At 42.6% G+C, this 122,055-nt stretch overlaps 3 protein-coding genes and 2 long non-coding RNA genes across 7 annotated transcripts; 1 reads left to right on the top strand and 4 right to left on the bottom strand.

Annotated features, from left to right (window-relative positions):
- Positions 1-4,291: 4,291 nt before the first annotated feature.
- Positions 4,292-54,232, bottom strand: USP10 (ubiquitin specific peptidase 10). Its single transcript, XM_035336507.1, has 14 exons — positions 54,065-54,232; positions 36,487-36,555; positions 33,426-33,471; positions 27,735-28,751; positions 23,115-23,206; positions 21,803-21,912; positions 21,313-21,368; positions 19,794-19,897; positions 18,953-19,052; positions 17,458-17,638; positions 13,281-13,446; positions 9,035-9,179; positions 8,041-8,106; positions 4,292-5,393 (listed from the first exon to the last, which is right to left on the bottom strand). Exons 1-14 carry the CDS (start codon positions 54,083-54,085, stop codon positions 5,206-5,208), a joined length of 2,361 nt encoding a protein of 786 aa, XP_035192398.1. The 5' UTR covers positions 54,086-54,232; the 3' UTR covers positions 4,292-5,205.
- On the bottom strand, positions 5,867-8,031 carry LOC118172542. The gene is made up of 2 exons (XR_004753750.1): positions 6,669-8,031; positions 5,867-6,475 (listed from the first exon to the last, which is right to left on the bottom strand). It is a non-coding gene; the product is annotated as an uncharacterized LOC118172542 (long non-coding RNA).
- LOC118172543 lies at positions 23,459-24,239 on the bottom strand. Its single transcript, XR_004753751.1, has 2 exons — positions 24,138-24,239; positions 23,459-24,042 (listed from the first exon to the last, which is right to left on the bottom strand). It is a non-coding gene; the product is annotated as an uncharacterized LOC118172543 (long non-coding RNA).
- A 5,212-nt stretch (positions 54,233-59,444) lies between the features above and the next one.
- KLHL36 (kelch like family member 36) lies at positions 59,445-76,076 on the bottom strand. 3 transcript variants are annotated; one of them, XM_035336508.1, is made up of 5 exons: positions 75,890-76,076; positions 75,034-75,112; positions 69,616-70,689; positions 68,597-68,754; positions 59,445-62,592 (listed from the first exon to the last, which is right to left on the bottom strand). In XM_035336508.1, exons 1-5 carry the CDS (start codon positions 75,988-75,990, stop codon positions 62,037-62,039), a joined length of 1,968 nt encoding a protein of 655 aa, XP_035192399.1. In that variant the 5' UTR covers positions 75,991-76,076; the 3' UTR covers positions 59,445-62,036. The 3 variants fall into 3 exon arrangements, with proteins under 3 accessions (XP_035192399.1, XP_035192400.1, XP_035192401.1); XM_035336509.1 differs by having other exon boundaries at positions 75,034-75,115; positions 75,890-76,019; XM_035336510.1 differs by lacking the exon at positions 75,890-76,076 and adding an exon at positions 75,565-75,586.
- A 3,214-nt stretch (positions 76,077-79,290) lies between these two features.
- Positions 79,291-100,677, top strand: COTL1 (coactosin like F-actin binding protein 1). The gene is made up of 5 exons (XM_035336837.1): positions 79,291-79,309; positions 79,627-79,724; positions 80,087-80,169; positions 89,509-89,666; positions 99,326-100,677. The coding sequence occupies exons 2-5, from the start codon at positions 79,648-79,650 to the stop codon at positions 99,434-99,436; spliced, it is 429 nt and encodes a 142-aa protein (XP_035192728.1). The 5' UTR covers positions 79,291-79,309; positions 79,627-79,647; the 3' UTR covers positions 99,437-100,677.
- The last annotated feature ends 21,378 nt before the right edge of the window (positions 100,678-122,055 follow it).

Raw genomic sequence — 122,055 nt, 5'->3', positions numbered from 1 at the left:
AGTGGTGCTGAGTGGAGCCAGGAGTTGGACCTGATGATCCTTGTGGGTCCCTTCCAACCCAGGATATTCTATGATTCTGTGATTCTAAAACCCCTCCAAACTTAGTAATTTTCCTTCCCTCTCTCCCCAGTTAACCAGGGTATTTTCCACCGTTTGCATCAGCATTAGTCGCATCATTAGAAGCAAGGCACATAAGGTCTCCGTGCTTCGATTTCCTCATGGAAAATTGGAGCAGAACAGCATTTCACTAAAAATCACACAAATGCCGGGTGCACAATCACACAAATGCAGATGCACAAATGCATCTCATCCCAGCCCACACCCAGGCATTCACCCAAGGCTGGGATAGCATCAGGTCCTGCGACAACTTTAGGGAAGGGGGCCAGCATGTGGGGTCTCCTCCGTGGTCCACACAAGCATTTTGGCACCACAGTCCATGTTCACTGCTCATCGCAATGGAGCAAAGGAAGAAGATGCCAACATGGCCATGCAGGAGTGGGGTTGCAGCTATGTCCCCCTTACCCCCCTACTCCACCTGGCAGCTTCCTTCAGCCTTTAAGTGATGCTCTGAGACCACAAATGCTTTCTAGTGTAGGCAATACACAAGAAAAGATACTCTAAAAAGAAGTATATTTTCTTATGTAATTGAAGAATAAAACCCACAACATTCCCCACCCACAAATACCTTCTGGTTTTGGAAGTCTTTCTCCCCCATCCCATCAAATCCTTCCCCATGAATGGCTTATGGCATAGGATTTTCCTAACATCACACATGGCCAAAGTTTCTGGTTTTGAAATCTAGGTTTAGTTTCTTAAAATCTGGTTTAAAAATCATTGAAGAACCACCAAATTCAGGGTGCATTCATGTGGGTTGGGGGGTGTTTTGGTGGTTTTTCTCTTCTACATAATTGCAGACAAAGCAATCAAAAGGCTGCAAAATCCTTGTTTTGGAACAATGAGAGGAGTTTAATATATATAAAAAAAATGTGTTTGCGTGTGTTCGTGTCAGACTTGCCACATGCTTTTTACTTTTTTCCTCTTTTGAGCAATACACTGCAGAAGACAGATTTTAGCAACAAGTGCATTTGTAATACCCCTACTGAAAATCGAAGAAATGAATACCATCTGAACAACTTCCATTTCATAATGAGAGAGGATTTCAACACTTGCTTTTTAAACTGGCAATTACTCATTGTCATTTCTTTAAAATAATTAACAACACTTGTAACCTGCTCATATCAACTGAATGTACTGACTCAAGAATGTATTGCAATTTTGCAACATTTCTGAAGACAGGAGTTCCTCTTTTACACCTTTATCTGACCTTTCAGTGTTTTCCAAATATATTTACTTAACACTTAAAGGGAGTTAGGAGACAACTTTTCTAAGACACCATACAGGTCTCTTATAAACATTTAAGATTTTAAGATATTAAAATCCAAGTTCCAATATAAATTCCTTCTCTATTCCTTTTGAGCAGGAAAAAAACACAGAGGACGTAGGAAAAGGCCCTGGAGCTGCCACAGGTACAAAGGAATGCAGAACCTTGTGTCTGAACACCAAAAACCACCTGACAGCAAAAACATTTAATGATTGTTCTTATGAACAAAAGTATTATTCCCCAGAATAAAAAAGCATTTTATTACCCCTGTATTTTTAATATACTTTTATTACAAACCCACTCGTAGCTGATGAGACCTTTATAAATATTACGAGTTTTTTGTTAAAAAGCCCCTTGCCACTACGAGTTCTCCTGTTAGTGCAGGAGTAGATCAGGCAAGGGATCCAGTTTGTTTCTACTGAACATATCTAACACCCTACCCACAAACTCGGACCTGTAATTTTTGACATCAGTCAAAACTCACCAGCCTATCACCTCTTCCAGTCAAAAGCAACGCTCGCTGCAAGGACTTGGTATCAAGTAATATTTCAGTTAGTGATCACCTGCAAGTTTAGCTGGAATACTTGGATGTGGGAAATGCTCATTTTCTTCTCTGCTGCCGTGACTGGCACTACAAGACAAAAATTGCCTCGTGAAGCTGCTGTTGTTCTTACTCCAAAAGGTCACCACAAAGGCAAAAAGCACACAGGAAGCCCATGTTACCTAAAACATTGGTTTTCACAATCCATTTGAGATGCAGTTAAATACCAGATGCACATCATTTATTTTCTGGCAGCAAGAAAAAAATGATTTCTGCAGAACAGACAACTAAGGTATGATACACTCCCGCGTGCAATTTTCCCAGCAGATTTTAGGCAGCACAACAGCAAATGCCTGCACATTTAAGCCTCTTTGAAAGAGATCATGATCTCCAAACTGATGGTATAACGTGCATACAGATGCTTAAACCCACAATCAGAAAGATTATTCTGTCTCATTTGGAGAAATATGTTTTCATTTAAAAGACGTAACAGAGGAAAGTACTGCACAGGTACTTTTAATTTGAGGTTTACGACGTTTGCAGAAAGCTCCCAATGAGGGTATCAGAAGCTGCAGAGATGAACGCCTCTATACAGCTGTACGGTTTTCCTTCCCAAAACCAACACTTTGGACACATACAGCTGTTAAGAGCAAAAGCTGCAGCCGTAACCATCTGTTGTAGGTGTACAGTGAGGCCAGGAGACAGAACAACCTATTTTTTTCCCCCAAGCCAACACTACAGCCGCACAGGCTGGGTATGAAGCTGCAAAGAAGCAGGACTTGAATAACTACGACAGCTGAGCAGAGAACAGTAAACTTGTTCCACAGATTTCAAAACGTGGTTTCTCTCCTATTTGGAACAACTAACACAGAACCAAGCTCCAGGGTAATTCCCCGGATGGGCAGCCCTGGAAGCAGCAGCCCCCTGGCATGCCCCCTTGCTAGCCCTGGCTGCAGGGACTCAGGAGGAATATCTCAAACACAACCTTCAGATCAGAAAATAGTAAAAATTTGCTGATCAAACAAGTAAGTATGCACTTGGCTATCCAGAACAATTGAGAAAATACCGTAATATTTTCTCAGCCTCAGGATTGTGGCACGGCATGCAGTTAACACTACCTAATAATTTTTTAAAAGCGAGTGAAGAACATCCATCTGAAGATCATCCAACTTGGAGCCACGGGGCTGAGTGCTCCTACTGACCGCTGGCTGCATCCCACGGGAGTCAAAACCTGGGAAGGGGCCCCAGGCAGCACACTCATTCCTTACACGGGAACAGCATCTCCAGGACTGACTCACTGCAGGAAAGCCCAAGTTCTCCACCATCCGATGAGAACACAGAAAAGTCCCAGGGCAAGTCAGCAGGGCTTGCTCCAGCAAGTCTGCGGCTTGCTCCTACCACTGGCAGGCTGTTGACTCAGCAGCCTCGGTGCCAGGACAGCCTCGCTGCTCCTCAAACACGTGGGCTTGTCGCGGGAGTTTTGTTTCCGCTACGGGAGCCACGTGTCCGCTGCCCTGCGTGGTGGCATTCTGTAAATTGCAGCCATGACTTAACATCTCTAGCGTACTCCTTTCACGGAGCAGCCATGAATAAACCCCCAGTCTTTTGTAAGGTGACTAACTGCTGTTTTACTTGGGCAGAGAACACAAGAGGGAATCCCAAGTCAACGGGCAAGTGTTGAAACCAAAGGCATTTACAGAGCTGCCTCCTTCTTTTGAAAAAGCTAACACAGCTGAGACCTGCACCTATCTACCTCCTGGACAATCTATCTCCTGGACACGCAGGCAATGCAAATTAAATGCAAGTGGCAGTTTAAAGAAATGCTAAAGAAATTTATTGGAACATCATTCCTGAAAAATTAATGCAGCTACACTTTCTTCACAGCTTTGAGGAAAATAAGACTTTTAAAAATCTAAATATCATCTGAAAAAAAAAAAAAAAAAGCAGTGTATTTGATAAAGTATATACACTTTAACCTCACATTGGCCATTTTAAAATCAGCCATGTTTTTTAATGAACACATTCTTTTAGTGAGAGAAAACCACATCTACCTCAAAGCATCTGTGCTGGGCACGAAGGGAAGTCACCCCCCATCTGCTCTTGGACTGGGACAGGCATCCCAGGCGTGGGCCCTGCGGAAGCCTCATAGCTCCTCCGGGCTGACTTCTCCCTTTTCCTCTCTTCCCAAAGCTCAGTTTGATCCCAGTGCCAAATGGGAGCATTTCTGAAGTTGTAGAAGACAAAAAGCATCTGCACTTCATTTGGGGGACATCATCTCCACCTTGTAAAAAGTGTTCTGTAGCCAGTTTCAGGAGCTTCCAAGGCTAGAATTTACACTAGAGGAAAAATAAAACACGCACGCACACACCTTAAACCAACTTTGTGACTTTTATTGATGGGCGACAACTTTATACTTCTAGATATCACTAAACTGTGTACAATTAGGAACTCAACATTATAGGAGAGCAGACAGCAAAATTAAACAAAGCAGACTTAAAGAAATATCAATCTTAATTATTTTGCCCATTTCTTTTAATTTCATGTACACAGAAGCATAAATGCAGTTTGAAATTTCTTAATAGCAATAAAGTTACAATCACCCATCTATATAGACTAACATCTTAACTCCAAATATTTGATCTGCAATGTGTACTTAAGCAGTTTCTCATCGCACAATTATTAAAATGTGTCTTCCTATTAGGAACCAGCAACTCTGCATTTTGTACGTTTGTACATTTTTTGAAGCACATAGGACCATTCCCATCTCATACACATCGGCTCATATTTTACCACTTATCAAAAACTATTGGGGAAGCAGAGAGCGCTTTTTATTTTTTTTATTTTTTTATTTTTTTTTTACTTAAGTAAAGATAAAACATTTTCACAGAAATCTACAAGTTCTGTTGCTGGTGCAGGGTTTTCTTCTACTACGCAATTAGAAAGTGGGAATCAAATGCAAATCCCCTTTTATTATCTTAGGATTCAGCATTAACTCAGATTTTTTTTTCTTTTTTTTTCTTTTTTTTTTTTTAATTTTTTAATATTTTTGTGATTCTTGAGACTGAGTCTTTCAACCAAGTGACTTCATTCTGCAACGTCAAAGTCAACACAAACTATGTTGTGCACAAACCCAAGGTAGTTTCCTTTTTCACTCTATCCCATAGTTGCAAGGGAAAAAAAAAAGATTCACTCAAAAGAGCATTTACAGGAGGAAAAAAAGTTAGTGATAGTTGGCGTTCTACAAAGCAGGTATCTTGCACACACAGCATAAAAGGGAGAAGTTTCACAGCAGGTCAACTCGGCGGTAGTACAGGAGGTAGGCTGTGCGTTCTGCAGACGGCTTCACCACCTGGTACTGATTGATCACTTTGACTGCCTGGTCATCGATGCGTAACCAGCCATTTAGACCAATTTGGAAGACGTCCGTAGTGTAGTGGCCACCAGTTGCGCTGTTTCCGTGATGATAGACAACTGCAAAGAGAAATTCATGATGCACATACAGGGTATACATAGATAAATATCCCCTGAAAGGTGAAATCAAAAAAAAGTCAAGTACTGCTTTCTTCACAGCATACTCATGGTTTAGTCAGGTAGTTTGACCTGGCTTAAGCAAGAATCTTTAAGTGCTTCCTTACACTTGGTGGTAAACTTTAGCCAAAACCTCCACTTACAAACCTGAACACTTCATGACAGTGTTCATTCAGAGGAAGATCTTACTCTAAAGCGTTAACACTGTTTTTGCAAAATCTAACTTGAGCCTGAAAAAATGCAAAATACTATGTAATATTAATAAATGTTTCTCCACTATACCAAATCGCCTGAATCTAAAGGACACTGAAGTAAATTAAGAATGAAAAACAAAGTGTATTTTAAAAATTCCTGGAGGATTTTCTGGGAAGGATTTGCCTCACAAAGGCCATCTGCAACAGAAGGCAACCCTTTGCAAATCCCCACAGGTACTGCCATGCGTAAGAGATACTACAAGCTACACATTCACTCTGCTGATGGCAGTATTTTATTGAAGCTACTTATTAAAAGAAAGCTCATGTAGAACTACATAGTATGTAAAAAAATCAGGCAAGACTATAGAGCATTCGATATGGCAAGCAACTGTAAAGCTTTCCTTCATGCAAAAAAAATATAATTGAAAATATGAGAGGACAATAAACTCCCAGTAGAACAAAACACCGTTCAGATCACACTGATTACTATAAAGCCAATTATTCCATCCAGGATGATTCTTTTGTCTTAACTAGAACTTTATTCTGAAAACAGGTTCTGTTGAAGTACCAATCTACACATTTCCCATATATTAGTTCTCAGTAATCTCCTCAAAATTGTGAATGGAACATATCCGATTGACTATGAATACTATTACTTCCAGGAGAGGATCAAACTGTCTTCTCTCCTCAATTATCTTCACGTCCGAAATGTTTTCAGAAGGTACATCTCAGCTCTCCTTAGAGAAACCAAACCCAAAACTCAACACTGAGCTCTCGGTGTTAGGTGCAGACAGTGCCTCTAAGTGGAAGAAATCTTTCATATGTGTAAACCTAAGAACACAAAGTTGAAAGCAGTTTCTTTCAGGAACACATAAGCCCTAACCATACACTTAACAAGCACAAACAAAAAGGCAGAAATATTGCCTTATTTGACAACAGCAAGAGTACATATTTATAAAACATTTTTGAAACTGTCTTTTCAGCCTAGAAACACACTTCAGACTTGCTCAAATTTTCTTCTAACTGGTACACAGCCAAACATTTTATAGTAATGTGAATTAAGCAAAGCAAAAAGGCAGAATATACCACATTAAAATTCTGGGGAATTTTATGGCAACTTCAACTTAAATTATCCATGTTCTAAAATTTAGTTTATCACTACATAATTAGGACTATCCTGCGTGGTATCTGTGGATTCTTCAAAGCCTTATTTAATAATCGAAAAATCATCCAACTAGCTGAGCTTCTGTGGATGAGAAGTCCTAGACTGACAGAAGACTGAAGTACTGTAACTTTTCCATAGAAGAAATCAGAAAAAAAACGTGCATAAATGCTGAACCACCCCAGCTCCCTCAGTCTGTCTCCATAGGAGAGGTGCTCCAGGCCTTGATCATCGTTGTGGCCTTCCTCTGATCTCCTTCTAATACTTCTACGTCCTTCTTGTGCTAGGGGCCCCTGACAAGATGACTTTTCTTCAAGCTATTTGAACACTGTCTCCAAACTTGTCCCATGAAATCTACTACCAAGAAAAAAAACGTACACTGCCAGAAACAGTTCTGAATTTCCAAAAGAGACAGGTTCTTTTTTTTTCCCTTCTATGACCTCAGTGATCACAAAACTGGATCCAAACCACCAAGTCACATAAGGCCACCAGTACTGGCACAGATTTGGTGACATGAAAGTTAAAACCTCTGGTTTTCCCATTTATTATGTTCTCTTGATGCCAACGCAAATAAGCAGGTGCAGATCGTAAACTGTGTAGGAGTGTTAAACTGCAGGAAAGCCATTACTGCCCAGAGACTGTTTTGTTCAATATTAAAATGCCGCTTCTGAGTTCTTACATGAGCTTCCAATCTTAACTACCAATTTAGGTATTCCGTATACATGGCAGACTCTCCTAAAAACATCATTTCTTCACACAAAAATCATCATTGCCTCCAAGATAAATTTTTCTACCTACAGCATGCTATTCATACGCTGCCAGCAATACTCATCTTGAGGGCTGAATGGGACGCAAGGCCAGCATTCAAACTGCTAGTTCAATAGACATTTAAAGCATTATTCTGAAAACCTGCGGTATATTTTAGGCACAACCGTATTACAGCTGTATTTCAACTTCTGGTGATATTTTTCAGGATGGATCTGCTACAGAACTCTTTTTGTAAGAGTTTCAAGCTGGAAAAGTCAGATATATAAATACATAGCATTATATGTGTATATGCACAGAAAAAAAAAAAAATCACTAGGAGAACTTGATATTCCCAAGTTATTTCAGTGTAACTTAAAAGAAACTATTACGTTATCCAGAAAACTCCAGCGTTTCTAGAATTCTATATGCAGAATTTGTATTTGCAATATAGGAACGAGAGGTGGACAGATAATTACAGATAACATACCTGCAAAGAGCCGGTAGGTTCTTTGGCCTTTAAAAATTTTACTTTTCACACCGGGAGACAGTAGCTCTGGAGGAGGGAAAAAAGTTGAAGACGGTAGTTAGCAAGTGGGGAAATTGAGTTTCAACAGACATCACTTATTTCTAGAAACAGATAAACCAACACCAGCATAACGGAGAAAGTTTTTAACTGTCTCCTGTCATTTTTAAAGATGTTCAAGATTCCGATACCTGGCAATGAAAGCAATGATTAGTAATCATGAATCTTATTTCTTTTTTTCCCTATCTAAGCTGGATGGCTAACAGTCATCTTGTCAGATCAAAACAAAATGCATTTAATGTTGCAAGCTTCAGATGCTAGATTACTTGCCAGTTCTCGCAGTTCATAAAAATCAACATCTCTTAAAGTATTTATTAAAAGGCAGATCTTTAACTTCTAAATTACTGCTTACTAGTCTGCCTTCAGGCTGTATTTTCTATAAAGTGCTGATTTCCTTTCATCAGCCACTATTTATTACAACAATTTGCCAATTCTGACTGAAATCTGACATAAAATTATCTAGGATTAGTTGACAATGGCCTTCGGTAGGGACATAGCCCTTGTTGAACAGGGTCATTCCCACTGTTTGTCCTCAGCCTACAACCTTACTCCTTACACCTGCAGGAAACTCTTATTCAGCCAATTCAATGCCTAAGATGTGGCAAAGGTTGTAAAATCTTTCACCACTGCACAGTGGTTGCCCGAACTGCGTTGCAGGCAATGTCAGAATCAGCAAGACTGAATCCAGAAGCTTAGACATGTTCTCTTTAGAGAGGGAAAAAAGAAAGCATACAAGACATTCATCCAAATTAATAAAGTTTCTAGGTGGCAATACCCTTCCTGGAAAAGAAATCTTGCGCACAAATCTGTGAGCAAAACAGAACAACACCGATAACAAAAAGAGAATTTAACACTATTCTTTCCAAAAAAGAAGAAATTTATGTTCAAAAATTTTTACCTTTACTAATTTCCAGATCAACAGGATACTCAATATTCTTGATAAGCTTCTGACACCCACCAGTCTTCTCATATACAAACCGCTTGAGGTGTAAAACAAGAACAGGGGGGAGTTCTTCTAGTGTCACCCTTCGACTGATTTCCACCTAAAAATACAAAACAAAGATGAAGAAAAACTGATTCCTGTTGACTGCTCGACTCCTTTAAAATTTGCATTTAATTTGAAATACATTAGCACAAAAAAGTCTACATAATATAATACAGCTTATTTATTAACTTATAATAAAAACTGCAGTTTAAAATCTTGAAGCATACCAGACCTTTAGCCAAGTTACCCACAAAGTTACTGTCTGGAAATGTAAAACTGGACTCAGAAGAAATTTTTTTTTGCCTTCCTAGAAATTCTGAAGTAAAAAACAAATCTCCAGGTAATGGCTTTAGTATTTTTTTTTTCCTGAATTTTCTGATTGAGAAACTCCACTTTCATGGTCTTTATGATAAATCAGCATGTTGTATTCCAACAAATTCTGCTACTGAATGTGGAATAGAAATTAATGCGGAAAAGCTATCACTTTTCCAAGCCTGACCATTAAAACTTAGGCCTCTTACGATGCTGAAGCAAGCAGATTTTGTAGGGCACTTGACTTCCTCGTGGATTTGAGCTAATCCGATTTACAAGAAATAATTTGACATTTGAAACAGAAATAGTCTCTACAAACTGTAAAATTTTACCTACATCCTAAGGGTTCAAAATACATCTTCCTGCATCCAAAAATCATTCTAACCACTGGCAACAGTGGCAGCTTCTGAGCTTTAAGAGAGGTTTTATTTTGTGCTTTTCGTCTTTTTTTTTCCTCTTTTTTTTTTTTTAACCAGCAAGCCAAACAGAGCCCAGTTCTTTTCCACTCAAGTAAGTGCCTGCTGGTGCCCACTTGTCCATCTTCCAGGAATAACAAGCAGAAAAAGAAGCTGTACGGCAGACTGTGAAAGGGAAGGTGACAAGAAGAGGTTCACACAATTCTCCCATGAACTTAAGGGAGCATGCATGTATCATGCATCTTAGCATGGAGTGGCTCCTGCTTTTAAGGAGCAAATCTGGATAGGTTTTATATTTAGAAAAAAATATGCACTCGATTCACACAGTTAACATTACTTCAAGAGTTTCCTGGAACTTAGTCTTCTCAATCTTAAATCTTCAATTCAGTTTTGTGCAAAAAATAAAATAAAATAAAATAAAATAAAAATACAGGAGGATGCTGAAGAACATCACTGCAGTGGTTTCAGCAGTTGCCATTCTCCACTCCCAGTAACCCAGCTGGTGTATGGGACCAGATGCCTGCCCTTCAGTTGTGCCACCTCCTCCAGCACATCGGCTTAGATCACAGATCAAAGCAGCTGTGTGTGCCTGTGCCAGGCTAGAGAGCAGCAGCTGGGGAGCAGGCACGCGCTCTGCTGTCCTGACACTGCTAGGTGCCCCGATTCCTGGCAGCAACACCACCAGCAAATACTGCCACAAATGTGTGTTTAATGAACATGAGTCAGAGTCCTAAGAAAATATTTGTATGAGCCTCAAGGAGCAGTTTGAGAGCTCTGGGGGGTGCGAAGACTCCTCCTAAGGAGTTTGAGGAAGGTAACCTGGAAAAGTAAATGAAGCAAGGCTACTTTGCTACTCAACAAGATTCACTTCTGATAGAAAAACATGAACAGGTCTGTGAATAAGAAAAAAATTGCTCCAATGAGGTTAAAAATTAAGCTTTTCAAATATATATATTCACTGTTGAAATGTTCAAGATTTCAGAAACTGATCTGCTTGACCACAAAGAACCAGAGAGGCATAAACAGCAAGAGAATGGCATTCCATTTTAAACATCTGTGTAAACTACCTATTTCCAACTCAACTGCAACTCACTGAGTGATTTCCTGTTTATATTAATACACACATAAAATACAAAATTAACTCCAATGACTCAAAAAATTAAACTGTAAGAGAAATCATTCACATATGTGGAAGATTATTCTTTTCATATACATTGCTTATTCCCAGAACTCGTAAAGAATACAATTCAGATTAAAAACAAACAGTAAACAATTAAGAAATTGAAGTAATACAAGAGGATTTTTAGCTTTAGCAAAAGTTCCTGAGTTCCCCATCTGGAAAATGAGGATGAAACGCTTCTTTGCAACACATTTAGAAAATTACTATCTGCAAAGTCCTAAAAGTGTGTTCAGTGTTTTCTCTACAATTTGTAATGCAAGAGCAGCTATTTTGACTTGAATTTCTTTTGAAAAAAAAAAAAAATATATCTAAAAGACATTGTGAATGCTTGTATTTCCATTCAGACTCTAAAATATAAAGCAAATCAAACCTCCAGCACCTAAACTGAACACCCATTTATTGCAAGCCTTGTAACTGAGCACTGGGTTGTCAGTAAAGAAGTTAATACCATCTGCAGCAAAAACAAAAAAAAAAAGAGAGAATGACTGGCAAAACAAAATCGATGTGGTAAATTTTGATGAGCATGCATTGCAAATGTTTCTTCTACTTGGAAGACAACCAGAGAAGTAAATGTTCACTAACGCTCACTCACTCCTACTGAGCATACAAAGCAGACAAATTTCAGCTATCCACCTTCAGGTTTTCAAATGAAGTAGTCCATCCTCACTTAATCTGACCCTATTTTAATTTGGCATATTTAGAAAACTAACAGGTACAGAAATAAAATGCCAGACAGAACTACTACAACTGATGAGTCTCCTTCCATCCTGGCCTACTGAAAGCAATTACCAAAAGTGTATGAAAAATCGTCATCTGAGCAATCCATGCACAACAGAGATGATGTTCTTTAGTAATGCATCCTGTAACAAGTAAGACACTACGGAAATTATTTTATTTTATTACTCTGTATCACGAGTTCTCAAGCAATTATTCCTTTTACGTACAGTATTATTTGAGAACTACGATAAGTAGTCAGCAGAGCTGCATGAGTCTGGTGGCTTCAACCTGCAGGGCAGGTAAACTGCACCACAATCACTCTCCTTCTCCTCAAACAAAACAAAACAAAAACAACAAAAGCTATAGAGAAGCAAAATGAAAAAAAGGAAGGAAAGTTAGCTCCAGCCCATCCAGACCCAGCACAACGAGGGCGGAGGACCAAGATGTTCTGTTCTGCAAGTGACAAAAAAATCACAGGGCTTGGAGATCTCCTGAGGTCCCCCTCTAATTCAATGGTAACACAGTTCATATAAATCCTGACTGGCTTTTCTCTAACCTTCTCTTAAGTAGCAATGACAACTCCACAAGCACCTCAGGCAAGCTCAGCCAGGTTCCTATTTCCTGATCAAGTATCACAGAATAATTAGTCTCTCTCCCTTTTTAGAGCAGCCTTTGCCATGTCTTAAATCCAGTTTCATCCCTCTACTTCCATATCGTTTCTTCTTGAACAGCTCCTGCCCCTTATTCTTTCCTTTTGTACCGGAGCTTTTAGCCTGCCATTCACTGTCTGCTCTCTTCTGGATATTCCCCGATTGTAAAAAATATTCTTGTTCAACTGATTACCTAAAAATGAATACAGCATTCCTGCAAAATTCCTACAGCAAACCAAGCAACTACACAGTTGTCATGGACACTTGAGCAGTTCTATTGGCTATTGAAAGATTTTAGAACATGATTCCAGACAATGATAATGACCATTACGTGTTTTAGGGCCTCTACCAAGCCACCCATCGACAACTAGTTTCATTTTTGATCTCTAAGTTAAATGTGTAAATAAAAGCCCATCAGGGATAGCAACACAGACAACGATGCAAGTTCCTCCTAACATTACGGTGCGCTTTCTAGCAATGCTCTGAAGAGTTGCTCCTTTAACAAGAACACCTGGCAATCCCTAGGAATCACCGTGTTAAGATTAGCTAAAGCCATTTTGCTTAGAATAGTACGTATTATTATCACAGTTTACCCTGTTAATTTAATGCATACTCAAGTAAAATCTTCAACCAATTACCACGCCAACTCAGAAAACATACCAATTTACAGGCACGGTTTTGCTCAAGAGTTAGTTCTCTTCCTTGAATGACTTTCACTGTATGTATTCAAATGTATTACGTTTTACCACTGGAGGACACCGAAAAGGTTAGTACCTCTTTTATTAACATAAGGTTTCAAGTAACTATTTGTAAACCAAGAGCTGAATAAAAACCCTTGAAAAAAGTTTAATATTTGACTGTAAAAAGGGGTCAACAAAACACACCTCTTGCTTGGTTTTCGTGGTATAACCCTGGACAGACTCTCTTGCCACCAAACTTTCCAACGCATCCTGAACTGTCCGTATCTTGTCAGACTGGATATCCAGTTGTAGGGTGAAGAAAGGTTGCAGTGTAGCAGACTCCTTGGAACTCTGCTGGTAAACAACAGATCTGCGGAAAAAAATAAAAATAAAATGTAAAAAAGTGAAGTAATTTTCAAAAATGTAGAATTTTTAAGTTAAAACGGATCAAAGTCTGCCTTGGTAACTCAATTAATAGTTTAACCAAAACAAAACAAGCAAATATGAAGCTTAAGCAGAAGTTTCAACAACTTAAATCCACTTCAATGCAAGTAAAATGACTTTCACACCCCCTTTGAGCATACTAGCTGGAATTACGTATGAATTGTTTTCTTTATGCAAGGATTAAAACAGTTATTGGGTCAGCACCAGGTATTTAAAGAGAAATGTAGAAATTCTTGATCACGCATTTAAAAAGATTCAACTCAGGACAATATTTTTTCTCCTCCATGTAAACATGAAATATGGAAACAGGAAAGGAAAACAATCTATCACAAATTAGGACCAAAAGACAAAGTATCAGACATTAAAACATTTCTGATCAAGTCTACTGAATTGCATCTTGAGCCTTCAGACGGTTCTACCATTTTATTCTGAGCTGGAAACAAAAACACTTATGTGTTTCATAGCAAAGCACAGCCAAGTATGATTTAGGTTAAAAAAAAAAAGTCTCAGGAGTGGGAATAGTTTACATTAAAAAAAGCAGGTAAGATACCGCAGGGCTATAGTTAGATTTTTGTAAAGATTGTAAAACACAGAGCTTTAAAATAAAGTCCAAACTATACCTAATTGTATTCCTACCTTGGCCACTAAAGTATGTTTCTACACTGCCAACCACAAAAATATTTCTGCTCTGTGAAACATACCTACTTTTGGCAAGTATGTTTGGAACCCAGCTCTTTATGCAGGGAGGCACAGAACGCTTGTATGTAAATTCAAAACCATGATTCCTACCATTTTAAAATCATTCACATCTGATTTATGAAGTTATGCTTTTGAAATATTCAGAAATGTAAAATACTAACCCTTATCTAATCTACATTTTGCTGTAAAAAATTACAACCAAGTCCAAATTCTGTAATAAAAACACATTTTTTTCAGCCACTTCACTAAGTCCAATTTCATACTGAATGTAAATTTGTTTGTTTAGATCTTGCCATAGGAAATATAAACCCTGCTTTGTCAAGGACCAGTGCTTCCTTCTCCTCCCATTATTTTCTGTGTCCAGACTTTGTCTAGATACTCTTTTGTACAAAAACTGGAGACTTCTGCAAAACTGGTACTGGTAGTGACCTAGGGCATGGGAACACATTTCCTGGTTTTTTTTTGTAGTACATTTAGTTGGAGCCTGTAAGTAATCTGGCTTGGTGCTAATTGTTTCGTGCAATGAGATAGTACGTTCTTCAACCTCGTCATCACTGCACTGAGTGGACTCTTCCTGATTTCCTGAAGCCCATCAAACATGGCTCAAGAATTTATTTTATTTTGAAAGCAGTACTTACATTAAAAAGTCCCAGCTGTTTGTTTTATACTAAAGAAATAATTTATGATATTGTTCAGTTTATTATAGTGCCACACTAAGCCTGAAAGTAGTGAGATAATTATCATCATCATAATTCAGGTAGCCATGCTAAAATTTCTTTGCAATATAAACACTAACATATAGGTTTTTTTGCCTCTACTGAAAATTCCTGTCAAAAGACCCCTTTTGATTCAGGCAAAGCCCTAACGCAGCAACAGAAAGCCAATGCATCTTTATATTGGCAAACATATATTCTTCAGAGGGAAGAGAGCCTATGAAAAACAGTGGCATCTTTATTTCAGTTTAACACTCCTCCTTGGCTATATTTAAGGACAAAACCTTCAACACATGGCAAGCACAGTGTTCCAACAAACAAACTCTCCACTGTGTAAGTCTTGCTGCTTTTGGATACATTTCCCAGCCCCTTTTTAAGCTAACCATTATTTAGTGCAATAATCAACAGAAAATTGCGAGCAATTCCAACTGTTTTCAAGTCCATAGATTCAAGACTTCATTAATAACATGGATGATAGTCTGAAAAGATAATATCGTGTTTGTCTTTTTAAGTTATATGAAATGAGATTGCAACATTTCTTCAAAATGCAGAAATGGATCTGACAGCAAAACCTTTGATGGAATTTAGTTTCCATAGATAAAATTAGTAATCGGAATCATTAGAAATTTCAGTTGATCAAGGGAAAAATCCATCATTTTCAGCAAATAATCTCACGCATTCTAAGAACTCTACAGTTAGCAGTGCTGTTCCAAGATACATTTTTTTCATGAAAACAGTCACTGCTCGTTGCTACCCTGCTTAAATCACAACAATACTTTATATGCATTTTTCTTTTAAAATAACTGCATTTGAAGGGAAGAATTGTTGCTATTTAGAAATTGTTGCTACTAGAAATATTTAGTAGGCTTCTAACTGGATGTGAGCTAGCCTGAATAACTAATATTTGAAATTCACACGAGGTGAAAAAAAATCAAAAGGGTCTGTGCACATGAACAAACCAGACCCTGACAGAACTCTTCTTCTACGTGCTTACATTTAAGCCTCACACTGCCTTAAGAAAGTGATTACACCTAAACAGGCAATTAATAATCTGACCCAAGCGAGAAAATGCCAATTCACACAATGTTTTCCTAACTGCTTTTTACATTTGATTTTTTCCAAGTTTTGATGCTTCTTTGGTAGACTTCTACTGGCAATTCTGTATTCAATTCTTCCTATCTCCACCCTCAGCCTCAGAGAAGGAAGCCTTCTAACATCACAACATGGAATACTGTTTCTGTGGTAAATTGTGTGACCTAATTTGGAGACTAAATAAAATGGGTGTGGTGACTGTAGACAACAGATGTCAGATTGGACCTTGTGGTTCTGTCGCTCTGTGCAACTTTTTGCCTTTTTCAGAACCATCTCTATTTTATGTCATTTCCTGTGGATTTCTACAGAAGACAGCATTCCCTAAATATTCATCATTTAACATACTGGTGGAATCCTACAGAGATCTAGACTCCAACCGTGATAAAAACACTAAAGGGTATTAACAATACTTTGGATACGTGAAGATTCCATCAGCATGGAATTCCGATACATACAAACATCTGACTGCCAATTTTTATGGAAAATATTTTATTTGCCAGCTGTCTGACTCAAATCCCTCAAGAATAATTTCACTGTATTTCCCAGGCAGAAGGAACTAGCCGCATTATTCACACCTCTGGACTGAATACCTGGCAACGTAAGGAGTCAAACACTAGCAATTAAGTGTCTGTCTCCAATATAAAAATAATTTGTCAAGTCTAACATTTTTGTTTCGGAATATGTTTTTAGCAAGTGTTTACCTTGTTTTCATTTTAAATTATACATTTCTCCAAACAAGCCATGAGGCGTCCTTTCCAAAAAATATTCTTTCAGTATCCTCTTTCTGGCTTCCTCTGGTATCAGACCTGAATACAAGTAATGTCCCACATGCTTTTCATTCCTGTAACATCTTGTAGCGATTTACATCTTCTGTCTTTAACGTTTTACTTATTAACTATTACACACAACTTTCCTGCCGCTGTGAATCGCGTGTCTAAACAATAAAAAGTTAATAACTGTATTATATTTCAATTCTCTTACTGATTGCATTTAGCTCTTGATAAATCTTGCTATCCCTTTATATTCTGAGGAAAGACTCCTCGGAGTTCATGAAAATTAGGCAGTTGTAAAGTTCTTTGGAAATTTTAGATATTATTATGACTACGCAAAGCACACATTTCAAACTCCTCCTCTATATGCAATTGATGAGTTTTGTTCCCTGAACGACCAGTTCATTTAAGTTGCTTAAAAAAGATTCATACTCTACAACAAATCACAAAACCATTTAGAGCAATCTTTTGATCATTCTGGTTCATCTCTGAACCCTCACTTGCGTAACAAATGCTTCACAGCACAGCAGTTTGTTCCTGCTGGGAGAGATGAATGTTTAAATTTCTTCTACCCAACTGCTGTGAAAAATACAACAAGGAAGAAGTTATTGAGAATGCAGAGCACCCTACAGTCTCAACATCTTTTGCTAACAAGTACTATACCTTATGTGACCGCCAAAAATATCAGTAATTGGAGTCTGAACGAAGTCAGCCTGTCGAGTGACTGATGACTTGTTGCGAGGTCCCACTTGCTCCCATTCATCCTCACTGCCTTCTCCTTGTTCGTCTTGCTCCTCTTCTTCATGAACAGTCTGAGCCTCAGGGCCATTGGAAACTGTGAGTTCTTAAAGGGAAGAAGAAAAAATATAAATATGTATATATATATATATATTTTTTTTTTTGCAAATAAACTCACATCTAGGTGAAGAACTTAAAAGGAAGATAGGAACTTTTTCAGAAGATAAGATGTTTTCATAGATTATCAAGATTTCACAGGCCACGGATTTGAAAAGGAAAATGAGAATTAGTATATTCCTGGTTCCCTCACAGCTGGACCTATCTATACATGAACAGAAAGCAGCTCACTGAATGGTGTATGTAAACAGATGTAATTTTCTAACAAAGCTTGATATATTTTAGTTATAAATTTATTGGTTAGAAAATTAGAAAGTCAAGTGTTATTCTGGAAGCATAATTATGCTATTACTAAATACAACTCCCTTTCGCACAGGTATTTTACAGGGAACCCAAGACTTAGCAAATATTTTCTCCGTGAATGCCAAAGTCAGGAGGCTATAAACTGCACACAGTTAAACTACAAAATATGGAATGATCATTTTATATCATAAAAAAAATTACACTGCTAAAGAGAAATTGGTAGCTGGTGATCGAAACTCTATACTTGGCTAACAGTGTTTTGTTTCATTTTTAATAGGGGACCCAGACATAAAGCCACTGTAAAACGAAATGGCATTTTAGGCTGTGTACAAATCCTAACACTTCTTTCAAAGAAAACTTGTCTCTTGTCTCTGCCTGTGTCAATAAGACTTTTTAAGTCATAGAATATGTTCTGTTTTAAATTAGATATAAATTAGCCGTCAGTCTAGAAAACTGCACTTCCAAAAAGAGATCTTAATCAACAGTGGTTTGAAGATCAGTGACAAAATACACTTGTATTTTTGAACTTCAATGGAGAGAGCCAAAACCCCAGTGAACAACTGACACTGCAGGTATTATGAATGGCAGAGAAACATTGGCCTAAGACAAGGCCAACCAACTTGAGTTAGCCTCAAATAATGTTCAGTTGAGCTCAGTCAAAAATTTGTAATACAGAAATTTTGTGTTCAGGAGGGCTGGGTACACGTTGTGTTATCAGATGTCACTCAGTGTCTATAGAAGCATAATGCTTTTACAAATGCACTGCAGCATTTCAGGTTGTTTGTAAACAGGGTAGACTTACTTTATCCCTTGGGCAGACTTTAGCAAAATATTATTTTTGAAACACATATGACGAGTCTTGAAGATGTAGCATTCTAAACCTATTTCAACTGCTACTCCAAACATTTCTCGGTATTACAAAATCAGTACAAAAAGATGGGAAACATCTTTACTGACAAATATTTGAATGAAATGAAGTTTGCTACAGAAAAAAACTAACTTTCATTATGTGGAGAGAGAAGTTTCTTTAGGGTCAGCATTTCTTCGTGTAGTCCATTGAGAATAAATCCCAAGTATTCTTCAGCATCCTCTTGTCTGCCCTGAAAAAAAATAAAATCCAATATTTGTATAGCATTTTCATATTTTCAACTTAACAGTAGACAGGAGGCATTGAACATCTGGCTTTCCCATTAAAATGTATCAACTACTGAGTCTAAAGTGCAAAGTCAAAGTTCTCATTTTATTGTAACAGCCCCTCATTTTTAATTCAAAAAGAACCAACATGTTAATTGATTTACTTACCATGACAGCAAGTACATAGATAAGCTTCACATAGATACAAGCATTTTTTCATTCTTTTTGATACATATTTAATTTAACGTGCTAGTGTTTAATATTTTTCCAATTTCCTTTAGAAATAATACCAAAAGTTGCAGACAAACCAAGCCCAAATCAAAAGATGGCTTGAACCATTATTTTTTCTTCAAATTGAAACTAAACCTGAAATGGTATTTTTAAGCCTCACTGGAACTTCCATTATTCCATGCTGAATCCCAAGCAGAAATGAACAACTGATTATTTCTTAAATACGAATCAACACAGTATAGAACGAGAAGTTTTTCTGTTCCAATTTTTTCATTGTTCTGAAACACCAAACTGTTACACTTCTTATGAACATCTTCCTACAATTTAAGTCTAGCTTAATTATAACTAACTACCAAGTAGTTGATTTTGATGATATCTAGGCACAGAAACTGATGTATGTACGGTGTTTACATTGTTTTAAGTATAGTAACTCTCTTGTGATGCAATTACAGAAATAAGAGACTTGTAAGCCACACCTTTTCTGACAGACTTGACTTGATAACTGTCAAAAGTCTATAAATATACGTAGGTTCAAAGGCAGCTCCTGGTCGGATGTCTCTCACAATTTTTTCGCCTAAAGCTGCAAGACAAAGAGAAGTATATATAAATAACATCATACAGAAGTTTTTCTACATTATACCTTCATATTCATTTCGCATATCAGTACATTTTGGAATCCAAAATTCAGTTTCATTAACAGTTTCATTCCAGTTTCAGCCAAGTTTCAGCCAAGTAACTGAAGCTCAGAATCCTTAAGATACAACTCTCACATTCATAACCTTTTTTCAAGAAACATCAAACATGATTCTACATTTACTTACAGATGGTCTGGACAATTTTATTACTCTCTTTTTGCACCTAACAGTATGAAGATTAACAAGAATATCCATAATCACCACAAAAAATAACCCTGGTTCTATTTAAATTTTTGTACTATTTTTGTTTTAGAGAAGTATTTGTAAAGGATCACTTTTCTTTCCGGCAGGGAGGAAGGAAAAAAAAAAAAAAAAAAACACCCCTGAAACATTTTGACACAGCATTCAACTTAGTGGTAATACAAGGAAGGCCTCAGAAAATATACTTGAAAACTACAACACAATGAAAATGACCTAGAAGTAAAATAAGTTGCATAAGGCAGTAAGATTTGTTTTACAGAAACAAATCTTAAAAGCAGCAAACCACAGAAATGTCTGAACTGCTTGGAAATCACTGGAACAATCAAGGCCTCGTGGTATTTTCTTGTAATGTTACATAAACACATTCCTGAAACTGATTTTTATTTCTGTAAGTTTGTAATATAACAGATTTGGTTTAGAGATAGAACAATGAAACCTGTTAAGACAGTTTGCTTACACTGAAAAATGCTCCATTCCCCACTACGTGTCACTGATCCTAAACACTTATTATCAAGAATCATACGAAGTTTTAACTCTGCAATAGCACACAGGATGGAGAGGAATTAAAAGCCACGATCACAATCCTGGAGGGAATTTCTAACTGCTAAAGAGACTTGTTATGGCCCTTGTTATGAAGTAATATATATGCAATGTATTTAAAGAAAAAAAAAAAAGAAACAACACAGAATTACAGAATTGAGCAAGCTGATAAACCAAAAAGCTGGAAGTATGTAAGAAAGGAAACAGTGAATATCAAATGATTTATTAGGACAAGATGTCTTCTGGAAACATCCCTAACAATTAAGCTAATCTTTATAAAATATACATATTCTTATTGCATTTGTACATTTGATCTACCAAAACGGAATAAAGTATGACATTTTGATACAAAACACCAATAAGGAAAAACATGACACCGACAGAAAAGTAACTGCAAACTTTTAAAGACACCTAGAAACCCTCAAAGTCTGAAGACCAAAGTCTGAAAGGATCAAACACCACTATTTACAGGTCTTAGGTACATTCACAATGTAGATCCTTACCCCAAAGGTTTCTTATTATGCTTTTAAAAGACTTTTCTCCTTCTACTCCCACTCACCTTGTTTGGCTTTAGGAGGTACAGGCATATTAGTGAACTCATTCATTAAACGAACACTGAAACAGAATGGAAGGAACAACTACACATGAGCAGCAAGTTAAGACTTCAAAGGACAAATAATAAAATTAGATCATTGTCATTACAGACAACCAAAACCCCTAAATTATCACTACAGAAGTCTCAATGTTCAGACATAAAAATTAACCAGACCGTTGCTAATCATGATGAGGTGCTAGATTAGCTCTTGCAGTTCTCACAGTTCATTTTTGCACACAGAACACTAATTAAAAGCTTTATTTCGGCAATAGGAAGCATCTTCCTTGACAATTCAAGTAATTACAAAGTTTGTTATGAAAGTCAAGTGTCATTAAAAAAGCACAAGAAATGTTTGGATACATACTAGCTTTTATCATTCGCAGTAACAATCATTTCTTAGAGCTTTCTTAATAAGCTTAATCCGATCGCAGATTTTTTTAAACAAGCTACTTACAAACTGTCTATCATTGGTGTTGAGGTACACGGCCGCTGTGATTTTGAATACATTGGAATGGACTTCATTAAATGATACATTGGAGGGCAAGCAACCAAGGCTTGCAGGGTCTATGCAGTGGCATTAAGGAAATATTCAGAATGATCTGCATATTAATTAAATATTCAAACATATTAAAACTATATGTAAAAAAAAAAAAAGTTCTTTATTACGTAGACCAAACTGGTAACTATAGTCGTGTTCATGGAAGGACTTTTCTTAAAACGTTAGCTGCTAATGTACAGAAGCCCTACTTAAAAAAAACAGCATCTTGAAACATGCAGCGATTTCACTGACATTTTAATCATTCCAAATACTTTAACTCAAAATGAAAATAGCATTTGCTCTAGGAACAGAACAGGAAAGCTATTTTCATAGGAATGACTTCACAAAATTAACTACTTGAAAGTCAGCACATGATAACCTGGAAAAATTAGTGTGTTTTCTAAAAAGAATGGAAGAAGCCAGAAGACAAAGTCATCTTTAAAAAAGGTGGTGATTCACCCCCGTAACCAAAACAGTGATGTGAAACATTCTTCAGTTTAAGGACAAGTCTAGAGCAACGAGTAAAACTACAGTATGCCTTGGGAGAAAAATATTCTAAAAACAATCTGCTACTACATGATGAAAACAGTAAAAAGAGGAAATGTATTACAACACTGAAGGGGCAAATAAATAAAAAAGGCAGCTATCTTAACAGCTAGTGAGACATAAACCCGATCCCTAGAGCGTGCAAAAATTCAGTAACAAATTCTCATGGAACATGTTAAGAGCGAACACTGGGAGCTAATACAGAAAATGAGATGAGTACAGAACTGGTTATAAGATAAAAGTGGATATTTAAAGCAGAAATGCTCACCTGGAAATATGTGGTTAGGTTCTGCAATGATCAGTCTTGAAGTTAGTCTTAATATTTTCACTAGCAGGACTAGCACTTAACAAAAGAACCACTTAAATTGCAGCACAAAGAGCCATGAGTAAACACAACTAGAATTTACAAGGTTTCCATCCAGTCATGAGACAACTACAGTTGTGAAATATTTTGAAAGAGGTAAGAGAAAGTAAACAGAACTGTGCAACCAGCTGCAGAGAACCTCAGACACTGAGTTCAATGATACCCAAATACCCAGATGCTAGCATTAAACATCAATAGTATTATGTTATGTGAAGATACTTTTCTGCGGTACTTACCAGAGTAAACCAGGAAAGCTTTGAGACAGACAGAATACATGTTTTAACTTAAGCATATTAAGTTTTTCCAAGGTAAGGATACAGCATTGATGTAGCACCAGTTTCCTTTGTTGATCAGCCCTCGCGGTTGCAAAGACACTGGTTTATGTATTAGTTTTACATTTTCCAGTATTTCTGCAGAATGAGAAACAGTAAATTGAGCCATCAATAAAATGCACATGCTAGTCATCAAAACAAGAATTTAACGCTTTACAGAATAATGCAAATGAGTTAACAAGATTCCCAGGAACTTTAGCAAGTAATTGTCACTTCATTTAAACAGGGTTTGTATTTTAATCAGACTTCTTCAGCAGAAGACGTTCTGGAATTTGTGTCGGGTATATAAAAAAATAATCACTGTCATTTCAAAATTAAGAACTATTTGTCTTAATCATTATTTTACTACCGTAAGACTATTTTATTTAGATAGATAAATAGGTATAGATGCATATGTAGATATAAATTCCCATTAGCTGCAATCCCTTGCTATCAATTGTATGGAACATTTGTGAAATTCCTCTCCTGCTCTGAAGAGAACTGATGCTGATGTAGCAGCCTTAGTTTACAAGTTTCAACATACACTGTCATACAGCAAAATTATCCAAGTGCAAACAGGATGGGCAGATATTAACATAGTCTTCTGAACAGAACATTTTATTTACTGCTTTAAGACTTAAAATCCACAAGATTACTTACTGGCTTACACAATTTAAAGCTTTACTGCTTTCACACTTCCAAATCTATCAGCAATGGCACAAGTATAAAAACTGTGGCTCATAAACTGAAGTCTGTCATCGTTATGAAATGGAGAGCAAGCGCGGGAGTTTTTCCTAGAAGTCTGACCTATTATTTAGGTAGCTAAATAAAACCTATTTAAGGAAAATATTGGGTCTGGCACATTTTACATTTGTGAAACAAGGACTAGAAGCATACAAGACAGAACAGAAAATGCAAATAAACATAGCAATTGCCTACCAAGGGGGTTATTTGGTTTTATAATAAATGTGAGGGCCTCTAAAGCCATGGTGCTACACACCACATAACCTTAAGAGCTGGAGCTGTTCACTAGAAGAAGTGTCTAAACAGACGCAGTAAGGTGACAGAAGAACAAGGCTCAGAGCATTAAGTAGAGGAGGTGATAATAGCAAAAATTCACGGCTTTCTTTTTCCAGCCTCTCTGCAACTATGAGCTCTGAACATGCCAATTCTAACAATATCAGTCCTCTATTACATTAAGAGCCTGGCACCCGAAAGGGCAGAGAGCAAACAGATCTAACAGGGAAGACCTCAGCATCTAGTGCGGGTACAGATGAAAATCCTTCTGGGACTGCTGAAACATATTTGTCATTGAATTATTAAAGCTCAGGTATTTCAGAATATACTCACAAATATATTAAGAATACATTAATATATTAATATAAAAATATTAAAGTTTTAAATGTGTTGTCCACACATTCGATCTTTCTGTTAAGATAAATAATCACTGTTGAAAACTAGGATAAAAGTAACTAAAAAGCTCTTGTTTTTAAAGCCTACCAATACCTTTTTATGGTAACTTTATTTTTCCTCACACCTTATCATATGGAATAAAAATATTATTGGGGACTTTAGCATCCTCTTGCGGTCATAGAACTGCTTTGTAAGCAATGTCTAAAGTAACTGCAGCACGTTTTGTTTCTTTTAACAAAGAATTATTTTTGTTTACAGCAATTACATTCAATACCACGTTTTCATACCACATCTAACATTTACACAGTAAAGTAACTTTTACAACAGTATTGGAAGAAAGAAAAATACATTTACAACCATGAGAAACATTCCTTAAGACTTCAAAAGTTATTCTAAAGCACACATCACTAACTGGAATTCACATTTGGTTTATATATTTGAAGTATCTCTCAGAGTAGCTCCTAAAAACCCTTCTGAGACAAAGTCAGTCCTAATTTTCCATGTTTGTTGAAAGATTACAGTTTTCAAATCTTACTTCTCTTTCTTCTGCTACACTACCTTCCCAGAGAAGTGAAGCTCAAAGAGGATCAAAACATTTTCATCATCCGAAAATCTTTTTGGATTCCCCCATAGAATTTGGATTCCCCCATAGAAATTCTTCCTCATTACCAAAAACATGGTTAAAAGACTACCCAGAGAAGAGCTTACTCTGAGCCTAGATAAGACCATCAGCTATCATCCCGTTATGCATCACAGTGTAGTTATTAGCTGTGAAATGTGGCAAGTTAAACCTGACCAAGTTTGGTATTTTTTGACAGATATAGAATATTTATAACCGTACTATCTCTTAGAAATTAATTATTAAAATGTTTGCCCTAGCATTTAAATTAGGCTAACGTGAAGAACTCATCCTGTGGTCCATTTCTGAACATGCAAGCCCTGCACCTGTTCTTCTCTACCGCTTTGTTATTCCCAGATTTCCTTGTTTTGACCAATAAACATCAATTGTTCATAACTTGCCTCAAAAGTTCCCTTTACCTCTTTACTAGCAATGCCAGTAAACCACTCACAACACACCTTAGCCACTTGCTAAAGTTAACTGTTCAGAACTTTTGTCCCCATGAAGATTAACATGAGAACTGTTTTATTTTCTGGTCCTAATTCTCACCTCCTCATCTTTTGTACCTTTCATCTGAATTTTAGGACTAAGAAACCACAGACCTTTGTGGATGAATGAAGTAGCATCAATTTAATTTCAAGGTGCCTGTGAACCATTAATCACCGCGTAGCAACTGGTGAAATTAAGGTAAGAAGCATTGATTTATCTATGGAAAAGGCATTTGTGCTCATGTCCTGAGCACGTGTTCTAAACAGAAGCTATACAGAAGGGCCTCAGAGCTTCAACATTAAGTCAGAAGATTTGCTAACTTTGCTTGCTGAACTCGAGATACTTATGTAACACCTTTTTGTATGTGGGTGTAGAAACAAAGAACTTAATAGTGTTCTCAGGCCTGTTTGGGAAATAGGTATATCATCTCTTTCATTTATTTTTTTTAAAGAAAGTCACCTCCTTCCACAGAGCAAAGCACTGATCACATGGCATTCAGATGCTCATGTAAACATTTTATAGTGAAAGCAGCAGCATCTGAACAACAGGAACTGCAGCAATATAATCCCTACCTAAATTAACTGAAATGAGAAGATGTATTCCTTTTCACTGGTAAAGAAAGGATCTATAATCAATTTCTTCCTCTGCAAAGCAAGCTAATAGCGAAGGTGCAAAAGAAAACAGCATAAAAATAATACTGCTATTTTCATGTATCAGGACAAAATAAAAGCTTTGCTCCCACCTGGTGGCAAAAAACTGTAGATGTTCATTGTTTCTGTACAAAGTTAACCTAAAGCTGTAGCAACTGGGACAAGATGAAGTACTTTATTTGTGGTAAGCGGTTCTATTTTTACTGATACCACAAAACATTTTAAGTTCAAATTCATCATCACCAAGTGATAGCGTTAAGTATAGAGTGTAACATACATTGCATGGATGGGTTCCAAGAAATCAGCACCGGTACATACACACACCTTAGCACAGCCAACTACGTTTGTGACAGAAGTGAAAAATACACAGAATAAGCTTTTCTCTCAGCAGACAGGTTTAAGCAATGATAAAATTACTGAGCAAACATGTGGATGCGAGGCAGGCATGTACTTCGGGGTATCCTGAACAGAAATCTCCAGGTCAGCTTCCAGTTAGAGGAGAAAATGATCTTTGACTTGAAGTTGTCACACACAAACTGCTGCGGTACTTGTCAATTAGCTTCTGGACTGTATCAGCAGGATTTTGCACAAACCTTTTCACATATAGACTACTTAAATTCAAAATCCTTATTTTTGTTCAGGGACACCAAATACAACTAACTGGCTATTTTTCTTCATATTTTTGCAGATTCAGTTGGAAAACAAATGTCATTCACATCCTAGCATTTCTCATTAGAACCACGGATACAATACCAACAGTCCAAGCCTTCATATCACACGTTCTTTCTGAACGTACCCTTTGGACCGTTTCTTATGATTACTCTAACAGGCAGTAAATAGCATTATTTCTGAATAAAATAATATAGTTTAAAATGGGTAAGGATGATTCTTCAAAATTCAGAAGACAAACCATTAAAACAACAGATCCATAAATATAAATGCTATTTCCTGAACTAGAATTCCTGAAGCAGATCCTATTTAGGTGTTACACTTAAGCTCCTGCAAGCATCCAGGAATTTCAGGTACTTCAGCACAAAAATATTAACACTTTTCTTTTCTGGAATGCATTACAAGATCGTAAATAATAGATATGACACACTGTTTTCACAACATACTTTTCTAATGTGTTCTCCCTATTACAATAGTACACAGTCAAATCTAACTAATCCATTTAAAAAGAAAATGGATCACAGACCATTTGAGCATATTGGTTGAAAAGCAGCAGTATTTTTACTGCACTTGGTACAATATGATAATGTCTTGTTGCAATGTTTACTCAACTCAGGGGGACGCAAACCTAGCTTCTTTAAATAGCACCTTTCCCAGCTGTGTATTAACAGTCATCTTATTAAGAACATCAGCAGAGGAACCTTCTCTCAACACTGTACACTCCTGTTTAGAAGCAAGGAAACAATACCCTTCTACTGAACCATCCACTCGTGTGTGTTAACTATACCTGCAATCTTTATGGCTACAGGATCCTCTGAAACTGGAACAGGCCCCTCTTTGACTTCAACCTGTTTTTCAGGGACCAGAGTAGATGTGGCAGGAGGGGTATACTTAGTCTCAACATAGACCACAGATGTGGAAGCAGAGGGCTTGGAATTGTGAAAAAGACTAGCCCACGATTTTGCAGGCTGATTAACAGGGACTGATCCTGCAACCGGGACAGTTGCCTCAGTAGTAGGTGAAGCTTCCTCAGGCTTAGCTTGGTCTGAGTCAGTGCTTTCCACAGTGTGCAATTCTACCCCATTGGCAGCTGTGTCCTCACCCGAGGATTCAAGTGTTTGTCCATTAGTAACGCCAAGAGTTTCAGTAGTATCAGTACCAGCATAAGACTGTACAACAGCTGTCCTTAAAGGGCTATCTCTGCCAGTCTCTGAGGGGATGCAAAACTGTTCAGAATTAGTAACACTGCATACCTCAGGCTGCCCTGCAGTCCTGGTATTGTCTAGTGCGCTAGAAACAGAATCATCAGAAACAGCTTCGTTAACGAAGTCCACAGAATTGTCCGGGCTGTTGCAAGTCCTTGGGGTGGCCAGGGAGGGGATGTCTCCCGTCAGTTCCGTATCCTCCGTGCTTATACTGTTCAGTCCCGATGAATTTGCGTGGCCATTTACAAGAGCTTCTGTGGGAGCGATACCGTCTTCCAAGTAACTGTAGTATCCAGGGGGTCTTTTTTTCTTCTTTTTGCGCTCCCTTTGCCCCAGGCCTCCAGCCAAGCCATCATTTTCAGCGTTAGAACCACTATCCAAAGCGAGGGTTGGATCGCTGAACTGGCAGTCAATGGAGTTGTAGTTTGTTTCGCTGAGGCTATCATCAGGGGTTTTCTGAGCAGGTGCACAACTGAGAATGAATTCTGGAGCCTGAGGATTCAGAGTGCTTGAAATACTGTAGTCAGTGTTATTTAGTACAGAGGACTCTGTCTCAATAACTTCATTAACACCAAATTCAATTCTCTGATACTCTTCCCCTGGACAAAAGAAAGCAAACCTGAGTTATTGAATGACATCTAATCATAAAGCTACAAAAAAAATATTTTCCTGCAACACAGAAAACAAGCAACATTCCCTCAAACGCAAACTGTTCTTATTCTTTATCTCAAGCCTAATGGCCTTTTTAAAAGCATCATTTTCCTGAAGACTACAGAGTACATCTCAGCTTTTCTTAAGCATGGTTTCCTAAAATATGTAATTTTCAAAACCCCTGCACTGTTCCTGCGAGGAACACCTGTTAAATAGACCTATTAAGAATAACTATTAAAACCCAATGACTTTAGCAGTATAATGCATTAAGTTAATTACTGAGTAAGTGCATCTAGAATATGGTGCAATATTTAACTCCACACTTCTTCCAAAGTCAGCCTTTTCCAGAGCCAACTAGAAAATGCAATACTTTAACAGTTTAGCCCTTAAAAATTGAGAGTTTTTTTTTTTTTTCCTGGCATGTAAAGATTTATGATAATCATTAACAACTGAAAAAATATTTTCATTATAAATAGTACAGAAACGGTGCAACTAGTTTTTGGAACTCTAGGCTCATCAATAACTTAGTGAATTTTATGACAGCTGAACGTATGACTGACAGTGTGATATAGATGACTGATTCCAAGATAAGAAATAGAACAGACGTACCTCAATGCAAGTCAATGTTCAACTCGTATGTACAATCAATGCTGAGAAATTTGTGGATTACGTTTTTTAAATTTATCCGGGAACTTTGACATGAAATGCTAAGAAATATTCTCATGGCAGGCATGAGAACATCAATATCACTAAAAATTATCAGCCAGCCACAAGGTATTGCAATTTCATGGAACTTAATTAGTTTTATAACGCATGTGCTCCAACTACTAACACTGACTACCTCAGTTACAACCATTTTCACAAATAGAGATAAAATTAATGAAATTTCTGAGTCTCAGAAACGTTAAAGGTAAGCTCACATTTTAGTGCTTGCAGGTCTTCCTATGACGTGGATGTCACTGTGTCAAATACATTAATTTAATATTTTCTGTTTGCTCTAAGATGAGGAGCTAGAAAGCAATTTTCAAACTTTTAAAACTTTTACAAGAGAACCAAACAACACTGAGCACTATTTCCAATAGAATAATTTGGTTGGTACACCAAAAATCTTCAATGTTTTTGACCAGCTTATGTACGACTTGTCAACAGGTGTGTGTTTTCAAGCATATCAATGAAATCACTCAGCAGAAGTTTCCAAAGAAAAATAAAGGAAATAATCCTATGGAAGAACAGAGTCTAGCGGATAAAGTTTTGCTACGTAACTGTTTCAAAACTCCCAAAATCCTTTCTAGAAAAGTCACTTGGCAAAAATATTAACTTTGAAAAAAAAAAATGAGATGTACATATTTTTAAAAGCAAGTGAAGGGTAACACACATTCAACGTGTGCTGAGTTCTGACGCATGCAATAGCAAAATACTCCAAATTAATTAATAAAGATCAGTCAAGTAATCACATATGATGTCTTGCATGATCAGTAGCTCACACAATTTCAGAATAGAACTTCATGCTAAATTACAATATAAAAATATAAATACAGTTGTTAATTGCTTTTCTCTCAATACGTTAATTAATGAGCTGTAAACAGATGTGACCTCTAACAATTTTGATCTGGCTGCCAGTTAGGCTAAAAGAAACTTAAAAAGGGAGAGAGAACTCTCCATACAAACCTGCTTTCTTTAAATCATGTTAACAAGAGCCTGAATTTCAAATTCACTCAGCCTTCCCCCCACACCCAGGATTTCCTAACACCATGCCTGTCAAGCTGCCTTTCACCAGCTACTTCTGCAATCAGCACTAGCTATCACCCCGCAGAAGAGAGAGCTTAAGTTGCTTTCTAAATCCACAGCCTGGCGGCAGGGAGGTGAAGTGATGTTGCCTGATACCACTTAAGAGGGAAGGGCTGGGAGATCTCAGGCATCACCTAACTCTGTTCAGCACCAACAGTAACTGGCTACTGAATCAGTGCTACGTGCTGGCTGACTTGCCAGGATGCACAGCTCAAAACCAGCCCTAGCTTCATCTGCTTGCAAAGGCTGGCCATGGGTTTTAGAGGACATGGGACACAAATCCACAACGTAACTAGTCCTCAATAGTTCACCTGAGGATGTAGCAACTTGTTAGTTCACACATGAACAGAAAGCTAGTTCTTTACCTGCTGTTAAAACAATAAAAAGCACAAGCAGCAACTGGTAACATGTAATATTCCTCCAGCCACAGTAAGAGTGAATTGTTTCAAATCCCTACCAATTCAAAATAAGCTGGAACTTCTGTTTCTTTTCCAAAATCTCAGTTTGGAAAAGAACCAACAAATAGTAATTGCTTTGAAATAAAGATTGGGGTTTCTTTTCGTGGGTGAGTTAAGTCTACCACAGCTAAAGGCAGAGGTGCTCATGTTTGCCCTCCCAGCCTGCTCCTCCATTCACCAGCAAGCTTCCAGCACTTGTGCTACCAAAGGCTAACCTGGCAAAAAAATAATCCACAAGAGTATTTTCTTCTGTTCTGGTGAGCTAATCAGCTTACTAGACAATCACAGAGCCAACTCAGGGCAAGTGGGGAGCAGAAAACAAAACATATCCTTTATAACTGTTGTAGAAAACTGATTTAGCTGAAGTTGCAACGTGAACTTTGTAGGCTAATATCTAGCCAAGAGCATAACTGACATTCTAGCATTTAACACAAATTAGGATGACAACTGAAGCACTGAACCTTACACCTTACAGCAGGAATAAGATACTAAACACCAGTATCTACGCTATAGTTAGTTTATGGGTGGCTGGCAGAAGCTCATTTGCTGTAAGATTGTGTTAAGTTCCTTTGGAAAAAAATGAGAGGTAATTTTTTCCTATTTGTTTTGACCTTCCACTTCGCTTCTGGGCGACTTTGTTTCAATCTAGTTCAGAGCACACTCCCTGAATGGACTGAAACAGATGCATCTGTCACGAACAACATGGTAGCATATTGAAACAAGCATCAACAGATGCTCCCAGGACAGAGTCTACGTACAATAACCAAAGCTGTGAATACTTGGCACTAATTAGTCTGAACACAGTTCTGAATATTAGAGCTTCAGCCATGATTTGATTATTTAAGTATTACCAAATCTAATTATGTAATAAAGTTAAATACTGAAAATGAGCAGAAAAAATTAGGCTAGGGGGTGACAACATGGTCAGTAGGTGTCGTCTCATTGTAATCACAAATACTCTACATAAGCACAGCATTCCGTTTTAGTTTCCACAGCTTCCTATGCAGCCATCACAGTGTAATATGCATGCACAGTACAGTGCAAGCTTGTTAAAGACATTTTTCAGGCAAAGCCTAATTTGCTGTCATTACCTAATCTCAGGGCTGGGAGGGATTCTCTCAGGGTCTAGGAATGATCTGAAAAACATTTGTACAAACCAACTTTTTGCATGGCTTGTTAATATTGAAATCTAAGTCTTAACAGAACTTAAACCCATAGTTAGACAAAACAATGTGTGACTGGATGTCCCTGCCATCAGCGACAGCTTGCGCTGCTCCATGGGCCTTTTAATGAACTTGTCAAACGCCTTCTTCAAACTACTCAGGGTCCTAAAAAGGGTCTTGAGCTAAAATAGAGCTCCCCAATTTTCAGAATGCTGCACATCTGCTTTCAAGTAAGATCTGCTGTCCCCTTTATGACTGGTTATCTTATTTACCTTTAAATTCAAGGCCAAAGTTGCTAAGCATAATGATCATATGTTCTTAAACTTTAATATGTGCATTTTGGTCCTCTTAAATACTTCTGAGCAATGTCCTGTCAGACACCTGGGTTATTTTGAAGAATATCTGGATGTCATTTTTATCCATCTCATATACATCTGAGTAAATCTCAGCTTCCCCGCTCATCCCTGGGATTCACCATTAAAAAAAAAATAAAACCACTCCAATTTACCTGCTGCATAAAATATTGAGGAAGTTTTATACCATACAGAGCTATAATCACAAGGTGACTCCTACTTAGCTTTCAGCTTCATGCAACTATGAAGTAAGGCCATGTTTCTTTTTCAAACTGTAAGGTTTAGGGCTAAGATGGAGAAGAAACGTGACCATTACAGCTTTAAAACAGGAACTCTAACACATTTTTACATTGAGTCATACTTTCACACAAAAAAATAATAATCCAGAAAAACAGCTGAGCCAGACAGAAACAGTGTCAAAGGGAACACTGGAGAGAGCAACGTTTGCAGAGCTGTCTTCAGGTTAAAACTGCCAGAAAACATTCAGTCTGTGGCCTTAGAAGAGGGCCAGCTGAATGCCACGCAAGTTAGTTGCTTCTTCAGTCCAAGTTCTCTAGCAAGCTCCAGGCCTCCAGATTTTTACAGCTACTGCACTATTTCAGCAGGACACTAAGACTGTGTGGTAACACAATCAAGAAGCACGTCGACAGCAATAAGCTGAAGTTCAATGCAATATTTTTAAATAGTCTCACCCATCTCATGCAATAAATGGGTTTAAAAAAGCAACCTGCCAAATATACACACATACGCCTGCTGACTGAGCTCTAAAGAATAAATTTAAAGAGAGCATGTAGCAAGTCGAGGTTTCACCAACTACGTTTTCAAAAAGGATGTTGATTTCTAACCGTGATGAAACTTACCTGTGGACTTAATACCACACGTAACTGTTTCATTGTAAGGGGGAAGCTGTAAGAAAAAAGAAATGAAAAAAATCATTAAGAACAATTTCGTTTGAAACATCTGATTTCTTTAAGAATAACCCCATTGTTAAGATCTAATTTTCCGAGTGTCTTGAACTCTTGTTTCTATATTTATCAAATCCCACACGGCAGCTTCAAGTGTCCTTGCAGATTAGAACAATCACTGAAAGATAAAGATTATCTTGGTTACACATCGTAGGCTCATCAACTTCTCAACCAATTCACCTCCCACTATCAGGATCTTCCTTTATGAACAATAACTCTCCACAATCTTAAAAAATGAGGAATCTATCCTCTTTATATAAAAACTGAAGCAAGGATAGACCCAATTATCTGTGGAAGGACAAAAACAGAGCTTTGCACAGACAATATTCACCCCTAAACCGTTTTAACTCTCAACTTAAGTTCAGCTACAGCGCTGCCCTTCAAGTGTTTCACCTAAAATCTACCGTTAATCACATTTAACAAAAGCAAAGATTTCTGAACATCAGCCTAAGCATAATATAATCAACCTACACAGAAGTCATCTGGATTGTAAATCACTCAAGTATAAAACACTGGCATCATTTTATGGACTCAGTGGCTGACAGAACTCTTTGTACTGTGTAACCAGAGGTGGGCAATTTCTAATCCCCCCATCAACTCAGCCCAAACTTCCCCGGCAGCTGAATGCCTTCTCTTGTGCCTGCCATAAACGGGTAGCCACCACCACAGAGCTTTCCAGCAGCTGCCTGAAGAACAGCTGAACCGTTTCTGCAGTGGGAGATAAAGCTGTAAAAGTACAGTGCAGTTTATGAGGCTATTCCAAATATTAATTTAATAATCAATAATTTTAAAGACATCCACTTAAGTCTTCACTTATGTAAAAGTACAGTCACTTAAATGTTGCCTTCTATAAGTACTGTAGACAACAACGCATCAGAAGTAGCAAGAAAAACATTTCTAAAATTGCATTATTAAAAAGTACGTAAGAATGCGTATCGTAAAATCCATAAAACATCTTAATGCATCAACTTTCCAGGTTGAAAATCAGAATCCATTGGAAAAAAAAAATCCATTGGTGGAAAAAAGACTCAAAAATGTTAACAATCTATTATCTAAATTAACTTTGAACACAGGCAATATATATATTTTTTTACAGTTAAAATGAGAAAAAAAAATTACCCTAAAAATCCACAGTCAACAGCTTGTGGTAAAAGTAGTCATTTAGTATTTTTACAGTTCAAGGGGCTTAATAAAATACAAAGTGAAAAAGAAAATTAGGAAAGAGTAGTCCACCTAGTGGTCACCTACATATATATGGTTAATCAACAGCACGTGTAAAGTTGAGATTTCTGAGTTGACTTTTTTAATGCAGCTGGGTTATCTGAATCACCTCAGTCAACAGATGTCTGATAGAGTATGTTCAAAATGCCAAGTAAAAAAAGAGACATCCTAGACAAGGTTTAGTTTTAATTAGTCCCTTGCCTCTCAGTCTGTGTGTAAGTAAGGGGCTTCAGAAGGACACCAGCAGCAACAGATGCTGGGACTCACAGAACAGGCACTGCCCCGGCAGAATGTATGTCAAACACTGCTGTAGTTTTATAATCTAACTCTCCTCTTTCATTATCCAGATAATTAAAACATTGAACTGAACCAGATCAAGGACAAATGTAAGGAAAAGCATTCACCCTTTTTTGATTTTGACAGCTAACCAGCAAGTGGTACTCTTGAGACAGTTACTTGAACCAGCCTTGCATCATTTTACGTTACAGGTCTACGTTTCTTCAACGTGCTTTGTGAGAATAGCTTTAAAGAAGTCAAAATACGACATTTTCTTCTTCCACAATGCGAGTGTTAGAATAGCTGCTGTAGGACATTACAGTGACGTGAAGTAGGACACAAGCTTCATGCTACTGTTACTGTATTTAATAGTGGAATAACAGTCATAAAACCAGAAGAAGCGTATTTTACATGAAGATCCATTCTGCACTGCTTCCCATTTCCCAGAGAAAGCACAAAGCAGAAGCTAACTTTTTACTTCTGACCCACCCCCGAATCCCCTTCATACACTTTTATTGTTGCTAGAGGTGCACTACTCTAGTTATACCAGAAAAATTATGTTACAGGAAACTAAGTGACATTCACAACACTCATCGGATTTGTAAAACGTGACAAAAGATTACGCCTAGCTACAGCTGAAGTGTTCGCTTCCTTTATGCTGAGGGAGGAGGATTGAACCAGGACGGAAATGTTTGGAGGAAAAACATGGAACTTGACCTAAAGGAAAAAATATTTTCAAGTCTAGAGATTAGGACAATGGACATAATTCAATACTTTTCCCTGTATAGCGAATGGTTTCTTGCTCTCTACCAAAAAACAGAGTAAGAATCTGCAACAGTATCTGTAGTACATTATACACTCAAATACACATTAGACAACTGTTTCCACTATGTCGTCCTCACTGTAATTGTAATTAGTTCATTATTGATCCACAGTTCAAATTAATTTCTCATTTCTCAGACCTCATGCACAGCCTTCCTTTTAAGTCTAGCTTTGATGGTTAGCAGCGTTCCACCTGTCAAAACATATTACAAAAACCTGTGCTTCAAAAGGCTCAAAAGATTTAAAAGCTCACCTTACAACCAAGAACACTGCTGAAAAAGTTCTCTATATCTACCTCTAACAAAAAAAAAGGCAAATCAAAGCTGAGGTAATAGGGCTGGATAACTCATTTTTCCACATCCTGTCACTACAATGTCAGCTATTCCAGCTCTGAAAGATGGCATGAAGAAGACAGAATAATTCATTTCTTATTTCTAAAAATGGATTTAATATCCAGCTACATGAGAAAAGACTCCTGTTGAGTATCTTCCATTTGTAAATTAGCAAGCTAAGAGCATAAGAAAAAAATACATTGCTATACTTCAAATAGAACATTTTACACATTTATTGTAACATACTACAATACATGTAGCTTTAAAATGTTATTTCTAAACAAAATCTTTAAAGTAGATCTTACCTCAACTGAGCATCGTGGAGTCACAAAGAACTGATTAAATTCATCAGGGCTGAACTCCCCAAAAATATACTACAAATAAAAGAGAAGGATCTTTGTTAAAGAAGGATTTGTATTCTATGCAATTAATAAATTCCTAGTAAAGTTTATAAAGATATTGGCAATCATAATGACCTGTTGTTGTGGTTTAACCCGACTGGCAGCTAAACACCACACAGCCGTTCGCTCACCCTCCCCCCTCCCTCTCTGGGATGGGGGAGAGAAACGGGAAAGTGAAGCCTGTGAGTTGAGATAAAGACAGTTTATTAAGATAGAAAATAATAATGATAATAATAATAATATGTACAAACAAGTGATGCACAATGCAATTGCTCACCACCCGCTGACCGATGCCCAGTCCAACCCCGAGCAGCCGGCCCCCCCAGCCCGGCTAGCCACCCCTATATATTGTTCAGCATGACGTCAGATGGTATGGAATACCCCTTTGGCCAGTTTGGGTCAGCTGTCCTGGGTTTGTCCCCTCCCAGCTTTTACTGCACCCCCAGCCTGCCCGCTGGCAGGACAGAGCGAGGAGCTGAAAAGTCCTTGGCTTAGTATAAGCAGTGCTCTGCAGCAATTAAAACATCAGCATGTTATCAGCACTCTTCTCATCCTAATCCAAAACATAGCACCCTACCAGCTACTAGGAGGAAAAATAACTGTCCTAACTGAAACCAGGACACCTGTGCGTTGGAAGCCAGAATCTCACCTCTTTGCATCCCAGTCCCCACTCTTCCTGTGTCATTAGCAAACTACATCAGTCTCTAAAACCCCATACCAAGGATTTCCTTAAAATTCCCAGGAGAGGTATCCACAGCATGAGCTCCAGCTCATCCCGTGACCAGTTCTAACCCAACAAATGTAGGGTGAGGCTTTGCATCAGTTCATACAAGCCCTACACATGATCTGTTACCTTCTAAAACGACACAAATATTTACACCTCACAACAGAAGAACCAGGGAACTGAAACTGCCTAGGTGCAGAAAAATACACGGTCTAAAAAAATCAATTTCATTACAGTTGCTCTGATGAATTTTGTTACCCTAATGCCTGAAGTTCTGCATAACCAACCTAAGATGAAATGCCTTTTCCCAACATCAATCCCTCCACTCTTAGATACTGTCCATATCATAATAACAAAGCACCTACCCAGACAGAAAAAAAAAAAAAAAATCACACTAAGATGATAGTTTGCATTTAGTTTACAGCAAATGAAACACTGGCAAGCAAAAGGCCTGTAATGCTGGCACTTCACAGCACTTGGAGTTTCTCTAAACCATCCTCATCAGTCGTATCTAGCTGAAGAGCATCTGAGCACTCAGGACAGCAATTTACCCATTAATCAACATGAACTTCCCTACAGTCGATGCATAACGTTTAGAAGACAAGAGGCATACACTAACACTTGATAAAACTTCTACAAGCTGTTTCAGACTCTCAGTTCCAAGGTTAATACCTTCTGATGTGTACCTGCCCAGAAATCAGACACACTGACTTATGATTCCTTCAAACGTGCCCTACACCACATCAATCTCTGCAACTCCACGCTGTTCACAATACCTCAATGTCCTGCTCACAGGTAATAAATTGGTTGGGACTTCACCACACAAGCTCCGAGGAAAAGGGGTTTCAGACCCAGACTGCTTACACCCAGCTTTGATGCAGCGAGCCTGACTTGCTCAGAGGTAACATTGCGCTGTGGCAATGCTTAGAACGGGGAGCAGGTGCAGCCTCACACGGAAATCATTTGTCTTAGGTCACCATTTAGTCCTCAGGCCTCTTCACAAAGTCTACAAGTCAAATATTAAGGTATGAAAAATTAAAATACTAAAAATTTGGATGAAAAGGTCATGTTGAGATGAGAAAGGATCTTATTTCCTTGCACATTAATTAAATCCATCTCCCACGTAAATTTCATACTAACTCCCTCCATGTTTTCACAGAATAACAAAGTGATATTACATAAATTAGTTTACCAAAAGGGATGCTAGTACTTTAGAAGCACTGGGTATTTGAATAGTAAAAGGCTACAATTCTAAGACTATAGAAAGGGGAGCAGTTAACAAAATACATGTACTTTACTACATCAACTGAAGCACGTATGGCAAAGCACAAACCCAAAATATTACAAGATACTATCAGTGAAAAGATAAAGCTTAATTACTCCAAGAACTTCACAAATTTCCTTTCAAAATAATTAAGCAAAAATACCGTTTAGCACTCAACTGCCTATTTCAAAAATTTATCTTGATCTGTATCTTCAGCTGCTGAACAAGAGCATCTGCTTGAAAAGCATGGTGAACAGTTAGTAGTCGATGATGTCAATGGCAACTCACAAAGCAGAGCACAAATAATGGTTGGAGGAGAGTCTAGTTTTCTGCCAACACCAGAGTTGGGAGAAAAATTGAGAGGACAGTTTTGAAAGTTTCCTAATGTAATGTTGCCCCTAGTCTTTTACAGATGCGTAATCCCTAAGAGGCTTAATTCAGAGTCAAATCTGATCTCCCCCTCCTTTGCATACTACCTCTGCAACCTACGTACAAGCTTTCTCTTCCAGCTCCCGGCAAGCAATCCTCCCTTCCGTTTTAGTGATCAGGTATTTTGCACTGCGTTTCTCCTGCTCGTCCAGTGAGCTTGATTTCTGCCATGGATAAAGAACAATGTGAAAACAGCCTTGTATTATAAATTTCAACTGTCTTCCACTTGTAGCTGTTTTAGAAAAACAAATGGAAAATAATAGTCTCTTCTGCAGGGGGCTGGAGAGGAGGAGACTTTGTGGAACTCTTGGGAGAAATAAATCCCTCTCTGCCACCTTCCCAGTTTCTCGTCAGTGTTTCCAAACCTCTCCTCAGGAATGGAAAAACAAAATAGCAATTCCTGAACACAGGGATGGATCCCTTCCAGTCTGGAATTCACAACCATAAACCAATTTGACTATCTGCCAGACACATACAATACGTTATTAAACGCTTCAAAACAAACAGTATTTTAGCTAACGTAAGTAATCGCATACCAGCACAGCGAAACGCCTTCCCTACAGTGCATGAGCAGAAATTGACGTTTTTGCCATTAATTCTAAGGTTATTAACCATATAAACAAGATAGCAGAAGGCATGATGGGAAATCTTTCAGACACTGACACAACTGGCACACAAGTGACAAAAATCAAAGCAGCATGAAATATACTTTCTGCAAATCTGAAATGGCACCTCTTCCACATGAAGCTGCTAACAGCATGGGTGCTCCAGATTTTAATGAAAACTTCTATTATCAGTACTTCAGATTTATTTGCTTTATTTCCACCTATCCACCTATTTGCAATTACAGTTCTGGGATTGGTTTGAAACATTCTCATACAGCTTTGGATAGTGTCAAAAAATACTACTAAATTCCTGAAAAGGTTTCAAAGAACCAGGTACAACTGCACTCTGAACTCCTTCCTATCTGAGAAGGGGACATCAAAACCCCAGACCTCTGCTTCCTGCTTCAAGGACTTAAAATTGTGACAGACTACAATATCATACAAGTACTAGACAGATGTATTTTTTTCTTTTTAAAGATCCCATTTACATTATTTTTTTCCTATAAGTTAAGTGTATTGAATGAATGAGCCCACTGAAGCTGGTACAGCAGGACGGATTTCCAAAACGCACAGCAAGCCTGGCTTCACTGGTTTTTGCTTTCAGCCTGCCATGCTGTGAGGGATCACATTTCCTTTTGTCAAGTACCTGCCTCACAAAGTTCTCATGTTAAACACTTTTTTTAGAGCAACATCCCTAAAGCCCCTAATTGTCACTTGAAACACCACCAACTGACAAGAAAAACTCACTTTTTCAATTAATCTCTACAATTAGATTACAGTTGAACTAAATACATCTGTATTCTGGCAGATTTTATGCCATTTTGAACAAAAAAAGAAAGGCAAAGAATTACACAGCCTGACCTGCAAGCTCTCTCCACACCAACTTTTCTTGCTGTGCTCTCCTTAACCACTTACAAAACGAATGCAAATATTACCCCAGCACCTGGAATTAAACCTCCACTGTATTCCAGTCTTGCCACATGAACGCTCTCCGGAGGAGCACAAGGAGGAAGAGCACGTTACACGGCTGCTTGTCCTACAAAACTGGGTAGAAATAGCCCTGCTCATGCATCATCATCTCGGCATCACCTGTGCAACGAGAAAGCTAGGAAAATGAAGTGTCAGCTTTTGCTTTCAAGAAGCATTAATGTGGCTTTCATCTGATAACCAACAGCTTCAGATCTTCCAGTCAAATTAGTTTAAGTTGCAAATACTCCCACTTCAACGGCTTTTTCACAAAGGAGTTAAAAATACAGCTTTTTTTTTAATGGCAACAAGGAACGATTCAAGTGTATCTAAGCAGAAGGCCTGACAAGTAAAAACTAGTTCATGTATAAACTGACAAACTAGTTTATGTATACCATAAGCTGTACAATCTCGCTCATCGAGATGCTTCTAGAAAGCGTGGTTATTCCTGGAGCTACCAGAATGACCCAGAGCGGAGGAAGGAAGTGAACCATGTGGACAGGCGCAGCAGTGGAAAGCCACGTGTCCGAGGGCACGTGGGTTTTAGTAGTAGAGAAAATATTCTTACATTAGGCATCCCTGCAGGACATGAAGGGTCTCTCTCATCCTTTACTTCGCTTGCACTTTGTCAGGATTTGTCAATTCTTTTTTTCTTGAAGATGAAGGTAAAAACAACCTTCCTTCAGGTCCTCCCTCCTTTTGAAACGGAAATCCATTAAGTCCCAGTACATGGATTGTTACTTTATTTGATACAAGGCTTTCTGAACTTTCAAATCCCGTGAAACATAATGCTAAGATGCTCATAAAAGCAGACAAACTCCCACATCCAGAAGCTACAAAAACCACTGTCCGTCTTTATGGTGGTATTACAGCAGAAACAGAAATATTTTAGACAAACCAGCTTCTGAAAAGTGATATATCCTCTAAAAAGACTGCACAAAAATAGAAGACTTAATTTGAAATTATTTCTCTGTATTAACAAAAGAGGAAAGTCCATTTTTATCAACAAACACTACAGGAATAAAGTTCTACTTGAGGGTGGAGGGGCTGCACATTAAAGCTTGTAACAGTCGAAAACCCAACAAATTGTGAGCAAACTCTTTGCACCGCTTACAGGCCTCTCTCGCTCGCCTGCAGCCCGTAACCAGAACGCTAACAAATCTACACAGTGCCCAGAGGAAGATCAGAGCTAGGTAAATGTAGGTCAGCTAAACCCATGAGTCAGTGCAACTCTGCCTGCCTGCCATTTGAGCAATCGCAGGCTCAAAAAAAAAAAAAATCCAAGAGTATATGGCTGTACTTTCCCTTTTTTTCCAATTTGGGTTTCTGGGATATTATTATAGAATTTTTCCAGATGAATATTGTTAGGCATTTTGCACACATTTTACTTGAATTAATCTAGGGAGTATTTATTCCATTATTTATTAAAAAAAAAAAAAAAAAAAAAAAAAAAAAAAAGGGATGATAGTTTTTCAAAAGCTCATTTTTTGATCACAGGAAAAAACAGATCATTGACTGGTACAAAAGCACAATTGGTGAAATTTCACTTTCCTCCAGAGTTCATAAAGGGCTGGTTTAATGAACAAATGGCACCTACAACCTTATGCAATCACAGGGGCACAATTCTGAGTTTCTTGTGAAGATTTTAATTCACAAAAGCAGAGCCGGTTGTGCTCTTCCACAACAATTAGTTCTCATCAATTACCTAACATTTTAAATAAGACCAATGCACTGATCAATAATCAGACAAATGTGCCAAAACCCTAGCTCATTTCTTACACCAAAACAACTTCTGTTCATGTGCTCTCTTCTTTTTCTTACTAAAAATTAGGTACTTACTGGAGTTCTTCCATTTCAACCAAACAGAAGCTCCCACAAAGAGCAACTGGTCCAAGGAAGCTGCCCATGAAGTGGAGATTTTTCTTCTGTCCCACAAAAACGAGGCCCAAAACCAATGGCCACCATATTTTTTTAGGCAATGCTAGTGTAAAGAGGGGACGTTTCTGTTTTTGAAGAGGGTGACACACCTTTATCACTTTCACATGGTCGCAGAGCAATGGCCCAGTGGCAGGAGGATATAGCCATCATTTATATACTTTTTAATTCTGGGATGCATTCTGTGGGAGAACATCAGCTACTCTCACTTCACTCCCTTTCAAAGAGAAGAAAAGATCTTCCTAGGGCCCTCCCCGGGAGCCCAAGGTAAGCATGCTACACGAAGAGCAGTGGCAGGGAAGCACAGCACCTTTGGGACTCCAGCAGCAGGACCCAGTAAGAGCTCTCCAGCCTGCAGGAAGGTAGATAACTATTGAACTGCCAGAGCTGATCACATCCAAACTCTGGAGAGCAAAAGATAGTATTTCTGACACCCCTACACTAGCAGCTTTGTCAGTACAAGCCCACAGAACATCTGCCTGTGACCCACAGAAGTAGCTTTTTCCAATCTATTTTCTTGTGATCTCTTCAATCCTAACATGAGCCAAACACAAAAATTCTTTCCTATTGAATTCCCCAAGCAGGCAGTCATTGCAATTAGCAGGAGAAAAATAAATGCTTCCAAAGCGGGCAGGTAGGTCCTTACTCAGTTTTGAATTCAAGAGCAGTTGTTGGTAAAACATGAACGCTAAGCCTCCACTTTCACACATTTCAAAGAGTTTCAAAACAGCAGCTTTGAGCTGGTTGCTCACAATCAGCAGACATTTACTTCAGAGCTCTGCTTGCAGCAAACAAGTTACTGTATCCAGTCTGCAAATTCTGAGCTTTTCCTATAACGAGAAACAAAAAAATTAAGACCTGACTATTCTGATTTACTATAACACGATAAGCACTGAGGAGAGAGAAGTTGGAACATGAAGTTTTTCAACAACACAGCCACTCGAACGCTATTTTCTTATAGGTGGGGCAGACAAAACAATCTCTTACTAATTTTATCTAATACTTCCCAGCAGAAAAACCTCAGTGATAACCATTTCTCTCTGCCAGACTAAATCATTAGGGCTGCAACCTTTTGTGCCACATACCTACAGCAGAACAAGCTTCTAAGAACACAGCAGTAAAATTGGTTTTGCATCTGGAGAATGCTGTCTTGGCCACGTTAAATAGCAAATTGTCTTTGAACAACTCACAGAAGTCCACCCAAATTCCAGACATACGATATAAACTGGCACGTTCCTGAAGTTTACAGAACTTTATTTAGCAGCTGAGATTTGGAAGGATTGTTTTCAACAAGCTTCCTTCCATTCCTCCAGGTGGAAGGACAGCACATATGCCACCCTGCCTAGCATCCAGGAGTTCCTGGTATCGAGGAGCCTGCACAGGATGCTCTGGGTTAGCAGAACCCAGCCAGCCTTTCCCCAGAGTGGCTGCCGGCCAGGGAGCTTCAGAGGTGCTTGGCAGAAGAAATCCATCCTTCTTCTGTGCTAACTTTACCTCCATTTACCTCATGGGCAACTTTTATCCTTCAAATCGATGATTTAAAAAAAAAAAAATCAAAACCAATGCATCTAGATGTTATCGAAGTTATTAAAGAACAAAAAAGAGAGGTAGAGTTATAGGAAGAAAATCTCCAGCACGGCCCTGAGCTTTAAGAAATCAAACAAGTTTGAATATAAGCACATTTTAAAGTGGTTTAAGGAGATTACAACTGGCTTGATGAGGCCAAAGATGAGGAAGCAAGCGTTAAATGAACAGAAGACATGGGACCAGATGTTATTGGTGGGGACAGCACGGTTAAAAAAAAAAAAAAGGAAAAAAAGAAATTGAAAGAAATTCATCTGTGCCTGCCAGACCCTTCTCCATTCCAAACACTGAATTCTCACCCAAAATTCTGGAATCACGTCATTCTTCTACTGTTGTCAGAAGCCTCTCTAATCCAGCTACAGCAGTGTTTATCTTGAATCCTTTTAATAACGTTCCTTCTATTATGAACTGCTCCATGAGCTTAAATAGCAGCTGTAGGTAAAGGTGCTCACCTCGCAGATGCTACAGGTAAGGCTCCAAACAGCACCCTGGTATTTAAGACACGGAAAACACACCAAAAAGTTATACTTCTAAGGTCAAGTACTCAATGCAAAGCTGTGCAAAAATTAAAACGGCTTGTATCTTCACTTGACTCTGCTCACCCAGTTGCATATATTCCATATTTTTTGCTTATTTCCACTGCTGACACCTTCCCAGAGGACTAATGCCTCACAGAATCAACGCAGTCCAGGAGATGTCCCAGGAGATGCCATGCTGGGCAGTAAGGGGACTGCTGCTCTTTCAGTTTGTCAAGAGAGCTAAAAGAGGAATTTGGAAATAAAGAAAAAGTGGGAAAAGAATAGATAGCTTGTGCTTAACTGTAGTTGTAGAAAACTAAAATCCATCTGTAACAGCACCACAGCTGAACGAGTCACCCACACAGCGCTTTTCACAAGCAATTACTCAAGGCAGGATTTAAGATGGCTAAGATTAGGCGAGGTAAAAATTAGCTGTCTGGACTCCAACCTGACAGGAGGGCAGATTAGCTCCCTCGGAAGGCAGTCGAGCCCAGCCACCAGCTGCACACCTCTCCTGAAGGCCCAGCTCAGCATCCCGGCCCCACATTTCAGAAGTGCTCAGCACTCACAGCTTCAGCTGGGTGAGCCTTAACCTAAGCAGTTTAATATTAATCTACATGCAGAGCAAAGTCCTATCAAAACCACAACTGCATTGTCTTTTTTTTTATTATTATTATTCTTGGTGGCCAAAGCTAATGATACCAACTAACGTGGCACAGTACCGTGCATTTAACAGTGACAGTAAGACAAAAGGCTGCCTGACCGTTAAACCAGGAGCCGTCTGCTTCATAAAGCATGGCCACAGCTTCTCCTCTCCTCCAGCTGGACGCACAGTCCCACCTTTTCTCCTGTGCCAGTGCTGGCACACACTGAACAGATCAGCAAGATGATTACACTCAAACAGAGAAAACTATCCATGGTTTTTCTTTGCACTGGGGTTGGGGAACCCAGGGGAGGATCCAGTATCAAGCAAAAGGCGCAAGTGGTAAGGAGCAAGGAGCAGGGAGACTCTTCTTTCTGCAGAGCTGCGACCTGCCCAAAGTGGGTTAAAATCTCAGCCAAAAATGAAACAATCTGGGGAAAAAAAAAAATCATGATTTGACTCAAGGGGGGTCACAAAAATGAAACAATTACAACCACATTAATAACGCCAACCCTCCAATCCTGCTGAAGTTTGACAGCAATTCTACAGAGGTTCTTTCCATTTTCTCTCGGCAGGACCTCCAGCCCCTTGTGCTACTTCAGCAGGTGACAAATGCACATGCCATCCACCCCCCTGGCAGACAGAGGCTGAGGACACCATTTATCATGTTGACTCCCAGTCCAGACGCAGCCATCCACCTCCTCTGCCATCCTGACACATGGTAGGGAAGTGGCAGCAGAAACGTGGCACTGCCCGTGGCAGCAGTTTTCTATTTTGCACTGCTAAAGTGCAAAATAGTTAAAATGAAAACTGGGACACCACACATACGCCACTTCTGCCACCTCCTCCGAGGATGGTTTTAGAGCCTAAGTAGCTGCAACACAACTTTATATAGCTACAGGATAGCTGTTAGAATGCATTCACAGATTTGTACACCGCCGCAACTAAATCCCAGACAGTCAGCGCATTAAACACCCGTATTTTTAAACGGCAGCCTTAAAAAACGGGTATGAATACGGCAGTAGGTTCACTGTATGATAATGCTGTTGATTTTCAAGCCATTTTTAGGTACCTCATTTCAAAAGAGCAACACTGCCTGTGATGCTACTTCACATCTTCCCTCATACGAGATCCCCTGCCAGCTTTTTTCTGCACAAACGAGTGCAGAGAATGCAAAACAGAGCGCCCAAGGTACTTCCAATGCTTTTGCAAAATTGGTGAGACAATTTTGGTATCTTGCTTCCCGGGGAAGAGAACCTAGACTAGAACGACTACTGCGTAAGCGAAGACCCTGGGAGATCAGAGCACACCTCCTGTACTGGCAGAGTCCCCGCGTCGCTGTGCAGGACTGGGAGCAGTGGGGGCACCTCATGTGTGTGCCACCAAAATGCCATCTGATCTGCAAGGCTGGCACCGCTGGGCTGGGAGCAAACCCTCGCGTCTCAGCCCGCACACTGTGAATTCATAGCACTTTCTGCTCTCAAACACCACCGATTTAGGAAGTTTTTGAAATAATATGCTTCTAACCTAAGCGTACAATGACTCCTTTGGTCCCAAATCCAGGAAAACAGATTCTTGAAAAATCAGTAAAACAGCTGGTGAATACAATCAGTCACTCACGCTATTGTCTGAAATGGCTGTTTTGCAAATAACAGTCAGAAAACACAAACTAAGTTTCCAAGTACTGACACTGCTATTATCAAGTATTGCAACTTTTGGCTTCTCAGTAAGCAGACCAGATGTGGCAGCCTTCTACTCGGGGCCAGCCATCAAAGATAATCGAATCAGCCGTTGTTCACTAATTGCAGGCATTTTTTAAATGCTGTCGTAAAATAAATTTGAAGCACAAACACCAATAAAAAAAAAGGTACACGAAGCAAACTGCTATAAAACACCACAGCTCTTAGCTAAACCTGAAGATTTAAAGCTGTAGAAAGTGTAAGAGTTCAGACTAACTGTGAAGTCGTGCTACCGCGGAAATGTCGCACCGTCACACTGCACATAGCTCAGCACACGGCCAGGAGCCATCGTGGCAGCAAGAGATCCCCCGCCAGGGCAATTTCTCATCCCGGGACCAACCATCGCTGGCAGCACCACAATGAAAGAAAAAAATGGTGCACAACTGGCCTCATCCTTCCAGGAGTAAATGCTGAGGAAAACGCTGGAAGAGCTCTATTTTAAGGATGCAGTGACAGCAAAGTAGAATCGGTAATGGCCTTCCCATGACTATGGTTAGCACTGAGCGTATACAAGCATGTTGCTTTTATCCTCTCCATTAAGGCAAGGGACTGTGGCAACACCTGAAACGCCCCTTTTGCCATGCACCACCACAAGTGACCACCACAACCCAGCGCTGCGCCAGGACAGAGGTAAAGTGACAGAGCCCAAGAACAAAAACTTGTTGGTGTGAGCACTCTCAGCAGCTTTACTTGGCCTGCTCTGAAAGCTGACTGCTCTTCTTTCACACTTTTATGATTCTGCTGTGCTTACAGTTTTTGTCGCTTGCAATTCCAGGATGGTAATTTTATGTATTTCATCCTTGCTTGCCATGAGAGCACATTAACTGCACAAACACTTCTATAAATGCTTTGTTGTTGTCCCAAGTTTCGTTAAGGAGCTTTCACTATCTGTAATTCACAGAAGTTTAACTTGTGAAGGGGCAACAGCCCAGGATCACAGCTTTTAGCTGAGAAGTAAATGAGTATTGAGACTTGCCTAAGTAAGTTGTCTTTGACTTTCTTCCAGTTTTACAACAATTAACTACAGTGCTCCCCAGAACTTTCCAAACAGTGGCAGCTTTAGTTTTCTATCCTGAAGGCAGTGAAGGAACAGCGAGGTTTTCCATGTTTTATGGACATTTATAGCATCACTTCTTTCTTTCTTTGGTAACAACCAGCTATTATTAGAGGCCGTATGATTTAATGGATAGACCAAGGTTGACTGGAACTCAATAGATCGGGATTCTTCTTGCAGTTCAGCTGGAACTTCTGCTGACTGCGACTCTCTCTCTCTCTGCTTTATTTCCCTCTCCTTTTATCACACCTATTCATAAAACTGAGACCACCACCGCACATCATGCACAGGTAGAGCATCAATTTTAAGCAAATCCCCTCCCAAGTAGCATGATCCAAAATATTCTGGGTGTGATTAATCTAATTGCCAGACTCTCTTGTCATCCAGTACGTGGCGATCTGGTCTGCAGTTCAGGACTCCTTGCTTGTAAATCAGGTGATCTTAAACCAACCTCAACCACATGCGTTTTTGTGACACAGTCTGAAGAGCGAGCTGTGTACCAGTTCCCACTGAGATATGTATGTGCATATGGCCACGCTGTTAGGCACCCGTGAAAGCAGCAGCATTACCTTGCCGCTGTAAGGATCGCTCTGGGGAACACGTTGCTACACTACCTCCAAAGGAATCCCACCCCAACGAGACAAAACATTTTCATGACAAAAGCCCTGACTTCTTTGCATGAAGGATATACGATTCCTGTATTTTAAATTACACTTGTAAATCCGTCGCCAGCCTGCAAAATTCATGGGGAAAAATGAGGCAGGAAGCCTGTGAGTCACTCCAGCAGGCTCTGAACGTATGAAAAAACATGCCTACTGCACTGAGGGAATACAACACGGCTATTTCTGCTCGTATGCTCAGCTTCATTCAAACAAAGAAAGAAATGTCTTCCATATACACAATTCTTGCAAGAAAATCTACTTTATGTTTTTTCATAAATGCATCTTTTCACGCAACCTGAAACAAGATGTTTCTTCTTCCAGATAGGGCATTTTTCTCTTCCAGCTCAAAGCTGAACCCCAATTCCTTTATCAAAGTGAAACAGTTAAAGAAGGGGTTTTCCAGTTCGTTCAGGGGAAGCTGATCCACATCCCTTTCTTTCCAAACTTAATTCCAAGACAAACAACACCTAATACTTCTTTTAAAACTTTCATAGACCATGCAAATCCACATACAATGCTATAAACAGCAAAATTCCCCGAAGCACCTTTGTACATTTTTCATTTGTACTGCGCTTTTGTGACCATCGTAGGACTGCAAAGAACGCCTTTCTTAAGATTGTGTTAAACTTTTTTTAATACTTTTCCATAGGATATATGCTTTAAATTAGCCTTACACAATTACTTTGTCAGGGCTACTGTGATTTAAACTGCCTCCTGCCTCGCTATAGGTGAAAAAACAGCCCTTGCAATGTGCACTGCAGATTAATAGATCTTACACAAACAAAGAGGAAAAGTTCTTAAATGTATTTAAAATATCAAGAACATCTGCAATTAAATTAGGTATTAGCGAGTCAAATACAAAATGAAAAAGACTAATGTACTTCAAAGTTTTACTCTATTAGCGTGTTAATGAATATATTACCATGAGCTCTGATCTAGCAAAATCCTTGAAGTGTTTTCAAACTAATCCACACGGCACCATTATTGGGAATAACGCTTAAAATACGTAGTAATAAACCCATACATTACAATTTCATGAAATAAAAATAGGGTTTAGAAACCCAATTTTAAAATATTAGCTTCTTCATGATGGTGTTTGTGCATATGTACATGTGTACACACACACAAGCTATTTTTCACCATGAAGCATAACCCTTTGTCCCATAATCCTGAGTTGTATGTTTAATGACCACACATAAAACATTTCCATCAAAAAGAAAAACCGCAGTTCTAGCATGTTTAATTCTTTGGAAATGAACATCTACATTGCTGAAACGGCATTAGAGTGACAAATGACTGTAATCCAGTGGCCCAAGACCAGCAAGTTCTATTCCAGGGGCTTTGCCTGTTTTGTACGACACAGCATGTTGCACATATATCACCCAACAAGAAACCAGACAGCTTAGTTTACCTATAAGCAAAACCCCACTTAACTTTACAGCTATTTTAACAGCTACACAAATGGAAAAAGCAGTGTGTCTATGCGACTGCCTACAAAAATTGGATTTATTAATAGGTAAATGGCAGGATCCATTCTAAAATGCCTCTGAATCAGTGCTGTACTCTGAAATTCACAGAATAAACAGGAGTGATTCACAAGAAGTGTGGTTTTCATTCTATTATTTGCATGCTGCCACACAGCTCCAAATTTAAGTTGTATGTCAGTTTTCCCAGACTTCCTTTTTTAAGCTAACCAGCCCACACTCACGCACTGCACTGCAGGGATTCACCATTCACGTTTTGCAGAGACAAATGATACCTTCTGGCTACCTAAGCTCGCAGCTTCAGTTGCAGCCTGAATTCCCCAGACCTGGACGCCGAGGAAAGCTGCTGGCTGCAGCAGCAATGGCTCCAGTGCAAGGAGAGAAGCAACCAGTTCTCAGCAAGGAAAGAGGAGCTCTAAAAACAGGCAGACATGAATCCAGACTCTTTACCCCCTTAAAACATGGAAAAGCAGCTGAGTGCAAGAGCAGCAGCAGCAGGATGATGATTGCACCTCTCTCTCAATCCATCCACTTGCAGCACTGGCCCAAGGCCACTTTTTGTGCTCGGAGTGCTCCCCAAACCCAGAGCTTTCCATTCGTTTCAAGATCCCGACAGAAGGAACCTATGCTGCCCTCTCTTCACACCCTTCTGTCTGTAAGGGCACCACAGCGTTAGACACATCTGCGCGGATACAAGCAAGCTAGCACAAGAAACCCCTCCAGCTGTGTAACAACCCTTTTTTTTTTAAAGGATTATTTTTGAGACAGATCAATTTCCTAATCAAAGTCACTACTCACAAACTCCAGGCAGCACACTGCCAAGACAGCACAAGGCACGTGCCTATAGATTTTCTTTTACCCCTCCAGAGTCGGCGCTGGCTTTAGGGAGCGGCAAAGCCTCCGGCCACGAGGGAGCACCGCTGCAAGGAGCCGTAAAAGCTGTGGTCTGCAGCACAGTACTTCAGGCAGCCGGGCTGCATGCCATGCTCCGACTTCCAGTTCTTCTGGTTGTCAGGCCAGACTCAGGCTTGGGTGAGGATGAGCAGCTCAGCAGCTTGTTCAGCTCCTTCTGAACACAAACTCTACTGGTTTTCACTTCAGCTGGCGTTGGGGTAATACGGTACTTTTAAAATGGCACCAAGTTAATTTGACACTGCACTAATGGTGAAAGAACAAAACAAGCATAAATGATTCATTCCGCTACGGTATCCTTTCTTCTACTCACCTTGTTTTCACAAGATTTGTACTAGAAATGTTTGTATTAATTCACCCTATCAAAACGATAGGAAAGCAGTTAAAACAACTCCGCATGCAGTTCCTACAGAGCACTATTTTTCTCAATCAGGGAAACAGTTGTTAATTATTTTTCTTTAAAAAGAAAAATTTAGATGTCCCTGTTGGGAAATGGTTCCCACTACATCCAGCATTAACTCAGCTCTCCCTCTGTGGTGTCACACAGAACCAGGAGTGACACAACAGGTTTACTTCTAGCTTGCCTTCAGAATTTTGAATACACTCAGAACACACCCAGAAAACTGACAGCAACACTTTAATATCTCATTAAATGATTATGAAATAAACGACAGGGACTACGGAGGTATGAATGAATGACCAGCATTATCCGAACTGCGTTACCATCTACTCGTACGCTTGCTGACCAGCCGGCCAACCAAAATTAATCCCCCCTTTGAAAATACACGGTATGGTCATGTTCCACGACTCATTCATTGCAACACACAAACCGACCGATGAAGTAGTTCTGCACGCTGCTTCATGAATCCATTAGCCAGCAGAAATCTGACGATGCATTTCAACTCTTCAGAAGAGCACAGTTTCCTAGAAGACTTTCTCCCATGGGACAAAAAATGGCTGTTATCAAATCACAGCCATACAGCAAACCTCTGTGTTCTGCCTAGAAGCCAGCACTGTGACAAACATAATGACGTTAGTTACTCTTGAGCTCCGAATCTACAACTTTATCAGAACACTTTAAGTTTTTCTACTGATCTTCAATACTACCATCCTAAAATAAAAAGGAAAATTACATCCCTGAACTTATCTTCAGGTTCTCCATCTAGAAGAGTCCAAAATATTGTTACCTTAATTCAGCAGTACAGCGCTTCATTACTCTAGGATATGATTTCATATGAGTCCCAGAAAGTACTTAAATAAATCATTTGAATTAGGAAAAAGATAATGAAACAAACAAAAAAATATGCTGTGCTCAGTGACATGAACAAAACATTAACTGTACGATATCTTACAGATTCATTTCCTGAATTATATATAAATTGAAGCAGCAATCCTCACAAGACATAACCATCTATCTTTAGCTATGGTTTGATTTAGAAGAGTACATAGAGCAAGTTACAACTAAAGATGAATGTACAGCCTACTTTTAATTACAGCTTTGCAGTGCTTCACCATAAACTAGATCATCAGCTGAACTTTTTCATTCCAAGGTACAGCAACTTAATTAAGTACGGACACAAAAATTGGCTTTATTCTTCTAAATCAAGGAAAAAGCTGCAATGAAAAACTCAGCCTTATCAAACTGACTACATGTGCTGCTGCCCAGTACTAAAGCGAGGGGAAAGAAGAGAGTCAAAGAGCTTCTGTTTTGGACACTACATCTTTTTGATATATACCACGTTTCTATACATCATTAATTAGAGCAGTTGATGTGCAAAACTGAGCTTCCTCCACTTTGAAAGAAAAATTAAAGGATACAAAACATTGTAATCCCAGGCTACCTAACTAAATTTGAAACAAACTCCAGCAATACAACTGCACCGTGAACATCCACATGAACAAAACCAGGTCCCTCTCTCCCTCAAGCACAAATAAATCCCACTGGACAAGAAATTTCAGGTCAGTTTTCATCAATCACTAACTTTTCTTTAAGGAAAAATCATAGCACCACTAACACGCACCTTTATTACGTGCGTGCCTTAATCACCCTTCAGAAGAATTACAGAGTACAGGACAGCACATCACCTTGTTTGAAACAAATTTCTTTTTTTTCCCCACCAGAAAGTACATGATTTGTTAGCAGAACTATTTTTAACGGCAACTTTCCTAAACTTTATTATTTACTAAAACCAAAGTTGCATCAAGTCTTGCAAACGCACGCCACAGATCGTGCCTAACCTTTTCGCTACAAAGCGTTTTGGGAGGGGAAAAAAAAAAAAAAAAAAAAAAAAAAAAAAGAAGAACAAAACCCTTACAAAGGCCACTCTGAACTTAACCCATTGAGGCACCGCCGTGCCTCGAGCACACGGGGCTGGGGCTGGGAATGGGGCCGGGGCCGGGAATGGGGCCGAGGCCGGGGCCGGCCGCTCCCCGCCCAGCTGGGGCTGGGGTTGGGGCCTCTGTGCCCGCGTCCCCATGCCTCGATCTTGCGACACCCGGCCCTTTGCACCCCGATGGGCGCAGCCTGACCGAGTGCCGTGCTGGGGGGGGCGGGGGAGGGGAATTCCTTCACGGCCCCCTTCACCGCCCCCTTCCCTTCCCATCCCACCCCAGCTCCCGGCGCCCCCCTCCCCAAACCCCCCACCCCAAATCCCGCCCCAAACCCCTTCCAGCCCTCCGCTGGCTCCTGGAGGGGCCCGGCAACCTCTCCAACCCCCCCGGGGGCTCCCTCCGGCCTCCCCCTCCTCCCCTTCCCCCTCAGGGCCCCCCGGAGCCCCCCCCCTCAGCGGGGCCGGGCGGCGGCGGGACCCCCCCGCAGCGCCCCCGCCAAGCTGCACAATCACCGCGGGCCTACTCCCGGCCGCCACGCTCCCCGCTCACGGGGCCCGACCGCTCCCTTTACGGAGAGCCAGAAGAAGGGGGAGACCTCCTCGGCCTGCCCCCGGGGGCCGCGCTCGCCTCACCTGGGCGCTGTTGAGCGCCATGGCGCCCCCGGGGAGCTCGGCGTCCGCCGTGCGCCTCACGCCGCTGCCCCCGCCGCCGCCATCTTCTCGCTCCGCACGCAGCGGGCGGGCGGGCGGCGCGCACTGCGCACGCGCGGCGGCTCCTGTGGCGGGGCGGGAGTGGGGAGGGGGGGGCGGCGGCGCCTCTGCGCCTGCGGAGGGAGGGGGCGGCGCTGAGGGGAGGGAGGGAGGGAATGGCGGTGGGGGGCTCACGTAGGAGTTTGGGGGATATAGGGGGGAAGGAAGGCGCCTGATGGTCTTTTTGTGGGTAGGGGGATGGGGGGAGGCAGGCTGAGGCGGTGGGGGGATACTGGAAAGGTTTGCGTCCTGCCCTCGGGTGTTGTGGGGGCAGCCATGAGGCGAGTGGCCATGAGGAGAGCAGCCACGAGGGGTGAGCCCTCGTGGGCACCCCTCAGCTCGTCCCTGTGTGGGAAGGAGCCAACATCCATCCCCGCTGAGTGACCCAAGGGAGGCAGCAGGGCCCTCTGTCACCCTGGTGCTGAAAGATCTGGGGGATGTGAGCTGCCAGGCTGCCCCGCACGGGACCTGGTTTAGTGGGTGACGTTGGTAGCAGGGGGATGGTTGGAGCAGGTGATCTTGGAGGTCTTTTCCAACCCTAATGATTCTATGATTCTACAGTTCTACGATCTGTAACATGCTGGGGTTTGTGTCAAAGGCCACCTGCCCGACATCACCCCGGCAGGTAGGTTGGAGGCAGCCACCACCCGAAGATTCAAGGGCCAAGGGATTTGACAGCGAAAAATCCCAAGTAGCGAGAAGGGAAATGAGGGCAGCACGTGTTTGGAGAAAGAAAGTAAAAATAAGTGACTAAGCCAATCTCATGATTTTGGGAGGGCTGAGTCATGAGTGGATGCTGAACCCCCCGGGCGAGAGTCCATCCAATTAATCACTGATATACTCCGTAATTTTTTCCTTAAATTTTAGAATCCTGCAGAAGTCCACTTCAGTTGGGGAGGAAGTGTTAGGAAGAAATTTAGCATGCCTAAAAGTTGAAGAGAAGAAAAGGGCGTAACTTGGTGAGGTTGGCCGCTCAAAGAGGAGGTTCGCTGGAAACACAGAGACTTCACCCACCTCGTTATTGAATAAGGACATTTGCCTTTCATTTTAGGAACTGCAACACTTCATCTGTGCTCATGACAGCAACGTGAGGAGCAGTAAATGATTTTCTGTATCGGCTTCTGGCCTTTTAGTTGACACACCCTGCTGCCACTCCCTGTCTTTTGTTTCTAGCAAGTGTTGCTCTTCTGTCCTAAGGCAGAGAACCAGCAGTGAAAATGGCTGTTTAATATTAAAATAGAAAAACAAAAAAGGGAGAGAAATGTATAAGGTTTTTGCATATAGCATTTCAAATATCTGAAACCCTCTCTCCCTTCTGGAGTCTAATTTACAAGGTAAATAATGGAGTGAAAACCCTTAAGCAGCTCATCCAGCTGAAGGCAAAATTTCCCTCTGCCCACAACGCTGCTTAAGTAAACCGACTTTTTGCTGGAAAGGTTGCCCCTTCAAATAGCTGAAAATACAAACGTGCACAGAGCTTCCCATCTGGAAACCAGTCACTTCACATAAGTATTGCTGAAAGCCATAGCTGATGATGGAAACCGACCCGTTGGCAGAAAGGATGTTGCCGTCTCACACTTCAGCAACATCTAAAACACCTTCAGTTTTATCCTGTCTTAGGAGAGTTTCATCGTGAAGACTGTTACAATTTTACCACGATGTTTTGTAATAACCTAAGTTTTGTAAGTTTTATTGTAATAGCATTCTTTGAAAAAAAACTTCTACCTGCAGAAAGTTTCGTCCTCAGTTCTGCATTATCATTTCTGCCATTTTTAGTGATCTGTTACTGCATTACTAGTTACTGCGTTGCACTAAACATTTTTTTTTCTATCCTTTATGATGGTGGCCATGAACAAACTTGTCATCTTTCCGACAAAAAAAAAATGGTCCTGTATCTTGCTTTTGTGTATCCATGTTCTGAAGATTCGCGGAGTAGTGTACCTAACAACATGGTACAGACAATTATTTTGTAAATTGATCAAGAACAAATGAAGGCTATGGCTGCGTAAATCAGAAAGAATTGTCTAACATTACCTAGAGAGCTGAATAAAGTACTCCAGGTCAGCTTCCTCCCACTAACTACTGGAATTGTTCTTACCCTACTGTAAATGCTTGGGAATGGCTTATTCTCCCATTCCTTACTCCCCATGACTTCATAGGATCAAAAGACCTGTGCACATGACAGTGCCCAGGAGGTGAAGGATTTGCACATCTGACTTCTCCACAGTGAAGCACCTGATGGGACCCGCACATCCATTCTTTCAGGGGCAGAATATCTTCCTGGAGTGCTGCACGAGCTCATTGATCGCTGTGGAAGGTTTACTGATGTCTACCTAAAGCTTAAAAAAAACCCTCAACACTATACAGGGTGTTGATGGGACTAAGACACAAAGTCTAAGGGACCATACGGGTACCAGCCTCGTGCCTATAGTGGCACAAAAATGGCATTGGGAAGGAAGCTCTTTCAGTTCCATCCATCCAGACGCACACCATAAAGCACTTAAAAGAAGCAGTTACGCATCTAAGACTTGCTTAGGTCCCTGTTGTGAAATCTCTCTGACAGCTGCTTGCACACCGGACAGTGTTCTGGATAGTTGCTCCTGGGGCTTTTCCCAAAGCCTCAGACTTCAGCACACCGTGAGTGCTGAAACCTGTGCTGAACGATCGTAAGCTCTGAACTTTCCATGACCTAAACTGCACAGGCCAGCACCAGGCAGCCTGGATTTACCAAAGGAAGTCAAAGTAGCAGCAGGAATGGTTGTACAGGTGGAGCAGCACAGGACACCGATAAGAGGTATTTTATTCCATTAACAAAATCCTGACTCCCTATTCCTAAACTTTCTGAAAAACTGGAAAAATACGTTTAATTTGTTGACGGAAGGAACTTCAGCATGAACTAGTTCAAGTTAGCCTGCAACAAATATCAAGCCTGGACAGGTCTCTAATAGATCATGTGGATGCTTGACTCCACATACTTTGCGTTTCAATTATCTACACAGACCCTTTGGCTGAATTACCTGTGCCTCTTCCAACCTTATCTCAAACACGAGCCTTCTCTCATGCAACTGTATGTTTCAGGGCTGCAATCTCAAAGAACCTGCAAGTCTCTCCCACCTTCCGTTCACATTCTGTTACTGTCACTGAACTAACTTGTCATGATAAAAACAAAGGTATACTGTGATATTTTTCCCCCAAAGCTATACAGAGCTCCAGAGCCCATGTGATGCTAAAAAAAATAAAAAAAAAAAAAAAAAGCATTTGGTATCAGCAAACCTGCTCCTGGCCTGTTTCTCTCTCACCAGTCAGGGAGTTGCCAGAAGGGAGAAGGAACCATAAGGAGCTGGAACTTGTGTACGCTCGAACTGGGATCACCACCCAGGCTGGAGACGCACCTGCACTGACCACCGGGTCCAAGGACAACCCAAAGCTGTAAGTTCATGAAGCCATAATCAGCTCTGAAACAAAATAATACACGAGATTTGTTGTGCCACCTCTTTTTCCATAGAAACTTACTGCTCGGATCTTTAGGACTTATCAGCAAGCTAAGAATCACAATTGGAAGCCAGATTTTTTTTCTGCAAGTTAAAGTGCTTCTCTGAAAGAATACTAAAAGCTAATTTCTTCCTCTAAATTCTCTAGAGGTGAGACCCTCCTTTGCTATCACTGAAGAATATTGAATCCTAAGGAGCACACAGAAACCACCAGTGCCTGGAAGAAAGCAGTCTGATCTCTTACAGAGAAAAGGCAGACACTCAGGCCCATTATTCTTAATTTAAGATTTCAACCTGAAAACAAAAATATTTCCTGCTTCTTTCTCAAGCCTTCAAAACAACCGCATCTCACGCTGTGGTGTAATTTTTCCTCGGGGCGTCTCAGGGGATCTGGGTTATCTAACTCTCGCGGTAGAGGCGCAGCTCCCCGACGTGCTGATGCCGAGGTGCACGCACGGTGCAAGTGTGGGACGAGAGGAGCTGAAGTTACCGGTAGCTGTGTCAGGTAAAACGAGCTTTCTGCAGAATTTGGCAGCAGGAGCCTTTTTGGAAATGAGGTAGAGCAGCAGTTATTTCTCCCCAGGGCAGGAAGAGAGCTGCGCTTCCTGACAAGAAGCAAAGCGTTGTACGGAGCGTGGGGATGAAGGCTGGGGAATGTACAGGTGCTGGGCTGACCCTGTAAGTGCAGAGAGCGGAGGGAGGCGCTTGCTCCCTGTTCCCTTCACCCCCATTGCACCCAGACTGGGCTGCGAGAATTGAAGCAGAAATCCCCTCACACATATCCTCCCTTTCCTTCTTGCTAAATTGCAGAGCCCCGATTTCATGAAGCCATTTTTCGGAGGTGGTTTTAAAGCACAATGTGCCACTGCCTAACACGCTGCTCCCCTGCGAGTGATGCTGAGCCACGGCCAGAGGCACCCAGATGGGGCTTTTGGCAGTGCTCGCTGCCCTGGGTCTCAGAGGTGCAAATGGCAATCATCTGTAGCTTAAATAATGGAAAGATGCTCACAGCAACAACAGGTACGATACCCTGGTGACCTCTGGTAATGTCAGAGATGTCACACACTCACATAGCCTTTGGTTTTGGAAGGACGATAAATGGACCGGGAAAAATGCAGCTTACTTTGATGAGAACTGAGGTTATATTTTGCCTATGCAATTAAGTTTCACGTTGTGAAGTCCTAACTGCGTTTACCTACTCCCCATTAAACGCTATCCTTGAAAGCACGGTTAACTGGGTTGGGTCTTTGGTCACAGCTGCAAAAAAAAATGTGAAATGTAATTTCTGAGTGTCTGGTTTGGAACATGATGCAGAAAAGGTGGATTAGCCAAACAATTTACGTCTGTACCTCCAATTGCTGTGTTTAGCTTCTGCCTGTTGTAATGTTTGTCATTATCAATGCTACCTAAAATAATTCTAAAATTACTTCTTTCCAATTTTTCAATAAGGAAGACATCAGTTAAATCAATACACAGATCAGGCAGGGATGAATACAATATTCTAAACTGGATTTATTTTTTCCAGGCATTAATGTAATACATAAACACATTTTAATTAAAAGGGGGTAAGGAGGGAAGGAGGAAATACAGTAACAAGTAACCCATTAATAAAAACAAAGCGAGTCTTTGAAATTCGTTTTATACTTACACATGAAAATGTCCCAAAAAGTTAAGTAGCTGTCAGTCAACATAGCAAGGATTTCAGATATAAAAAAAACACAAAACAAAAAACAACTCGTTAACGAGTTTGTCATAACCAAAATGTTTTTTTTTTTTAATTTTTAGGATTAAAAAAATGAATACCAATTACCTCATGCAGCGTACAAAGGCTTTAAAACAAATCCATTAATGCAAATGAGACTAATTTCTTCAGCTTTTTTAAAAAAAATAAAAAATAAAAAACCTTACGGAGTTTCCCAAAACTCATTTCAACTCATTTTCTTAAATCATTTCTTAGCACTGAAGAAGACACCTGTGACTTCCTTGCACTCGAAGTTTGTTCAGAGGTACCTCTTCCAACCCAAACAGGTTCTTGTAACGTGAGACTTCTCTGCATTGCGAGAGGTTCAAATGATGGTAAGTGCAAAAATGTTCTCTTAGTGTTTTCTAATTAATGAGGTAAATAGTTGCCATAATAATAAAAAAAACAGCCTTAAAAAAAAAAAAAAAAAACAGAACTGGGAGGGTAGCAGGATATCAGCAAGGTGTCAGCCGTATGTACACCAGATGGAAAAAAGGGCAAATGTGAAATACGGGGTTATGGCGCGCAGGAGAGAGGTGCAAGGAGGACTGAGAAAATAAAGAATAACTACAATCAATATTTCCCCGGCAGAACTTTAAATCAAACCACTCAGCAGATCCCCAATAGCTGAAAATAAACCGTGTTTATTAGCGTGTCTGGCGAGCTGGGCTGTCAGTGCAGAGGCCGTACGCTAGTTACAATTATAGCTGACTGCCTGACAATGCTGGGAATGCAAATGCTGCTCTAACAGCTGCACCACATCCCAACCAACTACACAAAGGCTAAAAGATCCATCAAATTAGGAGTTCCTGACAGCAACAACGGGGCCACAAGAACGGAGAGGTAGCCTCCGTAGCAAATAACGTAATATATGGCAAACAAGAGACTGGAGTTAGCAAAATGTGTTATAAAAAAGTATAAAAGTTTTTAAAAACCTTCTAAAAACTTATTTTGGGGAAGGGGAGAATATTAAACTGTGGCCTGGCATTACTACAGTAACTGAAGGGGTTGTATCAGATTGCTGGTGATCGACTCCTTGCGAACAAGAGGTGCGTTTGTAAAACACCCCAGGGTGAATGCCTGCAAGCTGGCCAGACAGTCGGGGAATTTTAATATCTGCAGCAGAATCAGCTGTGTTTGTAGAGGGTGAACCAACACTTGGGCCAGAAATGCCTTTACTTGGTATGCAGAGGATAGTGTGACACAGGATCTAGCAGACAATTTCAGTTCCGTCCTACTGTCTGGATCCCAAGCACGGTCCTGAGCATATTTTAGGTTTCTTCCCGTGGAACGCACCTCACTGGGAAAGGCTCTGTCACACATCTGATGGCTTGGAGTGCCCACAAAACCCATTAGAAAAGCCTACTCTCACAAGAAGCCAATCTGAATCTGAAAAAGGAGGAAAGCAGGAGCTACTAGCTCAGGTAAAAAGTGAGTTGTTCTTCCTTGGGATTACTGAGCCCCAATTAATCATCCTGGTTAATCTGCTGCTTGACAGCAGACAAGTCCAGTACTGGCCCCTGCTCCCACTGGCTAGCAGCTGTGACCTCTGCGAGGTCCAAGTTAAATGAAGCAAATCCCAGCTTGTACAGCCGGGCAGGGCTGGGGAAGGACATACTCTTGCTTCACACTCAGCTAAAGGATCCTCCTGCCATTTCTCTACCCCCTGTACCCCAGTAAAAGCAAACCCCAAACTCATAGCGAGCTCTATCAGTTCTGTCTGCTTTGAAGCTTTTGAAGCTCAAAGCAAACCATACCATTTCCATCCAAATCCTCAAAGCTTCTTTCAACTTCTTTAAAGGGGTTCTTCTCCCTCTTTCCAGGGCATGTTTTAAAGCCTAAAAAATTCTTGCTATTGTGCCTAGATACGGAAAGTGTTGCAACAAGGGATGCAGAAGTCACGTCGCTCACCAGATTTCAAAGCTCACCATGCTATCAATCCAAGCCCAAATCAGCCCCAGCTATTCTCTGGCCGCACAATAAATAAGACCCTCTTAACCTTAAGAGCACAGTGGAGTTACTTGCTCACTGAGCTGATCTGACCTGCATTCACTTAAAGAACTCTCCTTTGAACACTCACATGTTCCAGAAATCTGATACTAACAACTCAAGAACGTATTAGAAATGGACTTTAATGTTACAAAAATTCAAGACTTACAACATCGAAGATGTTCCATTTTTTCAGAGCAGTTCCTTCCAAGTTCCTTTGAACTGCTCTGTAACTTCCAACCGATCGCTTACTACTCTGCCTCCTCACCCTTGACATTATCATCTCAGCCAAAGATTCAACTGTATTTTTAAAATGTCGATATAATACGACGTGTGGAAATGCCATGAACCACAGATGGTAGAGACTAATCCTTAACATTCAGGAGATCAGCATAACCTCTCTTGCCACATTACCCCTTATACAGTAGGAGGGACTTTTTGGTTTTTCTCGTTTTTGCCTTAAAGATGAGCTTAATCCAAAAAGCACATTCAACTGTACATTTCTGAGGCTTCAGAAGATGTCTTCCCCTCCCGCCCCCCCATTTAAAAAGAAAAATAAAGAATCAAGGTTAGAAAGAAATGATAAATACAAGGTTCTTTTGGAGTCCACCAAAGGGTGGCTATCCAGAAGTAGTCATCTTCCTCGATCTTGATGCTTTTTTGTTTTTGTCTTTTTCTTTTTGTCCTCTGTTTTGGGTTTCAACGCACAGACACACGCAGACACGCCAGCAATCGCTTTGGGTAGATCAGTTCCTTTGTACCACTTATTTTTCTCCTTATCATAAACCTGGACTGTCTTGGAGAAGACCGTTTCTTCCCAGCTGTAGCCTCCAAGTATATAAATTTTGCCTTCCCAAACAGCCACCCCCGACTCACTGTTAGCTTGCAGCAGAGGAGCAACTCTGGTCCACTGGTTACACTGCGGGCTGTAGGACTCCACGCTCAAAATGTCAAAACGGGCCATGGTTTCTATGTTGTCGTCGCTGCCACCGATGGAGTAGATGCTGTCCTGCAAGGTGCACATGCTGTGCCAGCCCCGGGCAGTGATCATCGGCCTCTTCTCCTCCCAAACATCCGTGCGGTAATCATAACACAGCAGATTTTTTCTGTAGGGGCCAATCTGGTAGTCGTGGCCTCCTGAAATGTACACAAATTCCTTGTAGACTGTTCCGGCGTGGCCGTAGGTAAACCTGGGACAGGCAACAGAAACAACCCGACTTAGTACTCAGGGATTTTATCCAAGTACACAAGCATTCAACAAGGACTGGTACTAAAGAAGGAAATAAACAGTAACTAAAGACAGAAGAATTCCTAAGCTGCTTAGTTACCCAGTAACTACTCTTATTCACACTGCTTCACTTTGCTCTGCAGAGTGTGAAGGTTTGACAACCACTTTTTAAGGCATCCTCTTCATAGCTGGTCCCTACAGAGCGCTAAAGGTATGACAACCACTTTTTAAAGCACATCCTCTGCAGTGTGTCACCGAACAGAGGTAACCCATCCTGCTCTACGTGCCATGGCCTCCACTCCCATTTTCCTGCTCCAGTGCTTGGGTTGGATCAGTCTGAGAGTGCCAGAGGGGCAAAAATCCGTATCTCAACAAGGGATCATATGACAGAAAGAGGAAATAATCATGACACCTCTCAGACTTACCGGTAGTGATTAACCAAGAAAAAACAACAACAAAGCCACCGTTGCCGTCCCCTTTCACATCTTCAAGGGTCATGAAGCGTGTTTCTTGCCCACCAGTGTTCACAGCACCACGTATTTACAGTCATGAGACACGTAGTGTCCTTTTTGTGTGCCATCCACCTGTTAGACCACTTCTGCTACACAGGTGATAACTTCTCTGGTCACCCCACGACAAGGCAACAAACTTCAAGCAGAGATCAAATTTCAAATAAGACAAAATGAGATGGCAGAAGCCAACTTCATGCATGCAGTTTGCACAGGGCAGAGAGAAAACCTCTTTGATACGCTATATTAAAGGCATTACAAACCAAATTGTTGAGGCTGTTAACTTCACACTGGGATATTTCTGACCGAGGCCTTTTGAGCTCTTGCAATGCTAAGGCGAGGGACAGCCTCAGCCTCCTTGAAGATACCCCTCCTTTTTTTTTTTCTCCTCTTTCTTTTTGAAAGAAATAGCTGCAGCACCAGCCACAGCAAACTGGCTCACAGGTTGACACAAAGAGCCCAAACAATTTAATACCCACAGGGCTGCAGAGCAATGTACGCTTCATGCTGCACTCCTGAGCCTCTGCTACCATCCTTTGTAGTCAAGGACTCAACAACTCAAGCTCTATGGCAGACAGACCTACGTTAGCATTACTTGAGCCTGGAATGCTTTTGAACTGTGCCTGAACACGCTCAAAACTCAATGTGGATAGAACCTTAAAGCTGTTTTCATTTCGTACTGGAATAGTTCATCTCAGCTACACAAACTGTATCCATAACTGCTTCAGCAAATAAGTGCCAAGCGCTGTTGTGCCAGGAGAAAAGGTGGAATAGAAAGAAAACCCACATTTACCCTGAAAGCATGATACTTCTGAGAAAAGCTTAAAGATGGTTATTATTCTGTATACCTACCAAGGCTTCTGATCCTTGACCAGCGTCTGAATCAGATATTTTAACAAGCTCCTGCTACAATAAACAGAAAAAAACCTTGACACACTTGGCCTGAGAACACTGAGCAGCCAGGACAGGCATTGCAGCTACAGGGGCTGAGCACCATCCCTGGAGACCTTGAAGAGACAACTTATGCTGCTTCTTAGCCACTCAGAAAAAGGAAAAACTAAAAGGACTAAGGCATAGTTATGAGACCTTAACCAAAAAGGCAACTCAGAAATTCCACAGCTCACAATCTGCCTACCCGTGGAAGAATGTAACTCGTGCTTGGTGTGCCTGTTTGATGTGAAATTCCCTGAGCACGTGCCTGCCTGCTTTTGCACCTGCCAGAAACGCTGTGGCAGGTGTAGCATAGAGAGATGCTGCTCTACCTTGTTTGTGGTCCCTTAGGGAGAAGAACTGGGAGCGTAAGCCTCCAGAGGCACACAGTCAGGTTGTCTTAGCTTCTCTATATACACAGGAAGGGGTCTTAAAAGGTAGAGCACCTATCTGGGAAGTGAGGATGGACAACATTTGAAAACAACCAAAAATAACAACAAAAACCACCCCCACCACCAACATAAAACATAAGTTATGAAAAACTCCAGTGACACTTAGAGAAGTAGACTAAATATTTTCCTACACTACCAGGAAAGAGAATTCTCTCCAGATAAGCAAACAGTAGGCACTCCCTCTCAAGCACAAGCAGCCTAGCATAAACAGCCTCAGAAAAAGCCCCGATGCTTTTCTTTTTCCCCCTCAATCAACGGGTATGTCCAGCAAAGAGCAATAGCTACGACAGTAATTGGAAAGAGGCAATCATATCTGAAGCATTAAATTGCCCATCAAGTTGTTGTTTTCCAATACAGGGAGACTTCCTGGTGAAACAGGCTAGAGGTGTCTCACTTAGCCTGACTTCTGAAAAGCTCATCCACAGCTGCACATCCCTGGCTTCACATTAACAGAAAACCGCACGAAATACACTGCACAAATTGAAAAACAATCAGTAAGAATCCTCTACATAAGCCCTGTGGTTTGAACAGTGCCATTTGCAAATGTGCAACAGAACAGGATGCCTCAATACCACGGGTCCAGAAACCCACTGACAGAAAGCAAGGAGTATTTTGGCAGCATCAGCTACAGGAGTGGCCAAAAAAAAAAAAGATAAAGGCATTAAGGAGAACGAAGGTTCAGTTCAGAATATATATTAGAGCCAGCTGCCAATTTTGAATTGCTTTCCTAGACATAATGCTGCAAAAATGACAGCTTCTGTCACAGTGACACCATTCAGCAAGCCCCAGAGTATCCGGGATTTATTTTCTTAAGCAGAAGAAGCGACACACACTTGGCCCAACCCGATAAAGCTTTGGGAATCCCCAGTTGCAAGCGAAGTCCTGGCAAGCTGGGGTTGCTCAGAATCTCGATGTCCACCTGCTGCAACCCTGCGAGACGATTCGTGACATGACTAGCAGAGCAGATACCATCGTTCGTTAACCTGCTGCAACACATTTCCTTACGCAGCTGCCGTCAGTTGTTCTGCCAAACTTTCACCTAGGGCCACTCCATTAATTTCACTGATGTCTGCAGCAGGCTTTTGCAAGGTCTGTTCAAGAATACGTTGCACAAACTTCTACTCAGCCAAACCTGGAGTCACTGCTGTTCCCTTCCGGGCTAGAAACTACAGCAGCAACTGCTCCCAATGAGCCTGGGAAAGTGGCTAAAAAAGAGAGGACGTCTCCTAAGAATGGGAAAAGTATTCAACAGCCAAAGCCCTAACGAGCAAAATGCTTTTAGCAGACTTAGACCAGGTCTCACTTGTAGCAGACTTGGACCATGTGCGTTGTTGAGATGGCTTAGCTAAAGTTTTCCACGTTAAGATGCTGTGCTTTCATCTCCGGTAAGACAGCACCGCTTCAGTCCCCACAGCACAGCTCCTTCCAAGAATGTGGTCAGGAAACAACACGGTATTTTGGCCATGTTGGGGTGGGGAGGAAGAAAAGAGGGAAAAAAAAGAGCCTGAAAAGCTCTTCCTCAGACAAGCATTCCTGTTCCTGCGTACAGCTCTGTGGATGCAGAATCAGGCAGTGGACAGGAGGGCTCTGTATTAAGGGTGCAAACATCACTGTTCCCCTGAGAATCTTCCCACCCAAGGCAAGCTATAACCCTTGGAAAAAAAAAATTAAACCTCTTCTGCATGCTCAGAGTAGAATCTTTAACAAATATAACATCTGAAGTCCAACACTGTGCAGCTCAAACCAAACTCTGTAAGACAACTATGTAAGACAACTCCCTAGAATGACTTCACATGAGCCTTTCGCTCCAGCAACTGCCTGGAAAACTATTCCTTGGCTTAGCACAGCCAGAAAGAAAAATCCAGAGCCGTAGGCAGGGTACCTGCTTCTGGTGGCCATGCACCTAGGAGGACAAAAAGCCGGACACGTACTCTTCAGAGGGAAGATGACAGAAGACTGCAGGAAACCAAAGGCTGTGTAGAGACAAGTTGCCTGATCAGACAATTGGGATGCAGAGGACTGGACACTCTCATTTCCTCTATGTGAGAAGAAAAGACTCACTTAGATCTGGACTGGGGAACATCACAGAATGGTTTGGGTTGGAAGGCACCTTAAAGATCCCTAATTCCACTCCCCTGATATGGGCAGGGATCTCTGCCCCAGCCCAGGCTGCCCAAACCCCATGCAGCCTGGCCTCGGGCACTGCCAGGGACACCAGCCACACCTCTCTGAGCTCCAGCAGCATTTGCTTGTCTTTCTGCTTTGAAATGCTTCTTTTTTGTTGTTTATCTCTGTGCTGATTTTTGCCTTTTGCAACCTGCATGAAGTTCTTGCCACTTTATTCCTGCTGTGTAGGAGAGTGGTTGTTGCTAACGTTATATTGCCTGACATAAAGGATCTCTAACAGGAGAGTACATTTAGATTTTCAGCCCTAAGTGCCCATTAAAATCTAACTTAAGCCATATTAACATGCAAGAGAGCAGCTACATGAGAAACTGGGAAACCTACCAGTTCCCTGTGCAGCTGCACAAACACCTGAGCTGGCACAGGGGACTGAGCACAGGACCCAGACAGAAAGAGAGGACACATAACCGTTTCTTTGGGATGCAGCAATAATAAATACACTTGCTGTACTACAGCCTAACTCTGCAGTTTCAACCAGGTGATCCAACATAAGTGGGGTCTACGTAGGGGAACTTTTGCCAAGTCCAGGTGGATCAGCTAGGCAATTTAATGAAAAATTAACACCCCGGGAAAACAAAGTTCATTTTTAACTGCTGCAGCTGCCAAATCCCCAAAGCCAACACAGAGATTTTGGTAGGAACGTATAGGTGAGACCGCCCCTTTTCAGACAGCCAACAGCCTGGTCAGCTTAGGCCAGCCATACAAGCTTTCTCAGGACCATTTATACGCTGGGAAAAAGATATCCTTACCTGTTCTAAAGTGAGTGTTTTTCTAGCAACCTAAAAGGCAGTCAAGTCACAACCACATTTCTTTGAAAATGCTACCAAAGAAAAGCTGTGCTACAATTTCTGTGAGTTGTTACCGGGCTCTCACAGCCCATCCCAATTAACAGAAGGGCTTAGGAACAAAAGATTCTGCCATACACAGCTTCCCAGGAAAGATCGTGGTGCTTAGCCTCAACTGTTAGATCTGCCTGTGTGAGCAGAAAGAAACAGCATCCTGCTTCTTAAGAGCGCTCGAGCCCAGCTGTTAGCCTGGCTCAGCCTCGCATTGCAGCACCTGCCCAAAATAGAACTGGGCAGCAGGCTTCTGTGCCCTCACTGGCTGCCTGTGGCTCTGCAGCTAAGGAAACGGGAAAAAGCCCTGAACTCCAAAATCACATTGCAAGGATCTCGTCAGTGATCCTGACAAGAAAGCAAGCAGTGCTGCTGATGTTACAGGCATCATGCAAATACCCCTGTAATTTTCAAGATTAAAATGTTACAAGATGCTGAATAGCTGCACATGAACACTATGACGCCATTTTTACCACTCAGACGCTGATTCAAGATACAAGCAGTATCTGCTCAGAAGCAGAGCAGCCAAGTTTTTAACCCTGACTTCGCGTTTGGGCTGGGACAGATTTACTGGGGTTATCTGGTATTTGCAAGACAGGTGAACAGGATTCACTTGCAAAAGCCAATCGAAGCAGCCAAACAGGCAGAAACACCTAACAGAATGACAATCACACCAAGGTGATAACGCAAGGCCAAATAAATTATAAAAGCCTCTGATCAACATCTCAACAGTGCCTCTGAAAAGACACAACTCCAAGTGACCTCAGGGAAAATATTCTGAGAACAGCACGCAGAAATTTCAAGGTCTCTTCCCTTCCATCCTTCAGACGTACCTCGGGACAGAAATTAAAACCAGTCAAGCTGACACGAAGTGCACTGCCTGGAAGAGATGGCTGCTCAAATAACCCCTGCTGATACGGTTTGTTACTTGCTGATAACACGATGCTGACAACGTTTCTCCTTGCTTCCCTCCGAGAGGCACCCATTCATCAGCTGAAGTCAGTGAGCTCCCGCCACTACCAGTTTTCAAACACATTTCCAAACGCCCCCGTTACCTCGGCAAGCCTGCTATATAGGACCACGAATCCTTCTGGGGACTGTAGGTCTCCACGGAAGAAAGCGCCCCGTTTTCGTTCCTGCCACCAACGGCTACCAGCATGTCACCAATGGCTCCCAGGTAGAAATCTACACGACGCTGTCTCATGGAGGCAACCTGTCAAAAAACAACACGTTGACATCTTCAAGCATCTGGAAAGCAAGCTGGCTTGATGTATATTCATGTCTGAGGATAGGATAATTGCTTCTTCCTGTTTATTATTTGAGCTACTCATTTTTATCCATCATATTCATAAAATAGTGTTGGTTTTCCTGCAGAAGCATGTTTCACAGCACCCCTTATCAAAAAAGGGGACAAGAGAAAGCACCTGAGAGCCAGGTCACTCTATAAACGTTTCAGTGTTACACGGACCACCTTCCGAAACTCTGCAAGTAATGTACATTGGAAGCACTCAAAACCACAACTGAACTGCACAGGGTGATTGGCTGGAAGCATAGGAACAATATAATATTTTACAGGTCCTGCACGGGCTGCAGGGTTTTACGGCAGGACTGTAAGTGGTAAGTGAATAACCTGTTCTAAGACAGAGCACAGGGACACTTGACAAATGTCAGAGACATTTTCTTTTGGTATCAAGCCCATTTTTGATTTAATTATATGAGCTACTGCTTGGGAAAGATGAACTAAATCACCTCTCGGTTCATGTTAGCGCTACTCCCAGAAGTAACTTAAAGGGTTGCAGGTGAATGCTGGCCAGGAGTTTTACAGTTTAGATACCCACTCCCCATGTGATGCTGAAAATCTCTCCCAAACTCTTTTGTTGCGTGCATAACTTAAGCATCCCCACAAAAGATTCAAGTAGCTGCTTCGCCACTTCAGTAACTCAATTTTCTGTTTGCAAGTGTCGCTACACGTTAGCTATACCTACATGCCAGCCCTTCCCTTCCATCAAAACGGAAGAAAACACCCTAAACATCAACAACTTTAGGCAGAGAAATAATACAGCTTAAGTCTCACCTTTATCCACTGGTTACAGCGGGGATCATACCTATAAAGGAGATTTGAAGCTGCATCCCCTCCGTTGTCCCTTGAAAAGCTGCCCCCGGCTATGAAGATGAAGCCTCCCAGGACTGCAACGCAGTGGTGACTTCTCCTGGCTGGGAGAGGGGTCTCTGCTACCCACTGCCCCTTTCGGACGTCCAGGAAGCAGGTATCGTCACTCAGTTCCAGGCACCGCTCAGAAACCTCCCCGCCCACAAAGAGGAGCCTCTCCTCGCAGGTCCGCAGAGCCGTGCGCTTGTTTTGCAGCACCGGCTGAGCGGTGACGTTGTTGTGGTAGTTTACTGCCTCCTCTATAAAGCCCTCACAGTTTGCTTCTTTGGGAAGAAGAGAGCACACGGCAGGCTTGACGCGGTGGAGGAGATCGCTTTTAGGTATCAAGGGGAAGTGGATGTTATCCAGGACCTGGTAAGCCTCGTTCTCCCTTTCTGGGTACTGGGTAAGCCACTGCAAGGCAGCCTGCAGCAAGTCATGCTCACACTCCTGCTGCACGTTGCTGCTGTCCAGGTACTGGCACAATTTCTGCAAGGAAATGTTCTGCAGGAAGTCCGGGGTGAAGGACAGCGTGCCGAAGTTCTGCAGGATGAAGGAATCGATGTAGGAGTCGAGGCGCTTCAGGTTGTAAATAGAGGCGAGCTCCTGCAGGTACAGGTAGTTCTCCTCGCTGACTTCATTCTCAAGGTACTCGCAACAGAAGTCGACCACCTTCCAGATCTGCAGCAGGTGAGCTGTTTCCAGCACGTAATCGATGTTGCCTCCATCTAAAGAGAGCTCGCTGCCGTAAAGGAAGTCCACCACAGCCTTGAGACCAATATAAGAGGCTCCAAAGAGCTCAACTTCTTTTTGGTGGGCTTCTCGCATGCCAATGGTGAACATGGAGTTGAAGTAGTCACTGCAGACAGCAAGGAGGTTCCGATGGGCAGGGACTCTCTGCTCATCCACCACAAGGATGATATCGCAGAAGAGGCCTCGGTGCCTCTGTTCGTTCAGACTCTGAAGGACCAGACTAGAGTGGTCGTCCCATCTGTACACCTGGAATAAACAAACAGGAGTATCAGACATTGTCTTCACCAAGATAAAAATCAGCGTTCACAGAGCATTTTCCCCTTAGATATATTCAAACATGAGAAAAAGTTATTTGTGCTGCACATGAATAACAAATTCTGCTTTGAAGCAATTGGCACACAACATATTACCAGCCCAAGTTCCTCACCTTTACGTTGAATAGCCTAAGCAGACTCTTACCCCTTCCTACTACCCATTTTTGCTATAATTCACTCCTACTTCCTCCACCACGCTGAATCCAAACCTCCTCCCTGATGATTTATACAGGCCGAGTTTTCTGAAACTCTTCCACTCATTGTCTTCAAGACATCTTGCTGACGTTTCCTTTCTTTCTTGTCCCCCAAATGACTTCTTCACAACTAAGCTGCTTGCTAAGTATCTGGAGTGGGAGACACACACAGCAACACGCCAAGTTTTCATTCAGCCCACGTTAGTGCTTACTTGACAGCTACCCCCTCCTATATCTTTTCTGTGCATTGGTGAGCTTCTTAGGGTAGAAGTCCTCTCTTTCTTTCCATATTATTCCAGACACACACACTGCATTCAGAACTAATAGCTGTTTATTTATGTGCAGAGCCACACATGTGGATGACTTATTTCCATAAGACTACTACACGCTTCCAGAAGCCAAGGTAGTTTTTGTTTTAACAAACACGACTAAATATTTTTCTTTTAAAGAAAGGGGAAAATGCCTTCAGAATGTCTTTTAAGTGCCCTTCTGGGACCGTTCTGGTCCAGGCATTCTTCCCACTAGCTCTGTACGTGCCGTGGAGCTTCTGAGGCAGCCAGTGGTCCCTCCTTTCTCACAGACTCATGTCACCAGCCTTAAGAACCACCAAAAGGGAGATGTTTTGTTACCCCTTGAATGTCCTGCACAGCATTTATTGAAGGGGCTGTTTGCTCCGGCATGTCAAGCAACATGGCTTTTAGGACCATCCTCCAGGGAAAGGAATGCTCTATGGTACAGTCAGTTACCTTGTGATCTCTCTTAATAAAAGCCAGGTTAAGTTAAATGCAAATACGTAACTTTAATTACCAAATCCAAAACAGACAGAGTTGCAGAGCCTGTAAGAACATGCAGAAGAAACTCAAGGGGGTGGAAAGGAAGCACAGCTTTATATTGTACCAACAGTGGCTCGCAACAGCTCTGGTTGTAAGACTCCAGATCTCGCCCAGCTCTCTATCTTCAGACTACACTCCTAGAAGTGACACCCTGAAAAGGTGCCTCAGTCCATATCCGTACTGGAAATGGACACACAGATGGCCTGAGGTCTCTTCAAGCCTCCCAGACATTCAGCCTTTCCTTTCCCAGACTGCTGCTCCTCCCTTACTGCTTTAGAAGTCCTAAATATCCTTGGCGTTCCCAGCTTCCTGAGCAGAAAGCACATGATTATTTCTGTCTGGCTAAGCCATTAATGGCTTGGTTAAATCACGGTGAGACAACTTCTCTACCCACCTGGATGAGAAAAGTTCAAGTCCTAGAGCCATTTTTTTTCCCCCTGCATGCAACCTCACTCTAGATACACACTCTGGGTTTAATAATTTGGTAATTGCACATCTATACAACGAGATAACCGGGATAACACGCACAGCTCACCACTGTCCAGACATGATGGCAGCCAATCACCCTGAGCTAATGCCAAGTTTGAGAGCCTGACCTCCCACATCTGCCTTTCAGCAGCTGGTAGCACGCTGGCAGGCAGTCTGCCAACGATTAGACCCAAATTAAAATTCTCTGTGCTGCAACAGAGAAGGTTCAGCCAGTGCAGTAACATTTCCATTCAGCAAGACAAGCTTCCACAACACGATGCATTACAGAAGCAGGCTTCCGTAGCAAAACTGTGCCCGCTCATTTACTTTGAGGATCAGGTTATGAATTTGTGGAAAAAAACCAGCCTTTTATGTACACCTGGCAGGCTCAGAAAGGACCTGGAGGGGACATGATTGTTCCCTGAGAGCTTATGTTTTCTCACTTTAAAACTAGTCTGCTTCCCACCCCCCCCCCAAAAAAAAATACACAAAAAAAACCTACTTAACATTTATACAGGAATTTGCATTTTCCACCAAACTGGAAAACTGCAGGGCCACTTAATAATCACACTGTCTTTGTTGCCACTTAGGGTCAGGAGGAAGTGCAGCACGCATCTGGGCCTCTGCCTGCTTCTCTATTTAGACGTCGACTAGAAAGGAAGTTTTATCAGATGTAGCTTCCCAAATGGATGCTCTTACTGTGATATCCAAGTGGCTTCTCTTTAGTTTTGCTTCTGCTCTTTTCTAAACAATGGAGACTAAGCTGCCAAAAAGCCTTCTGCTGGACTAACTTAGTACACGCAAAGATACAGAGTTAAACCGATACAACTGAAGAGGCTTCAATAATTCTAAGTTTCCTGGGCCAAAACTCTTTAGTCTGCCTCATCACATGCTCTGAAATTAAAATGGCATCTAGGGTACAGACAAAGTAACCTCCACTGAATTAATAAACTTGCCAGGGTGATGTAACAGAGAAAAATATGGGTTTTAAGGGCTGTAACATTTTTATCTTCATTTTTCTTAGCTTGAGAAATGAAGATGCCATACAGTAGCCCAAGCAGTGCCAAAGGGGTGGAGGAGGTGGGAAGATGGATAAACATGGCAGCGGACAAACCAGCCATTTGTGGCAACTACGATGAAGGAGAGGACAACAGACAATAACTGACACCTCACAGCACCCTATTCCGAGCCTGACTCATGGGGCAAAGTCATTATATTAAACCAAAAACATCTTCCCTCTTGCCTTTGCAAGTGGCTGCTCTCTCTCTAATATTCTCTGATACCACCATCGTGCATAACAAGATTACACCAGCCCGTAAGAGCTGCCAGAGATCCCTATTTACTTCACTGGCTGTGGAGTCGGCAGCATAATCCTGACCACAAATACATATAACAACTTGTACTCCTCAAATCCTTGTTGCCATGCAGAACTGCTGCTACTTCACAAATCAAGCTCAAGACTACGCATGGCACTGGAGGGACTCAGAATACGTTAGCATATTTCAGCCACTTAGCACGTTCCTTCGTTCAGTGAGCAAATAGCATAAGCTGATAGCTGCACATTTCAAAACCAAGACAAATTTTATATTAAACACAAACAGCTTTCTCAAGCTATTTATATTCCGTAGAACAGCTTTAGTATTATTTATTAACTCTAAGTTTAACAGATAGTGACAGCTGCTGTCTTAGCAAGAAAATAAAACAATGCTGTCAAGTTAATTAATTTTTAATGTGATGAATTACTCTTAACATTCAGAATGAACCACTTAATTGGCAGAAGGGACCAGCACTCAGGGATAGACTATATTGCTAGGGATGCTTTTAAAAATTAGTTCTGTTTACCTTTTATCATTTATCGTTATCGCTCTTAAAATTTTAACTTCTTTTGGATTCAACGATTCAATTTCTTTCAGATTGCTAATGCAGTACCACTGCTCCCAGGGAAGCAGAAAAAAAGGAGATCTGTCTCATTGAACTTTGATAAGACAGATACAAGCACTGAGAAGTCAGCTATTCTAGCAACTCTTGGTAGTACCAGGTTCGTTCTTTGCAGTACCTGTAACCTAGTGCTCACACTAGAGCTGAGACGCATGTGGCACTGGTATGAAATAAAATAAACATCATAATTACTGCTGATACTAACATCTTATAAAGCTCAGGCCATCACCCTAATTCTGGATGAAGGGTCACTTATGAATGGCCTTCTGTGGATTCCCAAGTAGGACCACAGTATTTTTCAGATAGAGACCCCATACAAAGAAAATTAGCCTCACAAACCCAAGAAAATGTCCTGAGTTGACCAGAATAGCTGCTGCTTACAGGATCAAGGCTTCTGTTTTCTACAAAACAAAGACTAAATCTGAAAAGCAATCCTAGCTTTGCTCCTGTAACTACCTTTGATTTTATGAGATGGATCAATATGTAAAATTCCTAAAATGAACACATCTCTTTTAATGACTGAAGTTTTGGTGTAGAGAAAATACTGTGCTGTGATGATGTGGGTTTCTTTTTTAAGTTATGAGTCATGATGAGCAGATGCCCATTTACTGCTGCTGCCTTTTTTCTTTTTTTTTTTTTTTTTAAATCACTAGGTAGCAACTTCTTATTTAAAAAATACGGGTGTAGGTAGACCAGGGCTTTTATACCTGCTTTTAAAAGCTCAGGATGTTCACCTTCCTCCAAAATTGGCCATCTAACAGAGAACCTTTCACCCACCACCACTCTTGTTTATTTTTGCAGCTTGTTTATTGGTAGGCAACAACAAAAAAACAACGCACAGACCTTTGAGGATTCACTTATCTTGTGTGGGCGACAAATCCTGGTCTGCCTGGTTCCCTCCATGACGGGCTGATCCGCAGTACTTCTAGAACAAAAGCCAGAAAGTTGTTAGCAGCGTACCGATCATTTCAAGGTGCTAAAAAAACACATTGAATAAATAACAGAAAGGATTATGACGGACTGCAGCTTGAAAATGTTATGGCATAAAAAGCAAGATGTTTTCCCGTCCCTGAGGGATGCTCGCCCCTCTCTTTACTAACGTTTGTTGGTGTCAACAAGTTGGGTGTGCGCTAGGCTATAACCGAAGACGAGCGTGTGAAATATCGATGCCACAGCTCGGCAGACCTGGGTTGGCTGCTTACCGCTCTTACAGCTGCCAGAGGCAAAAATCGCTGCTTTGTGAACAGTGCCACGCTCCGGACCCAGAAGGGCAGCTTCTCCTGGGGCACCCAGGGGCACCCACAACTTTCCGTGCCCTCAGGAGCCGGGCACCGGCTGGCCCCCAGCCCTCGGTCCCCCCGCCCAGGAGCTAACCCGGCCTCAGGCAGAGCCACCAGAGCTGCATCCGCTGCGGTTTTGGTTTTTTTCCACGCCGTTTCAGTCACCGACAAAAAGAAGGCGAGCACAAATAACGGGGCTACGAGGCAGGCCCGAGGGGACCCTCCGCAGCCGGGGGCAGCCGCAGCTCCTGAGGGGGCCGCTCCTGAGGGGCCGCTCCCCGGAGCCCTCCCCGGCCGCCTCCTCCCCGCCCAACCGCGGCCCTGCGGCCGTTCCTGCCGCTGGCCCCGCAACGTTCCTCGCAGCCGCGGCCCGGAGAGAAAGGGAAGGAAGGAGAGAAGGAAGGAGGAAGGGGAGTTACCACAGCGCCGCGTCCCCACAGGCTGCGGGCGGCCCCGCCGCAGAGCCCCCCGCGGCGGCGGTAGCGGCTGCCGCCTTCCCCCGGCCGCCCTGCGCGGCCATGGCTCGCCCGAGGAAATGCCGGCCGGAGGCGGCAGGCGGCGGGGAGGGAGGGAACGGGCGGCGGGGAAGGCTCGGGGCAGGGCGCTGGGAGGTGCCACGGGGGCCGGGCCAAGGCTCCGCCAGCCCCGCGGCGGGGAAGGGCGGGCGGGGGCTGCCGGGGAGGCGCCCCCCGAGCGGCGAGGAAATGGCGGCGGGGCCCCGTGGTGCCGGGTCCTGTGGTGCCGAGTCTGTGTCACGGTTGTTCGTTACAGTACAGGATGCTTAGCAGCGTTATTTTGGAAGCTGGTGCTAGGGTACGCAGCGTGTGCGTGTTACGGTATGACAAGAAGGGCAGGTGAACATCTGGTCTGACCAGGGCTAAAATTATTTGATGTCAAAAGTCCTCGGCCTGCGGCTGGCACCGTGCTGCTGTAAGGCTGCTTCTCGCAGAAGGGGGGCTCAGGGGGATGAAAAGTTAACAAATTGCACTGGTGAAGTGCAGGGCAGGCACGGCACTCCTTCCTTAGAGAAGGGGTAAGAAGTGGATCCTTCTTAGACCCCCCCCCAGACTCCCATTTCAGTTCAGTTCTTCATTACAATGTCAAACCCTTCACTACAAGTCAAACCCTTTGTTAATCCAGAATATCAGGGTGTCTTCCAGAGGTTATCATCCGGACAGCAGAAACTGGCAAGCTTGTGCACGTATCGAAGCTCCACATGCTCCTTGGACAGCCCAGCATGGACACACGTCCCACATCCCACATGTGGAAGATGTGTACGGCACGGAGCAGCAGCATTTTAAACAAGCAGTGTGCTAGGGTTGCCTTGGATGTTAGTGTCTTTTCCTACCGAGCTGTCATCCAGCCTTCTGGGGCAGGTGGCTGCTCCAAGAGCTGGGGCAGCGGCGTCCAGCCAGATCTGTTGGTTCTTCACCCACCCCAGAGAAACCAGAGATGACTATGGATTTCTACTAATCGGATGGATTATCAGATCTGAAGAAGAGATGTGTTTTTGGTAGCTATGGTCTCTCCTGTGTCCCTTGTGGACATGGAGACCCAGGATAAAGATCCTGAGCTCCTGGGTCAAGTAGAAAAGCTACCTTGGTGTCAACTGTAATGCGGACTGTGATGTGTAAATTCATAGCTCCCGCTTCCTGAATGACAGTGTTATTCCCCCCATTGTTCTTTCTGTTCCTGCACAGAGAAACCAGAGATGGACAAACAGGACTGGAGAGCCATATACACCAGAAAAGAAGCAAAAACATATGATGATAAAGAACCACAGGAGCAAGGCACTAGCAACATTATTTCAGCAGAACATCCAACCTCCCAGGGGACCACAGTTGAGCAAGGCCATCCTGTTTGCTCAGCTGAACATCAGTCCACCTATCCAACAGTTCATGTTAGCTGGAGACATTTTCTTGAGGGAGTCCATGTGCTTCTTTTAAGTCCATGAAAACGTGTCAAAGACAAAAAAGCAGAGAAGTTTGGTCCCACGAGGAAGGCATGCATTTCGGGGGGTTGAGTATGTCACTTAAAAGCATGAACCACAAAGTTCCTAATGAATGCAATTTGAACATTGCAGCTACTGGGTCACAGAGGCCTGAAAGAGGTTGAGCTTTTCTCCTTCTAAAGGAGATGACATTTCAGTCACCCACCTCTCCCCTAGGAAACATCAGGAGCTGAGGAATGAGTTAGAAGAGACAAGGACAACCAGCAGTTGTTACAGGTATAAATAGCAGTGAGGTAGTGCCAAAGGATGATAAATGCAGAGTATGAAAAAAAAAAAAAAAAAAAAAAAAAAAAGGCAGATAATGGTCAGCATTAAGGCTTTTAAAAAAGAAAGAATGTTCCTAAAGACAGTTCCAAAAGAAAATCAATAGAAAATCAGACCTATTAATGTGTGATTATAGTATCATCTAGAGTCTACAGTCTGCAAAGATCCTGTGTGATGCACCCAGACGCTGTGTCCTACACTTGTACTGACCAGGAATATTTCTCTGTTCCCTGTGACCTCATCTCTATCACAGGGAGGCACTGCAGCAATAAGCTCCGGTTCTGGGCCCTGACGCTACAGCAAGCCTTACGTCACTGGGGACTCTGGAAAAGGCTGCTGCTTCTTACACAATACATAGGATTAGGGCTTCGTGCTGTGCGGCAGTAAATGATGGATCTTGCAGTTAACACACGCACCGGTGATCTTGTTCCCCGAGGTCTCTGGAAGCACGGAGTAACTGTGGTAATGAGGTTTCCTATCTCTACAGACTACGTTTACAAACCATACATTCAACATCTTCATATGAAGTAACATCACATTGCAAACTTTGAAATAAAAGCAATATTTTTTACCACGGGATGCATATTTTTATTAAAATTGCAAAAATCCAGCCTCCCAGGTTTCGGTAGAAGCCTGCTAACATGTACCCTTGTTTTGTAAGGCCAACCCGTGGGCACGATAACAGACAACATGTGGTGGCATCTCTGTGAAACTGCATTCTGCTAAGCCGAGGACCCACCTCTGCTTCTGTGGGCGCAGTCTTACAGACAAAGCTCATCATTTTGCCTCAAGATCAGCATTTCCCACCAGCGGGCTGACGCCGCCTGGGTGCATTTCTTCTTTTTTAAGTCCCCAGCGCTGGGAGCGGAGCCCGGCAGGGGGAGATCGCTCCATCTGAAAGGGGCCCGGCCGCACACACACTCACAGAGACACAAGCACACACACGGAGCTGCCCCCGGCTCCCGGCCGATGCCCCCCGCCGGCAGTCTCCGGCCCGGCTCCTGCGGGCCCCGACCCCCGGGCAGCCCCCGGGCAGTCCCCGGCCGCCTGCGGCACCGCAGCGCGCTGCGCCCGGGGCTGCTGCTCGCCCACAGCCGGCTCCATCCCGCGCCGAGCTTCTCCTTCCTCCCTCCTCTTCCTCCTTCTCCTTCTCCTCCTCCTCCTCCTCCCGCCGCCGGGGGCTTGCCGAGCACGGCGGGCTCCCAGAATAGCGGCGGCCGGACCGCGCATCACCGCGGCGAACCCAAAGCAGGCGCTCAGCCCCCCAAAACGCACCCCCATACCCCCTATATCCCCCATAGTCCCCCTCACAGCCCCCATCACCCCCACACACCCCTACACCCCCACACCCCCTCACATCCCCACACACACCTCCCACCCCCCATACCCCTCCACATCCCCCCCACGCCCCCCTCACACCCCAATACCCCCCACGACCTCCCACATCCCCTCATACCCCCCATACCCCCCCACATCCCCTCCACGCCCCCCTCCCACCCTACCCCATACCCCCAAACCCCCCCCCCCCCCCCCCCCCCCCCCCCCTCAGACCCCCCCTTCCCCCTGTCCCCCCCCCCAGTCTCCGGGCAGCCCGGGCGGGGCTGGCGGGGGCAGGCCGGGCTGAGGCCGCCGAGCCATTGGCAGACGGCGGCGGGGCGGGGGCGGGCCGGGGGCGGCAGCAGCAGCAGCAGCAGCGGGGCCGGGACCGGGACCGGGACCGGAGCTGGGACCGGGGCTGGGCGCTGCGCGGTGCGGAGCGGATCGGATCGGTGCGGTGCGGTGCGGGGCTGCGCGGTGCTGTAGCAGCAAGAGGCGGCGGCGGAGGCCCCCAAGCTCCGCGCCTCCCCGCCCGGCCCCCCGCCATCCCCCCCCACCCCCCCTCCCCTTTCCCACGACGTCCCCATGGCCACCAAAATCGACAGGGAGGGGTGCCGGGTGGCGTACAACCTCGTCCGGGACGTTGCCACCGAGGTGAACTGGTAGGTGCCAACCCCCCCCCCCCCCCAGCCGCGGGCACCCCCTCGGTCTCCCGCACGGGCAGCGGTGCTCCACTGCTGCTCCGCTCCTCGTCCCCTGCCCCTGTGCCACCCCCTCCTCCCTTTCCCCTTTCCAAATGTTTTTTTTCTTGGAATATAATATATAGGCAACCTTTACATTTCTCTCCTTTTCCATCTCCAAAGGCTGACTTCTAAATATCTCCTTACCCCCTTCTCCTAAATATCAGCTTTCCCTGTCCCCAAAGGCTGACTTAAATATTTCCTTCCCCCCTTCTCCTTTCCCCATCCCCAAAGGCTGACTTTTAAATATCTCCTTCCCCCCTTCTCTTTCCCCTCTCCCAAAGGGTGACATTTAAATACAACGGCTCCACGATCGTCCCCGGAGACCAAGGGGTAGACTATGAAACCTTCAAAAGGAAGTGCACAGGTAAGCTCCCTCTCGCTGGCTTTGGCACGAGTGGCATTTCTCCCTGCCCAGGGCAAAGGGGAAAAAATGGGAGAAAACTTGGGGGAACTGCAATTTGCACCACCGCTGCTGCCCCATGCCCTGTCCCGCACAGCCGGGTCTCCTGCCGTCACAGAGAGCAACTCGCTCAAGTCCATAGTCCAAGAAGTCCTTTGTCTCACCCCTAGCCCTGAGCTCCTCTGGGCTTTTTTTCCCCCCTTTCCACAATTTGCCATTCCTTCCCAGCTATAAACAAGACCCGACGCTGGCTTAGCAAGGCTCCCATTGTTCGGCACTGCGGTTCGAAGCCCAGCCTCTCACTGAAGAGCAGAAAAACGCTCCATTTCTGGGGCTATAAAAACACAGCCGCACAATATTCTGCAATAAAACCCTTCTGTAAACCCTGCTCCTCATGCTCAAGTAACCGCGGACAGAAGGTTGCTCAGATTTTTTTAAGACCATGAAATGTGAGAGCGGGTAGTCAGAGGCTGGCTCGAACAATACAGCCCGGGAACAATCGCCGCTGCCGTGCGTTGCACAACCGCACCAGTTGCGGCCCTCGCCTTAAACGTGGCAGCTGATTGTTTAACTGTCGGATGTGGGTGATTAACAGCAGAAACAAAGCCTGGGGAGAACGAAAATAAGCAGACAAATATTTAACTTCAACCGATCTTGACTTTTGATGTGTTTTATACAAAAGCGCGCTTTGATTTCTCTTAGAATAAGTTCTTGGGGGTTCTGTGTGGTTCTCCCCGTCTTGGCAGCTGCTTAACGATATCGCAAAGTGATACGAGGTATAAAGCATTTGTAACTCATGCTGCTCTGTAGCTGACAAAGCCTGCCTTCCTCATCCAGCTACTCTACAGCCAAGTGTTATGGTTAATCTGTAATTCTTGAGTTACGTTTCTGTACTGTAAAGGAACTGTGCATTGAGCAATTCTCCCTTCTCGAGGTGTGGCAAGCCCCGGAGGCGCTGCAGTCAGAGCCCCACATCCGTGGAGATGCTGGTGCCTGTCCCAGTCGGTCTTTCCAGTCCTAGGGTTCAGCTGTGTTTTACTGAGTGGAGAGGGCTTCGAGTAACTTAATGAGGGCAGGGCTGGGCTGAGCAGTCAATAAATATCGCAGGAGAAAAATACGTTGTAGTCTTTGGCAAGGAGTCACTAAATCAAAAGGGCTGAGACTGCTCTGCTCTGACATTTGCAGTGGGGTCTTGCCAGGATTAATACAGCTACTCGATTCTAGCTGTTCTTGGGACCTCAAAACCAAAAGTAATCCTCCTGTAGCTGATGTCAGAAGTGCTGATACCTGTACTGCAAAAACTCCTTCCCACCCTTCTCTTCTCCATCTGCAACATGAGGCAAACAGCAATTACCCAGCATACAGGGAAACTTGGGGCTCTGCACTTCGCAAGTTCCTGCCCACGTTATCTGAAGGGTTAGCAGTTTTCCTGGGAGGTCAGCAGCTTCAGCATGTTCTCTGTCTCTTCCTGTGGCTGGCATAACCGAGCATCTCCACTTTCTCCAGACATCTGAGGCTTGCAGAGGAACCTTCCCTGTTCATTTTTCCCCCTTTTTTTAAGGAGCTCATCTCTTATTCTGTCTGAACTGTTATTTAATGGTTGGTCTGGAGCAATACCCTCTTCAGGAACAGTTCCTCTTGTTCCTTCTGCAGCAGAGGGAATACTTCTGTCGAGTGGATAAGGAGCAGAGGACTTTGGCAGAGAGCAGTCGCCGGTAGGGTTGGGTAGCATGCGTCTAACAGCTATTGAAGGCACATATTGCACTTTGGAATATGGCCAGTTTTGTTTTCTTGCCAATGCTTGCATGTGTCAAACCCTTATAAAATAGGGTATTAAAACAGACAGAGTTTAAGGAAACTTTTTTATATCAACAGAGGGGCAAGCTGGCCTGAGTACTGAAGCAATTTTACAGAAAAAAAAGGAAATTCCGCATGTTTGAGACATAAACATGGTAAGGGAAGAGTTAAATAAAGGGCATCAGTGGGGTAGAAGTAGCCTATTAGCCTTTGATGTGGAGCCAAGTCCCTCATAGCTGCTCGGTTCTCTTCCTTTCCCTCTTTCCTCATGCACCTGGCACGGGCTGCCCCTTGGCAGACCAGAGGCAAGAGGTTGTTCTCAAACCTTCCTCTGGAGCCCGGCTGCTCGAGGCTTGGAGAAGCAGGGAAGTTCAGGCACCGGGCTCCCGGCTGAGTGCCAGAAAGGATCTTCCCCCACCCACGAATTAAGGGCAGCACTTGGGGAAGGAGGAGATCCGAGTTTTGGTGCCTCCATCCGTGCAGCTGTCCTTCACCTGGATCAGTAGCCATGGTCCAAACCCAGGGCTCATGCCAGCAGTTGCAGCTTTGCTTCCCATCTGGAAGAAAGGTGCCAAATGTTACTAGGAAGTAGAGCTGCTTGGAATATTTCTGCTGAAACAGAGTCAGTAAAAAGAGTAGGAAGCGATGGGAAGAGCTACTAAATATTATTCCTCCTTATTGCTACATCTCTTTCCTCCTGGTCCTACTTTATCTCCTCCTGCATTTTGCTGGAGGGAACAAGGGCTGCTATCAATGCGAACAGCTTCAGAAAATGTGCTTAAAGGATTAAAAAAAAAAAAAAAGCCGTCAGAATAAACTTCCTTCCTTGTTTCGAATTCCTGTTTTGTGAAAAACACTGCCCTGAAAGCCACAGCGTGCTGCAGCTGCCTCTGGTAGAAGCTGAGCATAATTTGGTGGTTGAAGGTGAGAGCACAAGCTGGAATGGAAAACCTCAGTGTGCAGAGCGGCACCAAGGCCCTCAGTCAGGGCTTGCTCTGCTCCACTCACTGCACCATCCATTTCGGTGCTGTTCTGAGTGGCAAACAGCTGTGTCCCCTGCTTTCTCTAATAAGCATTCTTATTAAAAGCACCTTTGGCGTGCTGTACATATTGCTTCCCTCCGGGGCATTAAATCACAGAGTAGGCGGTGTCAGCGTGTGCTAATTCATGTGGCTCGGAGACCAAGAAGGGCTTTTGTACCAGCTGGGAAGGCGTTTGCCTGTGGTGGATATCCGTCTCGTGCAATGGCAGAGGCTGGGAAGGGCTGCAGGGGGTTGTTGGTAGCAGAGGTGTGTTTTCAGTTTTATTTCCCACGTACATATAACCCTTTTCATGCAGACTGTGGCCCAGCCCATTACCGATTCCGTAAACCTCCTCAGGGAGCAGGAGTGGTTGCGGACAAAGGGCGAAGTAAGAAATTGCTTGAAATTGCTTCTTTTAATAGAAGCAGCAGTTCAAAAAGAGCACGTTAGAAGCCAACTCCGTGAACCTGCAGCAAGGCTCTGTGGGCTGCAGCACAACGAGCACAGGACAGGTCGAGATGTGCAGCCACCAAGGCTGTGAGGTGCGTGCCCTGAGCTGGGAACTGCTGCCATACCTGCTCTGTCCCGTGCAGGTTTCTTTGCCCATCCTGCTCCGTTCCCAGGTGTGCACTGTGCATCAGAACCACCTCACGTATCCTGGGCCGGGGGCTTTTTCTTCCTAACCTTTTTGCCCAGCTTTGTGTACAGGCAGAGAAGTTTAAGGAACTGTGTAATTAAACTATCATCCCTTCCTTATTCCATTGTTTGGGGACTGCGATTGCACATGGTAAGGGAAGCATTTTCAGTGCCCTTCTGTTCAGGGTCCCGGGACTACACCTGTGCTGCAAGCACAGCCTGAACCTGGGACTTTGGCACATCAGTCACTGTCGTGCCAAGGGCTGTGCCCGGCCTCAGCACGGCTGAGATACTTGGGGTGCAGCACTGCTTTCCCCTCAGTCAGTAATCTTCTCTGCCCTCCAAAGGCCATCCCAGATGTGTGAACACCTCTCCTCCAGCCTTTTCCGAAACAAAGCCATCAGGTTGGTGTAAACCGCTGACATAATGAGGTCCTCGTTAGGAGATGAGGAGGAGGCCGCTGATGGCACTTCCCCTTGCAGCCCCGTGCAATGACCACCCTGCGGGACCGCTCTGGCCTTTGTCTGACCCAGAGAGTCTGGAGCCCGTAAGTTGAGGACATTAACTGTGTCAGGGTCATTAAACACAGTGTAGACACCCCCTGTGTCTTCTGGCTAAGGACTGTTTTGGTTGGGTTTAACAGCGCAGATTACCTCTGCATTAAACAAGGGCTTAATTCAAGGCTTTTGATCCCTTTGACTTCACGGTTACAGCTCTTGCCTCTGCGCATGGCCCGGCTCCAGGCGGAGCTTTAATTTGGTGTTGGGTGGTACACGCCATGAGAACACTTCTAAGCAAAAAGCTGAGCTGGTGGATTTGAAGCCAGAAACACAGATAAGAGTTGAAGGTTATTGTACGGAAGGATGTTAAAGCTCTTGGGATTTGTTGTTGTTTTCTAAGTCTCATAATTGGGCTGGCGATGCTGCTGCTGAGAAGAGTACATTTGACTGAGATATCAGAGTAACTCTGCAGTCAAAAACATCCGCCTAAACTTTTGTGTGTACCAGCAATACCTGACTGCACTGTGACAACTGGGTTCACTTTTCAGATTACAAAGCAGCAGAGCATGGCACTGTCTCCATCTGTAGTTCATTTTATTTTTATTTATTTATTAATTTTTCCATGTGCATGCTGTCATGAAGCAGGAGAGAGGTTGGAAGACTGTTTTGACTGCTTCCTCCCCATGCCACATGTGAACAGTTGTTTCTCAACGCATCTCTAACAAAAGAAATAATGAGCCTTCTATTTGGAAAGCCCCAGTCCAGATGAATAATTGCAGTGACAGCATGAATATGGGAGAGTTATTCATGTGTCTGCAAAGATCAGACCAAAAACACACAGTGCATTCAGCATGAGGAAGAGCTGAACATCTTTGGTCTGAAATAAATACCCTGTAAAATCATTCCTGGTTGACATAAAATATTAGGAAGAAAATAGAAATAGAATTTGCTTCTAATATAAACGCAAGCTCTCTGGGGCTCGTGACGAGCCCAGGCCTGTACATAAAACGTAGGAGCTAAGACTGGAGAGACAGATCACCAAGATTACATTGGCACCTTAGGTTGTAGGAAAGATTTGTAAAAATGCGCAAGGCCATATAATGAGATAGGTGCTTATCTGTATTTGGCAGCATCTTAAGTTGCTAAAATGGGCTTTGTAAATCAGTCTCCTACTGGGTTTGTTTTTCCTCCTTAATATTCATCTTGCCTGCTTTCCCTTAATGGCTATTTAAAGGAAGACCTGGGGCCCGTGGTGGCTGTGGGAGGTTGACACTGGCTTTGTCTGCAGCGTGTCCCTGCCTTGCTGCCCTCCCTGTGCTCTGTGCACGTCGTGCCCCAGCAGGGTCAGCCTGCATGGCACGTGTCTGCCACCCAGCTCCTGGCCACCAGCTGGGGCTGGGGATGTCCCTAGCAAAGAACGGGAGCTGGTTTCAGGGAGTATTCTCATTAATTTTTGTGGGAGCAACTCATCGGGTCAATTCTGTGCTGAAATAGCAGACAGGGAGATGGGTTGCTGCCCCAGCTACAGCCCCCGTGGTTACGGTCCTGTGGTCAAATGTTACGTGTTTGTCCTAGATGACTTAATGAACACGTCTGCATGGTGCAAGGTACCGCATCAGAGATGCACAGGCTTCCATACGGGGTCAGAGAAGGAAGAAATAACAGCGTGCTGAGAAGTAGGGATAGTTTTGTGTGTGCTTTTAGCCATGTGGCTGAAAGGGTGACTGAAGAGGTGGAAAACTGGCAAATGAATCTAAAATGAATGCAATTGAAACAAACACAATAAATCCTTCATGAAAGATCCTTCCTGTCATACGCTATCAGTAATTCAGTGCTGGAGAGGGCACAAAAGCAGATCTTGCTATGAGCCACCTTGCTGTATCCGACCTTGACTTAGCAGGCAGGTGACGCTGAGAGCAGTGGCCTTATCTTGGCACATCTCTGGCTTAGTTGTTCAGAGCCCAAAGACAAAGAACCATGAAAATTTGATGGTGTGTTTCTTTCTTGCAGCTAATTTCTTTTACTGATGAGTCAGTGCATTTTAATCCAATGGGGAATTTTTTAGCACAGCTGAAACAAAGGGTTTGAGTGGATGAAAAAAATATGAAATTCCATCAAGGAAATCTCCACAGCTCGGCATCAAGCTTTGTTGACGGCCACGGGCAGCTTAATCAGTTTATTTGGGAAATCCTGCCTACTGATAAGGAAGAGGTTTGGAGAAAAGTACTAAGTGATGTTCATTAAGGCATTCATTGTGCTTTTCATTGTTTGTATAGCCCTATTGCCTTGCTGTACAATACTTAAGGGAATAGCGATATTAGTAGGAGGTAAGGTTAATTTCTGCTCTTTGTAACTTATGAGATCTTCTCAAATAAAGCTGCTATTTCCCAGATCTATTAATATTTTTAATTGCTTCTCTCTGCCCTGAAACCCATGGCTTAGTGACGAGGAAGGTGGTTGTGTAGAGCAAGGCAGGATTTCCTCTTGCAGAGGAAATCTGCTGTCTCCCTATGATATGTTGGACTCCCCCCCACATCCAGCAAATTCCCAAATCCAGTGCAAGCGGTGGGTTTTCTTTGTGAAAAGGGGTGGGGGCGGGAGGAGGAATTGGAGGAGGAACACCTTGGGATTTCCCGCAGAGGTGGCACTGATGGCATCGAGGACTTTCAGCATAGGAAGCTGATGTGGCAGGGCAGAGCTGATCAACTGTGAAAGAGAAAAGCTGGCGGTGTAAAAGAACTGGTGTTTTGATCCCGCTGTCCCTCTGAACAAGCTTTGGACTCATTCTGAAGCCCCTACAGGTAGATCTGCCCCAGGTAGGTTCTGCCGAAGACAGTGACTCAGCCCCCTATCTAACCGTCAGTTGCTCATTAAACTTAGTGGGACTTCACATGACGAGGTAAGAGTTGCTCAGTCACTGGGCAGTAGGTGATCTAATGGGAAAAAGCCCATGGGAATTTCTGGGCTTGGCTCTCGGTGCTGCCGCAGATCAGGCTGCTTTCAGGCAGGATGTAAAAGCACTCGAAGTGTTCTGCTGGGAAGAGAAACCTGCTGTTTCCAGTGATCTGTGGGCTCACCTCAAATTAAAGTTTATGCTGGCAGATAGATTCTTCTAGCCTCCTTTCTGTGTTGCTGTGAGAAATCATTGCAGAAATTCTTCACGTTCATTATATTTTTGCATTATGGTTACTATAAAGGGGTATCCTCCAAGACAGTCCTCAGAAATTGTGATGGCCATTGAAAGAAGGAGCAGGGATCAAGACCCTACATACTCAAGGTGGAAGGTGATCAGCCCACGAGAAGGGCTGTGACACTCTTACAGCATTGTAGGGGCCAGGACTCGATGACCTTAAAGTGCCTTCTAGCACTGGGTTCCCATAGGAACCCCAGTACAATTCTTAGCAAAACGTGGCCTCCTTTAGCATCAGAAAGCTTGAGAAAGCAAGGTTTTTTCCGCAGAACTGTTAATAGTAACGTTTGGGGATTTACTGTCTCTCTTCACCTTGGTATTTCCTGGCTGTCGGTTCATTTATTGTTCTAATCAATCTTAGCAAGAGGATTTACTGTCAGGAACGGGAGTCTCACCGTAGATTTCTTCTACTTGCCGGTAACAGGGTATGAGCGAGAAGTTTTGTTTGCCTGCGCTGTCGATACACGTGGCTCTTATTCTCCTTCAGAAAATCCATGTGGATTTTTATCTTTTGAATAAGATCTCTTTCTTTCTTTCAAATCTGAAATCTTTAGAGGAGTTTCTTTTAAACATTCTCACAGGCTCAATGACCCCTACACACGTTTTCCAGTTTTCCCCAGTAGTCCTCTGTCAGTGGCAAAAAGTATCTAGAGAGCAGAATAGGAAGAAGATAGGTGCTTTGGTTTATTTTAAACATTAAACCTTGACATCTTTCATTAAAGGAAGTTATCTTTACTGACACCTTGCCAAAACACAGTGTTTAAGAATCTCAGAGATCTATGAGAGCTTTTAAAGAACATTTCCTTTTTTTATATATATATTATTTTTTTATATATATATATATATTGATTTCTAGCAGCATATTTTCTAGGGATGCACAATTTAGAGTTGCTTTTCCTCATTCCCTGGAGCTCCTGGGACTGGAAGGAAGGGGATGGACTGAAGGAAGGGGATGTTGGCAGACATTACTACACCTGGAGACTGTGTTCTCACCCAGCAGTAGTCAAGACAGTGAGGAACCAGGAAACATGTTGAACTGGTCACAGCAAGCGTAACCAGAATTAACATGATTCTTTTCAAACAGCAAGCTTGCTCTTCTATTTTGAGTCATCTCATTTCATTAAAAAGGTTTTGAGCGACCTATAACAGATGAAGTAGCTATGATTAGGTATATTCCATGATTGCACAACTGTCCATCTGTTCTGCTTTTTCTGCACAATCCTGGTTGAAGGCTCCAGCATCCTGCAGGCCACTGGGGCTGTGGATCTGAGGGGATGGTATTGCACGATTTCCAAGTGCCAGTGATCATGAAAGCATCCAACTGCCTCGGGTGATGAGTCACCCTGCAGTGAAAGAACAAACTCCCCGAGACAAGGAGTTGACAAGGTTTTTACACATACAGCCAGACGTAATAACCCTAGTCTGGCCTGATATAGCAGAAACCAGCTGTGAAGCAAAGATCAGAACTGTTTTAAAATCCATGGTCTTTCTCTATGGGGCTTAGGAAGGAGTAGAAAAGCACATCTGGGGGGGCAGTTGCAGATTTTCTTTAGCTCCTTCTTCTCCCCTCCTCTCCCTCATGTAACCTCATACTACAAGTGAGGCAGAAATATTACTGAAAGGAAGGCAGGAAAAGGGTCAGATCTGCACCATGGCCAGTTTTGGGTATATTTTACAAAATGTGATCCTAATCTTGCTGTATCATAAGAGGCAGGCTGGGAAATCACTTTATTCCTTTCTTGACCAGTGACCTGCAAGCAGATCAGTGATCTTTCTGAATGCGTAACTTGGGTTAATTCTGGGCTGAATGTGTAACTGGGGTTAGCTCTGTGTTCTCGAACTGCCTGTTGATTGTATTTGAGCCATTTCCAGACTTTCTAGCAGTGCAGTAATGTGGCATGAGCCTGCTGGCAGAACCAGCTTCCTCCCAGTCCCTCAGAGCACCCCAGGAAGACCTAACAAAGTGTACCTTGCCAGCAAAGGACAGATAAGCAGAGCCTCTGTATTGCCCAGTTAGTCTAGAATAATGCTGTCATAATGAAGTATCTGTGCCTTGACTTGGTCTTTAATTTGGGATCAATAGTCTTACCCCAGAGAACGGTGTGGCAGGGATGTTTCTGTTGTTAATCACTTTACCCCTATTGCTCTGTCCCTCCAGATGACGTTCGATTGTTTGGCTTTGTCCGATTCACCACTGGCGATGCCATGAGCAAGCGAGTCAAGTTTGCCCTCATCACTTGGATTGGAGAGGATGTCAGTGGCCTGCAGAGAGCCAAAACTGGGACCGACAAGACTCTGGTCAAAGAAGTTGTACAGGTAACTGTTTCCTTCTGCTTCTAAACACCAGTTGTTCTCATTGCTTTTAGCTCTACTAACATCAGGAAAAGGTGAGAGAGGGAGAAGGATTGGATCATCCTTCATCTTAGTGGTTAATCCTTTAAAAAGAAGGCAGTTTCCTAGTGCCTGCCTTCTTACTAGGAGGACTTAATATCTGCCGTCTGAGCACTCAGACATAAAGAAGCACCTTTGAGCTTAAGGCTGCCTTCACTATTTCATGAGGGGGGAATATGAACTCTGCTCCATGTCACCATTAAGATGTTTCCTATCTCTATCCTTGATATGAAAATAATATAACATTGAGTGCTAGGGAACAAGGCACTATTAACTTAAGCAGGTAAAATTAAACAGAATAATCCACGCCCATGTGTGAACTTTTCTCTCTATGCCTTTCATCTCTGCGCAGTGTATTCATGGAGAAAATCAACTGGAGTCTGAAGTCCTTATCAGTACTAATTAACTAGCAGCTTTTAATAGCTAACTAGATTTGAATACTCTTCTGTTTGGCCTTGGACATATCAGCAAAAAGGAGAGATGTGCTTAGTCCACACCTTGGAAGAGCTTCACCTGAATTTGTCTTTCCAAGCATATCATTTAACTCCATTGAGGCCTCCCAGGGCTTGCTGAGCTGTGCTCGCTCTGTCAGTCTTCAAGCTCGGTCAAGGCAAGGGAAAACAAACAACTGCCATGAGAGACACGAATTGTGGAAGGGTACAAAGAACTGCTGAAAAGACGAAGATGCTAATGTTTAACTTGTTTGCTCTGGAGATGTTTTTAGAGCAAGGGTAGCTCTTTCAGTGAAACCTAGGGCCAGCTTTTCAATGCTTGAGAAATGGTCTTTCTTGCTGTGCTGGGAATCTTCCAATAGGGCAGTATGGAGGATGAGAATGAAGGCCCCCCCTCTGGTAGGTTGTATGATACAGAAGATATTTTAGGTAAGAAGCATAAAGAATATAACAAAGTTTTCCAAAATGGCAACCATGCAGAGGGGGCCTTTCTGAACAGAGACTTCCATGATGATACCTGAGAGACAGGAAAGCAAGTCTCTGTTCATGTGAGGCAGATGAATCTGTGTTATAGCAACTTGGGATGAAATTATAGGGTACTAATGGATGACTCATGTAAGAGTCACTAAGACCAAGATTTTTTAAGATATGTTTAGACAGTTTATTCCTGTGGAGCTGAATAGCATTCCCAACTGCTGTTCTAAGATCTGTCTCTTAGGTCTGCTACATATTATTTGCAATTCCACTTGTTTCATGTCTGATTAGTAGCCTGTGCAAGTTAATAATCTGGTGGAACATTAACCATTCCTGGCTATTACTTAAAAGCTTTCATATTCCAATTAATCTAAACTAAAATATAAAAACAATACAACGTGGCTGTACGCTTTTATTCAGCAGCCATGTCTATAACTCATTCCAAAGTGTTTCTGAATGTAAGGTCAACAGTGATCTCCTCTCCACAGGAAAGTTTCTTCATTATAGAGAAATTAAGGCTATTTATACAGATGTCTTTGTGAGCATCTTACAAGACCATGAAATAATACAGCATGTCCTGTTTGGATATTGTTGGATAGCCATGCAGATAATCCACAGATCAGCCTGTGACACAGGTAGAGCCAGTTCTACTTTGAAGACATTTTTAATTCACTTTTTATCACTGTAGAGACATGTAGCAGGACAAATGTACTATTACCAAGATGCTGTGGACAAAGAGAGGCTAGATAGTAACTTGTATTTCTTTGGCAGCCTTTTCATGCAAATTAAGTTAGTGGCTGGCTGTTTTAAAACCAATGTAAAGGGGGAAAAGGACGTATGACATAATCCTAGTACATAGTGACTAAGATATCCATACATGCAACTGAACCCTCGAAGTGGAGTGGGATAAAAATAGTACTATTGTCTTTTTTCTAATGCATGTGACCTTGCAGGTAGTCAAAATAAAGGAGGACAGGAAAGACCAATTGCAATTTAGTTGAGGGAATTTATCCCAGAGCTATTTGTCTCTTACTAGTTCTCTTGACCTTCATCTTCCAACGTATATTTCCAATCACCCTTGTTTCTATTTTTTTTTTACAGTGATTGTTTGAGGTGTGGGTTATACAAAGAAAAGTAGTTTGTTTTCTGTAATGATAAACTACAAATTTGACTCAGTGCTTGTTCATCTTTTGGAATAAGCAGTACCCTAAAGTGAGATTTGTGTTTGTTTGCTTTTAAACCTTGAAGAGAAACTAGACTTTGCACACAATTTGGCTCTCTGCAGTTTCAGTTTTACGCATGACCCATAGGTGCACTTTGTGCAACATGGCTGTCCTTCAAAGGAAGCATAGCACAAGGAGACTTTTTTATACGGCAGGTAACAGCTTTGATTTTCATGATCTATGGAAAAGATTGGTTGGGATTACAGAACAACAGCTCTTCAGACTGAGAAACCCTCCATGAAACTTGAAGGATGCTCTCTATCTTTTAGTATTTGCAAAAGCCAACTGCAGCTCCTTATACAAGACCAAAGCTCCAGTGTGAGAGGAGATCTGCTTTATATTCTCTGATACGTTGTAGATGCATTGATGAGCTCTGAAACCTGAACAAATGCCAACAAACATTGTTCTTCCACCGAGACACTCAAAGTGAAAGAATATTCAGCCTGAATACTGCCTAGCAAGCACCCACCATGTTGTATCTGTACAATAAAGTGTTCACACAGGGTGATTATTAAAGGTCCCCCAGAAGCACCTGCCATAAGGAAAACGTGAGGGATATTAACTGTTGAAGAGCAGATTATGGGCTTTTGAACAAAAGGATTAAACGTTATAAAGCAAGAACTGGGTTGCCCTTGCCTTTGTATTTGTCCCTGGGAAGGAGGATGCTGTGAAATCTATGGGGAGGTGGCTGGGAAGCACTGCAGCTAGTCATCAGAGGAGGGGGACAGCAAGTCTCTCAGGAAGAAAGGACAATTGATTTTTAGCTGTAATAACTGTAAAATTATAGGGACACATCTCATCTGGTACAGTTCCCCTGATCTGTACTAGTTGAGAATCAGGTCTTCTTGCTTATTTGGGACTATCCTTATTACCTCTTTAATGTTGTTGGAAAGTGGGTTATTCATTTCCTGCATTTATTTTGGAATGCAGAGAAAAAAATGCATTTGGCATTTAAGGAACATTCAGTAACATTTTTCACAGCTTTTTATTTTCCATCCTTTCCCCTTCACCTCAGCTGCAAGTCTTGGGTCAAGCCTGAGACTTGGCCCAAGTAGTTCAGCTGAGAGCGGGTTGAAAGTAAGGACAGGATGGAGGAAAGTATTTATCTATTATTTCTTAAGGGTATGGCTATGTACTGATGTGTGGAGGTTTCCTGTGTAAATGGAACCAAGGAGAAAGGTGATGCAGTACCTTTCCTCCACTGAGTTTCTGCCTAGGCCAAGTACAGGCCTAGTGCTGGGGACAGAAGCATACAACATCCCATGCTTTACAGACCATGGTTTAAGATGTTTGGGAGGTCATTTCTGGGGTACAGTCTAAACCTAGATCTAAAATGGTCTACACTTACAGCTGAGGAACTTATTTTATGAAACACTAAGTCAAGGATGACTTAAACTAAAAGGCTTCATCTGTTTTGGCATTGGCAGTAGCACATCCTGTCTTGTGCACGGGTGAACTGGTGGATGCTTGCAGTAAGCCACACGTGCAGCCGACCCCACAGCCCTTGTGCCCTCTGCACAGCTGCAGTTTGATCTCTGTGAGCCACTCGCTGTCATGCCAAGGCCCTACACAGCTGCCAGTAGATACCAGCTGAATAGAAAGGCTTTGGGCATATTTTTCACTTGGCTGTAAAAGAAATCATCCAAAGCTGGTCTTAAACTCCTCTTTTATGCCCCTGGCAGTAAGCATGGCTCTGCCTTTTGCCTTCTTTATATGCACAAGCTGTGGCTCATTCAGCATTAGTACAAATCTATCCGGGAGACTCCCTCAGCTCTGAAGGCTGTTGTGTTGACCTCCTTTATCCCAGAGACCCAGGAGACACAGATAGTTCAGCCTGAACCCAGAAACCAAGGCTGTTGTAAGCTGCTCAGTGTGGTTATCAACAGCCGGTGGCGTGAGGTTCAATCAGCCATAAAAATTCCTCTGAGGTCCAACCTGGCAGCTGTGGGGTTTAAGTACAACAGAGTCAGGCCTCACAGCAAGCAGCACCATTCGCTTTGAGGAGAGGCAGGGGGACGAGGTTACGGTGCTTTTCTTTGAGGAAAGACAAACCCAGGCACCGTGGTTGGGGACTGGGAGAGGCAATCAGTGCTACCAGGGTCTGTCGTTGATGTAAATGCTGAAGAACTGAAAGCAGGACTTTGTTTCCCTCTGAGTATTGCTTCCCCTCTGAGAACTCATTTCCCTTCATGACAGCATTTCCTACCAGGAGACTTTAACCCTTCATTAGGCTGTGCAGAGGAATTCAGGGGAATTCAGTTCCTGATGGACTGAATTCCCCTGCAGAGCTGTCTCAGCAAAGGAACTGACCAACCTTTGCCCATTTGTCTTATTTTCCATGAATTTTGACTCTTCTCTGTTTTCTTCAGTACTCCTGCCCCCACAAAATCATGTGCTCTATTATTTGCCAAATCTTTTTCAGGGTAAAACAGCTCCGTTACTGTAGGCAAATATTCGTGGCATTTTATTCATTATTATTTTTGGTGAGGAATTTGCCTGACTTTAGTGATGTCAACAAGTTTACTGAGTTTGTGCTTTGGAGCTTGTGGTCAGATCTTTTTGTTGATCTTTCTCTTTCCCCTTGGATTCCGCACTGCACTGATGCTTCTCCTTCATAAGGATGAACTTATGGGATGACTGTCCCTGGTCTTGAGGCAGATAAAACATACAACTCCGTGTATGTACACTGAGTTTCTCATGTTAGTACAGTGGCCCAAACAGAAAGTGGTTTCATAGCTTTGTCAGAGGCAGTCAGAAAATCAAACTCATGCATTACTGGCTATACTGTCTTTGAGACAGCCTTTCTCAGGACAGTGAGTGAGATTCTGCTGGGAAGGCAAACACAATTGTACTTTTTGGCCGGTTTTCCTGGTTTCTGTAAAATTCTAGTTTACTGTAATGACCATAGCAAATGGATATTGATTTAAGAACTCCTATTCCTAGTCTAGCGAAGGCAGTAACTTTATAAGTAATTTCTTTCGGCCAGGATAAGCAGCCTCCCATCACCCCACATCTTAAACACAGCCCTGTGACTTTCCCAGTGGGATGCAGCAAGATAGGAAGAATTTGCAAATCAGCTGAAACGCAGCTCCCATTCCTGTGAGATGTGTTTGCCAGGGGTTAGGGCTGTCTTCTCCCAGCGGCTGGGACTGGTGCATGTAAAAATTGGCAGAGAGTAAAGTGGGAGAGGAGTTCTACTTAGACTCCAACAGCTGATCTCAGCTTATGTGCAGCCAGAGTGGAGCAGAGGGCAGTGGTGCTGTATTGCTGCAGGCACTTGTCACTTTATAGCTCTCCTTGCACTCAGGGAAGCCCTGCTAGAACATACCTTTGCTGCAGCCAGAGCACGTGTCCTTTCTTCCCCATGGCCCCAGCTCTAGGGCTCGCACCATGCTAGAAAAGAAAAATGGGAGATGTCATTTTGTATTCAGTGGATGGGAGTGGGGTCCTTAAGCACAGTGGATCTGAGCAGTTTGAACATCAGTGGAGGCCCCTGCAAGGCCTAGTATAAATAAAAACAGCAAGAAGCTGCTTGACTGCCTGGCCCTATCCCTAGCTGCTATGAACCCATGTGTCTGTAGACGATACAAGGATTTTCCTTCTGGCTTCAGGCCTGCACATGCTGGGATTTATAAGGGCCTCTGTAGACCGTTTTGGTACAGTATCTGCACCAGGCAGATTTTCCCTTGGCCAGCTTAGGGAAATTTTATGGCCCCATATGCTAAACATTCAGAGCCTGGAATAGGCAGAAAATCTACTCCACCCTTTTCTTTTCCTCCATAAAGTTGCCTGGAAGAGAAAGGCTGCACAAATTTCATGCCTCCCAGGGAGAGATGCAGGCTCTGTTTTTGTGACCTGGCCTGCGTGGTTGGAGCCCTTTGTCTCCATAGTGTCAGATGGGGGCTGACAGAGAGAACTGGATTACAAAGTTGTGACCCTGTGCTACTCAGGCACAGGGTGAAGCGTGTGCTAGCTAGGTGTATTGAAGAGCCATGTGTAAACCTTACTTTTTACCTCCCATTCAATGATTGAAGAGGCAAAGCAAAGACTCTGGTTACTGTTGTGTGATAAATGGGAGTGATAAATGGCACCATTGTTCTTGTTATCTGTAGGCCGCTGGTGGCTCTGGTATGAATACAAAGGGCAGAATTCACTTGCAGGGCTTGCAGTGGTTGTAAAAAGCTTGGGGGTTGGGGGAGGAGAATAGAAAAGGAAGTGGAGGAGGTAAAATGAAGATGCTTGTCAGCAAGCTAAGGGCTCAAGTGTCAGTTATGCACCGTGCCTTAGGCAGCTGTAAGGGTTCTGTAGTTCACTTGAAAGGCACTAGATAATGCTGCATGTGAGAGAAGAGGAACCGGGGACTTTCACCACCCCAAAAAGCAAAGTCATAAGGAAAATCTGGTGGTAGAGCAGAAATCTGACTGAAGTCGGATGCCTGTTGGCATCACTGTTGGCCTCTTGAAGCACTGATTTTGCCGGGTGCTTTGCAGGAGCCAGCTCACTATGATCAGTTATTTATAATTACAGGTGACAATCATGCTGAATAAGGACCATTGCCTGGTTTAGCTAACATCAGACCCAATTAAATCAGTTGGGAGTAGTTTTATGTCCTGGCAGTTTCAGCAGAGACAAAAAAAGAGTGAACTCTGGATAAGATGGCCCTTGACTGCAAAGTGCTGCTGTTGATCACAAGTGCTTGATCCCCTGATCTGAGAGCCCCAGTCTCTCCTGCCTTGCTGCTCTGATGGCACAGGAGGCAGCAGATGCTTCCAACTGTCTCTGAAACACTTATATGCCTCCCTTCATCTTATGATTTGTGCCCTGAAGAAGTCTTCGCAAAGCTCAACCCTGGAGAGCCTGGACAATTCAGAGCGATGAAGGAGCTATGGCTGAAGAAAGGTCAAGCAGGATACTGAAATCAGGAGTCCCAGGCAGAAAACTCACCCGAAGTGCCTTCTGTCCTTGGGGCCAGGCTTGATGAGACATCATGGTGGGTGAGAGCCAGTGCAAAGAACCAAAGAAGCCCCCAACAGCACCTGCCACCAGAAAGGAATAAACTGGAGTTATTTATGGCAGTGACCCAGATTGCTCACTGAGGGTACGAATCTGGCACGAGGGGTGGCCCGGTCAGCTAAGAGGATATTTACGAGTGGCTGGGAACATAACCCATCTGGCCAACTGCGAGGGGGAAATTGTTCAGGCTTTGCAAGGTGTCTCAGGGGTATCGACATGGAATAGTGGCTGCTGCCCCCGGATCATCACCCAGGAATCATCTGGATAGCTCTCTAGTTGAGAAGACATTTGAATAATTGTAATTATTTTGTGGCATGTGTAATTTAGTTCCCCTCTAGTAATACGTGAGTGGGCTTGCAGTTTTAATTTCAGAAGCAGCTTGATTCTGCAGACTGGGCATTGAAGGAAACCCTCCCTGCATTTACAAAATACACGCATTTTTCATGGAATCCCTCTCAGAAATGACTTTATGGGCCTGACCCAATTGTCACCGACCCAAGCCAGAGACTAGCACTGAAGTCACATAGCCCCAAATAATCAGTGTTTCCTGAGCTGTGAAAGCTTTCTTAAACCTGTTAGTACATAGAGACGAAACTGAAAAGGCTCAGCTCAAGAATCCTGGGGCAGCATACCTTGGTGAGCATCACATAGGTGGCAGTCATTGGTTCAGTCCCAGCAAGAGCTGAGCTTTGCAAAGATCTCACACAGGAGAGCTGGAAATAGGACACATGCTCCAGATTTGTGAGCATGACCAAATCTGATGTTTTCGGGGGTTTGCCTCTATTTCCAATCTCAAAAAAGGATATATATATATATATATATATATATATATTTCTGAAGGAACACTTTCTTTCCCATTTTCCCTGAGCTCTGCTATGACATGGAGGAGTGCCTGTAACGTCTGTCTGTCCTCACACCAGCAAAGCCAAACACAGATGAAAGCAGAGCAGACAAGGCACCTCCTGGCTGCTATAAGCTTTTTTTTTTTTTTTTTTCCTCCCCCGGAGCAACTCTTCAGTAGTGAGGATTTCCTACAGTGTGAAACAGGATCAGCTGCAGCCTGGGAGACAGGCGGGGGGGGGGGGGGGGAGCTGTTTTGCTCCCCCTTCCGTATTTTCCACCGCATGAAAGAGGTGCTGAGGCTTTCAAGCTGAATCCTTCCCCACCCCCTCCTTTACTCAACTGTGATCCCAAACTGAGACCCTTGAGACGCTGCCAAATAAGAGCTCTCCCATGGCTTGGAGTCTGAAACCAATTAGAAATCCCTGCTCCACGTTTGTGCTGGGGCTGTTCCAGCGCTGGGGAGACCCGGACAAGACGACGGCATCTCCCAGCGCATCGCATCCTTCTGCCAGGCAGCCTCTGCCACCCTTCAGGGCTCTCCCTGCCCAGGGAGCCCGGTGCTGCAGCAGGGCTGCAGGGATTTCCCTTCGTTTTGTGATCAGCTCTTTGTCCCTGGCACCCCAATGGGTGCTCTCTGTTTCTCATGCTGTGCGCTGGGGGAAGGGAAAGATGCATGAGATGTTTTCAGTTGTGGTTAGGAAGTGAAGGAAAATGCTAAAGCAAGAAGCAAACGTGCATGTTTGCTTAAATGACTGTGCACACACATGCATGGCACCCCTTGCTGTGAGGCTGGAGGGATATGAAGGAATGAAGCCTTGACCACAGTGACACCATGGTGACAAGTGCCCTAAGGGCTCAGCGTGATCCCATTCACAGCTATCTGTTCCAAGAAAGGTTTTCTCTGTCCCCAACCTCACATTACAGCGTGCTGCCTAGGGCTTGCCCAGCTCACATCAGTTACAAAGAGCCTTCAAAGAGCTAGATAGCTGCCCTGCAGTACACAAGTGTGCTGATAAACGTGTCCTTAAAGGTCACTTTGGGTCATTAGACCACAGAGCATTCTGAAGCCCATTAACAAAGCCTGTCTAGTGCAGCATCGCGGTTTTGGCCATGATGTGAATTAGATAGCTCAAAGGAGGGGTCAGTAAATCTGCTGAAGTAGATGTATTTGCTCCTGGTACTGTCTGTATCTTGCTCTATCTTTAATCAAAGCATCCTCCCACCAGTCTGTGGGGCACACTGCTGTAGCGTACTGTAGCACTGACTTTTTTTTGAAGGGCTGCTAAAAAGGACAGAGGCACCAACAGGATCAGTGACTTGCCCATGACCATACAGAAGGTCTGTAGCTGCTAGAAGGTCCACAGTTTTGAGCTTTTTAATTTTCATACTACTTAGGAAACTTGACATAGCCCAGCCTGGGCATTTATCACTAGGAATTGCTGTTGCACAGGGCAGGATTAGGCCTTGCAGATGGTGACTGTAGTAGTAGACATGAAATTTCTCCAGGATAAGTCCTCTTTATACGAGTAGTTGGACAACTATCCTCTTTTTAAACAGCCTTTTTCTTTATCTCTTGCAGAACTTTGCCAAAGAATTTGTGATCAGTGACCACAAAGAGCTGGATGAGGATTACATCAAGAACGAGCTGAAGAAAGCAGGGGGGGCAAATTACGATGCACAGACTGAGTAAATGCAGGGACCTCCTGGCACCATCACCTGGATCTTGAAGGGAGAGGGAAGGCACAACAAACTAACACAACTGAGAGATGAAGCAACTGAAATCCCCAGCTTTCTGTGTGTGCACCTAAGAACTCCCTTTCTTTGCATACAGCGGACTTGTGTTTTCCATTCCATCTCATGAAACATCCCTCTCTGGGGTTCTGATTTTCCCCGCATTTTTTTACTCATAACTCTGTCCATGTTCTTGCATCTGTGGAATTTAGGTTTCACTCTGCTTTGGTCCATATTCAGCACTGTGTTCGTAGCAGCTTGCCATTGTGTCCTTCTTCGTCTGCATGCATGTGTGTGTGTTTAGTTGGGCTCAACCTGGTTCTCTGAGGGGAGAAAGTTTTGGGGAAGTTGTGAACATCCATTATTTTCGTTTTGTTTTAATTTGTTTTCACTGATATTTTGGGGAAGATTTTTTTTTTTTGCTGATCTAGGCTCAGATCAACTTGAATTGAGTGCACTCCAACTTTGATTAAATTGTCTAAACTTAAATGTCCAGCTCAGATGGTATCTAGCAGCTTGAAACACAAAGTGAACAAACAAACAAAAAAATCATCTCTTAATAAATGGGAATAAATTTGCCTTAAACATTGCTTGACAGTTGCTATGCTATGTGCTGCATCTCTACCCCTCCCTCTTTAAAATAAGATCCAACATGATCTGAACGTGGGGGTTTGGTTGTTTTTTGGAGGTGTCACGGCACAGTAGACTGGGGGGCTTAGAAATGTCTGGACATTTGTTCACTATTTTGTGTACATCGGTCTCTGGGTTTGTATTTGACTTTCCTAATGCTGGGGCTCAGGAGGTGAAACTGAAACGCATAGATTTCCTTTTTAAATGTCTGCAAGAATAGCAGCAGCTGAATCCTAGCAGCCTTCTCTGCCCATGACCCCCATTTTTGCAGTTAAAACACAACATCTTCGTTATTTGGGGCCTTCAGGTAGTGAACCACCCTGCAACTGTGACCGAGGGACGGAGCAGGCCAGCTCTGTCCCAGTTGGGATGAAAATTCAACAGCAGAGGCTCAGAGAGAACCTGGGCACAGTTTGTTGGCTACCAAACTGCTTGTTTGGGGGGCTTCTTTTATTCCATCAAAGGTAATTGTCCCCTAAACTAGGCATAGGGGGAAAACTGTGTTGTACTGAGGCTTGGAAGTCAGCGCTATAAACCCATTACAGAAATAAATGTTTTTCAAGAACAGTTCTCAGAGACTCTGTTGTTCTTTTACCTTCCCTGCAACAACAAGGCTATATTTAGGAGGGCTGTTAATCCTCGGTGTAAGGCTCTGAGCTCTTGCAATCTTGGTGCTATTAGGAGAATTAAACACTGGCTTAAATGTAAAATGATCTTGCTGCCTGCAGCCCTTGTCTGCTCGTCTCTGCTCTGACAGGCAGAGGTGACCATGGTGCATCTGACACACTTTTTGTTCAGCACCTCAATGTCTAAATTTCCAGCACCAAAATGACAAGTGGGAATTGTAATTAGGCCAAAGAGAATTTCACACCCACAGAAAATAAATGTAGGGAGGTCAGGAACGGATTTGGGAGCAAGAGCAACACTTTTGAAGTGAAGTTTGGAAGTCTCCTGCACAGGCTTACATGGGGCGTTTCAATTTGGGGCCTAACCTTATTAAAATTTGTCCTGAAAGGAGTGAAATAATGGTTATATTAACAGGACTGACAGTAAAGACAGGCATAACTAAAGGGGAAGAGCTTTGCAGAGAGCCTGAGATGCTCTGAGGCTTTGCCTTTATCGGCTCAGTGACCACAATCAACTTTCATGTGAAGCTTGTAGGGTGCAACTGAGACACCGGCCTTGGTCTGGTCTCAAAGCCTGGTGGCAGCATCACAAGAAATTTGTCAGCGGTAGCTGTGGTGTGGGGTTTGATGCACTGCTTAAGAGCTCAGTACAGAGGCAAAACAGCTCTCTCAGCCGCTCAGAGGCATCTCAGCAAGACAAAAAGGGGTTCTTGTGCTGCCTTTGGTGAGCTGGCTCTGGGGATGGAGAAAACAAAGGCCTCGCCCTGGCTTCTTTGGCTGCTTTGCTCTCCTCAGACAGCATAAACCTCCTACAGTGTATTTTTTCTGAAGACTAAATATTTTCTATATATTTGTCTTCACCAGGTGACTTCTCCAGGCATGTCTGTCCTGTGCCCTCTGTGACAGCTGCTGTCAGGCTGGCTGCGGCCCATGTCCAGGCCTGACTCAAGCCTGGTGGCTGGATGGGCTGGGAGGGGGGCCCTCCACTTCTGCACTGGTTTGAAGTGGGTGTTCAAAGTACTCACCCAGGACAACCATCTCATGTCCAGTTCACAGGCCATACAAATCCCATATTCTCTCTTTGAATTGTCTCTGTGAGGTACTGCCATCCCATTTCCCATATTGTGGTCCCATTTTGATCACAGGAATATCAAGCTTGCAGTTGCTAGCACAGTGATTGCATAAGTAACATTAGATACATAGGAGAAATATCAGGAAGATAAGGAATTACTCATTCTCAATAGGACATCGTGGCAAATCCTTATGGAAAAATACAAGCCTGATGAATGATACCAATAACCAAGAATTAGCGATTTTTTGTTTTGCTTTGTTTTCAGCCTCAATTTCATCTTCTCAGGTAAGCTACCTAATGGTACTATCTTGCAAATGCTCTTAAGAACTTCATGGAGACAAGGTGAGATGTACAAATGCATTTGCTGCTGATCTGTCTCCATCCTCACTGGAGGTCATTTCTAAAAGTCCAAATGGGGCATTCTTGTCTGTACAATCCCGTTCACTGCAGCAGCCAAGTTAATCAAGTCCACGCTCATCAAACTCTCAGTCAAATGTAAGATTACCTTTGTCACAAAGAATGTCTTGGAAACACACCCAGCCCCAGCCCGAGCTGATGCATGTATGTCCCAGGTGGCTGCTTTGGCGTATGTGGAGCAAAATGTCTTTCAAGAATTAGATACTTCCCTCTCTCTCTCTCCTCGTGACTCCTATAAGAGTAATCTGAATTAGAAATTAAATGGCTTTGTTTATAAAATGTTGATTATACTTCATCATTACCAAATAGTTTTTATTTTCCTCAAGAGACTGACTTCACTGGTAGTAAGTCAATGCCTTCTCATGCCTGTAATAGGAGCAGCTCAGCAAGTCACAGGGGCTGTAGGCGCCTGGTGTCACTCACAATCTGCTCTGCAGGCTAAAACTTATCTCTGGGGTCTGCTGTCGCTTGGCTGGAAAAGCATCTACCCCACAGTCTTTGCATGCATTATCCTTCCTTGTTAATAATTAAGAATGCAAGAAACAATCGACAAAAATTGAGCAGAAGAAAGACTGGGACACGAAGAGTAAAAGCGTTATGCCAATTATTTGCGGTGCATTTGGGATCTCATGCTTGGCATATCACAATAAAATGACTTTAACTGGAAATTTTAACACTCTATATAAGACTGCAGGCCACTTCAGTATCATCTTTCACAGCACATCAGTGTTGCTGAATGTCTGCAAATGGCTGACCCTCCAGTCAGATGTATTAGGGACTGTATTATGGACTGCATTTTGCACCCAGAGCGGTGCAGGCAAAGCAGGAGTCAATAATACCTATTTTCTCTGTAAGACTTTTCAACAGGAGGTCTCAGAGTGTTTCATAAAGATTAGTATAAGCCAGACGGTACTATTGTTCCTGGAACACAATAGCCTTGTTTAGGAAAGGGCCTTTTACTATGGAATTGAAGCAAAAATAGCAGCCTGTGTGTTACAGGGCCCCACAGCACAGCCCAGGGAGTCAGCCTCGTCATATATACATTCCTCACCTTATCAGAGCAGTGCTGATAAGGCTGCATCCTGGAAGTTATGTTAATGACCCTGTGAGGATGGATTTGCTTTTTCATTTTTAATGTAAAGCATCCTGTTTTGCCTCCATTTAGTATTCAAAGCCCATTTTTGCCTTATCAGCCCTGCCATTGGACTTTAAAGACCCACTGCTGCACAAAGGCTTCCAGCCACGTTACAGGAGCCTGTGGTGTCCCTCGCACTGCAGCTCGGTGCTTTGCCAGGGCTTTTGCTCCAGGCTTTGCCATATGCCAGGGCTTGGGGCTGGGGACTCTCTGCTGTGCCTTCAGCACAGCAAGGGAGAGCATGAGCTGCAGCGACAGCACACTGGGAGCTGTGACTGGAGAGGAACAGATTGAAACGGTTCAACGGCTGCTTTATATTTGGCATCGCCAAAGGATTTTCTATTCCACCGCATTACGAGTGCAGCAGATAACGAGGCAGCATCCACTTTTAGCAGGGAGGGAGCAAAAGAGCCGAGCAAAATATCCTCCAGCATCTCCTTGATTAATACAGAGGGTAAGACACAGCAGGTGACTTCGTTTCAGCAGACCCAGCTTGGGGGGCTTTTATGCAGCACAGTCAGAGGTAGGAGAGGGATGGGGGTCAGTGGGCAGCCCCCAGAGGTGGTTAGGAGGCTGTGGTAGCCATCAGGCAGAAAAGGGGTGAAGTTTGAGCATGGGTGACAGCAAGGCTGATCTGACTCACGGCTGGCTGCAACACGCAAACAGCCTGTTCTGACCCCAGGAGTAGGTTGGGCAGAATAGGAAGCAGCTCAGCCAGGCAACCCCGGCCACACAGACCGGCCTGCAGAAACTGCCAGTGCACTCTGCCTGTGTTTTTATAGACTGCTGTCCCAAGGAGTGCATAATGCCAGATTACTGGCTGGTGTTAAGTAGGCTCTGCTGTACAGACCCCTGGGGTGATCTAATCTCTCCAGCTTGAATTGGCGCAGTTATTTAGCATCAAGGCACTGGAGGAGCTGCAGAGAGGGGTGAAGGGGAACTGTCAGACGTTTTCTGTGTTACAGTACGAGTCTAGCTCAGTTTGGGCCCCCACGACACAGCACAGAAAGACACATTGTTCAATCGCCGTCAATACAGGAGCTATAAGCTCTGTCCAGGCGTGACGACAGCAGCTCATTTTCTCACCCTGTCCTGGCGGCCGTGCTTCCGCTTGCTGCTGGCGCTGCATCTCCCACAAGATGCCCCATGGTCAGGCAGCCACCAAGAGCAGGGCACTGGGGGTCCCTGCCCCATTTCCCCAGTTTGGACCCACAGGCTCGTGGGAGTGGAATTTAATGTCTCTCTATTGAGCTATGCAGAGAGATCTCCACCCCGCAACCTCACTTTTGGGACCTCCACCTCGCAACCTCGCTTTTGGGTGTATAAAGGGGGCAACATGCTAATGCAATCCTAAACTAAAGCTGAGCTTTATAGCCAAATCAAGCAAAGCACTGAAAGACATTCTTTAATTGCAGCTTATATAAGCATATATGCATAAATATGTAAATACACAACTGTGTATTGCTCAGTGGGAATGAATGACCACTCACATCCTGCTCTTAATCTTTGTAGAGTCCAGTCTTTCCTAGTGTAATTTGCACTGATGCAGGCAGTCCACATGCTAAAAGCACCCTCTCTTCAGACATCTGTTCCTGGCCTGGAGTAGCTCACTTTGCTCACAAGGACTGGTTGATTTGTGTGAGTTTGTCAGTGCTGGGAAACAAAGAGAAACCAAGAAACCTTCCAAGATATTTCACCTTTCCTCCTCCCCCCCATCAAAAAGTCCAATAAGGTTTTTCATTAACCTTAAGACATCTTCAGAATGAAACTGCATTTCCATGTAAATACAGCTGAAGGGGAACAAACAGCATCTGTTCTGCAAATATTAAATGCGGGCAGTAGATGAATAGACTTATCTCCTTTATCATGATTAGCCACATTTCTGCCTTGTAATTTTGGCCTATCACTCAACAGAAACTGTAATCAGGATGTAATACATCCTATTGGCAAATTACAGCAATGCAGCTGTTCAAGGCAGCAGCTGAATCCTTCAGCAGCTTAAGCAAGGTTTTATAACACCCAGGGCAAGACTCCAATCAGTATATTAGTGGCATGTTTTAAAAATAATAAGGGTTGGATGTCGTCCCACTGAAGTTAATTCTGACATTGGCTTTCATGGGAAGAAACATTTTGCCCAAGTCAGAAATCAAACAGGTCTCCGAGGTGTCCTCGGTGAAGTCAGAACCTCTGAGAGCAAAGGAGCTGTGGAGAGATCTCCCCTATGCAAGGGACAAATGCTGCATTCCGCCACTGGTGTTGTGGCTATCTCACACCAAGAAAAGTGAGAAAACTGTTGAGGAAACTGTTGTACAAAGTCAGGCAAAGAGAACACAGGGCTCAGAAAAGGATTAAAACATGCTGGGATGAGCTCTGAATTCTCAGCTCACTTCTTTGTAGAAAGCGACAATGAAGGGTGTGCCATCATACCAGAGAACACGAGAAGTGTACTGAACACATTTCAGTGTTTCAGTTTTGCTGTGTTCCAAACCAAAATGAAAACAAAAGCTGTTACCACTCCTGAGAGCAGAAATCCTGAAAAAAATAAAATAAAAAAAGATAAAATTTAAGCAAAAATTGCTATCTATTAAAAGAATCACAATTATTTGTTGTAAAATACTTATGTCATAAAGCGACCAACTGTTCTGTCATTCACATGCTTCTAAAAGCATTTGAAGATAACTAGTAAGAATAAAGCGCAGCAATGTACTCTTTTCAATATCAAAAGTGACTTGCCTATTTTGCAATGAAATGGGTTGATATTTTTTGACAAGGTATCAGTACTCACTGCACTACCTAGAAAAGCATCTGTTTTCAATATCCTTGTGCTGGGTGTCATACCCTATTCTATTTGCCAAGGTTTGGACTTTTTTTTTTTTTCCAACCACCTTCAGTTCAGGTGAAATTACAGGGTTAATGAAAAACCTTTCAGACAATCACAAAAAACCTTCAAAGTCAGAAATAAGCACTTCCTTCTTCCTTTAAGCTGTTTTCCAGGAAGCATCTTACATCTAGCTGTATTGTCCTTCTAATACACTCAGGCAAACTTTATGGAGAATCTTTATGCTTCCACAATCACCCTGCTACTGGGATAACATCGATGAAAATGTGGAGTGATTTGACAGAGAATCCCAGTTATGACCTGTACAGGGTACTACATCTCATATCAGAGCTGTAAATCAGAAATAACAGAGAATTCATTATCTTCATCTTGCTAACTTAAAAGCTAGAACATGTCAGATGAACCCATAAATCTGCTAGCTGGCCCTTCTTGCATCAAACATCTTAATGTTCCAGTTCATGTTTGTTTCTGAAAACTCTGCCAACATTTCATTTTCCTCTCATACTGATTCTTAATGCCTTAAGAGCTTGGAAAGATAAACACTGTCTTAAAGCAGTACAATCTCCTGATCAGTTTATCTGAGGATTATTACACGAGTGCACAGAGGAGTGAGTCATAAAGTGAGCACATTTTTTGCCCCAGCTGCTGATTTCATTGCAGCCAGTGAGAGGGCATATTCCAAGAAGATTCATGAAGCTGGGACATGGGGGAGCTTCAGCTAACAATTTAATTCAATTACCAAACCCACTGTGGTGGGGCAGCAAACTACCTAAAAGTGAAATAGGCAGATACACACCGGATACAAAACAGGGCAAATACAATTGTCTGTTGTGTACAGATGATTAGAGTTGATATAATGTACTCTGAACTTCTATATAATATATGATGATATATATTATATTAACATATGATATTATATCAATTAATATTAATGTAATATCACATTGATATAATGTATTCTGAACTTAAACTCCAAGCATCTTAACTCTCAGGGGTACAGTGATACAAAAACTGATTCAAAGTGCATCTTCACTGAACTCTCACACATGTGAAGCCATGAGGCATAAACCAGAGAGCTTTACTCTAGCCTGAGTGAAGGGACGGAGCAAACAGCTCTGTAACATCTTAAAGCCTCACAGCTGGATCCAAAGACCAAACTTGTCTCCCATAGCCGTAAGGTTCTCAGCCTCAGATAAAGATACACAAGCCTTTGTTAGCAATAGTGCTCTTTTTTCTTTCAGCACCATTTTGATAGATTAAGTTGTCTGAAGAAGGGTTTATGACTTATGCCAAATGCTACTTACAGCACAGCCAGAAAAGCTGAAGCATCCCAGTGGGGAAAAGAATTTAAGAACTGATGTGGAATTAAATTAAACCAGCACAAGTTCATCCTCTTAAATCTGAACCAGGCAAGAAACCAAGAAAGTTTGGTTTTAGTGCGTGTTGGACCAAAATATAAAAAAGAATCTGAATGATGTGCTGGGAAAGAGCTCCAACAGAAATATACGGGTGGATTACAATGAGGGAAGGAGCTGGTCGCTGCCCCCCAGCCGCCTGCTCTGCCCTCATGGCAATTGCTCCCACCCCAAACACCTGCCTCTGGATCAGCTTGCAGATCACCCAGTTTTCCTCCCAGCAGATGAAGAGAAACTGAAAGTCTCTTGAATAAACATCAAGAACACACAAAGCCACTTAACATGAAACAGAGAGGCAACCCCAAATAGCGGTTGTGGAGCCAGGAGGGAGGCCCTGGTTATATTCCAGCTACAGACACCACAAAGTAGGACCCTTCACACAAGGCAGAAGGGCACAACACTCTCAAAATTGAAGCAAAAGCAGTGAAATGTGTGTTCAAGTGTCTGTCTTTTCCATTCAAGTATGTAAACTGCTCCCCACAAGTCAATCTCACCACTGGCAGGAAGCGTGAGTGTTGCTTACCGATCACTTAAGGCAGTGTGTGAGGAGAGGGGAGGAGGCTGCTCATTAGTTCTTTAGCATAGCAAATCCTGTGCAAAATGACAACAATTAGAACTAACGCTAACATCCAAAGAGCCCTGTTAGGGCAAAGACAATTAATTAATGTTCTGTTAATCCAAACATCCCTAGTATCCCAGTAATGCTCAGCTTACGGCCTTTCATTCTGCAAGGATATTTTTTGGTGAGTTTTAAAATCTGGTGAAAACGGAGAACGTCCACGTTCTGAATACACCAGCAAACACCCCACACAGGCCAAAGTAAGTTTTTACTGGAAATGTAAATCACAACAACAAACCAGTTTTTGCTGTAAACTTCTTTTCCAAGCCTAACTGTTCCCAGGGTTGCTCCCTAGTGACACTGCCATACCAGTCTGCAATTTCTCTCTTTTATTTGGTTGCAGCTTGTAAAATTGATCTGCGATTGCGATCCAGCAACAATGATGTTGTTCCTTTATGAAGGGTTTAGTATTTGAACCGAGTACAGCTCTCCATTTACAAGAAGGTTCTCAAAACTGCTCCCCAGTTACAAGTTATCTTCGCAAATACACACAAATATTCCTCTGAATTCACATTTTACTATGTTATTTATACCAACAGATGTCGAGGCAGGAACACAGTTGAGTCCTTCCTGAAAACTGGCACCAATTTTAGTTTGGGAATACATTTTCCTAATAAGAAACACGTTAGAGGCAAGGATGTTTTCAAAGCAACTGATTCTGGCATGTTACATGTTGAAACTAAAGACGTTTCTTTTCCAAAAGGATTCCATAAGACTCACACATACTGAGGACAACAAAAGGTCTTTTTGTATGTGTGTGAAAATTGACCCATGGCTGGACCAAGAAACCCAAGCTAACAAACAAACCCGCAATAGCAATAGATCATTTGGGGACTCCTTTACAATGTAGGTTCTTGGACCATTCATAGCGGCAATTTTTGAAATTCTTTGCTTTTGAAAGGTTCTTTGTGAGGGAAATGTAGTTTAGATTGAATCAGGCATATGGGAGCTGGAATAAGAACAGAGTCCACTTTCTCACTAAACAGAGTACTTTTCTTGTTGCAAACACGACAGACCAGCATAAATCATAGATAGGCCCAAAATTCAATATTTGAATCCACAGCCAGATTTGACCTATTTCAAGACAAGGGCAAGGACACGTCCACAGTTTACATTCAGACCCAGTTCAGAAATCACTGAACAGTTCTGAAAGGACCAGAAAATTCCTGGTTCGGGTCTTAAATTGGTGTAGGAGATGGATTCAGGATACACCTCCATGAAGCCCTAGAGAGACCTGAGAGAGCTGAGAATACTCAGACCCATTCAGGGACCTCCAGGATTTTCCAGGATCAGAACTGGCAAACTCTCATCAGTTGTTTCATGCACGTACAGCCCACACCCAAGTAAATGGCCTCAATGTCTCCTATCCTTGTGCTGTCTGATACAACCTTTGTCTGATCCCCCATCACTGAGATTGTATCTTATGATCCTCTTCAACAGAACAAGAAGCTTTTTTCAGTTTACAAGGCCTTCTGATCCAGATTGTACTCCAACAGTTACAAATGTGCTGTGGTGAGAGCATCACCAACGGAAGTGTCTTATAAATAGTACCAGGGTTCTGTGTTACCCCCTCGCTCTTTCCGAGATAAAGATGATGCTCTTCATTTCAGCAGCAAAGTACAGAAGAAATAATAAAGACCTTTCGTTACAGGTCATCTGGTTCTTTTTTTTTTTTTTCCTTTTTGATTAAGTGGAAAAGATAAAAACAGACTTAGAAATGTGATTTTTTATTGTTCATTTACAGTTCTATGTTGGATTCAACTACATGAATTATTACTGAGCTACATCTGTTAAAGAACACTGTCCAGGTAAGATCAGCATCTCCTGGCTCCAGCTCAGCTGAAATCAATAGGCTTTTTGCCACCAATTTTTATAGGATCAGACACAGAGATAACTCTGTAACTTGTAAGGGTAAAAAGTTTGGACAGGCAGGCAGACAGATAAAATGCATCTGTGTAAACTGAAGCCAAAGCTTTTCTGCCTCTAGCAAGACTGTGTTCTTAATTAAGTATGAAAAGGAAAGATAATTTGATTCAGAAGTAAGATTATCTCTCCACTACCTCCACTCACACCAGAAGGTACATTTGGTTTGCCATAATAAATCAATCGCACAGTGCATCGAGCTTATATCTGTGGTACTCAGAGTTTTCCCTCTACGCTGGCTAAACCCAGGATCAGATTAATGTAGAGCACAAAGCCAGGTGTCCTGAACCAGGTCTCAAGCAGAGAGTGCTACAGAAAAGATGGCTGGAGGTTGGGCACCATGCTGGGTGTCTATTAAATGGAAATGGTGTTTCTCAGCAAGATCACTGAGCCAAGATGTTCTACTTGATGATCTCAGGAAGAAATGATCACTGAAAGGAATGTGTTGCAGTGCTCTGACCCTGACAGCTTCATCGCTGCACCGTGGTTACATGTCTATGCCTTCCTCTCACTGCGATGGCTTCATGTCGACTTGAGGAGCAACTTCATGTTGACAACGGTTTGTTTCCACTAACGCGATTTCCCTCGAAGCTGTAATCAACATTTTGATGCAGTTCCTTGAAAAAGAGCTATGCACAGAAGCATTTTTTCAGGCTAACTTAAGAATACGCAAGTGATTCAATTATTTTTTCTTCCATCACAGATCTTCGCAATGCCCCTGAGAGAGGCTTTAGAGGTGAGACAATATTTTCTGTACTTCCTTGCTACCTGATGATAAAGGAGAGGACATCCAGAATTCCCACACTTCCTTCCCACGCAGACATCACAGCGTGCCAGAGGTCCACAGTCTGGATCCCTTTCCTGTTTATTTTTTATTTCCTTCAAATTACCCCTGGATCAACAGAGAGGGGTAGCTGAACTTGGAGGACACATTCAGAGCCTCAATGTTACTGATTATTTTTTCTCTGACTTCAGTGTTTGAGATAATGGAAGACACAGCAATAGCTACCTGTAAGTCAGCCTGACTGGAATGAAATGGGTTCAGAAGAAATGACTGACCCCAAAAGGCATCACCAAAGGTGATCAAGTAGAGGACGACAGGAAGGCTGGTTTCAAAGAGATCTTCTGAAGGCCTTGAGAGGGATTGTCTGGAGTTATCTAGAAATTTTCTAGTGAGAAAGTTAATTCCCTAGCCACAGTTCTCTGTGTGTCCAACACGCTAGTAAAATTCACGTTAACATTTATTAGCAGGCATGCATGTTCTCCCTTATTGAAGCATTTTCTGTCTTCTATTTTCAGCACTCTGGAGTGCTCAGATAACCCAACTCCGTGACTCAGTCCCAGCAGGAGGCTATTTAACAAGGATTTCTTTAAGACCCTTTTTTTCTACAAAGGTGGAAATAAAGCAATACCCTACGGTCCTTTTCAAAAGAAACAGCATCAGAGAAGTTCGATGTGGAAAACCCCTTTTTGATCATCCTAGCCCCTTTCTCATTACTGCAGGATGCAGGGCTCCAGACTATCTGCCCAGAAACACAAGTGACCGAGGTGCAGCTGCATTGTGTGATGTGTGATTATGGCAATCACTGGGACTCATCTGGGGATCCTGATTTCCATTATTTCATTCCACATCCTTGCCACTGACCTTGGCATGTCCTTGCTCTTACTCACATCTGTCTGAGGGTGGTTTTATCTTATTTTGTCTGGGGTTTGTGCTACACCTACTGCCTGCCTTCCTGCATCCCTGGAAGGGAACAGTAAGGGTAAGTAACAGAGGAACCTGCTTTGTCTGCTCCAGTTTAACAGAAAATCCTCTCTACTGGTGTACCCTGTGTCCAAATATACTTACCTCTTGACTGGGCCTGATTGTACCATAACCAATCTGACACAAGAGTTCAATTTATTGCTGGATCCTAAAAAAGTCCCCAAGCTGCAGGCTGTGGCTTGTGCTGGAGGAGTCAGATGGTTTCATTTCGCTCAGCCATGGGCACTGGTAATCCTGCTGAAGTTCTCCAGTTGATCTGGTTAGTGTTTTCTGGCTCCACATCCCATTTTGAACTGAACCAGCACTTGAACTGTGTGTGCATCAGACAGTTTGGACTGTCTGTACTGCTATGGACTTGCTTTTGTTCTGTACTTTGGAGAATTATTTGTGTAAAACATGATGGTGCTTGTTTATTTATTTACTATCTTCATCTTTTAATTGCTGAGCAAATTCCCTCCAGAAGTTCTTTTCATAAAAGTCAAGGAGAAACATTTTGATAGCCTCTTTCAGCAGGTTGTTCTGCCTGGGTATCTCTGGCCGTGAGTGATATGAACATCCCACCTCTATGCCTGTGTACTTGTGGACAGCCGTGCATGCTGTGCTCTCCTGAGACTTGGTTCTTCTGTCCTTTCCTCATCTGTGCCTTCTATCAAGGAGAAACATCACTCTCCTGTCAGATGAGCAATATGTCTCTTAGACAGGAAATTTTCAGGCTTTGCATGTCACCTCACCAGCAGGAAAATCAACCAAGTAAAAAAGTGCAAGGTCTCATGTACTGTCCAACAGCCTGAATTGCCAGAAAACAGGAACCAAAAGTCTTTTCAGCTTATTCATTAATCTTCTGCCCCCATATACCCACAAGATAACAGGATAATAGTACAAATACTCTGTTTCATTTTAACTGTATTTCAAGTGATGAGAAGTTCTAAACACCGCCATGGCTTCAGAAAACTGATCTTTTTTGTTTAATGAAATTATCATTACTGTTAAAAAGTGCGCAGCAAGGTAAAACCTTAGATTAGGCAACCTGCTTAGTGTACACACATCAATGTTTACACGATATTTCCTCAGGTGTCCTGCTTTATGTTTGCACACCATAAAGCAAGCTCCTTCTGACTGCTGTTTCTCAGCCCTGCAGCTGAGATGTTTACTGACTTTAATGAAAATTGTTCTGTGTACCAGGACATGCCAAGCAACATATATATAGATGTATATATATATATATAATTCTCTTTGCAAGTGCGACTACAACTGCATTTTGCATCAAAACCTTGCACCTGCCCTTTACAATGTGCTTTGGTCTCCCATTACAACTGGCTAAAAAACAATGTGGGATCTTTGTCCTTCCCTGGCTGCTGCTGGGTAAGGCAGTCGCCTTTCCTGGTGCAGTCAGGAAACCACCTTAGCTGTGCCTTTGTCTTCAGACACTGGGGGATTCCCTGCTTTTCAGTGCTTTACAGTTCCACCCAGTGCTAAAAAAGCAGAGTAAAGAGTGCTGCAAATGTGCAGGAAACCCAGAGCCTAACATTTTGCACTCACACAAAAACGACCCGGCGGCTTGGCAGGAGGGTACGTGTGCTTTCTTGGCTTAGAGTTTTCTGCACTTTACAGAGGCCAAAAGATATTTTCTGTCTCTGAAGTGATCTGCACTAATGGACTGCTGCTGAGATGAAGATTGACTCCCTAAAAGATGTCAGTACAAGGGGGTATAAAGATAGCAAAGAAGCGTTGGGCAGGGATAATTCAAGGCAGCAACTCAAAACCGTGGATGTGGCAAGTGAGAAACTGCCAGAGCTGGTCTCTGTCACCCTGCCCTTTTGTCTTTTCAGTGTGGTAAGCGTTAGCCAGTTCCTTTTCAGATGATATTTTACAAAAGCAGACAAAAAGCAAATCAACACAGTTTGCTTCCTCATCACCACAACATCCTGCATCGCCCAGCCCTGCGGTTACTGCTGCCTGACCTCAGGGGCATAAGCACGGAGCTGAATTGCAGGAGGCCTGGACAGGAGAAACCCACCGTGCTTATCCTTCTGCAGCTCAGCTTCCCAGAGTGATACTATGCTGTGTGTGGTTTGAGAGGAGATGGTCACAAGTCACAAAAGGGAATTCCGATAAAATCTAAGAAAATTATATATATATATGCACAAAGAGAGTGGTTAGGCACTGTAACAGGGATGCAGAGAGGCTGTGGAATCTCCATTCTTGAAGAATTTCAAAATCCGAGTGGACAAAGTCCTCAAAGACCTGATCTAACTCTGAAATTAGCTCTGCTCCAAACAGAAGGCTGCACCACGTGGCCTCCAGAGCTTCCTCCCCATCTCAATTTTTCTATAAGGCTGCAGTTCCAAATTTGCTTTGTTCCAGAACGGAAGAAAACACACACACATACACAAAGTTGTGATGCTTCTAACAAAGCCGAATATTTTGTTAACACAATCAAACCATTTCATGCTGATTTCAATATTCCGTTTGTATGTGTATAAAGAGATGTAGATTTTTTTTTTTTTAGTGACATTTCTTTCATTGTTATTTCTTCAAGAAACAATAAGAAATAAAATAAATGCAAACAATTCAACTTATCTCTTTTGTTTGTTTGTTTTCTTCAATGCTAAATTGAATTGACACATTCCGGGAAGGGGGGGGGGGGGGTCATGCTCGGTTTTGTAGAAACAGCACGTTCCAGGGAATTTTTATCCCAAAGGAAAATTTATCTCCTTGCATCCGGTAATTGTTCTATTTTTCACTTTGAAAATACCTCAATTTTGATCAGTTCAGATTTCCTACTCTGGTTTACATTTCCCTCCAGCAGGAAGAAACATCTGTCAACATCTGAGCATTCTGCTCGCAATTGGAAATCTAATCCAACACGCAATATTTTTTTTTTTCTAGCATATTGCAAGAATGGCAAAGGGGCATTTTGAACATATTAGTGGTATTAATATGAATGTGTTTCACATACTAGGCGTTGTTGAATTGCCATGGCAATTATCTCCATGGAGATTTCTAAAATATTGATTCCTGGGTACAATAGTAAATGTTTTTGCTATTGAACAGAGACTCGTCTGGAGATCCCTAAATCTGTTGGTAATACGTGTGCCTTGGTGGCTCTGGGTCTCAAAGGAATTAGAACCGGCTTGGATGCAATTTTGGTTCTACATTTCTGAGTTTTGGAACTCCACAAAGTTTATTTTAATTCACTTGCACAGTTTTCATTCACCATTAAAATTTCAATTATTCCATTTACCCTAGGTAAAAGAAGTTGACAAGGAATGGAGTGGCTCAGAATTTATGCAGCTGTTAGTATTTAGTGTAAATATCCAAGAAGACCAAGAACGAAGAAAGAAGACCAAGAATGTATAAAGTCTTATAAGAGATAGGCTTTCATATTGTGATTTGCAGACAACCAGGATTCCAAGGACTACTTCTAAGGGATCCATGAAACACTACTAAGAAAATCAATACCAACTGATGGTATTGGGCTTAAATTCACTACGTAGGGACCACAAATCTAATAGAAAACCTTCAGCGCAAAAATGACTGAAAACCTCTGCCACAGAATAAATTTGCAGCTAAGTATGAGAGTAGCACGTCTCATTTTTGAAAACGATGATTTATTTCACAGCAATCAGTCAAGCAGGGAGTGAGATTCCGTCATACCAGTGTGGGAAGAAGCAGGCTCCAACTCTATTTTTGGCTTCGCCACGTAACTATTGTCTGGCTTGGGGCATGCTGCTCTCCTTGCCTCTGTCTCTCCCCAGCCTCTCCAAGTCTTCTTCAAGTCTTGTTGTTTTTTATTTTTATTTTTATTTTTATTTATTTATTTATTTATTTATTTATTTATTTTTACAATATAATTTCTCCAGGATAGGGGCTGCATCCTATTCTATGATTTTATTATTCTATTATGCATTTATATGACTGAGCATAGCAGAGAGATTAGAATATTTACAGCAGAACATTTCTGTAACCTTTCTGTCCTCATAATCCCATCCATTTGTATTGCTTATACATAGTGGTGACTTCCTTAAAACAAAAACAAACCAAAAACCACTTCATTGTGATCCTTTTATACGCCCGGGTATCATTCTCTTTTCTTCTGCCTCTCTTTGCTTTAGTGCCAGGAACCCATCCATTCCAGGAGCTCTGTGAATTTTATAGGCTCCAAGAAATTGAACTAGTGATTTCCTTACACATTTTCATTCTGTTTTCTGTGGAGATAATTATTCCTTAAATATATATATCTATATATAACAAATAACATAATAGTTCAGAAAGAGGACTCTGTCCCTAAACACATCAATCAAAGCCTTCAGCTTTCTAAACCCTGCAAACACCTATGCTAATTCTCTGCTGGGGACGACCCGCAGGAGTACTGCAATAAACTGCCTCAGTTGTTCTATGGCCTGTGATGTACTGAGCTCACTGTGAAAATCCTTCTTCTGGGAAGCCTCTCCCTTGTTTACAGCAATCCACTGCTTTCTGGAAGAGGCTGCAGAACCATCCCAGCTATTGGGAATGTGATCTGAGATGTCTTCATTATCATTTCTGGCATTATGAGGGTTTAGCAGCATGGGCTGGGGACCATGAGGACATGTCCCCAGTTAGTGGGAAGTGTTCACCTGGCTCCTGTGTCGCACAATGAAGTTACTCCTGGAGTCAAACTGCCCTAATGAAAACGGGTAATAAAATTTCGGTAACATGTCTCACAGAGAAAAGTTTTCTTTTGTGGCTCTGAGCCACAAAACAACTCCAGAAAAACAACTCCAGCAAATTCGCAATCAGGGGTCAATTCTTCTTCTCACTGGGAGCTCAGATTGGAACTGCTATGTGCTTTATATAAAAGTATAATTTATTTCCTTAAAATCAGATGCTAAGAGTCAGGAATTTATTACATTGATCACATCAATTTGCTAGGCTTCTCCTTGCTGTGAGAAAACATTTAAACTATTTCAGGCCTGACTGCTTCAGTCATTTGTGTAGACTTTTATGCTACCAGCAAATGTTAGCATGGGGCCATCTTAGGAAATCATCACGTGGTGGAGTGAAGATGAAAGGCTCTCCTCTCCAGCCACTAAGCTAATGTTTCTCAGCCACTTTCTTGGTTGGTGATATCTTGTTAGACTCTTCGATCCTGCCAGTGCTTAAGGAATAATTCTTCACAAGGATTCACCTGTGCAGCTGTGTCCAATTCCCTGCTGCAAGGCCCAGGAGAAAAGACTACGTTGAGTGCCCCTGAAAAAGCACCATTTCTTTTCTCAAGCATCTTCCCACGCTTCTGGATGGACATCCTGGTTCTGTGATCATTAATACCAGACCTCGGCACTGCTGATCTGCCAGGATTACACGTTTGATGTGGATCAGACATCGGCACATGGCTGTATTTCTGTGGAATTGGCTGCAGTCAGAACACGATGTTTACGCTAATTTTCCGCAGCCTAGACGAGGACAGATGGACTCTGATAGAGGAAAAGACTTAGAGCAGTTGTAGCATAAAATGCTTCATCTAGGAGTGAGACTTCTGGTCCAACGTAAGCTTGTCATTATTTTTTAATACATTTGAATAGGAGGGTTTGCTTACTTTGGATCAGTGCTCTGTGTCATGACTTTTCTGATCCGACACGAGGAGCCCTTAAGCTGGATTTATTGTACTGTTGAATCCTGTCCTCAGGGATTTGCGAGAGAAGTGAGCTGCTGCCAAGTGCCAAAGATTTAGAGGCAATTTAGAAGTGAAATCTTGGCTATACTGAAGTCAACAGAAAAACTCTATTCTTTTTTTTTTTTTTGGAAGAAAACAGATGATTGCTGAAATATGAACTTTCTGTGGTGAACTAGGACCAGGTTCAGCATGGCTTACATTTCTGGTCTGAACCTTGATGTGCAGGGCTTTGTCACCCAGAGTGACAAAGAGCCCTTTCCACCTTTTGTCTGGGAAGAGGGCTGGAGCAGACTCACAGGGGGATCCTGGGCATCCTAAACACTTTCCTACCAGCCCTCTTTGCTGATAAAGCCACTGCAGTATTTCTGCTCCACTGCTGCAATTTACTGCTCACACATTTACAGTGATTAGATGAAAATACTGACATGATCTATCACTGGTGGCCTTCCAGCAGCAGCTATGCAGTTTGAGCGGGATAAAAGCCATTTCTCCCCCTCAGATTCTTTTCTTAAACATTTGAAAGTCTCAAGATCCATTCCATTGTGGAATGAAAATATTTTGGAAGAGGAAATGTAATGTGGCTGATAGACAACTACAAGAAGCAAGAAGCAGCCCCACCAAGATCCAGTCAAACCTTGCATTTGGTTTACGTACCAGTTTCTGGTTGCTCCCTCTCCCTAAATACCCACAGGTGAAACTCTGGATCCGAAGCCCTGCACAGCACTTCACAACTTGGGCCGTTCAGCAGAATGAGGAGCTTCCCACAAACCCAATAAGATTTATCCTAACAGCACTTCTTTTCTCCTTTGTGCTACAAATTCAAGCAGGTATGATTTTCATTTCAAATTTTAAACAAGTTCAGATTCTAACAAAACAAGTATTGACGTTCCGAGCAAATTCTCTATTGCCAAATTTTCAGAACCACTAAGCCAGCTGAGTTACTTTTTAATGTTAATTTGGTTCCAACATGCATTTTCTTTTGACCAATGAATTATCCTAGCTAGAAAATGATTTGTATTAGTAGAGTGCACTGGTTGACTCAAAGACAAGATAATTGCCGAATACAATTCAAAAAACCTTTGCCTACATGAAAGAAACTGGGAAAAAAAAAAAAAAAAAAAAAAAAAAAGAATAAGTGCTATCTCTTTTTAAACAAAATTGCCTGTTACAGAGGTTGGTACTTTATTCAACATAAAACAGAATTTTAATGAAATGAGGAAGGAAAAGAGAAAACTGTAAAGAAACTGGGAGAAAAAGAAGAAAAACACATTAAACAAAATTAGAAGTCTAGAGGACAGATTGGGTATTTTTTTCTGTATCATTTAAAAGGGTCCAGGGGAGATTGTGGTAATGGTGGCAGATGGAAGAAGAAAGAAGACAGAACTGACTTGTGCTCTGTCCAATCCTCTGCTGCTTTAAGGGAATTTCTGCACAGTTGCAGCAGGACTCTCATGCCAAGAAGAGGAAGTTCTGGATCCAAACAATTTCTACACAGCTACCACAGACTCCCTTGTAATTGTGCTTTGGAGCAAGGAAAAATCAAAGCCACAGCCTGAGCAGGCCAGGCTGAGTCGTGCTTTCAACTTAGAATATCTACATGCAGAACATATAATTTCCAAAAATAGCTTTAAACACTAGGCTGATATAATTCTGCCTCTGTGTTGATCTCTTCCAGATTACACATGTGGATATGTATTATGTAAGTAAATTTATCCTGGATACAATTAATTACATCAATTACACACGCTTATGGGCATAAACACATGTGTGTCATTGCAAAGGCCAGGGAGAGGCCCAGCAGAAATTCTCACCAAGACCTTCTGGTCCCACGTCATTCCAACAAAGCCTCTTTGAGAAGACCTCTGGTGAAGTCTTTCTGCAGATTAGAGCCACTTGTTCCAGTACGGGACCATTCAGAGATGGGAAGCACACCCAAGCACTCAGGCTTAACTTCTCAGGTCCAAAAACTTGGGATCACTAAGGGAGTTCACCTGGAAGAGGAAAAGGAAAAATATGAGGCACCTTTTCCATAAGCACGTGCGTAGTAAATGCCTCCAAAGAGTCCAATCATTTTCAGGGTCATTCTGTTAAACTTCAGTGTACAGTGCCTTAAAAAGCTTTAGGATCTAAAAATTCTTACATGAATTTGTATCAATACAATGAATGCCATGAATGCCAGGTTGTCATCTGTGTTTCCTGACATTGCTTGTACAGGATAGAAAATTATAACATCACAGTTGTAATTATGTTATCAAAAGCATTGGATATTATGTGCTAGCTGGGTGCCTGCTCTTTGCTCTGATTGTTCTTTCCTCATTCAACCTTTCATTTATCCAGTATTTGGGAAATGAATAGCATACAAACCAAGCAATGCTTCACATCTGACATTCCTCCAAAGCTCAGTATGGTTTGATCCATTTTTGAATATGCCTTTAGCTCTAGGTCAGACAAACGGCGGTAATGACAGCTTTTTAGAATCATTTCAGCATCTCACATAAAACCAGATTTAAGTCCCCGCGTTTCACAGTACATCACTTTTATGGTCTGTGTGGCAGGTCTGGGCATTCCCGAATTCTCTGCCTCTCAGCCAGCCTTTTTTTCTAAACCACTCTTCTGATCATAGGTAAAAAAGGAAAACATTCAAATTAATACCTGGAGATTTACGAAGGTCTGGGAATGAAGTGGATTTTTTTTTTCTTTATTTTTACAGGGAATCACTGAATAGTTTGTGGTTTAATCATTACACAGACACAACACTTTGAAAACCTTTCCAAGCTACATGCAGTCTACACATTTGGATTGTCCTATGTTTTGTAATGACCACCTCTAAGAGACCCATTGAACATAAATTTCCACACATCTTTATGGATGTAAAAGATTAATATATAATCCTATAATTCAAGTGATGGAGAAGATCTGTGGATGCATTTGCCTATTTAAGCTTCACAGGTCAGGAATGTAGCCATAATTAATTCTCTGAAAACAATAAAAAGATTCAAAGATGTCATTAGAGGCATAATTTTGTCTAATGAACCGTCATTACAACATAAATCTTCGCTTGGCTCAGAAATTATTGCCAGTTTGCACCTGAGTCTAGACTTCCCTTGTGTATGTATCAGCAAGGAGATAACTAGGTCCAGGCTTGGGGCAACGAGGTGAGACCTCTCTGGTGGAAGGCCAGGCCTGTGCTCTGCACTTAGAGGGCTTTTATTTGCCTCAGGGACTGTGAGACATCACTTTCTTTCCAAAAGGACCCCGACATATCCCATGAGGTTGGCGGAGCTTTGAGATAGAAGCAAATATTTTCAAGATCCAGTTAATACTAAAGGAATTTTGAACAGGAACAAAAAGCAAGCATCTAGGGACTCCAACTTCAAGCAGGTTTCTCACCCAAACATTGCTCGGATGTTTAGCATCTAGGAGCTGACCTACTAAAAATTTATCCATGAGCTGGTGACTGAATTGGGTTTTAAAAGCCAATCTTGTGTCTAGCTGGGGTGTCTTGGCCAGGCAGATACAAACCCGTCCATGCCTTAACCGGTGCCAGTTCAGAGTACTGGTGGATATAATGCCTGCCATGTTTACATACTCCCTCCACTTGTCTCGGCTTTAACACTGCCTAATTATCAGCTTTACAAAATGCCTCGGGGACATTCTTCTATCTGAGCAGCACTGCAGCAAGGCAGTGTTGGGTAGGTCTCCTATAGCATCAAAGCTAGGGTAGAACTGAGGAAACAGCACTTTAACCCTAATTTGAGACGTTATTAAACTCAAAAAGGACAAGGAAAAGCATCCTAGTGAAAGGGGGCCATGATGAGTGGTTTTAATCCACAACCTGCCAACAGTAAATCAGCATTCAGAGCACTGAAGGAGGAATGGTTTTCTTGTGCTGTACCACTTCAAAACCAGCTCTTGAGAAAGCGTTTCGAAGCATGCAGAGAATAGCTGAAGATCTTGAAAGAAAGGGGCGCATTCAAACCAGCTCTTGGCTCTTGCAAAGTTTTTAGCTTTCTATGACCTCATGTCCTCCTGTTCTTCTATAACCACCATCCAAAAAGAAATATTTTCATCCAACTGGCATCCCACGTAACAAAATAAGCCAAGATCTTTGTGAGAGGCACAGTGCTGACTGGTAAGATAGGCATTTTTCTGGGATCTGGGAGCTCCTAGCTCTGATTTAGTCCCTCATGTGACATTTATTCCCAGCATGGTGGCATTGGCAAGTCACAAAGGGCTGCACCAGGGCTGGCTCTGGTCAGGGTCGGGTAATTATAAGGGAGAGCAGAATCCAGGAGGGGTGAGAGTAGGACAAAACAACCAGGAGCTCACACCCCAGTGGACGGATTAGTTCTTCTGTCCCATCCCTCTTCTGCCCCTTTACCTGACAAGAGCATCCACACCTGGACCATATTTTCAGAGTGGCAAAATTCACTTTGCCTTACTAGAAACCTCAGACAGATCCAAGATCCAGCTCATTTCCA

This window comes from Oxyura jamaicensis, chromosome 11, assembly GCF_011077185.1.
Source record: "Oxyura jamaicensis isolate SHBP4307 breed ruddy duck chromosome 11, BPBGC_Ojam_1.0, whole genome shotgun sequence".
Classification (NCBI taxonomy): domain Eukaryota; kingdom Metazoa; phylum Chordata; class Aves; order Anseriformes; family Anatidae; genus Oxyura; species Oxyura jamaicensis.
The sequence above is the reverse complement of the archived record's forward strand: the minus strand, read 5'-3'. Positions and strand labels throughout refer to the sequence as shown.

Bases quoted from the DNA above. Each gene is read 5' to 3' on its own strand.
- USP10 (XM_035336507.1), bottom strand. From the start codon at position 54,085: ATGGCGCTCAACAGCGCCCAG. The intron at 36,556-54,064 runs GTGAGGCGAGCG...TTTTATTTGTAG, and splicing joins TGGCGCTCAACAGCGCCCAG to TATATTTTTGGGGAGTTCAG. The intron at 17,639-18,952 runs GTTAGTTTTTTT...CTTCCCTTTAAG, and splicing joins TCTCTCTCCACATAATGAAA to AACTCACAGTTTCCAATGGC.
- KLHL36 (XM_035336508.1), bottom strand. From the start codon at position 75,990: ATGGCCGCGCAGGGCGGCCGGGGGAAGGCGGCAGCCGCTACCGCCGCC. The intron at 70,690-75,033 runs GTCTGTGCGTTG...TGTTTATTCCAG, and splicing joins AGATAAGTGAATCCTCAAAG to GTGTACAGATGGGACGACCA. The intron at 68,755-69,615 runs GTGAGACTTAAG...GTTTTTTGACAG, and splicing joins GCTGTAACCAGTGGATAAAG to GTTGCCTCCATGAGACAGCG.
- COTL1 (XM_035336837.1), top strand. From the start codon at position 79,648: ATGGCCACCAAAATCGACAGGGAGGGGTGCCGGGTGGCGTACAACCTC. The intron at 79,725-80,086 runs GTAGGTGCCAAC...CCTCTCCCAAAG, and splicing joins GTTGCCACCGAGGTGAACTG to GGTGACATTTAAATACAACG. The intron at 89,667-99,325 runs GTAACTGTTTCC...TATCTCTTGCAG, and splicing joins TGGTCAAAGAAGTTGTACAG to AACTTTGCCAAAGAATTTGT.